The sequence below is a fragment of the Ascaphus truei genome, chromosome 1 (genome assembly GCF_040206685.1).
Source record: "Ascaphus truei isolate aAscTru1 chromosome 1, aAscTru1.hap1, whole genome shotgun sequence".
In the NCBI taxonomy this organism is placed as follows: Eukaryota; Metazoa; Chordata; class Amphibia; order Anura; family Ascaphidae; genus Ascaphus; species Ascaphus truei.
The window spans coordinates 145,211,311-145,355,489 of NC_134483.1; the positions used below are offsets into that span (position 1 = coordinate 145,211,311).

Here is a 144,179-nt window from a genome sequence, read left to right on the forward strand (position 1 = left end):
TAGACGACCTTCCGCCACCCCGGCATATATCTCCTTGGAAACTTGTCCCCTCACCTTTTTTTCTCATGTACACAAGGAAACCCTGTCCTTTGATGTAATCCATGCTCCTGGAACATCGATCACCCTTGGCTTACCTTGGTTGCAGAAACTCAACCCGCACATCAATTGGACATCCCAAGTTCCCATCATCTGGAGGTCGAGGTCAGAGGAGTCTTCCCCACCAGCTCTACTTCTGCCTCAACTGCTGGCTAATACATCCAACCCTAAGGGAGGTATACCCGCCCTGTTCGCAGATTTTCTGGATGTCTTCAGCAAAACTCAATCTGACCTACTACCTCCACACCGATCATACGATTGTCCGATAGACTTGGTACCTGGAAACACATTGCCCAAGTCTAAATCCTACCCCTCCCTCTGCCTGAGACGGAAGCCATGGACGAATATATTCACGAGAACTTGAAGCGAGGCTTCATATGGCACTCCAATTCGCCCGCGGGTGCTGGATTCTTTTTCGTTAAAAAGAAAGACGGTACTCTCAGACCGTGTATTGACTACCGGGGACTAATCCGCATTACGGTAAAGAACCGCTACCCGCTCCCACTCATCTCTGAACTCTTCAACAGACTTCAAGGTGCTAACCTGTTTTCCGAGCTCGATCTTTGCGGTGCTTATAACCTCATTCGCATCTGGAAGGGCGACGAGTGGAAGACCGCCTTCAACACCCATAGCGGCCACTACGAATATCTCGTGATGCCCTTCGGCTTATATAACGCTCCAGCGGTCTTTCAGGACTTTATCAATGACATTTTTCGGGATGTCCTTAACCGTTTTGTAATTGTTTACCTGGACGACATTCTCATTTTTTCTAAGAATCTATAGAACCATGTTATTCATACGAAGTTTGTGCTCTCCCGCCTCCGAGAGAACCGCTTGTCTGTTGGAGAAGTGCATCTTTCACCAGTCTACCACCTCCTTTCTTGGGTATATTATTTCCAACAGGGGATTGGCCATGGATCCTTAGAAATTGAAAGCCGTTTTGGATTGGCTGCAACCCGATTCCCTCAAGTCTATTCAGGGATTTCTTGGATTTTCCAATTATTATCGGAAATTTATTCGCAACTTTTCCACCGTCATCGCCCCGATCACGGCGCTGACCCAAAAAGGGGCTGATCCTTCGTCTTGGTCACCTGACGCACTCATGGCTTTCAAGACATTGAAACAAGCATTCGTCTCACCTCTCATCCTCCGACACCCGAATACTGATTTTCCTTTCACCCTAGAGTTAGACGCTTCGGACTGCGGGGCTGGTGCAGTCCTATCCCAGAGATTTTCTCCTCAGGATAAACTTCATCCTTGTGGTTTTTTCTCTAAGAAGTTCTCTCCAGCTCAGAGAAACTATGACGTGGCCAATAGGGAACTTTTGGCCGTCAAGTTGGCTCTTCAGGAATGGAGGAATCTACTGGACGGGTCAAAAGAGCCGTTCACGATTCTCACGGACCATAAAAATTTGTTATACATCGAGAGTGACCACCGCTTATGTTCCCGCCAGCCCGCTGGTCGTTATTTTTCTCCAGGTTTAATTTTATTTTGTCCTACATTCCCGGCACCAAGAACGCCCTCTCTAGGCAATTATCTTCTGAAGATAGACTGGAGAAGACTACCGAGTCCATCCTTCCCAAGCAGAAGATCCTTGCGGTCGCTGCATTCAAAAATCTTGAAAGGATCATCAAATCTCAAAAATATCTGCCTAGTGACCTCGAGATACCAAAGGACACCTTGTACGTAGAGCCCAGGTTTATTCCTGAGATTCTGGATTGGGGACATGCTTCCCATTCGGCAGGACACCCGGGGAAGAAAAAAACTTTGGATCTCATCCGTCGCACCTTTTGGTGGCCCAATATGGCCATATCCATCCTTGAATTCACTCGGGCTTGTCCGGTATGTGCACGCAATAAGATTCCTCGTCAGAGACCCCATGGTCTTCTTTTGCCTTTACCCATTCCGGAGCGCCCCTGGTCCCACATATCCATGGACTTTATTGTCGAATTGCCTAGGTCGAAGGGCATGAACACCATTCTAGTAGTGGTGGATCGGTTTTCCAAGGTGGCACATTTCGTTCCTCTCAAAGGATTACCCTCCTCACCCGCCCTTGTCGATATTTTCTCCAGAGAGATTTTCCGGATCCATGGCATTCCCACATCTATCGTATCGGACAGAGGTTCTCAATTTGTTTCCAGATTCTGGAGGACCTTCACCAGAAGACTGGGCATTTCTTCTTCCTTTTCATCAGAATATCACCCTCAATCCAATGGGCAGACTGAGAGGGTCAATCAATCCCTCGAGAAGTACTTGAGGTGTTTCGTCTCTGACTCCCAGGACAACTGGTCGTAACTACTCCCCTGGGCTGAGTATGCCTTTAATTCCTCCAGGATTTAATCCACTCGGGAAACACCTTTCTTTATTAATTACAGTTTCCACCCGGCTCGCCTGCCTATTTCCAATATCGCCAAGTGTGAGGACTAGGGGGTCTCGGCAGCCGCAGCGTATATCTCCCTTACCTCCTGCTGCTGCCGTAAGACGTCCTCCTCGCCGGTGCCAGCCATCTTCCGTTGCCCTGGGGTGTCCCCGCCGTCTCCGGTGGCCCGCCTCTGCTCCGCAGTCTCTCCCTTCTCACGTGGCTGCCATTAGTCCCCGGCGCGCGCATGGACAGCACGCGCCGGGTGAAGATAATTTATTCAATGCACTAGCAGTGAAACCACGCCCCCAACTTACGTACAGGCTATTTCCCCAGACCAAACTTGCTCACCTGCCTGCCAATCAAGGGGACTTATCAAGGTCAGCTCCACGCACTCCTCCAGGCCTGCCCCCGCTCCAGATTGGTCAGCCGCACTATATATTGCCTGTCTTGCCACTCTCTCATTGCTCGACATAGTCTCCACTATGGATGTCTACTCTGGCACTTTCTCCCTCTGTTTATTCAGGTCACGACCCGGCTTGACGGATTGCACTCTCTGGCTCTGGACCCCGGCTCTCAACTGACCTCGCTGCTTCCTACGCCCCTTGACCTCTGCTTGGACATCGACCTTCCGGAACTCTCCACTCCTTGACCTTGGCTAACGGCAATGACTATGGCTCTTCTTTACCAGAACCGGCAAGTATTGCTACAGCTATTACCACCTGGCCTGTCAATGCCTAAAACACCACATTCCGGACACTGTTGCTGTGGGTGCGTGAACATATACCTCTCCATCTCAGTATAAGGGATGGGTCTGGTCTGCGGGCAGCACCGGCGTAACACCAAAGGAACAACGGAGGACCCTAATTCCTCATAAAATAGGAACCACTACAGCAAAGTGTTCCAGCACTCCCTGAGCATTCCCTAGCAACAGGAGACAGAGATTGTGATGGTGAGGGGGTACCCAGGCCAATAATAAAGGTATTATGCCCGGCTGGGTGCCCCTAAGCATTATTGGGGGAGTTTGAAGTGTCAGCTCGTCAACCCAGTTATGGCATGTGAACTGTATTATAATAAAAGATTTCTGTGTGTTTTTCTGTTCCAGGAGTGCCAACCAGTGGAGATTCGCAGGGCGTGAGTTTCAGGGGGGATTTTATGGTAAACATGTTGTCAGGGTGTGTTTGGGTAGAAGGGGACCAGAGTTGCTGGCTACCCCAAAAATGTACCCAGGAATCATACCAGATTTCTGGGGACACAGACCACCAGACAAAATCCTCCCTAAGAAACTGGCCATGCGCATAGTTCAGGTAGAAACATATAACTCAATTTTTATAACGTTTCATGAATGAAAGTCCCCCTAAATTAGTGTATATGATGTATTAGTGTACATGATAGGAATAGTTGGACTTTCATTCAGAACACCGGAGACAGGGGAACACTCGTTTTATTATAGCACCCAATTAATATGTGTGTAGTGACTCACTGTAAATGAGCTGAGGATGTGTAGCTCCAGACTTCTAAGGCATCCCTCTGGCTTGATGCCACAATGTCTGCAAAAGTACAGAGTTGAAAGGCTCAGAGTCTCTGAGGTGTCAGGTTGAGAAGGGTAGCCAAAGTACCCCATCCTATTGTGAAGTCCGGGCCGTTGGCACATCGTTGCTTTCCAGACTTACTGTCACCAGGTAGAGGGGTTGGGTCCCATATGCTAAGTGGCAAAGGTGCAATGTTGGCACATGCCCTTAGCAGAATAGGAAGCCACCCCTGCTAGGTTTCTGAAGTATTGGCAAATCCGGGGTAGGTGGGAAAAGTTATTCCCACAGAGAGATTGGCTGCACTTGTTTGGTATAGGGTTCTGAACCCTATAAAAATTTCTGCAGCCAATCGGGAATCAGATTCATCTTAAGATTCATCAAGCTTCATAAGTTTCATCAAGATTTCAAGTGCCATTACAGCAGCCGCAGATTTGAGTACAGACCAAGGCTTTCGCAAGTAATTCCCGCTCCTGGGAAATTACTCCTACAGACTTTATTTTACAAGATTTCGTTCTGGAAACAAATTATTTCATTTGCCCCCATCCCAGTAAGTGTATTTTGACTGTAATTGTGGAACATCGTGTGTATGTCTTTTCGTGAAATAGATTACAATTTATTTTACCTCCATGCTTTGCTCAATCATATGATCCTGGTATAAATGTGTTGATAGACCTGGTCTCCCGTGACAGAGATAGAGAGAATTATCATTTTATTTCCCACGCTCTGATTGGCTACCGTACCATGTGAGACCGGCCATGTTTCTTTTAATGATGTCATCTTAAAAGCAATTGAAGCAAAGCCATTCTGATTGGCTGTGCTTTCATTGCCTTTAAATGACGTCATCATTTTTTTTTTCATCAGCCAAATCACATGTTTTTCACGGCCCAATCAGGACCGTGGGAAACATTTGACCAAAATGTGACATCATAGGCCTATAAAAGCCTATGTCGCCTCATTTTGAAGCTAGTCGCCGATGAGGGACCATCTCTCCTCCTAAGAAGAGAAGAAGGGCGTGGCGTAAGAAGATGGAAAAAAACCGGAAGAAGAGGGAAGAAGACCCCAGAAGACCCAGAAGACCCCAGAAGACCCCAAAGAAGAAAGAAGACACAGACGTGGATTTGTTATGGTTTTTTATTTTATGGCTTACCTGTGGATTGGTTCCTGTGCCTCCGGGTCACTTGGATTTCGGAGAGTGGACATCTAATGGTGAGTAAACAAAAGAAAAGTTTATTATTTCAACTTTTACAGGTTTTTATGATTTTTCATTCATGTCTTTTATTTTTTCACTCCCATTTAATGCCCGTTAATGTATCTATGTATATAATACATTCACGGACACTGAATGGGTGTATTGTATGTGAATTTTGTATGTAAATGCTTTGTATTTTATGCTGTATTATTGCCCCTGTATGTTATGTTTATCTATCTGTATGGATAGACATACAGGGATAATAATTGATTGTTTGGCTCATGTTTAGGTTCTTTTCATGTATGGATAAAGTATTTAGCATCTTTATTTTGTCATTGTTGTGAATAATGTAATTTGTATTTAGCTAAAGGCTTCTTTTTGGTAGTAAGATTAGAATGATGGTGGTTACTTTAAATTAGAATTGTTTTGGCAATGGTTTGGCTTTAGCAATTGAATAGGGAATTGTATAATTGATTTGTATTGTATTTTAATTGTTTCAGGAAATGGATTAATTGATTGATGCTAATTGTATTGATGTTGGTTACTTTCTAATTGATTTTCAGGATTGGTGGCTAGGGGACATTGTTCATAGTGTATTTTATTGTTACATATATTTTGCATAGTGTTATATGATGCACAGATTATTTGCATCATGTACACACTCAATGCAATTGTGTGACATTTCATAGACATTTGTGTAGCTGCAGTTTGGTTTTTTTATATTTGCAATAGCTGCTGGATTTATTTTAACATGCAATGTGGTGGTTTTAAGATAAAAAAATCATGTTTTGATTTGTGGATGTTTTATGTGTTTCATAATGGGCAAATAATATATTGTCCATATCTGGATAATAGTTATTTTGCACATTATTGTACTGTAGGTGTTGGGCGGGGAGGGGGGATGTATGTATAGGTCCGGTTTATTTATTTTACATAGAGGGTTGGTTACTTGGTTCTGCGTGAGACCTCTGGAGACCACCTGAGGTCTCCTCGGGTACCTCACGGGTATCAGGCTGGTGGTTCCACGGGTGACACCTGCGGGGATGAAGCGGTGGTCCCACATCTGTGGGGGCACCGCAGACCCGTAGTCTGCGGGGAGGAACTGGTGGTCCCACATCCGTGGGAGCACCGCGGACCCGTAGGTGCAGGGATGAAGCGGTGGTCCCACATCCGTGGGGGCACCGCGGACCCGTAGTGAGCACTCGTGAGTTCCCCAGACCCCCGTGAGAACCACCTGAGGCCCCGCAGATACCTGTGGGTTTGACCCGGGGCTCCCAGACATCCGCAGGCCTACAGTGGGGACCCAATTGTGGCCCACGGTGACCCAAGGAGACCACATGGGGGCCATGGCGCTTGGCGGGACCCACTAACAGGCCTCCAGAACCTGTGTGAAACAAGTTGCTGGTACCCTTTAGGTCTGTCAAGTGACCCGCCAGCCTGCCTGGGATTCGCGTGGGGCTGGGGTATGAACCCTGTATGTAAAAGAATAAATCATGTATTTATGGGGGGGCCCAGGGGGTGGGTTATGTATTTAATAAATAGAATGATGTTTATTGTGGGGCTGTGTATTGTTTTTATTGTGGGTACTGGGGGTGGGGAAGGGGGTATTGGACCCAAGGGTATGTGGGTAGGCCCCCCGGCTGGGTAGTGGGTGAGGGTGGTTAGGCCTCACAGGGTGGGGGATTAGTGTGGGAGGGTATGTAGGCCTCCCGAGTGGTGGGTGAGGGTGGGTTAACCTCTTAATGACTGTAGCGGTTAATAACCGCTATGGTGATTACGGGGTTAGAGGACATTACATTGGCTATTGTAATTGTTGTGCATGTTTTGCAGCACCGTAGGGGCATGGGCAGAATGAAGATGAGGATGAAGGTGGCTGCATCGGGGGTGCCTGTAAAAGGTAAGTGTAATATGTTTTGACTGTATTTATTGAATGTTATATGTATTTAAAATGGCCAAATGCATTATTATCCATATTTGGATAATAGTAATTTTGGCCATTACTGTATAGTATGTGTTAGGGGGGTGTATTTAGTTATAATTGTTGTTTTTTATTTTTGGAGGTGCAACATTGGTACCGCAGGCCCGCAGGGACCCCCGCACTCCCGCGGGGACCCCCGCTTGGTGAGCCGGGGACCCCCGGACCCCCGCGGGGTCAGCCGGCGACACCCGTGTGACCCCCGGGCTCCGTCGGGACCCCCGCGGGGTCATCCGGAGACACCCGCCGGCCTGCTGTATGGGTTTTGCGCATGCAAAAATAAAAAGCAAGAATTTTTTCTAAGTCCAGATTTCTTTGCGTCTACTCTGACCTGACGTGTTCTAATCAACGCAACTTTCGCGTTTGCTAAGGTTGCGTTGCTTAGTGCACCCCGCTTAAGGGCAGAATTTCATGCAAGCAGGGTTGCGATCGAGCAAAGTTGGACTTAGAAAAAATCCCTGAAAAAAGTCATTTTTTAGAGCGCAAAGTGCCTGTTTGCTTTGCTTAGTGCATCGGGTTGAGCCAAAAATCATGATCGAAGAGAACTTTGCGGTCTAAAAGTGACTTATCAGAGCTTAGTTCATAGCCCCTTAAAGACTTAATGGTTAGACTATACATTTTTGTGCAGCAGCTTACATCCTCTTGCTGAATCTGGACATTATTTACTGAGCCTTTGCTTTTTTCATTTATTTTGGTATTTTCCTTGTTATCGGCTTTGCATAGTCTGCTGGGGACGCAAGGTCTAGGCCTGAGGCCTGAGGATGAGGTTTTCACCCCGAAACATTGCCCCCCTAAATACCCTCCTCCATTTTGCTTTCCCCCCCCACACACACCTTTTCCCATTGTGGTTTCCCTTGTCCTTTTTTCCCTTCCCCTATGTTTTCCCCGCACCACTTTATTTGGGTGTATTTTTATTGCCCACATGTGTGACATTGTTCCAAATTATTAGATATTTTTGTCTTCATATTAAATTTTCATTTTGGCATATTCCTTGTTTGATATTTTTGTAAAGCGTCAGTGAGTGCTGGAACAATGTTGTACTAATAAAACATTTCCTTCTCTAAAAATACTTTTAGGTGTGTGCACATTTTACTCTTTATATTTCAATGTAATAAACTTGAAGTACATACAATACTGTACTTTTGTGTAATATTGGATAGTGCACACATGGACGGGAATAAGTGACAGGTTGCATTGAAGTTAGATTTTTAAGACACAATAACTCGCGATCGCCTACTTGCGTTTCTGGCCGGTATTGCAGACAACGCTAAATTTCAATTTCTGCACTCTTTCGGATTACGGATAAATAGCGTGAAAACTAAGAATTTCCGTGGCGCAGGATAGGAGCGGATTAGGATGCCGCAGAGGCCCCATGCGGCATGTGGCGCAGAACTGGCAGTTGCATCTGTAGTCCACATATTACAAGCATTGTAGATTTCTTTCAGACTTTTTGCTTCTTAGGGCCTCATGCAGAGAGCAGCGCTATTCAGAATTGGAGAGGGGAATAAAATTTAGCTTTATTGGAGAGTTTTTTTCTCCATATGCAGAAAGGGCATAAAACTGCATTTACAATCCTTTCTGCATATGGAGAGTTTCAACCAGCGCTATGAGCTTGAAACTAGTGGGAAAGAAATCGTTTTTTTTTTTTTTCTCCTCCACCGGCCGCGGAGCGCCAGCTTCATGGTGGAGAGGAAAAATTTTGAAAATCGCGCCATTTTTTTTGAAGCGAACAGCCACTAGATGGCGTTCGCGGCTCTCTGCATATGGCCGTTTTAAACACTGGAGAGATTAGGATCTCTCCAGCCGCACGGCGAGTTTCAAGAAAAAAAAAAATGGCGCTTTTTTAAAAACTTGCCATTATCTGCCTTTCTCAAGGCAGAATTCGCCAAAACATGCCGCTTTCCCTGTTAGCGCTGCTCTCTGCATGAGGCCCTTAATTAGCAATCCCAGGGTCTTAATGTTGTCGAGCCTTTTTGCTAGGTAAGCTGGTCTTTCTCCTGGTCCTACTGAAAGAATTCAACTGTTTGGAGAATCTACTTTGATGTACCATATGGTAAAGGAAAAACCCGGGCGCTACTCCACAGCTCAGTAAATAAGAAAAATTCACTTGTTCTTAATAAAACAACACAACCTTATGAGTCCTAAAAGGCTCTCATCTGTTTTTCGGTCTCCGTCTATGACTCTAACCCCATGAAGGATCTATCCAGGATCCTTAAGAAATACAGAAACAGAGGAGAAAAAGGGGGAGCACAGGTGGAGATACACTGAATGACAGATTACACAACTCTGGGATATACAGTAGAGGCAACTCTTATTCGAACAAAAACCAGTGGCAATTCCCCAAAAAAACCAGGAAACACCTTCCTTAAACTTTCCTTAAACTAGCCCCAGCATTTCTGCATTGATTAATGGCCTATCAGATTAACAGCGGGGGTCCCTGGCAGTCCCATTCAAACTGAATTGGACTGCCAGGGATCCCTGCTGTGTTAATCCTATGGGTCATTAGCCAATGCAGAAATGCCTTAAACGTGCCTCAAACTAGCCCAGAACATACCCAGCACATACCCAGCACATACCCAGAATGTAACCCGGCTAGTTTACGGCAAATGTTAGAATAAACGTTGCCTCTACTGTAAGTCCCCAAGTTAGTGAATGGGCTGATGGTGGAGTGTATAATATCAGAAATACTTACACGGCCTTGTGTAAGTGTTATCGCATCAAGGTTTCTTTTCTTTATCTTCTTCTCTCTGTGTCTTCTTTAAACCAAATTTGGGGACTATCCCAGAGTTGTGTAATCTGTCATTCAGTGTACCTCCACCTGTGCTCCCCCTTTTTCTCCTCTGTTGATGTACCGTATGTCAGAAATTAGCACTCAGTTTAACTCACATTATCGTAGTCTTTCTGTGAGTGGGTACCAAGGTGGAAATATAGTAAGGCACCTAGGTCTTCTAAATTACAAGAAATGTATTAAGCCAAAATGATCCAACGTTTTAGCCTTTATCAAGGTAAGATCTTCTATGAGTGGCTGCCATATTGTGTTATCCTTTACTACTATTTATGAGAGAAGCATATGTGGATTGTGGAGATTATACAATATAAATGCATGCTGTCAAAGACATTTTAAATATTAAAATAGAGACATACTGTAGCTAGTGGTGGAGATTGAGAGAGAGCTGCGAAGAGAGAGAGAGGTTGAGGCAGAGGAGACTGGTGAGGGAGAAGGCCCTGCAACCCCTGCTGGGCTTTATGGCCCAAGTTACAAAGCAGCAGTCTCAGTACTAAACCTTGAAACTAGAGATATGCATGAAAATGTAATAAAGTTTACAAACTAGACAAAATTTGAAATGAAAAATGTCATGAAAATCTGCAAACGTTACAATAAAAATTTGCTATGCTTTTAAAAGTGCATGTGTACATCACCTGGACCTTTTTTATACTGCTACTTTTGCAACATTCTGAAAAAAATTTACTTTTTTTAATTATGTTATTAGTTAGTGATTATTAGTGAACATTTTGCAAAGCAACTCAGACTTGAATTGCCCATAAGTGTTCTTTATCATTGTTTACGGTGGAGGGATATTTTCACTTTTGTACTTATAACTTACTTTTGTACGTGGTTTCTTGCTACAACCAGCTTCACAATGCAAGACCAGCAAAAATGTTCACACTCATGAGACTCTAATGGTCAAAACAGAAATGTGTAAGTAGGTTTACATTTCTTTAACCCAGACTTTGCTAAAAAAAAAAAAAAAAAAAAAAAAAAAAAAAAATGTGTAAAATAACAGGCAAAAGCTTATTGGAATCCTTGTTAAAGTGGGTAAAAATCAAAAACTGACACACTATGAATTCTCATTTGCATGTCATTACCCAGAATAATTTCTTGAAGTGGGAGCACAGTATTCTGTGCAATTATGGGGTAAAACAGGTTTGCAGACCTGGCTCAAACGTGTGAACGTGCTCAGTAGTGTTCTTTATCATTGCTGTATTCAAAAATGGAAGATTTGTTTGTGTGAAGCACGTTTGAAGATACACCACTTACAACTATTGTCCAATGTGAAAAAGTTCCATTCATGACAACTCTCTGCTGCCAATCCAGGAGCAAATAATTGTACCCAGATACCCAGATACATTTCCTTTACTTTGTACACAAACCTCTTGCATGGCACGGTATCAAAAGCCTTTGAAAAATGTTAGTAGATCACATCAGCTGTTTTACCCTGGTCTAAATTCCTTCTTACCTTCTCAAATAAATTTATTATCTCAGTTTGGAATGATCTAGTCCTCAGAAATCAATGCGGACTAATACTTAAAATGTTATCCAAAATGTATTCCTAAATATTATCCTTAAAAAAAACCCTTCATGTAGCTTCTTTACTATTGTTGTCCGATTTAAAGTAATTCTCTGGTATTGATCTAGCTACCTTAAAAAAACAAAAGCACCATTTACTGTATGTGCTGAACCCATTATGTATTACTGAGCCTGATAAAATGGAGTCCTTAAATATTAAATCAAATGTTTAAGGACTCCATTTCCACCAGTTCAGTACCACACAGCTGGAGTAAACAGACATTCCCATTTGTGTCAGTATGTACAGTGTAAGTGTGTAAGAACTGCAAACAACATCTGTTACTACTGAGGTTCTTGAAAATGTAAGCAATTCTTCTACACCCTGCTTATCTTAGAACATGTCCACCTAATTAACAAAGAAGATAAATAAATAACATGCAGTAGACTGGTGTTAAAAAAAGTTAAATTAGTTTCACTCTTCTTTCTCTTTTTGCTTGCAATAGAAGAGGTGCTATGTGCTGACAACGGGGCGCTAACAGTACCAATTTTGCTTGTAGAACAAGGGGAGATAAGTAATGCTTGGGGTGTAGGATTTGTTGATGACACTATTGACTTGAGTGAGATCATTCTGAGACAGCAGATGTAAGTCTGATCACTTAAATGCCTTGTTGGACAATATTCACACGTTTATCAATAGCTGTAGTAATCTGGGGTGTTGGTGATGTACAACTCTTGCTATCGGAGGCATGATAACCTTGCTATCTTAATTCCTCATCCTACTCGTGACAAATTGATGGATAAGTCATGGCACAGTGCTCTTCTCAGATTGTGGTGGCTCAGGAGTAGGTGCATTATTTAGTTTCACTATTAAAGTGTCTGCTCTGTTTTATCCGTGCTTATAATATATAGAGAACAATCTATCAAACTGTTCTCTAATGCAAAAAAAACAAATCCTCTTGTTTTCAATCCGTTGTTTTGATGCAGTGTTTTTTTACATTCTTCGGTATCAGTTGTTCATCAGTGGATCATTCATGCAAATTTGCTATAGACAAGGTTTTCTAATTATTTTCATTTTTTAGCACCAGCAAATTATTAATAAAATCAATTATTTACAGTACTTTTAATGTTCAACATTACTGATTTATGTTCATCAAAAGATTCAATTTCTTCTTTCTTCTTCAATTATATTTGTGTCTAGCAAATCATTTGCACTTGTAAAATGACCTCCAATGTGGTAAAACAGTTAAATTAATATATTTATCTGTTATCAAATGTCCTTTTCTTTCCCTTACCTTTACTTATTACTACCATGTGCCTCCCACATAGTCATGTAATATTGTTAAAAGCCTTAATAACATGTTTTGTTTGTACTACAGCTGTTACTTTGGTAGTACTGTAAGATGATGCCCTAACATAGTTACAGTGCGGTTTTATTGTTCTTGTACGTCACAAACATTCTACCCATTAAATCCCATTCCATATTAGATTTGAAGGTTTTGTATTTACATGAGTTTACTTGTAGTTCTTCCTTACAAAATGTTCTCTGAATAATGTTTTTGTTCAATGCAACACACTTTACATGTACATCAGCTGCTTCTTCATGTGAAGAGTGGCTAATTGGTAGGTAAAGGTAAAAACTCCTTAAAGATGCCAGTGCTTTTTCGGGAACCAAGAGACAAACACTATTGAAATAAAACAGAGGTTACCTAAGGGTTTGCAGTAAGAAGTGAAAATGGCAACATTAGAGACAAGCTCTGTATCTGTACTCAGAAAAGTGCATTAGAAGCCATAATATGCTTATGTAATATATCCAAACGTAACATCAAGTCCACATGAATTGCAGGTAGTTTATCCAATAAAGATTTGCTTGTGAGACTAGTCAGATAAAGCTCCAATTACAGGGAGGAATAATAAGAAACCAACACCAGGGTTTACCAGACTGTTCAAAATAAATAAACAGTTGGACCCCAGATTATAAATTCATAAACAGAAAACACTCCCCTGGGGCTAGACTAGAACGTAGTAAAGTACTATAGTAACATTCAGACAGTATGAATGAAAGTACTCGCACTTAGCAATTAGTCCTGTAGTCCTGTATTCAGAGTGCGCCTGTAGCATGAGGGTTAGAACGCTTTATACATAGGAGGAAGGTGCAAACAGTGCACTGCTTGTGGGATGTAGAGAAAAGTACGCGACGGTGGCTGGATCACATTTGAATAAAAATAGCTTCTTTATTCAGAATCTTGACAAAAACCAATGTTCACATTGCGCTGTGAGAGGTACTCTGACGCGTTTCGGCCTCACTGCGCTTTGTCAAAGAGTATAATCCCTCTCCATAAGTGCCAGTATATGTAGGGAGTCCCCCACCACAAGCCCCGCTCACATCGTGATGACACAAAGGCAACCGCCAATGGGAGCCACGTAGGGGTGGATAAAAACTTGCTGAGCAGCCCCCGCCCACACCATGACAACCCAACAGCAACCGCTAATAAGAGCCACACAGGGGCGGATCCAAGGACCATCAGGCAGCTCCCGCCCCCCCCCCCCTGGTGACTGACACAAAGGAAACCGCCAATGGGAGCCGCGAAGGGGTGGATGCAGTCTCGCCAAGCAGCCCCCGTCCACACCGTTGCCACACAACAGCAACCGCCAATAAGAGCCACACAGGGGCGGATGCAAGGACCATCAGGCAGCTCCCGGCAACAACCCCCCCCCCCCCCCCCCGGTGACTCACACAATCACCACCAACGTGATCTTCTTTTTTCTACATCCCACAAGCAGTGCACTGTTTGCACCTTCCTCCTAGGGATACAGAGAAGTGAAGTATGTGCTCTATATTTATTTATTTATTTATAAAATATTTTACCAGGAAGTAATACATTGGGAGTTACCTCTCGTTTTCAAGTGTGTCCTGGGCATAGAGTTAAATGACAAACACATAGTTACAAATACATAGTTACATAAGTGAACAGGGTATACATTATATACAAGACATTGCATGTACAGTTAAGATACTATATTTTATGGGTGTATGTAACAGTTACAGACCAGATTAAAATGTGAGACAGTTTTGGTTTTAAAAGAACTTAAACTGATGGAAGATGTGTGAGTCTCCGGTAGGTTGTTCCCATTTTGGGATGCACGGTAAGAGGAGGAGCCCCGGATACCTTGTTGATCCTTGGGACCATGAACAGTATTTTGGAGTCTGATCTCAGATGATAAGTGCTGTATGTAGTAGAGGTGAGGAGCTTGTTCAGATAGATGGGTAGCTTAGACAGAAAGTTTTTGAAGGCAAGACAGGAAAGGTGAACTTTGCGCCTAGACTCAAGTGATGACCAATCTAGTTCTTTGAGCATTTCGCAATGATGTATATTGTAGTTGCATTGGAGAACAAAACGGCATATTGAACTGTAGAGGGTGGGTTTGGAGTGCCGAGCCGTATACTATGTCTCCATAGTCGATAATTGGCATTAGCATCTGCTGTGCGATACGCTTTGTGACCAGCAGGCTTAGGGAGTATTTGTTCCTGTATAGTACACCTAGTTTGGTATAGGTTTTGGATGTCAGGGTATCAATGTGCATCCCGAATGTTAAGTGGGAGTCAAACCATATACCCAGGTATTTAAAACTAGTAACAGGAGTTAGGGTGGTGTTAGCGTTGGTTCTGATCTGGAGCTCAGTCACTGGAAGCTTTAAGAATTTAGTCTTGGTCCCAAATACCATTGTTACAGTCTTGTCAATATTTAAAAACAGTTTGTTTTGGGAAATCCAGTTTTTGAATCTCAAAAATTCAGACTGAATTATGTGTTCAAGGTCGGAGAGGCTATGGCTGTGTGCATATAGGATTGTGTCATCTGCATACATGTGTATTGAAGCTTCCTTACAAGCTGTGGGAAGATCATTGATGAACACTGAGAAGAGTAAGGGCCCCAGAACAGAGCCTCGCAGTACACCACAGGTGATATCCAAGGGGTTGGAGTTAGAGCCTGAGATGGACACATGTTGGGATCTACCTGATAGGTAGGACTGAAACCAGTTTAAAGCATGCTTCCCTATTCCAGAGCACTGGAGTTTGTTAAGCAGGATAGCATGATCAACAGTATCAAAAGCCTTTGCAAAATCAAGGAATATTGCACCAGTGAGTTGTCCCCATTCCATTCCACACTGGATTTCATTGCAAACTTTTAGCAGGGTAGTACGATGGAGTGTTTGGGGCGAAAGCCTGATTGGAATTGACTAGGGAAATTTGTCTTGGTATAGTAATCGCTAAATTGGGAGTGAACACATTTCCCCATGACTTTGGATAGTATTGGGAGAAGAGAGATTGGCCTGTAGTTTGAGACAGTGTTTTTGTCCCCACTTTTGAAGATTGGGACAACTTTGGCAGTTTTCCAGGTCTTAGGGATATGACCTGCAGACAGGATAAAGTTGATTATGGAAGCAATTGGTTTGGCAATGGCTGGGACACTAAGTCTTAGGAACTTAGATTGTAGTAAATCAGGTCCACATTGGCTGCTTAGTTTCAATTTGAGGAGGGCTTGTGTAATCTCCTCTTCGGATACTGGGCCAAATTGAAAATTGTGGGCAGTGTTGGGAGAGGGTGGGGCTATATAGGTACTTCCAGGATGAGATTAATATTTGTGGTTTGGGTTGCGTTTTGCTAATAAGTTAGTAGCACACCCAACAAAGTAGTCATTGAATGCATTTGCAATGTCAGTGAGATTTGTCAGACTAATATCCCCCTTAATGATATTACTTGGTTGTTGATTGTTAGAAGGCTGGAATATATTGTTGATAACCTTCCAGAAGTTAGCTGGGTTTGATGTATTCTGTAGGAGAGTGGTTCTAGTCTTTCTTTTTTTCATTGTTACTACCACGTTTTCTAAGCTCTTGTTTTGGGCTTTACATAATAGAAAATAATGGTAACGCTGTCTGTATTGCTCTGTATTTCTCTGACAGCTGTTCTACCTTGTATAAAAATATGCACTATCTTTGCAGTGTACTGTGATAGGTTAATAATTCTGAAAACTGCCCTGTGCTTTTTTTTCTTCAAGGTGCTTTCTTTGTTGAAAATAAATTGAGTATTGTTAAATTGCTTCTCACTTATACAGTACATTAAAAACATTATTTTGGAAGCTTCAGACATGTTTCCTTGTTAATGAAGAGAGAGATGACAGCTGGCACACAATACCCTTCATTTTACTGTCACTATACTTCATCTTACAATGTATATTTTGTAACTGGTTAGGAGCTGTGTCAAAATTAATTTAAAGTGCTGATTAGCAACATTGCAACCTACTTATAGAGGAGTTTCTATTTTTTAATGTTTTGCACAACACTGGTAAAACTGAGCACCTTTTCTATGTAGAGCCGAATAATCTAAAATAACATTACTTCCGATACCAGTAATTCTTGTGAGTTTGCATCACACTGCAGAAACACACTGTGTTTTTACTTAGTATCTAACAGACTGAATAACGGCATTATTACATACAACTTAAGATGTTTCCTTTTTTGCCTTACCATGATTAATAATTTCTAGGTCGGATATTTTCCTGTGTTTTTCTCTGTTTATAAGTACAGTATATATCTAAAATTTCAGAATCTGAGCTACTCATTGGCCACAGAGTCTGGTTTCTAACTATTTGAAATAACATTACAAAATATCATATCAACAAAGAATATATCTGTATAGAAAAATGATCTGTATAATTTTCTGGGATGGAAAAGTTCCATTCGCCTAAAACTGCTCTCTATTCTGACTTCTGACAATGTGGTGGGGGGAGAGAGGAGGGTGTGTCTCACTGTCAATATGTCAGTGAGTGCATCTCTGTGTGTCAGTGAATGTGAGTCAAAATGTAACTGAGTGTGTGCCAGTGTATGTATGTGTGTGTTAATGAGTGTGCACCTGTGTGTCAGTGAGTGTGTGTGTCAGTAAGTTCAGCAAGTGTGTAAGTGCGTGTGGGTGTCAGTGAGTGTGTGCATCACAGATACACACTGACACACACACACACACACACACTGTGACACAGAGCCCACTCCTTAAATTACATTCTGGCTTCTACACATTTCTGCATGGCTGCTAAGTTTTCAATGTTTTTGTCCATCCCTCATAAATGAAAATCATGATGATTTAGCAGTATTTTTAAAGGCTGCATTTCTACTCTTTCTTCCCACATTATTTCGGCTGCTGCAGTTTCTCGCTGCTTTATTCAATTTCACTCTCAGTGCTCTAGACTAGAGCCACACATCTCTTTATTTCAGTAATGTTCCCTCTTCTACATCTCTCTTTTTCCGTTATAAATATGTACAACATGTGCCTTTTGTTGTACAACTTCACAGGTTATATTGTCTTTGCTATTACAGTAGCTTCTTTCAATTTGACATCCAACCACACTAACAACTAAGGAATCCTTTTCACCATCACTGTAAATATATATATATTTACAAAAGCAACTGTCGTGGGCAGATGTAACACAGGGCTCTTAAATTCTCACTCCCAAGATAGTTACCTGAGATACACATAGTACTATTTCTTACAGAGAAAGGGAGAGAAAAAAATGATTGGTTTTGTGCAGCCTTTGTATAAATGTCAGAAACTCAATACCCTCTGAAGAAACTATTTCCAGAGGAATACATCATAAAAAGGTGAAAGATATACCAATTATTCTTAATATAATGTGCTTGTCTATTTAATGGATTGTTTCACATTAGCGCTGCAAAAACTGGCAAAGAAAACAAAAATAAACTTATTTTAATCGCTTATGAACAATATTGATTAAAAGCTATAATGAAAATCTGAAGACCTCCATTTGAATTAAATAAACACACAACGCATCTTTGGGAAACAAGTCCAGGCTATGCCAAGCTGCCAGAAATCTTGAGCCTGCCACCACATTGCCACAGCTCTTGATTCCCCCGATTTTGTTGGAACGCCGGAAAAGCAGATGCAATATTGACAATAGGAAACACTCTCCAAACCAAATAGCCATGAATGGACATGACGCACGCTATACCAACCGTTATAATTCAACTCACTAAATAATTGGGGCCCAAAGGCTAGCAAACCAAGCTGTGAGAAATTACACACACTTAAAATATATAGACATTCATATACAGTATATGTATTTTCCTTTTTTTAATATAAATAAATAACAACAAACAAAAAAAAGAGGAAAAGGGGGAGAGACTGCTTGACTGGAAGGCAAGGAGGTAAGAGGTCTTCTTCATGTGACAAATAAAGATATACATACATAGTGCTTTTTTTATAAAACAAAAAAGAAGAGGTGCCGGTACTCAGGTCCACAGACAGCTTTCTCGGGGCCCAGAAATAGAGATTCCACTCCCTCCTGCTATCAACAGCCTTGTGAGACCCCCACCCCTCTCTATCTCACTCTCACACCTCTCTCACCCACCCCTTCTCTCTCACCCCCCCCTCCACCGACTCTCTCATCCAAGCTACCTACCTCCCTCTCTCTCCCCCACCTCTCTCTCTCTCTCCCTCCCTCTCACCTACCTCTCTCTCTCCCCTATCACTCTCTCACCCACCTCTCTCTCTCTCTTTCTCTCACCTCCCTCTCTACCTCTCTCTCATACACCTCCCTGTCTCTCTCTCCCACCCACCTCCCTCTCTGTCACCCACCTCAATCTCTCTCTCTCATCCACCTACCTCTCTCTCTCACCCACCTCCCTCTCTCACCCACTCTCCCTCTCTCCCTCCCTCACCCATATCCCCTTCTCCCACCTCCATCTCTCTCTTACCAATCTCTCTCTCACGCACCTCACTCTCTCCCACACCTCAGCCCCCCCAAACTCAATAACCTCCCTTCCCCCCAAAAAACATGTAAGAGACATGTGCAGAGGTACAACCATAAAGACATATTTGGGGAAAATAAACCATGGATTTCATTCGCCTGTACTGTAGCTTTAAGCAATACATTTAAGGAAGTACACAAATAAACAAACATCCTATCCCTTTGTAAGGGTTAGCTCGCTTTCCCAGTCCCTATCTTCAGGGCTGGGAGGATAAACCTCTTGCCAACCTATAACTCCAAAGTCCAAAGAGGTACATGTAACCAGGCTGCCCTTTATGTCAGTGTCTGGGCTGGTGTCCGTTTGGGGTTCCAGGGTCTGCGGTGCCCTGAGGATCTTGCTGGCAGCACAGTCCTGTGCTCAAGACCACTTCTTCCTGGGAATCTCTTCTGGCAACACAATCCCTCTCTGCTCAAGAAATCTCCCCAGCAGTTCAAGCAGGAGGCTTTTCACCCTGCCTGATGAGAATGTGCTCCATCCCTGCAAATATATAGCCTTTTTGTCTGTGAAAGAGTTGATGTTATAATCAACAATACCTTATAGTCTGATTCTTTTATACATAACATACTCCTTGCAATGGATAATTTGGCTAATTCTGCTCTACAATTACAGCAACTTTGCCCAAATAGCAATAATAGATACTGTTCCATTTAAAATCAATCAAATGTCCATGACCAATTGCACCTTTTCACCATAACTTTTAGGACTATACCTCATACATTTTGTGTTTTAGTATTCTACCCATATATTATTTTTGTAGGTTGTGATAATTCTAGGTTGGATCAGCATGTATACACAAACCTAGAAACTTACAAATCTGTTCCTAAGGAGTTTTGAACAAAATCTTACATTTAAGAAAAATAAATGTCTAGGAGAATCAATTGCTTTTTGGTGCTGACAGGAATATTTATACTATTACTATTCATTGTCTTTTCAAATTAATGTATACTGCTTTGTTGTTTTTCATTATATTTCTCTTCTAACTGTTTGTATTGATATTACTAGTTGTGTAAGTAAGAAAATAAGATTCAGCTGTGGTGATAAAGTCTCTCTTTATATTAATCAATCTTGTTTTTATTGTTTCTGCAATAGCCTCATTCACCACATGATCATTATATAGAGCAATGGAAATAATGTCAATAGTGATTTTATTGCCAATTCAAAATCATCTAGTACTTATAAATGTTTCAGTTTGTCACATATTTGCAAATAAATCTGCTCCCCGACCTGTAACATTTCCTGCATTTGTATGATTTGGTCATTGCTGTTGCTTTCTTTGATTCAAAATGTGTGGGGATGTATAAAGCAGTTTATAAGTCTACAATGAGAATGAGCATCTACATACAGTCGAAGCTGCAGCAAAACGCCAGAGGATTGGACTGATTTCCCAAAATACGTTTGGTTCACCAGATATCAAAAACTTATATGTCACTATACCAGATCTTCCATCTAACATGACCTGGTCAATTACTAGTCCAGGGGTCGACAACCTGCGGCTCCCGAGCCGCACGTGGCTTTTCCTGCACCTACATGCGTCTCTCCACTGTCCGCAGGTTGCCACTCCCAAGCTGCTGCCACTCTCCTCACTGTGCTGCTGGCAACTGCAGACAGGCCTGGTCGGTGCTGGTTGGGCCTACAGTTGCCGCCGGGCATTTTCCCAGCTACTGGCTTGCCTCCTGCACTGTCCCACGCCAGGCTCTCTCATGCCGGCGCACGCCGAAACGGTGCCCCCGCAACTTCCAGCACACGCCAATGTCATAGAGTGGCCCACGTGGGACGGTGAAGGAATCAGGCCAGCAGCTGGAGAGATGCCCAGCGGAAACAAGAGGCCCAATCAGCACTGACCAGGCCCCTCCCGCAGCCACCGGCAGCACAGTAAGGGAGAGAGGCAGGACCAAAGTAATTGTGTGTGTGTTAGTTAGTTAGTTAGTTAGTTAGTGAATATATATATATACAGCTAAACCCCGTTATAACGCGGTCCTCGGGGTCCACCCCGAGACCACTGCGTTACTAACGGGGTCGCGCTAATTAAAAAAAAAAAATGGCCGCCGCATCAGTGCATATAGTATTTACCCCGCGGTCCCGGCTTCCCCCTGTCACCGCGTGACAGGAGATGGGAGGGGGGATGCCCCTCCGGCTTCCGCTTCCCCTGTCACCGCGTGACAGGAGATGGGAGGGGGGATTCCCCTCCGGTCCGGCTCCCCCTGCCACCGCGTGACAGGAGATGGGAGGGAGGATTCCCCTCCGGTCCGGCTCCCCCTGCCACAGCGTGACAGGAGATGGGAGGGGGGATTCCCCTCCGGTTCCGGCTTCCCCTGCCACCGCGGTACAGGAGATGGGAGGGGGGATGCCCCTCCGGCTTCCGCTTCCCCTGTCACCGCGTGACAGGAGATGGGTGGGGGGATTCCCCTCCGGTCCGGCTCCCCCCGCCGCAGCACAGGGCCCTCGCGCCGCAATACAGGGCCCCCTGGCCCTGCCGTATCGCAGGGTCGTCCTGCCCTCCCCCCCCTTCCCCCCCGCGCTGCACCGGGCCATCCCACCAGCCCCCGCAGCATCGGGGGCCCCCGCAGCAGCCATCATCCCCCTCCACCGCAGCACCACCCCCACCCTGCAGCCACATGCCTCAAAAATCATCCCCAAGGTAAGGTAAGGCTGATTTATGTATAAGTGTAGTGTGTGTGTGTGTGTGTGTGTGTCAGTGTGAGCAGTGTGTGTGCAGTGTGCAGTGTGCAGTGTGAGCAATGAGCAGTGTGTCAGTGTGTGCAGTGTGAGCAATGAGCAGTGTGTCAGTGTGTGCAGTGTGAGCAGTGTGCAGTGTGTGTCAGTGTGAGCAGTGTGTGTGCAGTGTGAGCAATGAGCAGTGTGTCAGTGTGTGCAGTGTGAGCAATGAGCAGTGTGTGTCAGTGTGAGCAGTGTGTGTGCAGTGTGAGGTGTGTGCAGTGTGAGCAATGAGCAGTGTGTGTCAGTGTGAGCAGTGTGTGTGCAGTGTGAGCAATGAGCAGTGTGTGTGCAGTGTGCAGTGTGTGTGTAGTGTGTCAGTGTGTGCAGTGTGAGCAATGAGCAGTGTGTGTGCAGTGTGTGTGCAGTGTGTCAGTGTGTGCAATGAGCAGTGTGTGTGCAGTGTGCAGTGTGTGTCAGTGTGAGCAGTGTGTGTGCAGTGTGAGCAATGAGCAGTGTGTGTGTAGTGTGTCAGTGTGTGCAGTGTGAGCAATGAGCAGTGTGTGTGCAGTGTGCAGTGTGTGTCAGTGTGAGCAGTGTGTGTGCAGTGTGAGCAATGAGCAGTGTGTGTGTAGTGTGTCAGTGTGTGCAGTGTGAGCAATGAGCAGTGTGTGTGCAGTCTGCAGTGTGTGTGCAGTGTGTGTGCAGTGTGTCAGTGTGTGCAATGAGCAGTGTGTGTGCAGTGTGTGTGCAGTGTGAGCAATGAGCAGTGTGTGTGCAGTGAGTGTGTGCAGTGTGTGCAGTGTGCAAAAAACGGGAGCCATGGGAAAACCGCGTTATAACCGAATCGCGGTATAGCGAGGCGCGTTATAACGGGGGTATGTATATATATATATATATATGTGTATTTGGGGGGTAGTGTGTGTATTTGGGGGTAGTGTATGTATGTATGTATATTTGTAAATGACAAACTGTTTTGCACAGAAAAACAATAAAAAAAGAAAATAAAGGTACTTATTATTGTGAGATGCATTTTATTCACCTACATATGTTTTCCTTTCCTTAATTCTGATTAAAGTAAGTTTGTTGTATGTTAATGCTTACTGTATACAATGTATACCTATTCGTGTGTGTACAGTATATGTGTGTTTGTGGGGGTGTAATATTCATGCATGTGTTTCAACTCTCTGAATATTTTGGACAAAGTCATTGTTTATAAAACGACTCTTCTTCCTAGAAAGGTTGCAGACTAGTCTCTGTGGGTCCTCATTCTCCATTCACAGACATCGGTGAAGATAACTGCATAATTGTTCCTAGATCAACATATTTCCATTTTGATAAATAAAATACTTATGAACAGTAGCTCTATTACTATACTGAAGAGCTGAACACAGAAGAATATGCCAGGATCAATATATTTGATACTAAAGACCTAACAATCAGAGATACTGTACTATTGGTAAATAATATGACTTGTGGCTAAGCCATAGAGATGAAGGGCCGGTTTTACAATTTCCCTGTCCATATGCATTTACCTTTTGTCACCCTTGCCTTCTCCTCTTGCAGCGTCCCAACACATTTCCATGACAACGGGGCACCACGTTGTCATAGCAATGCATCATCAAGTGACGTTGTGGCATTATTTGATGCTGCAGAAGGAGGAGGGCGATGCTGCAGGAGAAGGTAAGAGACCTTTACAGAGGCCCCCTGCTCTCTCTCTGCAATCAATTTAATTGTTGTGGAGAAGAGAATGGGGCTTCTGTATCAGCAGCACCGGCCCCTCTGAAATTCGTTGTCCCTTGAAATTTGCAACCCCGGCTTGGGCATAGTAGGCCATGCCTTGAGACATGTAGTGACTTGCTGAAAGCTAGATAAAATGAATGTAACCAAGGCTGTGATCAGACTTAGAAGCTTCAGAATCCAGCATCTGAACCATTTTAAAATACTCCCTCCAATAGTAATGACCATGTTAATGATTTACAGTAAAATTCTAAATATTTTACACAAATTGGTTGGATTGATTCATTGGGATTGAAGCTGGTGAATGCCCTTGTATGTGTGTTTGTCCTTCTCATCTTTCTCTATGTAAGTTTTATGTGCAGCAAAACCTTGATCCAGAAGTGTATTGCACCTCCACCGACGCAATGATTTGTCTCTCTTTTCCAGCATGTCCCCTTATTTACTTACTTTGCGGATGAAAATAAATACAGATGCCCACTAGGCTTTGCTCAATCCAATTTCTGTCAACATTTTGTGATCTTTTGTAACCTGTCTTACCCTGCATTAAAAGGGAAATCACATGTTTAAGGGGTCTCATCTGGGTAAGTGATGACCTTTTCCCCAAAATCTAATACATACTGTATAAGTATTTTTAACTTATTTAGATTTGGGAGGGGTTTTATTTCCTCTGAATACTACTGTACTTTAGGGTGATTACACAGTTGTGAAGATTTAATGTGACGAAGGTGGGAGGGTCACCCAGGTGCGTGTGTCAAGCCATAAGGATCATAAGTCAGGCACAGGAATCAAAGCAGTAATTTTGTCTGCTTCCACATTTTGAGTGAATGGAGTCTGTGAGCTCCATGCAAGGTTGATGTTTGTGCAGTCGCTCCCAGTAGAAATTAGCCCCTACCAATTCTCAGAAATAGCTGACCCTCAGAATATGTGACGTATCGGGGTAGGGAACCACTTCCCTTATCTCACAGCTGCGCACCCAAGGCTGCAAAATGTTTACTGTTCAATCGGGAAACCACAACCCCCAGACGTAGGCAGAAATATGTAGAGTAAAGGTAATTTGCACAAAATATAAGGTTTTTTTAACACTACACTGGCGACACACTTTATTCGAGCTTGGCTAGTCCCACGAATTCGGGTATACCCGGGTGTATTGAGGTTTGTGACTGTTTTCTGCCCGAGTGCATTGAGGTATTTTCCAAGCAGGGATTGAAGCATTTTATTCCTGCTGGCTGCAATACTGCACAGTATATATATATATACTGCATTACAATTCATGAATTTATGCCATCTGGTAGACACGCGAAGCATTGCAGCCTATTAAATCCTAATCATTAACATTTAACAGATCAGCCGCCCATCAGCCAGGCATGAACCCAGGCTGGGAAGGCAAATGCAACGGGGCTTGTCAGAGGTGAGGAGCGGCGCATTCCAGGTATCTGCCAGGTACATACCGGGTATTTGCTCGAATAAAGTGTGTCGGTGCAGTATTTGTATAATTTCTGTGTTTTTTCATTTACTAAGTAGGCCCCCTCTAAGAGACGTATAAGATAATTGAGGAATGGGAGTATCAATTTAAATTTATTTTCAGGGAATTTTACTGAACTACTAAAGTACTAAATCGAGTGCCACTGTTAAATGAAGTTACAGTAGGTGGATTTTATATAAATTATATTGGGAACAACAATCAATCTATGGGTCAGGTACCTCCACCAACCAACACAACTTGTGTAAAAATGTATTTACAGCCCGGAGTTACAAATGTACAGGGAGGATGTGGCTTTAATTTTACAGTTTTAATTAATACATTAAAAAGTGCTTGCAAAAAATCTAGTTTAGCCAGAGGAATATATTGGCTTTGTGGAAAATGGGCCTACAGAGTATTACCATGTGGTTGGACAGGATCATGCTATCTAGGAAAAGTGGTTAGAGCATATACATTCACTAAGGAATTACCCACTAGCAGAATCAGAAACAGAAGAGATACACCCAATACACAAGGGTTAAAAAGTAGTCTATGGAAAGAACAATTTGAGGCGAGCTTATTCCCAAATGTAGGAGTTGGGTTACTGTATGACAGGTTCAATGTACTTACAGATGTACTAGATGATGTCCTCAATCATACAACCACAGCTATTAACTCACTAAGCCAAGAACAGGTTCAGATCAGACTACTGGCCCTACAGAATAGAATGGCTCTAGACTATATTTTAGCCTCAAAGGGGGTGTCTGTGCCCTAATTAAAGAACCATGGTGTGTGTTTATCCAAGATCAGAGTGGTACGGTTGAACACGAATTAGAGAAAATAGGCGAGATACAGGAAAGACTGAGAAAAGGAGGAGATGAGAGTTGGGATCACCTGGGGCATGATGGTTGGATTGGTTCACTGGGATTGAAGCTGGTGAATGCCCTTGTATGTGTGTTTGTCCTTCTCATCTTTCTCTATGTAAGTTTTATGTGCAGCAAAACCTTGATCAAAAAGTGTATTGCACATCCACCGACGCAATGCCTCTTTTCAACAATGAAGATGTCGGCAGTCCCACAGAAGAAGCTGCAGAAGAAATCAATTTGGTCAATATAATAGCCGCCGGAAATTAATCAGTCTACCCAAGTTATGCACAATTGGACCACACTTTGGTCCAGTAGGACTATGAAATGGTTAACAATTATCCTTAAGTAGACTGTCTCTTTAAGAATAAAAAGGGGGAACTGAGAAGATTGGATGTAGAAAGGTGGGGGGTCACCCAAGTGCGTATGTCAAGCCATAAGGATCATAAGTGAGGCACAGAAACCAAAGCAGTCATTTTGTCTGTTTCCACATTTTAAGTGAATGAAGTCTGTGAGTTGTATGCAACGTTGATGTTTGTGCAGTCGCTCCCAGTAGAAATTAGCCCCCACCAATTCTCAGAAATAGCTGACCCTCAGAATATGTGATGTAAATATGTAGCGTAAAGGTCGTTTGCACGAAATATACTTTTTTTTAGCACTATTTGTATAATTTCTGTGTTTTACCATTTACTAAGTAGGCCCCCTCTAAGGGGCGTATTACGCACTGTCATTTATCTTTTTGCCAGAGAGCTTTTTCAAAGCTGTCTCCCTGCATACTGTATGCTTGTACAATGAAACTCACCTGATTATTCTGAATGAACCCTAATTGTATTACTTTTTTCTCGCTTTCACACAGTGTGTTCAGCAAGTGCTTGTACAGCCAGAGTCCCCCTCCCAAAGTCCCCTTATCTTTATCGATTCTCTGAAAAGGACAGGGTTAGGTAAGGATAAAGTAAATGCTTGATTGATGAGCACTTTCCCATTTAGAGGCCCCTAAGAAATTCAACTGTCCAACTGTGGGATTGCACTTTTAATAATAGTCTGGAGTCTCAGGTGGTATCCTTCAATATGGTAAACATTTCATGAAAGTGTGAAATCTCACCTACGTCTCTTGTCATGTTCCAAGTGAACCTGAGTTCTGTGCAACACTTTTCTTCTTTTAATATCAATTAGAAGATAAAAAGTTACATTGCTATAATTCATTACTAACCTGTAGATTTGTACAGAACAAAATACTTTATTTACTGTTTTAGGAAGAGCTGCTTCTCGTTTTACAGAAGCACATCACTAATAACATTTTGTTCTTTTAACAATAATTTGTTCTTTTCTAATCATTTTTAAAATGTAGTAAATCCTCATCTGTTTTAGTTTTCCAGCCGTTTTAGTAGCCAGTTTCTCTTAACTCTTCAAGGTGAACTTGGATCAAAGAGTATTTTTAGCGCTCAGATTCATCAGTTAAAGGTCAAGATTTCCACAAAATTGTCTATTTGAACATGGTGTCCCTTCCTTGTTTTGGATTAGAGGAAAGAGATTGGAACTGACTTCTGTTGATTTGAGATAGTTACTTTTGATCACTGTTGCTTAAATTGCTGTGACTCTGGAAGTACTAAGCTGCTTTCTGCTAGCAGTGACAAGTTCTGTTCCTCAAACCACAGCCCATTGAAATTGAGAAAAGATAAAGCAACACACAAGGAATAGGACCAACATGCACTGATTGCTTTTGGAGAATCAATAGCTGGCCCTTTTCAAAACCCAACATATTTATGTTATTGGTGTGCCCATTGGAAATCAATGCAGTAGTCTGAAATTGTCTAAATAACAAGAAACAATTAAATGAGCATTTGTTCATGCAAACAAGCAGCCTCTGTTACAGATAATGCCTGATTTCATAATGTTGATGCCTGAAATTAGATCATTATCATTCAAAATGTCTACGTGCATTATAGTATAACTCAAGCACCTCATTCATATAGGATGATCACAGAAGAAAAAAGTTTATTTTTGTTTATTGCATAAGATGCAAGTAAGTCATTTGTTACAAAGTGTTCAGTGCCTCAAGGGAAATGTCCACATTGGTGGGAGCAACTTAATTGCATTCTGCTAACACATCATTTATGATAGCCTTCTTAAAGATGCAATTCCATTTAGTAACAAAGTGAATGAATGGTAGCAATATGCTTAATTGGGAAAATTATGGCTATCGCAGCCTATTAAAAAAAAACAGTCAGACATTATTATTAATAAGTAAAATGTATATATGTGTAGCAAAGCCTGCGGCCGCTACCTCTTCCCTTGCTCCCTAACAGTATAAGTCCTGCTAGGGAAAGGACTGGAGGGGTTAAGTCCTCATGAGGGCCTAGTGTGCTATTGCAACCTTGGATATATTTACTGTATCCAGGGGTGGGTCTAGCAACAGCCTGAGAGTGTCAGCCTGGGGGAGTATACTAGCTGGGTCACATGAGGTTGATGTGACTCCTGTCAGTATCAGACCTGCCCTGTTATGGGGCAGGGTTACAAACCTTATCCCCCAGGATGTAATATACTGACACTCTCCCCCTGTGAAGTGGACAACAACTACCCTGTATCCCACAAGGGGATACAGGAGGAGCACAAGAAGGGAACCTAGATGGGCCTCAAGCCTTAACGTAACCCTCCAGGGGAAGTGTAACAGGGGAGTAATCCCTGTTCAAGTAATGTGCCTTTAATCTAGCAGTGTGGTGGTTAGCTGCTGGTAGTCAATTAATAAACACCACCTGCCTGATTTAGATTGCTTACAAAAGCCTTTCTGTTGAGACAGGAAGTAACTCCTTAGCTCTGAATGAGAGCTGACCTTTGGAGAGACAGAGGAGTGTTCTTGAGACTCCCAGGTGAGACTGACCAAGAGAACACACATCTCTGGAGCTGACCGGTCTTGAGCTCTGCCCAGCATAGCTGATTGCAAGACACCAAATAAGACTTCTAAACCTGGATGCTGATATTTTCTGTGCACGCACGGGTGCGGTTCCAGGAGAGCAGAGAAGCTTACTCTACAGCAAGAAACAGATAAGACTTTCATTATTAAGAGACTGCTTATTTCTGCTTATTTCATGCTATATGTTTTGGGGCTGCGGGACATGCTTGACTAAGGGAGATGTGAATTAATTGCATAGGATTTCACTAGAAATACTCCCAAGTGAATAGAAGCTTTGTCCCCCCCCCCCCCCCCTGTGTTTGGATGATTTCCTGATGAAAAGGAAAAGGCACAATAAAGCCTATTATAATTTCACCTTATAAAGTCTCCAATTGTGTACCTCTGTGAACGTCTGTCTACAGGAAGCAAAGCATGAAGTAACTCTGCTAAGTGCAATAAATACTGGTTAAATCATAACAAGGTGTGGTTTACAGCTTGGAGAGAACATAGTGTCATTATGGACCATCCTTCCCAAGTTCCTGGATCCATGCTGACTGGAGGCGCTGCCAAAGAATGAAGTATCCTTAAAGCATGTCCTGATTCTCCCCACACCATGGTGGAGCTCAGTTCCCCTGTTGCCTCACAGGTATGCACAGCATCATGGAATATACAAGTAGTGACCCAATCTCACAGAGGGTGGGGGTAAAGTGGCTACATAAATATATAGATTATGAATAGCTGCTGATTGGAGCTAATCTCTTCTCCAGGACAGAAAAGATATATTGAAAAAAAAAACAGTCAGACATTATTATTATTATTATTATTATTTAACATATATATATATATATATATATATATATATATATATATATATATATATATATATATATATATATGGCTCGACAAATGCACTAGCCAGCACATTCTAGCCGCTGACAAGACATACCGGCAGTGGCATCTACCGACATTCTCCTGCGTCTCCCCATTCAACTCCCAGCATTATCCCGTAATTTCCATGAAAATGGCTGCACGGCATCAAATGACGCCGCTTTTCCATGACAACTGGATGGCAACTTGATGCCGCGCCATCACGTAGCGTCCTGTTGTCATGGCAACGTGGTGTCATTTGACGCCGCACAGCCATTTCCACTGATGTTTCAGGAGAATGCCAGGAGTTGAAGGGGGAGACGCAGGAGAATGTCTGGAGACACCGCACCACGCTGCCTGTATGTCTCGCCACTGGGTAAAATAAATGAATAGCTGCTGATTGGAGCTGATCTCTTCTCTATGACAGGAAAGACATATTCACATTATAGTATATTAAATAGGAGGAAATAAGATGAGGGAGATGAGTAAATAAAATCCACCCTCAACATTAAATTACAGTGTTTAAGGGATTTAAATATACCTATACCTATCTGCTTTATTTTAGAAGGCATTTGAAAGGTATTTTAACATACTTACACTTTTTAAGTCCAACGTATAACCAAAGGGGTGTAACCTGTAAAATTTCAGACATTGCATTGAGCAACATTGTGATGAGGGAATATTTCGATTAAGTCCAATCTGCTACCATCAGTCATTAAAAAAAAACAGTAGTAATTCCAGACATCATATCTTCATTGTTGGTGCAGCATTGATCAGAGCAGCGTACTGTGCCCTTCAGCTTATTGTGTTTCAGTTATGATACAGTGTTGGGCATAGGCAAACAAGGATAAATATATATTTAAAAATCACTCAACCCTTCCTACTACTGCTGAACTGCCATGGACTGCATTCCTCAATTAATTTGGAGTGGGTAAAGGATTTAATTTCTCTTAAAAAGCAATTTCAGATCTGCACCTGGAGCTCCACAGCCCTGAATGAGGGACTTTGCTATACTTAGCATTGATTGGTAGCCTGTATCTTCCAATCACTGCCCACCATGGAAAATTGCACCTAAAAATGTAGCTCATAAACCCTGTGCTCCTTCCTCTCCATGGTACCAACTACTCCTGGGGAGAGGATGAGGGTGGATGAGAGAGATAACGATGCCCAGTGTTTGGGATCCTATTTGATCCCCAATGGCTTTAGGCCTAGATATATCAACCTCCATTAAAACTGAGATAATATTGCACCCAGAAAAAAAATGTGCTGCGTCTTATTACTGCAATTTTATGATGGATGTCAAGATTGTGATAATAATTTCCCGGATGTCATATTTTACCCATAGTCGTAATGCGGAAATTAATGTGATCATTAATAACTTATTAATTCCCACATCACAATCGCATTACTAATATTTATATTATAAACATTTGTAATATCTATAATTATAGAGCCTATGTGAGAAATTACATTAACCCACTTTATGCCCGTGGCTACCAAATTAAATGGGTTAATACATATTCAAATTACACTTCCTAGCTCCCTTGGCTACCTCAATGGCTAGTAAAGCATTGCCATGCAATACTTTACTAATTGATAAGGCAAATAAGGGGTTAAACACTTCCACCACCAGCCTGGGCAATTTACTTCCATCACTCCACCCCCGCTTTCCCAAGTCCAACCAACAAACCTACCCCCCCCCCCCCTCTAAACTAATGGCCAATAACCAAATTAGCCAAATGTGGCTAGTAGAGCTTTTAGCTATTCAAAACACCCAAAAAAGACATGTATTAAAAAAAACACGACAAACAGAAAAATAAATTTAAAACATAAATCCATTGATTTTCACTGTGGGAGGATAGATAACCACATTGGCAATCAATGTTTACCTGTAATTAAAAAGGGGTTACTTTTTCAGGGTAAATCCACGGGGAGAGTCTGCAATAATGGATCAATAGGGATATTTATGGGTAGCTGGACGAGGAAACCTGATCTGCAGTGCGATGTAGACAGAGAGTGCAGGAAGAGGCAGGCCGATGTGGTAGTCAGACAATGAAAGGTCAGGGTAGGCAGTAAACAGAAGAGTATTTGACAAAGCCAAAGGTCAGAGCAGGGAGCAAGCAGCAGAGCAATAGGACAAGCCAGAATCAATACCAGGATTTCAAGGAGCCAGCAGCAAGTCTGGGTATTTTCAAGCAGCAATGAAACAGAGAACATGCCTCCAGGGAAGCAAGCCTGTTGTAAAGCACTTAAGGAAATGGGACCTAAAGCGCACAGGAGAAACAAAAAGACAAAAAACAAAACATAGTGTAATCTTTTTTTTAAATAAGGTAAAAAGCCCTGTTGTAAAATACTGCACTTACAAGATAAAAAATAAAATCAGGCAATGATTGTAATCTTAGGCTGCAGATGTAATAGCCTGATGTCTACTTTGCCAAAAAATCAGCTGGGCTCCTCTGTCCTGATGACTATCCTCTAGGGTAATCCTCCTATAGAACAGTCTCTGAACCCAGATACCACCAAGATGGACTTCCACACAGAATATTTAAGCATCCAGATAAGGAAAGATAAATAGAATGTACTGACGTACAAAAACAATTTATTTCAGTATAAAACATTAAAGGATATGTCCGCAGGAGTACTCCACGTAACCACCAGTTCCTGCGATGTATTAATCAGTCCCATGTGTTACTCATGGTATCCCCGCTTATCAAACACATCTTCTGGTCACGGATGTGCTTAAGCAGTTTCAAATGAGGAAACGACCTGCGTCCCTCTCTGCCTGCAGCTCCGTGTACTTCAAAGTGCTTCCATGTCACGTGATGGTGTTACGCTGTTCTCATCACAAACTAGACGAGACCCTGTACTGAGATGGGAATAGACAAACACAAGCCACAGACACAGGGGCCACGTCTGGAGTGTAGGTTAGGCTTGACAGACGGGTCTGGGGTGAAGGGGTCAGGGTAGTCATTATACTTGACGAGTTCGGTGTAGGAGAGGTCTGGAGCATAGTAGGTACTATTGCCGAGGTCAGGGTTGGAGAGAGGAGAATAGTCAAAGTTTCAAAGCCGTGGTCAGAGTTGGAGAGGAGCGGAGTGTCAGAGAGAGCCGAGATCAGTATTACAGAGATGCAGGAGGTACACAGGAGATCAGAACTAGGAATAAAGCAACAAGACAGGAACAAGGCAGTGTTATCAGAGGCAAACACAGTGCAATGTGAATCAATGCTCAGCCAAAGTGCCTGTGGCACAGCTGAGAATATATAGGTGAGACAGACCAATCCCCAAGGGGCGGAGCAGAGGCACAGGCTCCACGGGGTCCAGAGATAGGCTGGTTTAGGAGAGGCAGGTGCAGCTGCTCATGGGTGATGATTAGATGTTGCCACGCAGCTTGGGAGCATGGCGCGTGCGTCAGGCGCGTGTGGCACGTGTCCCGAACGTGTGTAGCGCAGTGCAGGGGCGGAACACAAGCCAGCAGCATCGGATTAGGTCAGTGTGCGCATGCACGTCACGTGCATATGCGGAGGGGCGCCTGGCGCGAGTGTCTGTCGGCGGTCCTTACAGAACCCCCAATTGTAGGATGGTTTCTGTTCTGGCCTCGGTTTTGTCCTCGACTCGGAATTGACGAGAGAGAGCATCTGCTTTCAAGTTTTTGGACCCGGTAATGAAAGAGATAATGTAATTGAAGCGCGAAAAAAAAGAGACCAGCGGGCTTGACGAGCTCCCAGGCGTTGGGCTCTCTCCAAATACAAGAGGTTTTTATGATCCGTTACTATCATGATGGGACTTTTCGTACCTTCCAACAGATGCCTCCACTCCTCCAGAGAAAGCTTGATCGCTAATAGTTCCCTGTTGCCCACTTCAGAGTTTTGCTGTGCTGAGGAAAAAATTGGGTGTAAGTTGGCTGAAGGTGATTTTCTTTGTGATAGTATGGTACCAGCTCCGATGTCGGAAGCATCCACCTCTACTGTGAACAGGAGTTTAGGGTTGGGATGAATCAGGACTGGTGTGGAAACAAAGGATTTCTTCAGAAAGTCAAAGGCCTGTGTAGCTGCAAGTGGCCAAGACATGACGTCGGCACCTTTCTTGGTAAGAGCAGTGATCGGAGCGACAATGGATTAGAATTTGTGAATGAATCTTCTGTAATAGTTGGCAAAACCCAGACATCTTTGAATGTCTTTGAGAGAGGAGGGAAGCGGCCAATCCACTACGGCTTTCAGTTTGGAGGGGTCCATAGAAAACTCGGAGTCTGAGATAATATAGCCAAGGAATGCAGTAGAGGTTTGGTGTAAGTGACATTTCTCCAACTTGGCGTAGAGGTGGCTCTGACGGAGGCGTAGTAGTACCTGTTTGACTTGCTAAAAATGTTCTGAGAGAGATTTAGAGAAAATCAAGATGTCGTCGAGATAGACGATAAGAAAGTTATTGAGGAGGTCTCTTAATATCTCATGATGAAATCTTGAAAAACCGCCGGAGCATTATACAGACCGAATGGCATAAGTAGATACTCGTAGTGGCCGTCTCTAGTATTGAACGCTGTCTTCCACTCATCGCCTTGTCGGATCCTCACCAGATTATAGGCGCAGTGTAGATCCAATTTAGAAAAGATGGTTGCTCCTTGGAGACGGTCGCATAGTTCAGATATCAAAGGTAAGGGGTATCGTTTTTTAATGGTAATTTTGTTTAAGCCACGGTAGTCGATGCACGGACGAAGGGTGCCGTCCTTCTTCTTGACAAACAAAAAACCCTGCCCCAGCTGGTGAAGAAAATTTCCTGATAAAGCCCTTCTTGAGATTCTCTTGAATATAGTCTGACATGGCTTTTGTCTCTGGAAGGGATAGGGGGTATGATCACCCTCTGGGAAAAATGGAACACAGCAGAAGATCTATGGGACAGTCGAAGGACCGATGAGGGGGAATAACCTCTGATTTGATCTTATCAAAGACATCTCTGAAGGCCGAATAACAGTTTGGTAAGGGGCTCTGTACCTCCTTGGGGTTCTTCATACTGCAGATCATCTGCCTCGGAACTGCGCAGGTCATGGAGCACTGTTGATTCCAGGAGATGGGTTCTTGTTTGGCCCAATCGATAGGTGGGTTGTGATGTTGAAGCCATGGAAGGCCCAAGATGATTTCAACAGAAGAAGAGTGGATGACATCAAAAGAGATCTTCTACTGTGGGTCTGCTCGAACAGAAGGGACAATTCGATGGTTTATAGGATGATGAGGCCAGTTGTAGAGGGCGTCCTTCAATGGCCTCTAGTCCCACTAGGGTTTCCTTCCTCTCCAGTGATGTTATTTCTTGGACCGAATTCCTGGTCTATGAAAATCCCTCTGGAGCTGGAGTCGATAAACGTTGAGGCAGCCACCGAGAGATCCGAGCTCAAAGTGACACTGGAATCAAGATTCGGCTAGGTAAAAGTTCCTTGGAGACTCCTCTGGACCTCAGTGGGAGCCGGCGTTTCCCGACTTGAGAGGGCAGCAAAGGGCCAGATGGCCTTAATTTCCGCAGTAGAGGCAGAGACCGGAGGCTCAACGACGCTGTTTCTCAGAGAGGGACAGCTTGTTGCCATCTAGTTGCATGAGTTCCGGGACATCACCAACGGGAAACTCTGGAAAGGAGGACTGAACAAGCGGAGACCTGGTGGTTACCTGACGGTGGCACGAACGCTCGGATCTCCTCTTCTATAGATGTTGGTCCACTCTAATGCAGACGGCATGCGATGCCACCATATCTCCCACCTCAGCAGCGTCTATGTTTGTGGGGCTGAGCATACTATTACGCTGTGCTCACCACAAACTAGATGAGACTCCTGTACTGAGATGGGAATAAACAAACACCAGCCACAGACACGGGGGCCACGTCCAGAGTGTAGGTTAGTCTTGATAGCCGGGCCTGGGGTGGAGAGGTCAGGGTAGTCATTATACTTGCCGGGTTCGGTGTTGGAGAGGTCCAGATCATAGAAGATACTATTGCTGAGGTCAGGGTTGGAGAGAGGAGAATAGTCAAAGTTCAAAGCCATGGTCAGGGTTGGAGAGGACTGGAGAGTCAGAGAGTGCCAAGATCAGTATTCCAGAGATGCGGGAGATCCAAAGGCAAGTCGGGTCAATACACAGCAGATCAGAACTAGGAATAAAGTCACAGGACAGGAACAAGGCAGGGTTATCAGAGGCAAACACAGTGCAACGTAAATCTATGCTCAGCCAAAGTGCATGTGGCACAGCTGAGCATATATAGGTGAGACAGACCAATCCCCCAGGGGACGGAGCAGAGGTGCGGCCTCCGCAGGGTCTAGAGATAGGCTGGTTTAGGAGAGGCAGGTGCAGCTGCTCATGGATAATGATTAGATGTTGCCACGGAGCTTGGGAGCATGGCGCGCGCGTCAGGTGCATGTGGCGCATGCGCTGAGTGAATGTGGCGCAGTCCAGGGGCGGAGCCCAAGCAATGCCCTTACACATAAACAGCTGATCTGCCGGTACACAGAAGCAGCCGTGAGGCAGAGAAACAGCCCAGCATCGAGGCTACAAGGTATTAAACATACAATATAGTACTATTTGGAGCATAACAGAGTCCCATTGAAGGTGTAACTTCCGTATAAATGGAGTAAATATCCCTCCCGTGTCAGCTGTTAACGTGGCTCAGCATTTCAAGCAGAGGGTAGATTCCACTGACGTCACTTCAAGCACTGCAGTGCAAGGTAGTAGACATTCTGGGAAATCCCTTTAAACTCTGCACATAGGAACCAGAGCATTAGCAAATTGCCATACGGGGGAAAGGGAGTAAGAATATAAAATACTCAAGTACAGAATGCAAGTACAGCATCCAATGCATTTCGTAAGACAAAACTTACTTCATCTGATGAAAAATCCAAAAACGGTAAAGCATTTTTATCATTTCACAGTTTTTATTTGAAGGACAGTGGTCATAATAAATACCATGGACAATCCACATATATTTATAGTAGCCTAGTACATACAGAATGTAAGTGCAGTAACTTCTTTTTTATATATACTTAAAGTGTTTCCAACAGTTGTGGGGGGTGCGGGGAGAAATGGTGCAACATTCCCGACGATCACATATTACATTATAAAAATACACAATGATTGACCAATGGCAAAAAAAAAGTAAATCCTGTATATACATACATGCACTTTAAATCAAATCTTTCCCCTCTGTATCTTATACTTTTTTGGTTGTCCGTCTCCCTGGGTAACCCAGGAAACGGAGAAGGTCTTCACTGGAGAATATTGGACTGGTTTATGGGAGGGTGTCCTTGGGTGGTGAAAGTCTCATAAATCAGCCATGGCTGCCATACTTTCTGACATTTTTAGCATGAGTCTCTCGGAATCCCAATGTCTTTCCATTTTAAGAAAGTACCAGATACTTGTTTTTATCTGGTTAAGAATCGGCAGGTTTGGGCTCATCCACGCCGCTGCTATGGCACAGAGTGTTACTGTCTTTATATGGCTAATAAGTTTTTTTTTGTACTGTATCTGTCTATATTCTTCTGAGGTTTGTTTAGAAGACATACTGTACTCATGTGTCGAGAGGGAACTCAAAACCCAGAACTCTCTGCATCAGCCTATGATCTCTTTCAGATCTCCACCACAACAGGACACAGCCACCACATATGAATAAACGGGGCGTGCTGGCCACAGCCCTTAGGACACATAGGAGATGTTTCCAGGAACATCTTGGCCAGACGCTCCGGGGTTAGGTACCACCTATATAATACTTTGTAAGCATTTTCTTTGATCTGTGTACATATAGATTTGTGGCCGCTGCTTGAAATATTTCATCCCATATTTCTGGTTCGAGAGTTTGGTTTAGGTCTCTTTCCCACTGTGTCATAAAAGGGAATTCTTTTTCCAGAGAAGGGAGAAAGATTGATGAATAAATGATCGAAGTCGACCCCTCTGAAATGGATTTTTGCTGCACAGTGTCTCGAAAAAAAGTCCCCTAGCCTGAACAAAACCCTGGATCTGAAGGTACCTGAAAATCTTGCCACTTGGAAGATAATAACAGCATCTGAGAGTAGCAAAAGAAAGGACCTTGGATGTGTCACTGTCCATAATGTCTACTAACCTATGGATCCCCCTCGATCTCCATGCTTCAAAAGTTGACCCAACCATACACGGGGAAAACTCTGGGTTACAAATAGTGGTGTCATCCCTGATCTATCGAGAGTGCACTTCATTTTTTTTTTGGTACCACAAACTCAAATTGTGAGATATCGAGGGTAAATAGCCACTTGCTTTCTTTTGTGAGATCTCAGGGGACCACAGAATTGATCTTAATTCCAGGGGGGCCAGCAAGTCCACCTCCAGTTCCACCCATCTCTTGCCTCCTATATCTAAGTGCCAGGCTAATATCTGGCTAAATTGCGCTGCTTTATAGTAGGAGAGTAAGCACGGTAGAGCAAGACCTCATTTCAGTCTCGATTGGTTGAGAATGGTTCTAGCCACTCAAGGGCTCTTATTGTTCCATATAAAGGACTTTATGTGGGACTGTAAAGCTTGAATTCCCCATAACAAAACCGGGATGGGGAGAGTGAGGAACAAATATAACATTCTAGGGAGGAGATTCATCTTGATTGAGTTAATTCTGCCAATCCAGGAAATATTATATTTGGATTAATTTACCAGGTCATTCTTGAGAGATCTGAGGAGGCCTGTGAAATTAGCACTATACAGAGTTAAATAATCGTTTGTCAAAAATATGCCTAGATAATTCAGGACTTTACTGCACCATTTAAATTCAAAGTTTACTGAGATTATTTTGACTACTGTTTTAGACAGATTAATATTTATTGCCTCAGATTTATTGCCATTTATTTTAAAACCTGAGAGTCTACTAAAGATCCCAAGTTCCTGGAATAGATTCCGGAGCAATATAAGTGGCTTAGACAGTGTTATGAATGCATCACTCGCAAACAGATCTATTTTGTACTGTTTGCCCCAAACTGGGATACCCTCTATATTGGGGTTGTTTTTAGTGTGACTAGCCATTGGTTCGAGGGAGAGGGCAAATAGCAGGGGAGATAATAGGCATCCTTGTCTAGTGCCTTCTTTGATTGAAAAAACCTCAGAGGCTATTCTTGAACTAAATACCCTGGCCAAAGGGGACGTATAAAGAGCCATGACAGAGCAGAGAAATCGATCCCCGAACCAAATTTTTTTTTAAAGTACCACCCAGATTTTCCCTGTCCAGACGGTCAAACACTTTGGTGAACAATACAAGTGCGCAGCAAAAATGAATTAACAATTGTGAAGTGATAGTGATTATATATTACCACTAAAAACCCAAGTGAGTAACAAATAATAACTGTGTTACCAGTCTAATAAACTGAATGTCTGCTGCTGTAAAAAGGGTAGCCCAAGACCCTGGGTTACTAGATAAAACAAAACAAAGAAAAGCGCACAACGCTCATCGTGATATATATAAATACAGCGTCTGACGTCTAGCTCGCGGCACCGCACTGAGTGCCTTCGGGTAGTGATGATGTCACCGTATGGGTGTCGATAAGGAAGAGTCTATCGAAAATGCTGCTAGATCACCAGAATATTGTCATAATACACTGGATTACATACAGGTTAATAAGTGGTAGTGCTTCAGGGAAGCAGCCGTTTAGCGCTACAAAACGCGTTGGAATATACCACTTATTAACCTGTATGTAATCCAGTGTATTATGACAATATTCTGGTGATCTAGTAGCATTTTCAATAGACTCTTCCTTATCGACGCCCATACGGTGGCGTCATCACTACCCGACGGCACTCAGTGCGGTGCCGCGAGCTAGACGTCAGATGCTGTCCCACGAGGCTGGGAGTGTATCAACTGAGACCCCTGATCCAGCGGAGCTTTGGACATACTTACCTGGACTCTGCGGGGAGCTTCCTGGACTCTCTGAGCACATCCCTTGCAAGACAGGGGCTCCGCAGGCCAGCAGATTACAGAAGTGGACAAAGATATTCACCCCTGCTGTCCCTGGGTGTTTCAGTGTCCATGAGTGGTAACAGCTATCATAGTTATATTCTGTGCCTGTTTTCCATTCATTTGATGTACGCAGAACCTTGAATCATTTTTATTATAAAATTGTATTCATATATTTCACGATGAGCGTTGTACGCTGTTCTTTGTTTTGTTTGGTCAAACACTTTCTCTGCGTCTAAAGATAATACCAGGGACTGAATGTTTGTTTGTTTTGTGTGAGTCACCAGGTCGATCGTTCACCTCGTATTGTCAGCTGCCTGTCTCACGGGACAAAACCTACTTGGTCCAGGTGGACCAGGCCAGGCAATACTCTACTAAGACGGTTGGCACAAATTTTTGAGTATATCTTCAAGACTACATTTATTAGCGATATCGGCCTGTAACTCGCACAGCATGCGGGGTTATCCCTGTCTTAGGGATGAGACATACATGAGCCTGTAACATAGTATTCGGGAATTCTGCACCGTCTAGTATGGAGTTAAAATGCTTTAGAAGATGGGGAATAAGAAGGTGGGCAATTTTTTTTACATATAAATTTGAAAACCCATCTGGGCCTGGGGATATGTTTGGTTTCAGGGAATTAATCACCACCGCTATCTCTTCTGATGTAATTAATTAATTTAGGTTGTCTAGCTCATGTTCAGGAATAGTGGGTAAGTCTGACTCAGATAGATATTTTTCCAACTCCCCTCTATAATTCTGGGATTTAGTTGCTTTTTTACCGTCATATAGCTTACTATAGAAAGACTGGAACTCTTTTGCTATTTTAAACGGGTTAGACGTTAGGTTTCCCAAATTGGTCCGAATTTTATGGATACCTAACTTGGGTTGTTTATGTCTAAGTGATATGCAGGCACAGAGTCAGGCTTATTAGCCTTCTCAAAGTATTTTTGTTTGGTCCACATTATCATTTTTTCTGCTGCCTCGGACAGACAAATATTAAGTTCCCCCTGTGGGTCGTTAGCTCTCTCAAATTTTTTCTGGAAGTGTTGTTTTTGGGTGATTGCTCTAGCTTTGTAATTATTAAGTTCAACTTGTTTATTTTAGCTTGTCTCGCCTTTTTCCAGTTTGCTACTATTCCAATTAGTTTGCCTGTCAGGACAGTCTTACGAGCTTCCCAAATAGATGACTGACTTGGGACACTCCCAGAGTTAAAAAATAAAAATCCATAATATCCTTCTCCACTGTCAGCAATCTCAGGGATCTTTATCAGCCATTCGTTGAGTCTCCAGGTTCTAAATGCTGTCAAATCTCTAAGTGATACCTACATTGGGGCATGATCAGACCACGTAATATTTTTTTATGTGTGTTGAGTGCACTTGGGTGATTAGGGGGGTCGAGATAAAAATATAGTCTAATCTGGTGTAAACTTTATGAGAGGCACAGTAAAATGTGTAGTCTTTACATTTGGGATTCAGCTCCTGCCACACATCGACAACGCCAAGCTCTCTGAGATATTCTATTAGTTTCTGATGGTTGCCTGGTCTTTGGGACAACTGGCTCTGTGACATTGGGGTTGACCAATTTTAATCCAGGTTGGTGTTAAAATCTCCGCCTAATATAATTTGGCCTTTCGCCATGGATCCCAGCTTTCTAAAAAAGGTAGAAAAGAATTTGGGGCCTTAAGAGTTGGAAGCGTAAACATTTGCAATTGTCCTCTCTACCCCATGCAAGGTACCCGACACAATCAGGTATCTCCCCTCAACTGGAATGCCCAAAGATGGGGAGCGCTTGTGGATCACGTGCAGATATATGTGAAAGATAAAAACGAATAATAGTGTAGCCAGTTGGTCAAAATATAAAAAAATGAAAAAAAATGTTCTAATCCCACTCACATATGGTAATAGTAGGGTAAGCAGATCGGAGATACACCTCTCCCCGATAAGAGCTCTTTGGTCAATGCACCTCTAGGTAGTCAACGTCAGTCTTCTATGATATAACTCCAGTGTGGTAGAAGAGAGAAATATATGAACAATAGGGTAGTATGTCTAAAATATATATATATATATATATATATATATTGCACATCAAAAGGTGGTTACAATGCTCATTCACATTTTCACAAAGTATACAATACGTTTGAGAGGACTTGTAGTTCCATAAGGTCTTTGCCGGTTTCTCTGCGCCTTGGTGCTTCTGTAATCGTCACTGCTTCCGCAATCGTCACTGCTGGTAACATCAGTGGTTCAGGCGAATGAAGAGGTTGAGGCGTCTCCAATCAATTTGGCTGCCAGTAGTTAGCTACGGAGTCCTCTCCCCTCAACGTCAAACACCACTCAGGTTGGGGTGAACAAAAACCTTTTATGGAGCAGGATCGCCACTCCTCTTTTTCTTACCGGAAGGCGAGGCTAAAAATATCTGCAAATAGTGTTTGTCGTAGATTCGTAGGGGTTCTGACTTTCTAAAGTGCATATCTTGAACTAATATGATATCTCCTGCAGCTTTCTTGTAATCTGTAAGCGCAATACGCCTTTTGGGCGGCTATTGAGGCCTTTAGCGTTATGAGATACAGTATTAGCTTAATAGACATAGGGTTGGGGTATGATCTTTGTTAATGTTGTATGGTTGGTCGTCATTTCGTAAAGCTCGAACAGGGTTGGGTTGCAACCTCGGGGGGTAAGAAGGGGGAGGAGTGTGGGGGGGTGGAAAGAACAAGACAAACAAAAAGGTCCAGGAATTACACATTCTCTGGACTTTTAGGGTGTGGGGAGGGGGTGTAGGGCTATAGAAACTGGAAGGATGATGCGGAACCAGGTCGCCAAACATCTCTAAAAAGAGAAGAAGGAGTGACTGACTAACACCGAGTTTGAAGCAAAGGACCTGGTTCAATTCCCGGTGTCGGCTTCTTGTAACCTTAGGCAAGTCACTTTATCTCTCTGTGCCTCAGGCCCAAAAAACAGAGTCATACCCACCTAACGTAGTGTTAAATTCCTGTGTTAAATATAACCTAGCTATGTGGACAGGAAAGACTTGTTACACAGTAGCTGAAAATTGCACTTAACACACTGTGTTAGAAGCTCTAGAGATACCCCATAGCACTTAACAATGTTTAAATTAACGCCTCTTTAAATCTATAATGGAGCTCTGTGGATTCAGGACTCAGGGTTTCACTTAGTTGCTAATATGGATGTATGCAGGTATACAAAATCTACATATATGCAGGAATATCAAAAAGGCTTACATAAAAATACAGCCATAAAGGTGTCTTTGAGAACTATAGCATTAAACTACATTGCTGCGGGAGAAATCAGAAATATATTTCTCCATTAAAAGATAGCTCATACAGTACAATACTGTATATTGCTGCATAACAGATCGCCTCAGGATATCTATTTGATTATTATTTACTGGCTGTTAAGAACATTGTCCTTTGTCTTCTAAACAAATAACGTTATTGAAACATGTGTCAACATCATTTGTAACACTTGCCAAGTTGTTTAAATTAAACCTCTGGGTAGGGCAAACTTATTATATTTGGTTTCATATCTTGGCAGGAAATCATAATTTGCCTTTCTCTGGTTTGTATACTAAAAGATGCATTCTGAGCAGTTTTCCTATGTAAACTCTATCATCACGAAACAATTTAGCTGCAGGCAAAACACATCATTTCTAATTTTTGCATTAGAAAACAACATACAAACTAACACATCCACAAGACATTTAAAGTTTTCACACTTTCATCCTGTCTCATCCTTGTTCAATGAATATTTATCACGAACTGGGAGCAAAATGAAATTAAACTCTTCAGAGTCAGATTAAAGTGGAACGTTTTTTCTGGTTAAATCTTAATAACTTGCTGTGATCTGCTATAATGGCTTGCTGCTTTCTTAATGTTTAACCTTTATCTCTGCGTTTGTTTCACACTGGGCCATTGTATGAGCATACCTTCCATGAAATAACATTTACTCTATTTGAATTACTGTACCAGTATAGAGCTTTCTTTCTTCCGAGGCCATCAATAAATGTGACATCAGCAGAATGTACTGTTAGATGGAACACGTAGCTTCACCAGTTGCATTCCGATGACTTAGTGTAGCTGCAAGTGCAGCAAGAAATATAGCTGTCAGGAACAAAATCGCCATTAGCAAATGTTCTCCAACCTGGATGCAAGACATTTTTAAAAGAGTATGTCCAGAACAAATAGTTTCCTAGAGCAATTGCCATTACTTTCAGCTACTGCATGAAGTTTTGTTGTGTTAAATATTCAGGAAAACATAACATACTGCATGTTCAGCACACCTTCTCATACTGGGCTACAGTACAGTATATTTACTGGAACCGTGTTACCTGTATGCCATAAGAAACTTTACATCACCAGGTGTCTTATGGCAATAATAATTAAAAAACAAAAAGCCCCAATGCACATCCAATATGACAAATTGTTTAGTGCTGTGAGAATTCCCCATCCTGATGGCCGGAACGCACCTATTCAGCCTTCTACATCTGGCACTCAAGTATTGCGTTCCCATTGCGGTTCCACTGCAAGCGCGTACGCGGGCGACGCGCGATCAGCCTGCCCTCCAAGATCCATTCCCAGTCTTTGCCCCCGCTCTGAAGATGGACATGCGCGGTGCGCGAGTGGCGCGCGATCGAGTCGCCATCCCTTGACGTCAGTGACGCGCGGAAAACAGGCTTCCCCTGGACCCGCCTCCAGACTTCGTTCCCATTCGGATGATGGGCATGCACGGTGTGTCAGTGGCGCGTGATCGGATCGCCACCTCCTGACGTCTGTGTTGCACGCGGGACGTAGCTCCGCCCTAGACATAATCAGGCTGCACAATAGGGCGCACCTGCGCGACCCAGCAGCCTGTCAGCATGCCCCCTCTTGTTCCACCCCACTTCCCATTGGTGGGAGGTTCCTTTAATACCTGCTCAGCCCAGACTATAATTGCTGAGCATAATCTTGTGTGACGCCGTGTCTTGCTGCATTCAGTTCCTTGTTTCTGCCTTGTGGCTTGCCTGCCTTGTTCCTGATCTCCCTGCTGCCTGACCCTGATTCGTTACTGGACTTCTCATCTCTATAATCCTGACCTTGGCAAAGTACCCGACGATCCGCTACTCTCCAATCCTGACCTTGGCTAAATACTCCAACGATCCGCTACTCTCCAATCCTGACCTTGGCTAAATACTCCAACGATCCGCTACTCTCCAGTCCTGAACTTGGCTAAGTACTCCAACTGTCCGCTGCTCTCCAATCCTGACCTGGCAAGTATAATGATTTTTCAACTTTCCGTACTCCTGACTTAACTTGCAAGACTAACCTACATCCTACGCATGCCGCATGGCTGTGCGTTGGCGTTTCTCAATTCCCTACCTCAACACCGCGGTTGTGCTTCGTTTGTGGTGAGCTACGCGTTACGAGTACATTACTACTGTATATGTTTTTCTATATTTTTTCTTCATAAGTGGGGGTCATTTCGTTAAATCCTTTGGCCAAAACATTTCAAGGCTGCAACCACGACATGGTAACCCCATCTCAGCAGGTCCTACACTACCTATTTTATACAGTGTCTTTTGTCCATAGCATGGGGTGCATGACATGTATGTGGTGCCTAACTGGTTAACATTTAGGAGCCCTATATGATTTACAGTGCAGTTAAATTTGGTTGAAAATGATGGATAAATATAGAGATAACATAGTAATGTTCTAAAATAATTTGTTATATCAGATCTGCATTGCATTCGGACTTCTTTATTTATTGTATTGGTCATTGTCCCAATGGCACACCAACTGGCACTCTTTTTGACAATATATATATGAAACACGAAAAAATAAATAAGAGGTGCTAAAACCAGTAAGGTAAAGTGTGCAATAACAACACTACTGGCGGTGCTAAGGGATATAGAATATATGAAAACAGAAAGAAAAAGATCCCAAAATAGCACTCTAGCGTACAAAAATATCAAATTTATTAAACACATAAAACATATAGAAAAGATCCAAAGTGTCCCCAAAGCTGTCTAATCTGAAACACTGATAACAAAACTAAGCAAAGCACTGGAGTCAGCAAAATAAAGTCAAAAACTAATAAAGGTAAGTAAGAGACTGAGCTGAAAAAACCAAGTGAAAGCTGAGTATGAAACACAAAAATAACCCAACAAACAGAGTAAATGCAGAACCTGTAGTGTAGAGGCTAGATGGATAGCCTCTGAACACTAGGACTGACCGGTCATGAAAGGGTAGGTATAAAAGTACATAAACAAATTGGCTTGTAAACAACATAGCAAATGCATACACAATAGGAATCATTCATGAGTGAAAATACACACACACAGTGGCAGCAGGGCTATGGACAGAGATCAAATACAGCCAAAATTGTATTTAGCACTGGTCCAGGATCAGAACAAACAGGAAGCTGACAGTCTGCATGTGAGGGGAGTCTGTTCAGTGTGGTAAGAGCGCCGCAATGCGCATGCTCCGTGAGCAACTAGAGTGCCAAATTCAAAATTGCAGCAAGGAGAGAAGAACAGCCAGGGGCACTGCCAGATCAGGACAGACAAAGGAGCCCCGACGCGCACGTTTCACCACCTGCTTCGTCCGGGGGCTTGACGTAATGGCTGATTAGAGCCATATTTGTAGTAGAAATTCATGTGAAGTGGACATAATCAAGTGAGTGAGCAAACCAGAGACACCACAGCTGATAGGGTTGCGTCATGGCTCCTCCTAGGTGGGAGGGATAACCAGAATAGGTCTGAAAAGAAGCCAGACATGAGTAGTAGATATAAGAGTAAGTGAAGCACAAATAACACAGATCCTCTAACATGACAGATTTTAACAAGTCAGAAGAGCTATGCATAGGAGCCCAAGAGCCAAGAATTGAGGTAATTTGACTAGATATCTGGAAGGGATAAAACTCCCCATAATAACCTGTCAAGTAATCTCACAAAGGCTAAACAAACAAAGATTAGTCAATAAGACCAGTAATGCCCATACTAATATACATGCAAGTAAATGTGGAAAAAAGAAAATACACATGATGCTAAGGTGAGGAAGAATAATAAGAATAAAAATTGAATTAAAAACAAAAGAAAAGACAGAAATATATAAGTGGTGCATAATAAAAATTCAAATTCAAAATGCCCAAAAGAGATGAGATAAAAATAAAATAAAGATATCGAGTAAATGATACAATTGATACAATTTAAATCAAATACTAAACATCAGGTAAAGTCACTGGATTGTCAAAGTAACATTGCAAACCACATGTACTCATTCATACCTGAGGGTAGCAAGGTTCCCAATTTGACAATCCAGCGACACTCGCGTTGCAAGAGTAAACGTTCCAGGTCGCCACCTCTAATGCCCAAAGACACTTGGTCGATAGCAAAAACCTTCAGTAGGCTAGCATCTGAATTATGTTTAGCCCTGAAGTGTCTTGCTACTGTAGTTAGTTTACGACCACATTGAGAGTCACGATCACTGTTTTTAATGTTACGTACGTGTTCTAGCACTCTCTCATGGTCATACCAATGTAAACCATTGGGCATGAGCACATCAGAAAATATATTACCGCTTTTGATTTACAATTCAATCTAGGTCTGATTTCAAACCTTGTAAGTCCCTTAGAATCAAAAAATTCCACACTGGCCTGCATATAGGGGCAGGCTGAACAAGAACAACATAATGTAAAACCTTTTGTTATTTCCCTTGTGAGAAAAGTGGAGGGTCTGCTGGGGACATACTGTAGTGACTGCTAATCAATTTATCACACAAATTGGGTGCCCTATGGCTAACAAGATTAACTCTCTCACCTAAGACTTGTTGTAATTCTTGGTCAGAGGTGAGGAAGTGCCAATGTTTTTGGATTGCATCTCTATATTTCCGCCAGTTACGATCATATGTCCCAATAAAACGAATTGTTTTATCTGTGGTGTTCTTGATGTTCTTAGGCGTTCCTGTCAAAAGTGAAGTGCAAGATCTCGTTATAGTCTTAGATCTACCTCTGCTAATAATAGATCTACTGTAACCCCGATCTCGAAGCGGGATGCCATCTCATTGGCTCTTATGTGAAAAGTCTGCTCATCAGAGCAGTTTCTTTTAAGGCGCATGCTCAGTTGAACCCTTGCAACATTCCCTCAAGGAAATTTGTCACAAGGCTAATGACTAATGTGGGTAGAGCAATAATAAACACAATACTAAGCTATTATAAAGGAATACACCACAACCATCACAATATTTACTGCCCACTGAACATGTATCTATGTATAAATAAATAAATAAATAATGGGCCATAATACCTCAAATAGTGCATGAAACCATACTTTTTGAATACTAACAAAATAACCATGCACTTTTACACATGCTAGCTATGCTTAATACGAGCAAATATAGTAAAAGCACACTGTATAAAAAGTGTAAACATGATATATACATAACTTTAAAAGACAAAAATATCTCTCAACAATGGATATCTTTACGCTCAGTGTTAACTCCATGCCAGCCTATATAATGTGCTGCCAATAGATGTCAAACCTAGGTCACCGAGTGATGAAAGACACCTAAGTGTAAAGAAAGTGAAAAAAATAAATAAAATATACAGGGAAAGGGGAATGGAAGAACTAGACAGTGCTGTGGAATTCATACGCACTGAAAAACTGAAAAATGATGATAAACAATTTTACAAAAAACAGCCTAACATCAAATCCTCATTGAGTCCATAAGGTGAAATGGTCTTGAGCTCATAAATTAATCTTGCTTCCTGTTGCAAAAGCATCTTATTCCTGTCACCACCGCTAGGCGGTGGCTGCACTTGAAGGATGGGCATACAGCGCATGGTAGCCAAGGAATGCCGCATTTCTTTCAAATGCCTAGCAACCGGCAAATATTTAAGCTCAGTGTTGTCATCCGTGCTATTCAATGCCTTTCTGATAGTAGAACGATGGATCGCGATTCTTTCTTTTAACATACGTGTGGTTTTGCCCACATAGTGAAGACCACAAGGGCATTTGATCATGTAAACGACAAAGCGCGACTCACAGTTAAGAAAATGTTTGATCCTGATTTGAGCCCCACTGTGAGGGTGGGAATAACTGGAGCCCGTTTGCATAAAACCACAATTGGTACATCCATGGCACCGGTATGATCCAGGTTTTCTATTAAGCCAGGATTTAGGAAGTACATACTTGTCGACTGGGTCTGTTTGCGTCACCATATCCCCTAAATTCCGACCCCGTTTGTAACAGAATAAGGGGGGATCCTTACAGATTTTTCCAATTTTGTTATCATTAGATAAGATATGCCAGTTTTTGTGTACGCTGCGTTTGATGCGATTGGACGCGGTGCAAAAAGTACTAACAAAATGACATCGATCTTGCGTAGGTTTATTGTTATTTGGTTGTAGTAAAACCTCTCTGTCAAGGCTTCTTACTTTCTTAAAGACATCTTCAAAGACTTTATGATCATAGCCCCTATCTCGAAAACATTCTGCCATGTCCAAAAGTGCAGGTTCCAATTCATCTGGATTTGAAATAATCCTCTTCACTCAGAGAAATTGGGAAAAAGGAAGTCCCCTCTTGAGTGGTGTTGGGTGGTGGCTAGTAGCGTACAACAGTGTATTTCTGTCCGTATCCTTATGATAAAGTCTAGTAGCCAAGCCACCTTCGGCCCTATACACTATGGTGTCCAAAAAAGAAATCTCAGTGTTAATGAATTGTGCTGTAAATCTGATTGTAGATGGAATTTGATTCAAATGTTCAATGAATTCTAAGAGCGCAGACTCCGGCCCGTCCCATATTAGAAAGATATCATCTATGTATCATAGATATTTCTTGATACATCCTGCATGTGGAGCATCATGTAAAATATGGGTATGTTCATATATGTCCATATATAAATTAGCATAAGCTGGGGCCATGTTAGACTCCATTGCGGTACCACTGAGCTGCAAAAACATATTTCTCTCGAATCTGAAATAATTTTTATTAAGGATGATTTCCATAAGCAACAATAAAAATTCCACCGGTGGACCCATATGTGATGTAAAGGCCCTGAACTTAGATCTGACAGCATCTAACAACTCTTTATGGGGTATAATATTGTACAAACTACCAACGTCAAGTGTAACTAGAATGTAATCCATTTTTTCCAATTTGATGTCTCCAATCTGCAAAATGAAAATGGACCCACCAGGAGGGGTGGGCGAAAATCGGCGGTATCCAGATCGCGAAAACAGGAGAGGCAGAGGACCTCGCGGACGCAGGCCAGCACGGTAATATACCACCTTACGGATTTTACGTTGACCGCGGCGCAGCTGAGCGTTCTCCATAAAGGTCTTAGTTTTGTACCGACTAATATACAACGCAGCTTTAACTGGGAAGTGGAAATGTATAAGTTTCACAGACAATTGAGACTCAAGGACTTTTTCATTAAACAGCCTCCACTGAATACCTCAATGAATGCAAACACTTTTAAGTGCAGCAGTAATTTTGATCTTCAGATCAATAATCATAGCATTACTGCTTTTATGAATGTTTTGGATAAGGAAACTAGAATGGTCATTAAGACCAACAAAGTTAGCTATTACAACATCACATGAGAAGAAAATTGGCTATTGATACACTCAGAAAGAATAAAGATAATATTATTCGCGCAGCGGACAAAGGGGGTGGCATTGTGTTTCTCAAATATGTGGACTATAAAAAGGAAATAGAGGATCAATTATCCAACACATCCACATATAGACGCTTACCAGGGGATCCTACAGTGGAGTATAAAAAGGAAGTGGATTCTATCATACAGATGGGAGTTTTGAACAACTGGATTTCTGAAGAAACGGGCAAATTTCTTTCACAGCCCTTCCCTAGAATGCCAATTCTGTATACCTTACCCAAAATACATAAATCGGCCACGAAGCCCCCTGGAAGGCCTATTATTTCCGCCAGAGGATCTCTGTGCCATCCGCTTTCTCAATTTATTGATTTTTTTCTTCAGCCTATGGTCATTGGTATGAGCTCTTATGTTAAAGACCCTACCGATTTCATTTTGCAGATTGGAGACATCAAATTGGAAAAAATGGATTACATTCTAGTTACACTTGACGTTGGTAGTTTGTACACTAATATACCCCATAAAGAGGGGTTAGATGCTGTCAGATCTAAGTTCAGGGCCTTTACATCACATATGGGTCCACCGGTGGAATTTTTATTGTTGCTTATGGAAATCATCCTTAATAAAAATTATTTCAGATTCGAGAGAAATACGTTTTTGCAGCTCAGTGGTACCACAATGGGGTCTAACATGGCCCCAGCTTATGCTAATTTATATATGGACATATATGAACATACCCATATTTTACATGACGCTCCACATGCCGGATGTATCAAGAAATATCTACGATACATAGATGATATCTTTCTAATATGGGACGGGACGGAGTCTGCGCTCTTATAATTCATTGAACATTTGAATCAAATTCCATCTACAATCAGATTTACAGCACAATTCAGTAACACTGAGATTTCTTTTTTGGACACCATAGTGTATAGGGCCTAAGGTGGCTTGGCTACTAGACTTTATCATAAGGATACGGACAGAAATACACTGTTGTACGCTACCAGCCACCACCCAACACCACTCAAGAGGGGACTTCCTTTTTCCCAATTTCTCAGAGTGAAGAGGATTATTTCAAATCCAGATGAATTGGAACCTGCACTTTTGGACATGGCAGAATGTTTTCGAGATAGGGGCTATGACCCCCTGTGCCCCCCCATAAATACATGATTTATCCTTTTACATACAGGGTTCATACCCCTGCCCCACGCGAGTCCCCGGTGGGCTGGCGGGGCACCTGACAGACCTACAGGGTACCAGCAACTTGTTTCACACAGGTTCTGGAGTCCTGTTGGTGGGTCCCGCCAAGCGCCATGGCCCCCAGGTGGTCTCCTTGGGTCAGCGTGGGCCACAATTGGGTCCCCACAGTAGGCCCGCGGATGTCTGGGAGACCCGGGTCAGACCCACAGGTGTCTGCGGGCCTCGGGTGGTTCTCACGGGGGTCTGGGGAACTCACGAGTGCTCACTACGGGTCCGCGGTGCCCCCACGGATGTGGGACCACCGCTTCATCCCTGCACCTATGGGTCCGCGGTGCCCCCATGGATGGGGGACCACAGCCTCCTCCCCGCAGACTATGGGTCCGCGGTGCCCCCATAGATGTGAGGCCATAAGATCAGATTGGCTTATTATAGTAAATTGATTTTATTGTAGTGTGTCTGTATGGAGAAGTGGTATTTGTAGTATTGTAGTACAGCATGTTTTTGATAACCCTTCTACATTTATTTGTATATTGGTTCATCATATGTGTGTATGTATATATATATATATATATATATATATATATATATATATATATATATATATATATCTGTATATATATACAGTTACATGATATATATAGTTGCATGATGAAGCCACTGTACAAATGAATAGGTGAAGGGTGGGTATCGGGCCAGTGTGGCTTCACCCCTTAATTACCTTTGCGGTTATTATCCGATAAGGTGTTTAAGGGGTTAATTGATATCTGAATGTAATTGCAATGTATTGGCTTTGTATTGGCTATGTATTTTGTGGGCAACGAAAGACAAGGATGTTGCTGGCGACGGGGGCTTCTTATTGATGAGGTCAGTAGTACTTTATTTATTTTAATATGCTAGTTAATGTGTTTAATAATGGGCAAATAATCTATTATCCCTATCTGGATAACAGTTATTTTGCACATTATTGTACTGTAGGTGTTGGGGGGGGGGGGGGGGGGTGTATGTATTGAATGTATAGGCCAGGTTTATTTTTTTTACATTCAGGGTTGGTTTCTTGGTTCTGTATGAGACCTCTGGAGACCACCTGCTGTCTCCTCGGGTATCTCACGGTATCAGGCTGGTGGTTCCACGGGTGACACCTGCGGGGATGAAGTGGTGGTCTCACATCTGTGGGGGCACCGCGGACCCGTAGTCTGCGGGGATGAAGCGGTAGTCCCATATCCGTGGGGGCACCGTGGACCCATAGTGAGCACTCGTGATTTCCCCAGACCCCCGTGGAAACCACCCGAGGCCCCGCAGACTCCTTTGGGTCTGACCCGGGGCTCCCAGACATCCTTGGGCCTACCGTGGGGCCCCAATTGTGGCCCATGGTTACCCAAGGAGACCACCTGGGGGCCATGGCGCTTGGCGGGACCCACCAACAGGCCTCCAGAACCTGTGTGAAACAAGTTGCTTGTACCCTGTAGGTCTGTCAGGTGCCCCGCCAGCCCGCCAGGGACTCGCGTGGGGCTGCGGTATGAACCCTGTATGTAAAAGGATAAATCATGTATTTATGGGGGGGCACAGGGGGTGGGTAATGTATTTAATAAATAGAATGATGCTTATTGTGGGGCTGTCTATTGTTGTATTGTGGGTACTGGGGGTGGGGGGGCGGGGGGGGAATTTTCCCCAACGGTATGTGGGTAGGCCTCCCTTGTGGGTAGTGGGTGAGGGTGTTAGTGTGGGAGGGTATGTAGGCATCCCGAGTGGTGTGTGAGGGTGGGTTAACCCCTTAATGACTGTAGCGGTTAAAAACCGCTATGGTGATTAAGGGGTTAGGGGACATTACATTGGATGTTTTCATTCTTGTGTCTGTTTTGCAGCAGCGGAGGGGGCATGGGCAGGATGAAGGAGAGGATGGCCTTCATCGTGGCAGCCGGACATGGGTGAGTACTATATGTATTTAATGTATTGATTGGTGTTTATGTATTTAAAATGGGCACATTCACTATTATCCACTTGTGGATAATAGTAATTGTGGCCATTACTATACTGTATGTGTTAAGGGGGGGGGGGTGGTTATTTCTTTATAAGTATGTATGGGTTTTGACATTAATTTGGGGGGGCACATAATTGGTACTGCAGGCCTGCGGGTAACACCCGAGGGCCCCCGCCGGCCTATAGTATCATTGATGTGCATACTGTATATTTGTATGTTAGGGGTTATAGGGGTTGTTGGGGTTATATATATATATATATATCTATATATATATATAGACCATACGATACCGGTTGCAACACGACATCAAGGGACAGCACGCAGGTAAGTAAATAAAAAATGTTCTATATTTGATAGAAGACACAAAAAGGTTTTTGTGTCTTCAATCAAATATAGAACATTTTTGATTTACTTACCTGCGTGCTGTCCCTTTATGTCGTGTTGCAACCGGTATCGTATGGTCTGTTATTGCTTTATGGGATAAGCACCAAAACTTATTTACTTGCATTTGGTGTGCTGGCTGTGCATTGGATTATATATATATATATATATATATATATATATATATATATATATTTATATTCATAAGCGGGTGTGGGTGAAGGGGGTATTAGCCACAACGGTGTTTGTTTAGGGCTTGCGGGTGGGTAGCGGGAGGGCTTAACCCCTTCATGACCGTAGCGGTATTAACTGCTACGGTCGTGAAGGGGTTAAGTGCACCCACAACCCCCCCGCAAGCCCTAAACAAACAACAAGGGCCAAATACCCCCTTGACCCACCCCCGCTACCCACAATAAAGCTGGCACGGTGAGTTAACCCCTTCATTGCCTTAGCGGTTAGCCGCTAAGGTAATGAAGTGGGCTGTACATGCATTTTTCCTGCATCAGGTGCATGCCGGGGGCCTCCGGTGCTGGTATCAACTCCGGAGACCCCCGGCATCAATCACAGACAGGAAAAAGGCCTGATTTTTTCAAAGTGTCACCCTTGCCGATGCTTCTCCTCCACCAACTTGCCAACTCTAGTTGGCGGGACGAATTGCCGAAAAACTCTCCATTCTGGAGTGCCGATCAGCAGCGAAAAGCTGATCGGGGCTACTTGAATTCAGCCGAGTTCAAAAAGTGCCGATAAGTGGCTTATCGGCACCCGGCTGCCGATAAGTTTTTAGCGGCAACAAAAATTGCCGATTTTTCCCACTTATCGTCGCTTACTGAATCGGGAGGGCAAATTTGGCATAAAAATGGCGATAAACGGCTTATCGGCTCTTACTGCATGAGGCCCTTAGAGAGAAGGCAAGGGTTAACACAGGAGTTGCTAGAGAACTTTTAACTACAGTGAGATGGGACTGCAGGCTTACAAAACCAGGGGGAGAGGGAGATTCGAAAACCTGATCCTCCCAAAAGGAGGGCCCTGACTGTACTTTAACTAAGGAAGCAACAACAGATAATCTGATCTCTGAAGTGGTTGCTTGAGGAGAAGTGTCTGGGAAATCAGCAACGAAGGCAGAATCCATGAAAAAAAGGTGAAACTGTGAAGCAGGGATTTCAGCTCTCTGAGTAACAGAAGAGGTAAGAGAAATACCTGGGAGATGGAATTCTGTGAACAAGCTTAAGGCTGAAACAGACTCATGAACAATACTCTTAATTGGGACCAGTATTTTAGTAAAAGTTTCAAGAGGCACGGCAGCGGGAACTTTAGCTGAGCCAGGGAGGTTACAGCAATGATCCTCTAAGGGCTCAGCAACTAGAACTTTAGGGGAGGCATTAAGTGCAACATCTGCTGTCAGACTTGGGGGTGGTGAACTCACAAGGGTTAAGTCAGGCTGTGCATGAGAATCAGAAAAAGAGAAGTTAGCCTCCGAAACTGGGGTCATAGGGGGTTCAGCCTCTGGCCCTAGGGACGTTACATTAGTTTGCGTAATACAAGTGTTAACAATGGGGGCCTCACAGAGCAGACTAGCAGGGGTTAAGACGGAAATAACCTCGGGGACAGAGCTTAGGAATTCTGACTTAGAAAGTGAGGGCAGAAGGGGTTAATTCTCAGATGCTAGAGAAATAACTTTGGCTTGGGAAATACACGGATTTACAGTGGGGGACTCATAGGCCTGACTAGCAGGGGTTAAGACAGGAATAACCTCGGGGTCTGCACACGGGGGGGTTAACATGGGACTAGGAACCGTGGCAGCTTCTTCCTTAGCGGGCAGCGACAGGGAGACAATTTTGCAATTCTTAGGAGGGGGAGGTACCCCACAGGTTTAGCAACAGGACTGGCAAAAAGGGGTTTGTGAATAGAAAGTGGTAGAGGGTCAGTGTTAAAGGGGAGGAGACAGCAGCAGGGACCGTGGCGAATTCCTCTTTAGGCTGTAGAGGTAACAAAACAGTTGGAAACAAGGGTTCAGCAAAAGGGCTTGAGGGAAAGTGGGTGTAATTAGAACATGCGTAGGCAGCGAGGAGAGGGTCCCGTACTCTAATGGAGTGGTCGAAATCTAGGTACAGCATATACAGTCTTCTGCTGCCACGCCCCGGACTTCTTCTGTAAAATGTAAATGTAGTGTAAATGTAGTGGGATGTAAAACCCACTTCTGATTGGCTCAAGTACTGTACCATGTGAGGGTGGCCATCTTTCTTTTGATGACGTCGTCTTAAAGGCAATTGAAGCACAGCCATTCTGATTGGCTGGCGTCATTGCCTTTAAATGACGTCATCAATTTTTTATTATTTTTTTTTAATCCCATGGTTTTCACGACCCAATCAGGGCCGTGGGAACCATATGATGAAAATGTGACGTCATAGGCCTATAAAAGCCTATATCGTCTCATTTTAGAGCCAGACGGCGTGGAGGAAGAACCTCCCCTCTAAGAAGAAGTCTGGGGCGTGGCAGCAGAAGACCCCAGAAGACCCAGAGAAGGTAAAGAAGCCCCAAGACTGACGCAATGGAGTACAAGTACTGTAGAAGAGAGAAGACAAAGACATGGTTTTTTATTTTATGTTTTTTTATTTTATGGGTTCCTGTTTCCTGTGCGTGGATTGGTTCGAGAGCATGCTGTTCCGTGTCGGTGAGTGGGTCATCTAATGGTAAGTAAACAAGAGAAATGTATTTTATTTAGCTTGTTCAGGTTTTGAATTTTTTTATGTGATTGATTTTTTTTATGTCCATTTATTGCCTCTGTATTTATGTATGGCCCTATGGATAGACATAATACAGAGCTATAAAAGCTTGTATTACTCATGTTTGCTTGCTTTTTTTTAATGCATTTTTAACTGTATTTTGCAGCTTGGTGTGCAAATGTGTTTGCAATCGTTTATTTCAGGGGGGGCATGCTTTTTAATAGTGGCTTTTTGTTGGTTAGATTTTGTTTATTGATGATAATTTATTTCTGTTTACTTGTTTTGTTTCTAGGATTTGAATAGTGAATTGTGTAATTGATTTGGATTGTTTTGTAATTGATTTGTGAATGGATTGATTGATGGTATTTTATTTAATTTAGAGCATTGCTTGGCATACTTTAGTGTACAGATTGCATTATTTCCATCATGTACTGTACACATTGTAAAATTACATTTTTGGATAGCCATTTGTTAGATATTGATTTGCCAACTGTAGTGTACTGTAGGTGCTGTGTTCTTGGGAGATGAGATTTATTTTTATTTGCGTTGTGCTGTTTTTATTTGGAGATGTTACTGTACTGTATGTGTCAGAATGTATTTGCTATGTATTTTTGGCATCGGAGGACAGATGGGCTTTGCTGGTGGAGGGGATTCATACTGTATTGCAGTGGTAAGTACAGTAGAACTGTATTTATTTTATTATGCTACTGTAGTTAATGTGTTTAATAATGGGACAAATAATCTATTATCCATATCTGGATACTAGTTATTTGGCCCATTAATGTAATGTATGTATGTTTGGTGGTGGTGGGGAGGGTGATTTATTTAAATGTACTGTACTGTGTATGCCATGTTTTAGTTTTTTTACACACAGGGTTGGCACCTGTGCCTTAACCCCTTCATTGCCTTAGCGGGCATTGCATGGCTGCTAAGGAAATGAAGCTGCTTACATTTTTAATTTTTATTTATTGTGTGCGTTAGCAGGGGGTCTCTTGAAATGAGCAAAGTTTATTTCAGCCTCGGGGACCCCCTACTTCCTGAGATACAGGCCCTGTTATGGGGTGCCTGTACTGCACCGACACACTTTATTCGAGCAAATACCCGGTATGTACCTGGCAGATACCTGGAATGCGCCACTCCTAACCTCTGACAAGCCCCGTTGCATTTGCCTTCCCAGCCTGGGTTCATGCCTGGCTGATGGGCGGCTGATCTGTTAAATGATAATGATTAGGATTTAATAGGCTGCAATGCTTCGCGTGTCTACCAGATGGCATAAATTCATGAATTGTAATGCAGTTTATATATATATACTGTGCAGTATTGCAGCCAGCGGGAATAAAATGCTTCAATCCCTGCTTGGAAAATAACTCAATGTACTCGGGCAGAAAACAGTCACAAACCTCAATACACCCGGGTATACCCGAATTCGTGGGACTAGCCAAGCTCGAATAAAGTGTGTCGCCAGTGTATCCCTCTATTCGTGACCCACAATTTTAACATGGCGGGGATACTGGCACCCCATAACTGGGCCTGTAACTCGGGAAGTAGGGGGTCCCCGGACCTAAAATCAACTTTGTTCAGCTCAGGAGACCCCCTGCTAACGCACACTATGAATAAAAATAAAATGTAAGCAGCTTCATAACCATAGCAGCTACCCGCTAAGGTGATGATTTTTTTATGGGGGGGGGGGGGTGATACTAGTGTGGGGAGCAGGGGGTCTTCCGAGCTAAACAAAGTTGATTTCAGCCTTGGGGACCCCCTACTTCCCGAGATACAGGCCCTGTTATGCGGTGCCGGTATCCCTCTGCATTGTTTAGATTCGATCCCACAGGATTTTAACATGGCGGGTGTACCGGCACCCCATAACGGGCCTGTAACTCGGCAAGTAGGGGTTCCCCGGACCTGAAATCAATGTGGTTCAGCTCCGGAGACCCCCTGCTACAAAACTGTAATTTTAGAATTTTAATAAAACCCCGCGATCGCCTGTGAGAGGCGCGCAGTTAGAGTAATTCAGACTCTCTTTCTGCGCGTCTATTACACAAAGGCAGACGCCGGTAGCATTCACACAGCAGGGGTCCCTGCTTTGGGCATCTAATGCGCCGCGGTCATTTCATTAACCACACCGAATTTTGTCCCCGTTGTGATCACGGTTTCCCGCATTAATTACCGCGTGATGTGTTCGAATAACGTCCGCCCCATCAGTACATGATCCCCTCTCACAGGATCATATCAAAGGACAATTCTGCTGCTTAATTCGGAGACAGTGCAAGATGACATACAGTACCCTTCACAGATATGGGTGAGTATGACTGAACAAAAAAGTCTGGAGGGGTGCAATGAGTCAAAGGTGGGGTGACCTTGGTGTGGAGGGGGGGCAAAGGGTACGAGGTTGGGTAAGTTGGGTCTTGAGTGTCATGTGATGGGTCTGAAGTGGGGATAGAACTACTAAATATTACATTAAAATTAAGGTTTCTTTAAAGCTGCAGTTCAAGCTGTCGTTGAAAAAAATAATATTTCAATATATGCATCAATACAATCTACACACTGACAAGTGATTAGCTAATTTGCTGATCGATCTGTTCTCCTGTAATCGATCACTGAAGATTCTGCTCAGGTTCACTAAATGCATCTTGGGTCCTCTTCTCCTGCACTGACAGCCAAAGTTCTGTGAGTAAGATCATGTGACCAGGAAGGCACTAGATTCAACTGGTTAACTGCTAGAGAGGGCAGGCCTCAAAAAGATGGCGCTGTTTCAGAAGGGGAAGGGGATGTATACTGAAGCCAGGGTCACGAATGGTGTATGAATGACTCCAGTTAGCTTAACTCATGTCTCACCTCTTCCAAAGCACAAACAAGTCCTTTTCTCTTTCTTGATTTTATTGAGGGAAATCACAGGGAGATAGGTGCTTGGTGATGTAATGTAGATAGAGATTGCTTCTCTGTCTGATGTGCAGTGTATCAATGGTGAGACAGTGTAAAACAAAAAGGCCTTGCTGGGGTAAATAGCAGGCAGTTACTCACTCAGAGTCCAGGGTGAAAAGGAAGTGAGGAGCAAGGGTCACACTAGATGGGAAGTGAGACTATACTAACTGACCATTAACTGGAGGACTGGAGATGTTGCCAGAGCAACCAGGGGTGTGACAGACTGGAAGGAAAAATGGCTACATAATGTATCCATTCCATCTGCACAGGGAGTGAACTGCAAGGAAAGTGACATCCAAGCACAACTAGCAGGCAGAACTGCCACGGGAAAGGGGGGCTGAAACAGAAAAGGCAGACAGGGGTATTTCTGTTCCATGACACTCCCCGTCTGGTATCTGGAGATACCACTTTTTTAGGTGTATGTGGAACATATGTGCAATACAACATAACAAGAATAACATCACATTCTCAAACAATGCAAGAGTCCATGTCCACATAGCGATGTGACACCGGCCGGTATCTCTGGTATCAAGGTCCCTTGGCCAAGGTTCTTTGGCAAAGGATGCAGGGTGGATGCACAGCTCCAGGTCTGCTGGTTGCACCACAATGTCTTTGTGTAAAAGTCTCTGGCACTGTTTCCCTTTAGCCTTGTGAGAGAACAGTCTTTTTGTCTCTGTAGTTTTGCCCACAGAGTGCATCCCCTTGTAGGTATGCCAGCCGTGGTAGCCTGTCGCTCTATCACCTGGCGTTTGGCAGAAGGAGATGGCTTTTAGCTCCATGCGGAAGCGGAACAACACTCCTGGAAGACTGGTTGTCGAGTCTAGTCCAGTAGAGAGGGCGTCGTTCAGGGGGACTCCCTGGAGCTGAGCGCTGGGGCTGAACACTATCCGGATTTGATCGGGTTCCTGAGGGTGGTAGGCCCCAGATGATTGGAGGTACCGGCATTCTTCACCTTCCTTCATTAGAGGTGCTGGCTTTGCGTGGCCAGTAAGGAACATCTTCTGGATGAAGGCCACAAAGTTGTTTTTGGTCTCTGGTTCCCTTTGTAGGTCGCATAGGAGCGAAGTGAACCTAGAGATGGCATGTTCTCCATTGTTTGGGAAGCGCCTTCTTGGTGGACAGAATGGTCTTGGCGCCTTGTTCTACCGGCAGGATGTAGTTGGCTATTCCCTTGAGGTGCGGGTAATGGCGTGCCATGTCTGGTGTGGGAATCTCGTCCCTGTTTGTGGCCATGTGGCTGCACTCAATGAGTGTGGGAAGGGGCATGTTCACTTTGCCGTCTATTGAGCATATGGTGTAGCCATTCACTCTTCTCTCCGTGGTCTCCATTCGCCCTGCGCACGTTCTGAGAGTGTAAGGAGAAGCACCGTCTTGTATGTTAAACATGTCGAAGAACTCTGACCTGACCAGAGATCGGTTGCTCTGGTCGTCAAGGATTGCATACATCCGAATAGCCTTCTCAGGTTGTCCCTGGGGGTGCACTACGACTAGGCATATTTTGGAGCAGGATATTTTGTCACTTTCTTTTCCGCAAACCTCAGTGCGCTGAGATGTGACGGATGTTGACTCTCCTTCTTCTTTCTCCCCGCCATGCTCCGCTACGGAGGATGGGTTCTTGAGTTTGTGGAGTGTCTGCGCCTTTGGGTGTAACGATGTCACGTGCTTGTCACTTTCGCACACTGTGCATTTGATCTCTTCTTTACAGTCCCTGGCTAGGTGAGTCGTGTAACCGCAGCACCTGAAGCAAACTCTGAATTCTCCAAGTAACCTCTTGCGTTCCTCTAGGGACTTCATCCTGAACCCAAAGCACTTGTTGAGTGGGTGTGGCTTCTTGTGTATGGGACATTCCCTGTTTGGGTCCCTTGGTTCCTTGCCTCCGGCGACCGACTGATCGGGAGTAGTTTGGGTCGTGGGAGGCACGTCCGTCCTGCGGACCGAGATGGGTGTTTGGGTGTTACCATATCTCATCACTGGTCTCTCGTTCCTCAGGCTGCTTGCACTGTATGTGGTTTGCGCACCCAAGATGAAACTGGGATTGTTCCTTGTCCTTGCCGCTTCACGGATGAAGCTTAAGAAGAATGAGAATGGGGGGTAGATGACTTGCTTCTCCCTTTTGTATTTGGAACCTTGTGAAATCCACTTTTCTTGGAGGTTGAAGGGTAGCTTCTCCAGGATGGGTCTCACTCCCCGAGCTGAGTCTAGGACGTTGAGACCTATTAAGGAATGGTCTTTCCTTGCGAACTCCAGTTCTTGCAGCAGGTCCCCGAGCTCTCGTAACTTCGTGTAGTCTTTGGTTGTGATCTTGGGGAAGCTGTCGACTCTTTTGAAGAGCGAATCCTCGACTGCTTCGGGGCTACCGTAGGAGTCTTCTAGCCTTTCCCACACTAGGTCAAGACCTACTTGGGGTTGGTGCGCGTTTGCCGCCCGCAGTCTCTTCGCGTGCTCCCTGGATTCGTTCCCCAGGAACTTGAATAGCAGGTTGAGCTCTTCCCTTGCTGAGAAGTCCAAGCTGTTGATTGCGTCTTTGAACGTGAACTTCCACGTCCGGTAGTTCTCAGGGCGGTCGTCGAAGCTGATGAGTCCTGCTTGCACCAGGTCACGCCGGATCATGTACTTGGCTATGTCTGTCAGGCCTGAGGCATCGGCGTGTTTGTCCCATTTTGATGTAGTTGCTGGGAGGGTCTGTGCGGTCGCCTCTTCCTTGGCGTGGATGTGTGATGACTGCTGGTCAGTGTGAGGGGCTGTGTTTTCCCATGTGGGTGTACCTGGATGGCGAGCCCGTTGTAGTGCATCCGTGTGCGCGCTGGCGTGTGGATCACTGTTGCGGCTGTGGCTATCCCAGGCAGCGTGTACCATTGACGGAGCAGCGTCTTTTCCTCGTGGACCTAGCAAGTCTTCGGTGTCTGTAGAGTCACTCCCTCCACGTTGAGATGGTGCACTGGTGTTTATGCTGAAGAGGCTCCTTACGTAGCCTTCAGTGCGTTGGGCTGGATCCTCTGAGGCGATCCATCTGTACGGTTGCTCCCCGCCATCCTGTTGCGCGGCTGCTTCTAGGACTTCGGCTTGGGCTATAGCGGCAGCAGCTTCTCTTTCTTGATTTAGGGCCTCTAGGTTAACGTCCACCTCTGTCTTTTTCCGTGCAGTGGTGGCAGCCGCGGTGGCAGTGGCTATCTGCTCCTCCTCTTCTATGCGGGCCCTTTCTAGTTTCATGGCTGCCTCTTTCTGAGCATATGCGGCCCTGGCACGTGCGGCCTCTGCGGTGGCTCGCGCCTTGGTAGCGTTTGCGCTTGCGCTAGACACGTGAGATTGTGCTGATCTTGCTGACCTTGATGAGTGCCTGGATGTGCTCGAGCGCTGCGATGCGGTCTCCAGGAGGAGCTCTTTTCTCTCGCTTTGGGCGTCTGTGATGGCGGTTCGCACGCGGCTATCACGTGTCAAGTCAGTATTGTGCTGTAAGTCCCTTTCATGCAGGCTTTCACCGGTATTAGCCCTGGCCAGGTAAGTGACATATGCCTCTGACAGCCCTTGATAGCATAAGTGGTCTATCTTTAATTGAGTTATTTCCTGCTCGAGCTGTTGTACAGAATTGCCAGAGGCGGTGACATTGCGTATCCCAAGTGTGGTAGTGTTCCAGGCCAACTCTAATTTAGCGCGGTGCGCTTCAATGTCAGTCTCGTATTTTTTGCAGGCCTTTTGTGTCAGTGTGACTGTCCATTTGGGCCTTGGGTCTGCCTGCGCCTGTTGCAGTTGCGCAGCGGTCTCTGTGTCTGAGTGATCGCTCTCCTGCGTGATGTCTGGTGAGGCTCTTAGTTCTGCCATGCTGTAGGTGTGTGTAGGCCTTTAGCCAGTGCGTGTGGCGTGCGGTCTTTTACCTGTGTCAGCGATGGGCGTCTGTCTCAGATGATGCCGAGCGGTGTCCTGCAGCGTGCAGAGTAGGGGTAGCTGTACTCACAGGTGTCCGGTGGCTCTGACCCGTGTCCTGGCGGGTGTCCGGTAGCGTGGCCCTTGATGGCGCTAGCCGTGGGGACGTGCGCAGGGGTAGGTGAGATGGTGGCTCCTCACTATGGGGCTGTGCAAAGGGTGAACTCAAACAAAGAAAGGCAATTATAAGAAGCACTGTTTGTCTACAAAGCTGCTGCCTCGTGTGCAAGGTAGTTTGCTTATTTGTAAGGCTGCAGGCTGTGTGCAGTTTGCTGTATAAGACTTGCTGCCCTTTCTGGCAGTGTGAAGCTGCTGCTTGTCCAGAGACTATTCTGTATAGCATAAAGTCTTTGAGTAGTAGCTCCTGTGTGATTCCCTAACACAGGTCTTTGTTTTACTATACTGAAGCCAGGGTCACGAATGGTGTATGAATGACTCCAGTTAGCTTAACTCATGTCTCACCTCTTCCAAAGCACAAACAAGTCCTTTTCTCTTTCTTGATTTTATTGAGGGAAATCACAGGGAGATAGGTGTTTGGTGATGTAATGTAGATAGAGAGTGCTTCTCTGTCTGATGTGCAGTATATCAATGGTGAGACAGTGTAAAACAAAAAGGCCTTGCTGGGGTAAATAGCAGGCAGTTACTCACTCAGAGTCCAGGGTGAAAAGGAAGTGAGGAGCAAGGGTCACACTAGATGGGAAGTGAGACTATACTAACTGACCATTAACTGGAGGACTGGAGATGTTGCCAGAGCAACCAGGGGTGTGACAAACTGGAAGGAAAAATGGCTACATAATGTATCTATTCCATCTGCACTGGGAGTGAACTGCAAGGAAAGTGACATCCAAGCACAACTAGCAGGCAGAACTGCCAAGGGAAAGGGGGGCTGAAACAGAAAAGGCAGACAGGGGTATTTCTGTTCCATGACAGGATGTGACTTTGTAGATGGTTACATAGGAACAAAAATGCCTGTTACATTAGAACAAGGTAGGTAAGGGAAACTCCCTTAATTGGATGCTCTATAACAGTCCAGTGCAATCATTCATTGAGGCATACTTTTGTTAGTATAAACACTTGGCACAGGGTTTCCATCCTCTTTGCTACTGACCTCAGTAAAATTCAAAGTCCATTCATAATAGATATGGGGATAACCACAGCATAATACCCACAGTACATGAGATGTAGGGAGAGGGAGGGAAAGCCGTCTAACCTGTCCGGTGAGTGTATGACTCAGCCCGGCGGTCCCACAGTGGGTGGGCTCTAAATACAACCTCCCTTACTCCCGACTGGAAGGGTTTGATGTACTCACTTCTTTTCTTCTTTGCTGGCTGAGATCCGCTGTGTTCCCCTGTTGGAAGAGTGGATGGCCCCTGTGCCGTTGCGTGCCTCGGTCCCGTGTAGAAGCAGAGTAGAAAGGGAATCGGACAAGCACTGCTGTAAAGTAAGGCTGGGGGCAGGGTGCAGCAAAAATACTTTATTCAGGCATATAAGCCCAGGTAAAAACACACGAGGAGGATCCTCTGACGCTTTTCGTCCTGAACAGGACTTTGTCAAAGACTCTTTGACAAAGTCCTGTTCAGGACGAAACGTAACATAAATAAATTCTTAAATGGTTTTTTTTAATGTTACAAGTATTTTCTCCTAGTACAGAACTGATTTATTTTGAGGGGGGGGGGGGGGGGGGGAAAGAAATAGGATATTGCTTGAACTGCAGATATATTGACTTTACATTTCTTAGGTCATATTAATTGAAGATCTTGATCAAGTGACTATCATTGTCATCTCTGCTGTCAAAAATGACATGAAGGCATTAGCCAGTCCTTACCAATGACAGGTAACATAGTTACATAGTAAATGTGTTTATAATTTATTTCTGTATATTATTCCTTAACAAACCTTCAAGTAGCTTCCTCACTACTGATGTCCGGCTTTTAAGTCTGGAATTTACCTGGTTTTGATTTAGCTCCTTTTTTTATATAAAACCCCCACGTGTGCTTTATATTACTCTTCTGGTACTGAACCTGGGGAATGTGAGCCGTGATGCGGGAGAATTTAAATATGGCTGGGCCTGTAACTCGGAAAGCTGTGGGTCTCCGGACCTGAAATTATGTGATTCAGCTCCTGAGACCCCCTGCCACAATAATATATTATTAAAAAAAAAGAAAATCCCTGTGATTGCCCATTAGAGGCGCACAGGGAGAGTGACTGATTCTCACTCAGTGGGTGTCTCTTACAGACAGGTGCAGCCCAGTAGGAGTCACACAGTGAGAGTCACATTCAAAACGGAGGGAACCCCGCTGGGTTAATCCGACTTGCCATTAAGTCTGGTTTACTGGGACCCGCAGCATGGGAGAGGATGCCGTACGGGACCCGCAAAGAGAGGGCCCAACCCAAAAGTTCCATCTTTATGTTTTAATAATATATACTGTACTATGATAATTTATATCCACAAATTATTGTGTCAATGAGCTTGTCAAGGCTGGGAAGAGGGGACAGAATCCGAAGCTACTGTAGATAATTCATGACATTCAAGCATTAGTGACCTATGCTGTACTTACTGTTCTGGCAGAAACTGTTTATACACCAACTACATATACAAATATGCATGGTAAGAGAAATAAAACAAATGAATTTATTTCATACATATTTGGCTTGTATCTAGTATTAGTTCCTAATATTTTTTTTTACCGTTGTGGCAATCCTTTTATCAATGGGCACATTTCTGTTTACTTTAAAATGTTCATAGACATATTTAACTGACATGCTTAGTACAGGAAGATATTTGTATCTGAGACAGGGTTCTAAATATAGGGAGTAGTATTCCGGAAAATTGAAAAGCATCTAGATCAGAAGGTATCATAGTTTTTAAAAAACAGAAAGACAAGGCGCACAACGCACATAGTGTAATAGAGTATAAAACGTGACTTTATGGTTAAAAATAAATAAATCTGCGTACATCAAGGTAATAGTTACAAGCAATTGGTTGTTAGGTTTACCACACCATGTGATGACCGGAGGTAGCACCCTTGGTAAGTACCAGCAGGGGGTGTAACAGCAAGCGTCTCGTCTGCTTCTTACTTTACAGTTGCGGGGATCACAGCAGGGGATGTGTCAGTAAACGTCTCATCTGTTGTGGGCTCCAATGTTGTGTGAATGTCCTACAGTAGGAGTCCCAGAGCACACGGCTCCAAGCGGCGTGTTGCTTCTTGCGGGGCTTCTTGCGGGGCGCCCGGCGATGACGTCACAAATCGCCCAACAGCTTCCGGCAACCTTCTCCTGGAACGCACAGCGTGCGTGTCAAGTTCCCAACCGATCGGAGTGTACAGCGCACATGCGTCAAGTAAAAAAGCTTACTGACAGTGTCCAGAGACGCTACAGAATACTTTGGGGAAACGAGCAAAGACACCCTTCTTTCCAACGCGTTTCGTAACACTAAGTTACTTCTTCAGGGAGTGTATCATAGTTTTTAACTGCAAATGCTGAAAGGACCTGACAGGGGAACCAGTAGCAAGACATTTATAAACCATATTGGATTATAACTGGCCCCCTGGAGCTATTCAATTATCTTGTTCATTTTGATATCCATTTAGATTTACTGGAAGATCTTAAATCAATTTTATATTCAGGAGCAGAAGACAAGTTAGGAATGATTTACGTTTAATGTTACACATTTATTTTTGTTTTGTAAACATTGTTGTTTTTTATTAGTGGTGAATGGGACGCATCTGTTGATAATTTTGTAATCCAACCCTGACCCCTGTCCCTATACTTCATGGCAGTATGAGTGTTTTATACTTCATGGCATAGATTGAGTGTTTTATCAGAAATTACTTGGAACCTGTTGCACATTATCTCATTTGAGCAAATTTTTATAGAACTCAAAGAAAAGATGCCACAAGTTTATTACATTCTCAGGTTACAGATGTAGTAAGATTTACTGTTATGTGACTACGCAAAACCAACTGCAATTCCCCAGCATGTCATGGTCCCGTGATCATGGCAGAGCCACAGCTGTCAAATGGTGTTTCGCAGCTGCCATAGTACATTGCAGTAACGATAGGGGGTGCTAGTGTGCCTTTAACTGCAATTACATGTATTGTATTCAGAGGTTAATGCTACAGTAATGCATGTTTTGTACTTTTCTGTGTAATCTAACCCACCCCTTATTCCTATACACGCTTTCAGTGATAGGAAACTTAAGATAACAGACACATGGGCTTATGCAATAAGCGTTCATAAAAAATATTGCCGAGCCATTTAAATCGCATTTTTTTGAGCGTTACTATCACAGTATTCAGAAAGCCTCGATTACCTGTGATAGCAAATTTCCCAAAATGGGAAAGTAGCCGGCGGTGTGATGATCGCCTCTCTGAAAAGGTCTTACCTGGCAATTTCTTTCAGCTGCAGAGAGCTGCTCAGAGAGAGACGCCTCTCCCTGCGCAAATCTCGCCCGAAATTGATGTTTTTTAACATAAATTGTATTACTGGTGTAGATGAGCAGGGGGTCTCCGGAGCAGAACCACGTTGATTTGAGGACAACCTGCTTCCCGAGACACAGGCCCCGTTATGGGGTGCCGTTATCGCCTATGCATTTTTTTCCAATGTTCATGCAACGCGGGACATTTAAATGCATAGGAGATACCGGCACCCCAAGATGGGGTCTGTATCCTGGGAAGAAGGGGGTCCTCAGACCACATCAACGCGGTTCTGCTCCGGAGACCCCCTGCTCATCTACACTAGTGTAACGGATTTTCTGGCCTGACTGACCCACCCAATCTCACATTGGTCCCTGTGGTCTAACCAGTCCCCATTACATGGTCGTGTCTGGTGGTGCACCTGTTGGCAACAGGACTCCTGAGTCTCCCGCATGATGTTGTGTGGGGAATGCCAACCCAGACAGGCAGCTGAGGTAGTGTGTTAGAGTCCTACCTACATACAGTGTAGCGCCTCCACCTCATCAGGATCTCTGCGTCCGCAAGGAGATGGTTCTGATGAGGAACTCCTTGGTGGTGCCTTCCGCTGGAGAGTAACTTCACACTCACACAGTGGGGTTGTCTTTGAACAGGGCATCTTTATTGTTGCTTGGTGGTATGGGCCAGCTGCCCCTCATAGCGGTCGTACTTAGCCGCTCATCTCTCTGCTGCACTCCATTAGGAAGGTTCCTTCTCCTCTAATAGAGTTGCTCTCCACCTCTCCCCTCAGGGAGGTTCACCAGCTTGTCTCTCTGCTTTGAGCTGCACAGACTCACAGCTATTGCATCAGACACTGCAACACTGTTGCAGACCTCCACATGACTCTCCTGAACAGAGTCAGAACACCAACTGAACTGAACTGCTAACATTAGGCAGTCCTGTGTCTTATATCACCTCCAGGAAACAGACACCCTCTGTGTCACTAATCATGAACACACAGAATGTTGTCACTTCCTTTGGGACATATGACACCTCACCAGGGTTTGAGGGCAAACCTCCATGATTGTTACTGGCAACCCTGCATACTTACCAGGATTACTGCCAGCATGAAAGAGATATGTACACCAATTTTACACATGGCTACACTAGTAATAACATTTATATTAAAACAGCTGCTACCCACAACCAACATTAAAAACACAACAACACTAATACTCATCTCCTCTACACCACATGATTGATACCAGAGGCCGCAGGTGTTCGGGGGCCCTCAGGTGTTCCCGCGTGTGTCTGTGGGCCCTCGGGTTGTCCCGGCGTGTGTCCAAGGGTCCTCAGGTGGTCAATGCGGGTGTCTGTGGGCCCTTTGGTGGTCACCGCGGGTGTCTGGGGGTCCTCAGATAGTCTCTGCGTTTATCTGTGGGCCCTTGAGTTGTCCCTGTGGGTGTCTGGGGGTCCTCAGGTGGTCCCCGCAGGTGTCTGTGGGCCCTCAGGTGGTCCCCATGGGTGTCCGGGGGTCTTCATGTGGTCCCTGCAGGTGTCCGAGGCTTCTCAGGTGGTCCCTGTGGGTGTCTGTGGGCCTTTGGGTGGTCTCTGCAGGTGTCTGGGGGTCCTTAGATGTTCCCTGCGGGTGTCTGTGAGCCCTCAGATGGTCTGCGCGGATGTCCGGGGTTCCTCAGGTGGTTCTCGCAGGTGTCTGGGTGCCCTTGGGTGGTCCCCACAGGTGTCCGGGTGTCCTCAGGAGGTCCCCGTGGGTGTCTGTGAGCCCTTGGGTGGTCCTTGCGGGTGTCCAGGGATCCTCAGGTGGTACCCATGGGTGTCTTGAGGCCCTCGGGTTGTCCCCACTGGTCCTGCTGGCCTGCGGTACAGTCCTGAATCCAAATGTTTTTTTTCATACATTTAAATAAATACACCTACCTCCCCCCACCCCCCACATACAATACTGTAATGGGCAAAATAGCTGTTATCCAGATATGGATAATAGCTCATTTGCACATTATTAAATAAAACATTAGCCAGCCAGCATAAATAAAGTAAATAAACCTTTCTACTTACCCCTGCCATCATGAAGGGCATCCTCATCAGCCTACTGGAGGTGCATTGTCCTCTGATGCCAGCAAGAATACATGAAAAAAAAAACAATTTAATGGCCCCTAACCCTTTAATCACTTATTGGTTAATAACTGCTATAGTAATTAAGGGGTTAACCCACCCTCCCCCGCTACCCACCCAGGAGGCCTAACCACCAACCCCGGAGACACTATACACACCCTGTACCCATTGATTGGCATAGTGGTACATCATACCCATATAATATGGGCATGATAAGCCACTATAGCAGTCAAAGGTCACCCTAATAAAAAAGCATGAAGGCCAAAAATACACAATTATAAAAGATATATATAAGCACCTAAACACCCCAATTCAAGAAATAAATGCACTATTTTCTAATTCCCCTATTGCCGCTTCTCGGCAGCTTCTCACCACCTTCTTGCCAACTTTTCTTGGCAGGAGAATTTTGAGAGGAAATCTCTATTCTAGAGCCGTGATTAGCCTCGATAAGCTAATCGGTGCCACTAGAATTGCACGAGTTTCAAAACCTTCCAATAATGGCTTCTCGCCGCTCGTCTGGTGATTTTTTTTCTCTGAAAAAACTAATTGCCGAAGAGGGTTTTTATTGGCGACTTATCGGACTTACTGAATAGCAGTAGGTTTTTGTCGAAAAGGCCTCAATAAGTGACTTATCGGCACTTAGTTCATAGGCCCCACAGTCTTTATAAACTATAACATATTAATTTAAGTAAATTAGAGAACCATGGACAGTGATGTACATTGGTGTAATATACTGTATAAGAAAATATTTATTGCTTTGTACCATAAAATAAATAACAAAGACTTGGTAAAAATAGTAAAATCTTCCACCAAAATGCCCTGTCTCTTGTACTTTTCACCTCTAAGATAATGGAGAAATAGATGCATTAATTAAACACTGTGTAGCTTTGTCAGAAACACCGCTGTGTATGTGCACTCTATGTATACTGTATGGAACACATACAGTATGTGTTCCATTGAATTTGTGCACATGCATGGTGTACGCCTACTGAATTAAATGCATATGCAGTCTACTCAATCATTACTGTGCACGCGCACTTTATACATACTGGATGGAAAGCATTCTATATGTCTTTTCATCTACAACGCAGAGCGTTGTTACCTTAATTATCCAATAGTGATGTTCTGTCACTGGATGTGGTTTCTACATGAACAAGGTGTTGACGTTGAGAAACATTGACGATCTGCAAATCAAGGATGAGAACAGGGATTAAAACAATGGCATAATTGAAGCATTGCATGAAATCAACATTACTTTAAAAAAAAAAGCACACCCAAACCACCCCCCTTCAACGTTTCTGAGTGGCAACCCCTGACATAAATAAATAATATTTGTAAATGGTATTTATTTAAAATGTGAGTTTTTCATCAGTTTCAGTCACTGATTTCTCACAGTCCTCAGGTGCCATAATAGTCCGTTAATAGTGTGTTTGACGTTCTTCAATTCTGTAGTACTGTATTTACAGTATACTGCTTCTAAAATAACAATCTTCAAATTGTTCGGTATAGCCTTCTTCCCACGGGAGCCATTAAAATGCACTTTTCTGTCCTACACGGCATAACTTTGAAAAGGCACATGATGCTGGAATATTAACTGGGGAAATTGACGTGCCTCTTCCCTGCAGCGTGTGGCATATCTTTCCAACATTTCCATGGGTATTATGGAAAGATGGAGATGTCAGCTACTGGATTCCCACTGACTGGGATACAGGTGCTTTTACACCTCTATACTTCAGTTGCCGAATGCACAGGTAACTACTCCGGGATAATGGCAAACAAGATGGATAAGTGCTAAACATAAGGACGTCTAAAATGCCAAACTAATTAACAAATAAGGTGCTGCTGGATAAAGACTGTTTCCATCCAAGATAAAAATGTTCAAGAAGAATATCAGCATAACTTCAAAGTAGAGAAGAAAAATACGTATGGTGAAGTACATTCAAAGTTTAAAACATCAGAAGTGATGGTAAAATACTGTATATACACACCTGGAGAGCCCAGATCACAGGCAATGAAAGGTATCTTTCGTAGTCAGTCTTTCTAGTTTAGGATTTCTTCACAGAATTTACATATGTGAAAAAAACAGCAGCCTCATAGCGCAAATATGAAAAACAGGGACCCCCACTGTGTTAATCCCTCTGGGACCGTGGCCGTGAACTTGTTTGTCCGCGATCATGGACCCACTCCAAGTGATGCACAGGGGGATCTTGTATCATGCCACATCTATATGTACCTAAGCTGCTGATCGATTAATTTTCCCGTGATCGATTAGCAACGATCCTGCTTCCCAGGGTTGTGCTGGGAATATTGGCAAGAAATTATCACAAACAGAAAAGTGTTGCAAAGATCTTGTACTGCTTGGGAAGTGTGTTAAAACCTGCTATTGAAATCAAAGGATGCTCAGTATATTAAAACTCATTCAAAATGTCATTAAGAGTTTAATTTAAAAAAATCATACTGTATAGTAAGTATTATATAATACTACAGAACTAATTTATTTAAAAAACAAGCACCTGCATACTGCATGGATTGCTCTTTTAACATAGACATAACACCATGTTACGTTATCTTCAATTATAGGCTAAAGCAGTAAAATTCAGGGCATTATTGAAAACCCTACTCTCTGATTGGTTAAAATTCCGGGCCTTATCCAATCAGTAATGACCGGAATTTAAGCAGCAGAATGTGTAGTTTTCAATGTGTTTATTTCCAGCCAATCAGCTTTCAGAACAGCTGAGACAGGGCAGGGGATTCGTCTGATTGAAGTAACAGCTCTGAGACAGGGCAGGGGATTGGTCAGGACGTATCAGCCACGGGTTGACTCCTCCCCCTCCCGAGCTAACTGAGATTTTCTGAGCAGATTCAGTTGAATTGGGGGGGGGGGGGAGAGTCTGCAAAGCAAAGAAGGCTGTCTGCAGTTTGTTTGTGGCTGCAGTGTGTGTGTGTGTGTGTGTGTGTGTGTGTGTGTGTGTGTGTGTGTGTGTGTGTGTGTGTGTGTGTGTGTGTGTGTGTGTGTGTGTGTGTGTGTGTGTGTGTGTGTGTGTGTATAGAGCTCCAGTGTGTGTGTAGGGATGAATCTCCGGGAAGCGCAGGGATATGTGAAAACAAAAATGTATATAGATAGTGCAATATTGCTGTGACAAATTAAATAAATTGGCTGATCTAATGCAGATGTACTCACAAGTGTGAGAAGGTTAAAGGCACGTAAAGGTATCTTTCCCAGAGTATGGATGTCACACTGTATTCAGGAAATCAATCTCAGCCCCATATAGAATCCAAGAGACCTTAGAAAAGAAGACTGGACATAGCGCAGACTGTATACCAAGAATTTATAAAAGGTAAGTGAAAGGTATTACACTCACATTATTTCAAAAGTTTAAAAGCATTTCGATCACACGCAGTGGATCTCAGCAGCCGGATAGATGGTGTATCTGGTTCCCCTCCTTCCGTGGCGTGCGTTTCACTGGTTTGCGTTGCAACTGCACAGGAAGTGATGCCATCGGCTTCTAGGGGTTCCGGCCAGTAGTACAGACGTCACTCTACGCGTTTCATCTCATCGATTTCATCAGGAGTGACTTTGTGATGGGTGTGGGATGCATATATACCCCTAACTTAGTTCCCATTGGTGAATGGCTAACTAGATTTTAATTGGGTTAACGATTATACTGAGTGGATACACATGAGATAGAAAGAGACATGTAATTAATCCCTCTACATCTTACATATGCAGAGGTCCAAAAAATAATACAATCAATCAATGTTGAAAATTTAATGCAGAAATGTATCTTTAAAAATGCTAATGCATAGATATAAAAAATGTTTAAATAAACATCATAAAAATATAAACATAAAAACAGGTATATATGAAATAAATAGGCAGTAAGTAAAACAATATGAGTCAGAACAGGGAAACTAGCTAATTATAAAGCATAGTTGATTCATAGGAATAGATGAAATCTATTGTGGAAACAAGAAACAGGGCATAAGTAACATTATAGAAAAGGTTTCAAATCAAATTCCAAATTCAGACCAGCAGGAGACATGGTTTTTAGTTCGAACATCCAATATGATTCTCTTTTTATAAGTGCTTTATCTCTATTACCCCCTCTCCAGTGAGGCATAACCTGTTCGATGGCTTTAAATTTTAACCCTTTAGGATCTGAATTGTGTGATAAATAAAAATGATTTGAAACACTGTGTGTGTGGTCAATTTTCTTTTTATGTTTCCTATGTGTTCCAATATACGGGTTTTTAAAGATCTTATAGTTTTCCCAATATATTGTAGACCACATTCACATTCTAGTAAATAGATTACAAAATTGGACCTACAATTTAAATGTTGTTTTATTTTGTAGCTTTTTTGTGTAGTATTAGAATGAAAGCTATCAATAATGTTAGAGCTATATTTGCAGGCAGTACAGTATTTACAATTGAAAAAACCTTTCGGGGGGTCCAACCATGTTGGATTGCTGTTTAAACTAACATTTTTTAGTGCACTTGGTGCTACCTTATTTTTAATGTTAGGTGCTTTTCTATATCTCATTTGAACCTTGTCGGGTAAAAGAGTTCCTAAGATAGGGTCATTTTTAAGAATAGGCCAGTGAGAGTTTAGTATTTTATTAATTCTATGTGCATCTCTATTGTATTGTGTAACAAATGGTACCTTGATGAGTGCACTATTAGTGTCCTTTACTTTTGGGACCAGCATAGATTCTCTTGGTGTACACTTGGTCTTAGCCAAAGCTTTCTGGATGACATCCTGATTATAATTCCTCTCCACAAACTTTCTGGACAGCACGTTGGATTGCTCCTCAAAAACACTGTTATCCGTGCAATTACGTTTCAGTCTACAGTATTGACCATATGGTATATTATTAATCCATTTATTCAAATGGCAACTAGACTGTAGGATGTAGTTGTTAGCATCCACGTCTTTGAAAAAGTTTTTTGTTTTAATAACATTGTTATCCAAATATATAGTAAGGTCCAGAAAGTTTATGGATGTTTTACTCATGGTGGAAGTGAATTTAAGATTAAACTCGTTGTTATTGAGGTACTGGAGGAATAGATCTAGGTCCTCCAATGTACCCTTCCACACAAAAATGATATCATCTATAAATCTCCGCCAGGTTACCAAATTCGCGTCCAGACCTGCCCAGGACCATATATACAGATTTTCCCAAAGGGCCATTAGTAAGTTCGCATAACTGGGCGCGAATTTGGTCCCCATAGCGGTTCCACATAATTGCAGAAAAAACTCATCACAAAACCAAAAGAAATTCTTATTCAAAACAAATTGGATACATTTAATAATGAACTCTATCTGTGCTTCTGGAATTCTCCCTTCTTTTTCCAGAAAGAATTGGACAGCCATACATCCATCAGTGTGTCTTATAGATGTATATAGTGCTGTTACATCTGTGGTGACCAATATATAGTTATCCTGCCATTGGATATCCCTGAGAAACATAATTACGTCTCTGGTATCTTTGATATAAGATTTTTGTTGTTTTACAATATCCTGTAAATAACTGTCGATAAATTCAGACAGATTGGCAGTTAGTGACCCTATGCCTGAAATTATTGGTCTTCCCGGTGGGTGTGTAAGGTTCTTATGAATTTTTGGTAGAAAATAGAAGACGGGGAATACTGAGTCCTCAACATTTAGGAACTGAAACTCATGTTCTTCCAGTATTCCCCGTCAGTGTGTGTGTGTCAGTGTCAGCAGCAGTGTTTATGGGTGTAGCGTGTGTGTTTGTGTGTGTGTGTGTGTGTAGAGGTGCTGTGTTGTGTGTGTAGAGGTGCTGTGTATAGAGGTGCAGTGTTTGTTGTGTGTGTATGTTGTGTGTGTATGTTGTGTGTGTAGAGGTGCTGTGTTGTGTATAGAGGTGCAGTGTGGTGTGTGTGGGGTGTGTGTAGAGGTGCTGTGTTGTGTGTAGAGGTGGGGGGAGTGCAAAGTTTAGTAAGTGGCTGCATTTTTTATTGTGGCTGCAGTGTATGTGTGTGTGTGTGTGTGTGTGTGTGTGTGTGCTGTGTTGTGTTGTGCTGTTGTATGTGTAGCAGCAGTTTGTGTGTGTGTAGAGCTGATGTGTGTGTGTGTGTGTATAGAGCTCCAGCGCGCGCGCGCGCGTGTGTGTGTGTGTGTGTGTGTGTGTGTGTGTGTGTGTGTGTGTGTGTGTGTGTGTGTGTGTGTGTGTGTGTGTGTGTGTGTGTGTGTGTCAATGTCAGCAGCAGTGTTTATGGGTGTAGCATGTGTGTGTAACAGCAGAGTTTGTGTGTGTAGAGCTGCTTTGGTGTGTGTGTGTGTGTGTGTGTGTGTGTGTGTGTGTGCGCGTGCGTGCGTGCGTGTGTGTGTGTGTGGAGCTGCTGTGTTGTGTGTGTGTAGAGCTGCTGTGTTGTGTGTATGTAGAGCTGCTGTGTTGTGTGTGCAGAGGTGCTGTGTTGTGTGTGTAGATGTGTTGTGTTGTGAGTGTAGAGGGGGTGCTGTGTTCTGTGTCTAGTGCTCCAGTGTGTGTGTGTGTGTGTGTGTGTGTGTGTGTGTGTGTGTGTGTGTGTGTGTGTGTGTGTGTGTGTGTGTGTGTGTGTGTGTGTGTGTGTGTGTGTAGAGCTGCTGTGTGGTGTGCTGTTGTGTGTGTGTGTGTGTGTGTAGCAGCAGTTTGTGTGTGTTGAGCTGTTGTGTGTGTGTGTACACAGAGGGGCAGCAGTGTGTGATATAGATATCTGCAGTGTAAGCGTATATAGAGGTGGTTTCATGTATTTACCATTTTATTTTAATTAAAAAAATCTATTTAACTATACAAAAGTGTCTATTATTTATGAAAAAAGTCTACATTTAGCCTATAATAGTAATAATCCCCTCAGAACAGGGCATTATTGGCCAGTAATGCCCTGTTCTTCGGTGATTATTACTTAAATAACATGACTTGCGTTATGCCTATCCTTCCTAAAGGTGGCTTTACACCCACCCAGACTCTGAAATATGGGTTTAGCTCGGTATTTCCAATATGCCGGCAGCCTACGGAGGGAGCCGCCGGAGCTTCCGTGGCCGGGTCGCCCGCCACCAGCTGCCGCAACACTCACCTCCATACGGAAGTAAGAGGAACCACGGGGCACTGGGGGAAATGCAGAGAGGGCTACACTCTCCCCCTTGTGAAAAACCCAACGACCCCGTTTGGGAACAGTGTAACATAATATAACAGAACAGTACAACCACACAAATTATATAATAAAAATGCAGTTCAGATGTCACAAATTAGCGCATAAGTTCAACTCTACAAGAAAAAAAGAGTGGTGTGATTAGCGCTAAAAACAGATCAAAACAAATGTGATAATGATTATATGAACAACAGTGTGAATATTAAATTAATTAATAAACAAGGCTGCCAGGAACATCTAACCCAAACACAGTTAGTGAAACACAAAAAAAAGACAAATACAGACTGGCGCCTTAGAGTCCAAATAGGTGATATAAAAAGTCCAATGGATGGCTTGAAATATCCAATAAATGGTGATCTAGTCCAGTGGACAGCAGATTCCTCAGCAGCAAAAGTGATATGCCATGCAGGGAAGACAAGAGAACAAAATCATAGTGTAACACAGTATGGTTAAAACATATAACATATAGACATACACAGACAAACACAGACAACACTAAACAACACTAAACAATAGGCTGACTAATAATAAAGATTTTAATAAACACAGTAAAATCCAGCACACTGGTGACGAGCAGGTTCAGGATCCGGTGTTTTAAAACCGGAATCTTACTTACAGCAAGGCCACAGGATATATGCAGGTGAATAGTGTATTGGTGGTCCGGCGGCAGATGCTTGTGGGCGCGTGCCGCGTGTAGAGTCCTGCAGGTAACTCCTCGAGCTAATGCCGAAAATGGCGACACTGCCTTCTACTCCACAAGACGCCTTCCGTTGGCGCCCGGAACTGCGTCACAGCGGGCGGGACAAAGACACCGGATCACACTGCAAATGCCAACTCCTATGAACCGCAACTCCAGGAACTGCTGCAACGATCTGCTCCTCTATCAGTGGTGCTGGTAAATGACTCTCAAAGGCCCAACGCGTTTCGTGCGCATGCGCACTTCTTCAGGGGAAGATGAGCATGTTCAACTCTACATTAAATTGTACATTTGAGTCAACATTACAATAATGGAGTGTATTTTACTCCGAGACCACTGCTGAGCCTTATAGTGGGGTGCCCCAATTGTATCATAGGCTACCCGGTTGGGAGGGTATTGTACCTCACTCTTTGGCTTCGACAAAGCTCTTGTTCTACTCCCTCTGGGGTGTAATGTACATACTGTAGTGCCGAAAAGTATTCTAAAAAAAATCTGGGGCAATCCCCAACAAGACCCAGGTACATGCTGGGTACATGCTGGGGACATGCTGGGTATATGCTGGGTACATGTTGCAACATTTCTGCAGATAGACTAATGGCCCATCGGATTAACAGCATGGGTCCCTGGCAGTCCTATTCAAACTGAATGGGACTGCCAGGGACCCCTGCTATGTTAATCCGATGGGCCATTAGTCTCTGCAGAAATGTCACTGAAATGTTTGCAGCATATACCCAGCATGTACCTGGATCTTGTTGGTGATAGCTCCAGATTTTCCAAGGCAAGTTTAAAGAAAGTTTTAGAATAGTCGTCGGCGCACTTGTAGTCCTGAGGCCCAGCCTCTCCCATTGAGGGTATAAATGTCTCTGAAAAGTCTCTTTGTGGCATGAAGCATGGGCTTCTAGGACCCAGAAGTTGGCTCATTGGAGCCGCCCTAGTAGGCGTTGTTTGTCGGGGCCCCTTATCCATAGCTCCTTCGGGAGGTGCTCCGTGACATTGGGGTCCTCTTCGAGAGGGTCCCTCCATAGGATCCTCTACAGTCTCGTTAACAGTTTCTTCACCATCTGTATCATCATTGGTGGTCTCTTTATTATCTTCTGATTGATCCGGCTCACTGTCCAGTGGTGTAGCCAGTATCTCTGGCTCATTGTCTCCTACTTGTGGGATAGGGAGGGGGTTACGGTGCCAAAGCTTAACCCGGCCATCTGCATCTTTTATGCTGTAGACCAGGAGGCCCGGCATCTGTGATTCAACTTCATAGACCCCATCGTGCCAACGGTCGGCCAGCTTGTGTTTACCGGGAATCCCTAGGTTGTGGAGAAGCACGGCATCTCCAGGATGAATTTCCCGGTGTCTGACCTTGTGGTCATAGCATCTCTTGCTGTTGGCGCTGAGTTGAGCAGCGGACTTTTCGGCTTGCTTGTAAGCCTGTTGCAGATTTTCCTGAAGCCTTTGCATGTATTTGAAGTGCGTTGCATTGTGTATCCCGTCGGTTGACACTCGCAGACGAACATCTACCAGCAGCCTGACTTCTCTCCCAAACATAAGGAAGTATGGGGAGAATCCCGTGGACTTGTGTTGGGTACAATTGTACGCATGTACTAGGGCTTGCACATGTCAGCTCCACTCTGTCTTCTGAGCGCCTTTCAACGTGCTGAGCATGTCCAGCAACATCCTGTTGAATCAGTCTGGCATAGCGTCACCCTCTGGATGGTATGGAGTTGTCTAGGACTTGGTGATGTCCAGGATTTTGAGTAGCTCCCGTATCAGTTTGCTTTCGAAATTCCGGCCTTTGTCGGAATGAAGGCGTTTGGGCAGGCCATAATTCACGAAGTACCTTTCCCACAGTATCTTTGCCACCGTGATGGCCTTCTGGTCTTTGGTCGGGAAAGCTTGTGCATATCGCATGTAATGGTCCACGATGACCAGCACATTACAGATACCATGGCCATCAGGCTCGATGCACAGGAAATCCATGCAAACCAGGTTCATGGAGACCGAGCTCTTCAGGTGGGCCATTGGTGCGGCTCTGGTAGGCAGCGTCTTGCGTTGAATACACTGGGAGCACCGTCGACAGTGTCGTACCACAGACTCACGCATTTTTGGCCAGAAGAAACTGTCTCTGACGAGTCCGAAAGTCTTTTCCACACCGAGATGTCCATGCTCATTGTGCAATGCTTTCATGACCATATATTGTAGGTTCCTGGGGAGAACCAGTTGCCATTTATCCGGGTGGTTGTGGTATTGCACCACCTGATAGAGTAGCCCATTGTCGATCTCGAACTTGTTGGATTCACGCATGAGAATGGCGACCATGTCGCTAGGCGCACGTTTCAGAATTGTAGGCTTGTTTCTCTGGACAGCTTGACGGATGATGCCAGTTATGGGGTCCCAGATCTGATATTGGACCATATCCTTCCACGCTATGATTTTATCGTGGGTGATGTTCATCCCTTCTGGATCACAGTAAGCGGCAGGGATGGCTGTAGATTGATATCCTGAGGAGTCCATGACATTTATCTCTGAGAAGGCCACCCTATCTTCTATGACAGCAGCCGTGCTTCACAGACTCTCATCCCTGGTCCCGGGATCTCTTCCCAGCTGTCTTTGTCTGGAGTGGGACTCAGCCCTGGTCTTCGGGATAGGGCATCTGCTCCAATATTCAGAGGCCCTGGTTTATACTTCAGCTTGAACTGGTAGTTTGATAATGCTGCCAGCCATCGGTGGCCGGTAGCATCTAATTTGGCGGATGTTAGTATGTAGGTGAGGGGATTGTTATCCATCCTTACTTCTAAAGATATGCTGTACAAATAATCATGGAGTTTGTCCACGATGGCCCACTTGAGGGGGAGGAACGCCAACTTGTGTACCAGATAATTTTGCTCGCTAGGAGTCAAATTGCGGCTGATGTAGGCTACTGGTCGGAGGCCCTGCGGTTGCTTCTTGTGCAAGACAGCACCTAAGCCATTAAGACTCGCATTTACATGGAGGACGTAGGGCTGTTTTGAATCGACATAAGCAACAACAGGTGCCTTGGTTAAGCTCCTCTTCAGGCCCAAGAAGGCCCGTTCGCATTCAGTCATACATTTATCATCAAACGGCTGTCTAGCAGAGGTGGCCCTTCACCCGGTGTCTTCAGGTTATATCTTGATGAGATTATTTAAAGGCTTGGCCTTACTGGAATACCCGTCCACAAAGCAATTATAGTAACCACAGAAGCCGAGGAAAGAGCGTAGCTCCATGACATTCTCAGGTCGTGGCCAATTCACGCATGAGAAATACTGTCCTGCGCTTCGGCTGTCTGTAAGGCACCTTTATGGTGTCAATCCGTCAAGTAGCTGATAAGGAGGGAGCTGTATATGGCCACTGAGTTGCCGGGAGTAGGGGGGAATATAAACAAATAAACCCTTACCTATTCATTCTCTCCTGTCTGGGACCTGCTCTCCTCCACAGCATGTGCGTGCAGCCTTCAGTGGTAATCAGGAAGTGAAAGGCAGGAATCCGGCGCCACTGCGCATGACAGACTGTAGAAACTCCCGGATGATCTTCAATAGACTTTATTGCACAATACACATAGGGCTACACCACGATCTCCCCCTCTACGCGTTTCACCCTCTCAGATAGGGCTTCGTCTCGGAGTGAGGAGACGTGGTGTTAGCCTGGAATTTAAACATTAAAAAGCCCGCGAAAACAGGTAAAAATATTAACCCCTTCATGTAAAAATTGCCAAAAGAGGCACCAGCATGTCCCATCAGCATATAATTGCACAATAGATAGGGATATCAAAAGAGCCAACTAAATACATTGATTATTTCATTATTTCAATATTGGCTCATCTTGTTACTGGACAATGGCATGAAGGTATCTTAAAAATTGCTGACAACATCTCAAAATAATACTGTCCCCCTGAAGTGATATTTAATTATCAAGTATATCATCAAATCATGCAAAGATATACATTACACATATTTAATCCTCATTAATGAAGGTTAAATTAATAATTAATACTAATCACTACAAGTGATACACTCTTTCAGGGGAAACAGCATAGAAAAAGGTGAGGAGAGGGGGGGAAGGGGAGGGGAGTGGGAGGAGGGAGTGGCAAGGAATGGGGGAGGTGAGTGAATGCTGGATGGGGGAAGGGGAAGGGGGGTGAAAGAGGGGGGTGGGAGGGGGGGGGGGAAAGGGGGGTGGAAAGAGGGAGGGGGGAGGAAGAGGGGGGGGGCGGGGAGACGGGGACCCCAAAAAATGGAGGCGGCAAAGGAGGAAAACAGATCCAGAGTTACGTTACACATCATCTGTAACCCAAAACACTAAATGCTCATCATTGGAACCTAATTTATAAAAGGACAAAGCAGATTCCCGTGCTCTAAAAAGAGCATATCATAACACCTTTATAAAAAAACTCCGCAGGTCCCATTCGACATTCAGTCCATTGGGTTGTAGAGTGCTCAATGCAAAAAAAAAAGTTCCATGAATATGGGCATACCCTATAACAGTCACAAGCTACAGTGAGTCGGGGCCTAGCTGGGGCCTAAGGGGGTAGATCTGGCCTAGTCTTGGGGGGCACTGATCCCTGGACACTACCTACTCCTCTGAGGTCCCTCTTCTGACTGGTGTGGTCCCTGGCATGCCAAATGTATCCCTGCTGCAGGGAATCTCAGTGTCCCATTGGCTCTCGTGTGACATGTGCTCCTTGCCCCTATGCATCCTGGGGGCTGTAGTTCTCTTCAAAGCCCTCTGCTGCAATGGCTGCCGCTCTTGCACTATTACTGTGCATGCGCGAGTCTCCTGCGCATGCACGACATTTCCAATATGGTGGCGCCCTGCGGAGGGAGCTGCCGGAGCCTTGTGCGGCTGGGTCACCCACCACCAGAAATTATTTTACTAATACAGTATTGAAGAAGGGGGTCTACGGAGCTGAACCACATTAATTGCAGTCACGGGGACCCCCTGCTTCCCAAGTTACAGGCCTCAGTATGGAGTACCAGTGTCACGGTATGGGCAGCCGGCCTTCAGAATAAAGGTGAAGCCCGGCTGGCTGCCCCTAAAGCCTTTTCTATGTAAGCCCATAGGGCCGGTAAAGTGTTTTTACTATATCTCCTCTAAACCATGTTTCCTTAGCTGTCCCCTGTGAGCTCATAAGCTGGGTATGGCCTGTGTGTTTTAGACCCCTTATGGGAAATAGCTGCAGAACCAGGCCTGCAGGGCATGAGTTTGAGGGTGGATCTTGGGGGGCAAAAAGGGTTCAAATGTGTATAAAGTGTTGCTGACCAGTTCTACCAGTAGTACTGTAATTGTACCAGAAAAACGTGCATGTTTTGCAGGTACGCGTCTATGTATAAAGACGGTGCATTATGGTAGCAAAATAACCTTATGCAACATCATTGTCCAGCCAGCAAGTTCTACAACCAAGGTTTAAAACAGAGTGTAGGAGCATGTTTTAAAACCAAGTTGTAGAATCCAAGTTTTAGAGCCCAAGTTTTAGAATCCAAGTTCTCATTTTGTAATACAATGTATTTGTATGTGAAATCCATCTCTATGAAGGCAGCTCTGGTAATAAGATTAGCCAAGGTGCATGAATGGCAATGGTGGATAAAAGGGGCGGATGGGCTGGGTGTCGGGCCATCTGGCAGGCGGGGTAGGGTAGAGGAACAGATCTGTGGATGGGCTCCCAGCGGGTGAGACTCTTTGTTGTATCCAGACTCTGTGAAGCCTACCCTGCGGGCGCTAATGGGCTGGCCAGGGAAATCTGTGCTGAGATGAAGCTTGTAGACACGATTTCCATTGGCCAGTTCATATTTCCCGCCTTGCCAGCAACCTGAGCCTATGCATGCCCCACCTTTGATTGGTTACAGCCAGGTGAGCCTTTTGTCATGGGAGACCAGGTTTATTAACACCTTTTTATATCACATCATTGATTGAGCAAACAAGGTGGTAAAATATTTTTTTATTTATTTCAGGAAAAGACATACAAACAATGTAACACAATTTACAGGGTTAACACACTTACTGAGCACGGGGCTAACAAATAAAACTATCCTTAAACCGAAATATACTTGGCTGGTAGGTACTCACGAAAGTCCTGGAACTGATTTCGGCATACAATGCCAACCGCCACCACTACGTTCTCAAAAGCAGGACTTCGAAACTTTTCTGAATTCAAAATCCTTGAAGCGGGCTTGCATCTATTCAGTACAGACCATCTTTGAATTTGCCGCTGTTGGCTGCAAGCCCTCTTAAGGTTTTCAGGCTGTGGGAATTTCCCTGCCAGCCAATCACCAATTTGCCAGGTTTATAAAGCTGGGCGGGCACCTTTTCTCAGTCTGTCAAGGGGCATGCGCAAACCTGGCACCTCTGCTTTTTTGCATACTGAGCCCACCCGCTGTCCAGGCTCCACAGAGTCTGGGTTCTGGCAAATGGTGGCCGGATAGCCCTGCGCTAGCCCAGGATGTGGTTACACAAGCAGAACTGCAGTACCCCTCCTGTTCTAAGGCTAAGGCCCCGCTCCCAGAGTCAGCGCGCCCGCACTGCAGACAGGCGGTGCGCTGACACTACACAGACCGTGATGTGCGGTCTGTAGGGAGCGGGAGCCGGAGCGGGAGGTGGGCGGGAGTGGGAGGATTGACAGGGAGGGGGGGCGTGGCTTGAGCGGAGGGACCCGCTATTCTCCCCCCCCCTCCCTCCCTCCACGGGCTCGGGCTGGAGCTGCTGATGGTAAGTATTAAACACACGCACGCAGGCACTCATACACACACACACACACAGGCAGGCACTCACGCACTCATACACACACACACACGCGCGCACACACAGGCAGGCACTCACGCACTCATACACACACACACACAGACAGAGGCAGGCACTCACGCACTCAGGCACACACATACACACACACAGACAGGCACGCACGCACTCAGACACACACACAGACAGGCACTCACGCTTTCACTCCACACTCCTCCCCGCTCCCCGAAGCCTCTCCTCCTCCCGAAGCCTCCCCTCCCTATTGGCTCACAGCCACACCACGTGACGCGTCAACGCTAGACATCAACATTTTCTTGTGTCCCCTAGCGGCTGACGCGCCACAGTGTGTAGTGCTCTGTGCCGCCAGGGGGGACCGGGACCGGCTCAGCAGGATTCCCCTGCTGGTGGGGAACTCGCATGTGGCCGCCCGCGCCAACGAGCACAGCGGGACCGAGGCCTAAGACCTTGGCATCCCTGAGGCTTTCAATTCCTGGCTTCTCACAGATCCATAGGCACCAAGCTTGGTAGCCATCTGGTCTGCTTGGAATCCATGACTTGGAAATCCCACAGTTCATTTACAGGTTACCAGTACATATATCTATTAAATATAATCCTTTAATAAAATATACTGTGTCCTGTTTTATGTGTGGTAAAATCTATAAGTCCCTGTTCTGGTGTCAGGGATGGAGTGAGTGTATATGTTATCTACATTCACCTGCCTCATACTTGGCACACTTTAGAGAACTAAATTTAAAAACTTTTACATACACAAACCACTCTCAGCTTTATTACTTAGCTGGAGTGCCCCCTCCCCCTGAACTCCTATCCTAGGTACAGGGTATCTGGGCATGTATCTTGGTACCACTCTTTATACTAGGGACCCGTCTGTCTACTAGGGCCCCCGTATGTGATTGCAGGTATACATTAACCCCTTAATGTCCGTTTACGTTGTCTGGAAGATGCTGCAGCAGGAATCCTGGTGGTGAGTCGAAATAGCGCTTTCAGAGTCAGAGTTTGCCTGGAGCAATGTGCTTGGCTGGATCTGAGAATCTCACTCGATTCCCGGATCCAATTCCTAGGCTATCCCATAACTCTGGAATCCCGATACATAGACACATTCTGTAAAGTCTTTCTCAGACAAACCCCCTCTGAAACTTACAGCCTATAAATTTCCCGGTCTCAGCATCCCAGGAAAGGCAAAACACACAGGAATCTTTAATGTTGCATAATTTGCACACAGTCACTGTAATGCATTTAGAACATCTGGGTCCAAGAGCTGACACTCTAGGACCCCAACACACGGATCAGGGGTAACCAAGTGGGCTGAACCTTTATTAGTGAGCCTGGTTAACCCCTTCCCCTTTACACCTCTGGCATGTGATTGGCTCGTAGTTTGCTGTTTGTGCAAACCCATGTTCTGATTGGTCGCCAGTCCCTCTTCCATGATTAATATAGGACAGTGAGGTCAATGAAAGGGGACTGTCCAATCAGAGAAAGAGAGCATCCTAGGGTTTTGTCGGGTGAAGCGCTGGATAGCTTTTCAAAAGTGCTTTTTTCGGAATTGCAAAGCACTGGACACGGAGGTGCTGGAGAAGCCTAGCCTAGCTGAGGACAAGTCGCAGGCAAGTTCTGAGGATGCAGCCAAGATCTGAGAAAGCAGCCAAGTTCTGAGGAAAAAATGTACTGGCCCCAGGCTCAGTCCAGTGGCACGATTGACAGGTGCTCTGCATAGAAGTGCTGGAGCATCCCAGCCAAGAGGAGGACAAGCGCTGGGAGCAAGTTCTTGCGACCACGTTCTCAGTCCAAGTTCTGAGAATTGGACAGAGCTGAAACCAGCAGGGAGAGTGTGGTGGCTCTCCCGAAAAGAGTACTGTGTGTTCCTAGACATGGAGCGGACAGGATAATACTTCATGAAGCAGGCGCCCTGCACCTAGTTGTGTCTAGTGTCTCCCCCAGACTCCCATTTGGTATGTATTCCCTTGTATTTGTGCATTTTTGTGTCTGCGGACTTGCCTGAATAAACCCCATTTTATTCAACTATGTTGTCCTGCCTAGTGAATTGATCCCGGAAGGTAAAGGTGTTAAAAGTACTGGTCTCTCGTGACAGCCGGTTTCTCCACAAAGTTTAAATGTCCCACATCACGTGACGTGGGAGATTTAAACTATGCAGGGAGATACCAGCGCTCCATACCTGGGCCTGTAACTCGGGGGGGAAAAAGTGGTCCCTGTGGCTGAAATTAATGTGGTTTAGCTCCAGAGACCCCCTGCTTCTATACTGTTAATAAAATAAAAACAGATTAATTACCTTAGTGGCTAGCCACTAAGGCAATGAAGGTGTTAAACCAGAGCACCTGGTTTGTTGGGGGTAGAGAGAGTGGGTAAAGGTGGTATTTGGCCTTTGGTGGGTGTTTAGGTCTATCGGATGGGTAGCTTGGCACTATAAACATTTTATTTATGACTCCAATTTTTTTTAATAAATTTCACTCTGACACAACTTTCAAGGGCTAATATTCCAAGGTTGCCGTGTGGCAAGCTTTGATGGACTAGCATGGCCAACAGACAACACACACAAAGCCTATGTAACCTTCCACAGGCATTATAAAAGTCAAAAGCATGATGAATTATATATTACATTATATTTGTGATTGTATGTTGCACAGTTATTCCTTAAGATCTAAATTTCCAGAGCTTTTAATTTATATCTTAAATTATGAAACTGTCACCTGTGAACACATTCACGTGTCTTAGGCAGGTCTCCAACCCTGTTTTCACCATTATCTCCTAGCATACAGTGCTTTAACTGCAGCAATGGATTCTGGGAAATGACATGCAAATGAGCACACTTTAAAGTTACTATACAGTAGGCTGCATCCTCTATTAGGAGTCATACAAAACAAATCTAAAACAAATACTTTAGATTGATTTCTTTCTATGCAGGAGTCAGGAGACAGCCATCTTATTTTTATTTTTGATGTGCTGTATCACATTTGAATGTCAATTGTAGTATCAGAGAGGCTGAAGTGCATTGAAATGTATTCATGCCCCTTATAGATTCTGACTTTTCCTGCAACAATACAAGAATATCTTTCTCCAACTCATCAGAAATGTATGATAGATGATGAAAAGAGAAAATATTAATCTACTTACGAAGACACAATTTCTCAGCCACTGAATATATTATGATAATATTATATTACAGAGACAAGGTATTAAAATGGTGGTTATTGACATGCAAACTCATTTTATCAGAGTTGTATTAAAACATTGGTATTCAGGTCAATAAAATCACAGTAAACTGAAATAAATATACAATCATATGATTCTATTTGAGTTACAGTTTTGTTACAGAAAAGCCTTTGTAAATATCTCCTAGGCACGCATACCGTTATTTCCTAGCAACCGAGACAGTGAATGAAAAGCAAAATGGCAGCTTTCGATTCCCAGGTGAAGTTCTAATGTTTAAACAGTATTTCTCTACAACAATGAATGACAGCACTTGTCAATCAAACTGAAAAAGGTGACTATTAGGTTTGACCTTTGCATTTTTATACTATCCCCTGAAGTGTGTTTTTAAATGTTCTTGAGAATACCCGTTCTTTAGCTGAAGAAATGCCCTCTGATAATTATATGCGATATTTTATCACAAATAATGCAGGGAGGGAGGGATGGAGAGAGAGAGGGGGAGAGAGAGAGGGAGAGAGAGAGGGAGAGAAATGGGAGAGAGAGAGAGAGAGAGGGGGGGAGAGAGAGAGAGGGAGAGAGAGAGGGAGAGAAATGGAGAGAGAGAGAGAGAGAGAGAGAGAGAGAGAGAGAGAGAGAGAGAGAGAGAGAGAGAGAGAGAGAGAGAATGAAAGAGAATGAACGAGGGAGAGAGAATGGAAGAGAGAGAGAGAGAATGAAAGAGAGAGAGAGAGAGAGAGAGAGAGAGAGAGAGAGAGAGAGAGAGAGAGAATGAAAGAGAGAGCATGAGAGAGAGAGCATGAGAGAGAGAGAGAGAGAATGAGAATGAATATGAATACTTATATGAACATTGTGGGAACTAGAGCCAGTTCAGCATCTATTGCTGTTTACAGTGCTAAAAGGAATTTGATGATTGTGCCACAGGCCTTACTGTGAGAGGGCTAAATTAGTATCAATATTGCCAATCGCTGAGGGGAAATTTTATTCAGACAGTCATTTACAGCAGGGATAATTGATGATCAACAATTTAAAGGCAATGCCTGTCTGCAAGCATTTGCCAAACATTAAAGGGCTGATTCTATATGCGCGGTAGTGGCTGATCGGGCAGTTTCCAGCAGAAATTTCCCATTAACTTAAATGAGGAATTTCAGCCTAAAGCCTGATTTGCCACTGTGGCACATAGGCCCCGATCCACAAAGCCCCCTTCACTTAGAGCTCATAACATCATGTTAATTAAATCAGTAATGGACACCAATCCACAAAGCTATAAATATATGTGTAACCCATCTTTATTCCCTTGTATTAGTGTGCACATATACTAGGGTCGGCGCCTGAGTTCACGTCTCTGTTACAAATGTGCGATGACTTGAAATCCACAGAACATACATATTTAGCCATGGCTGGTTTCTGGCTACCATTCTGCCTTCACTGGCATGCCAGTCCTGGTAAGAGCAGGCAGTGCTAGTACCAATTATGGGTTTTCCCCACACAGGCAGTCCCTTGACAGGGGAGGAGGTGTGACTAGGTCTGTGTTTTGTCCAATCCTGGGTTCATAACTAGTACCTTCCCCCTACTGTACTTAAGAGAGGTGTGTGATGATGAGGGGGTAACCAGGCCATCAATAAAGATATTATGCCCGGTTGGTTACCTCTGAGCCATATTTGGGGGGTTAGAGTGTCAGCTCTTGACCCTGTCTGTTGTACATGAAATGCATATGATTGTATGACAATAAAGAATTTATGTGTGTTTTACCTTTCCAGGAGTGCTAACCAGTGGAGATTGAGAGGCTTTGAGTTTCAAGGGGGGTGCGGGGGGATTGCGATAAAAGTGTTGTCAGATTGTGTCTAGATAACCAGGGTCCAGAGTTCCTGGCCGCCCCAAAAAATGTACCCGGGAATCAGGTCAGACTCCCAGGGACATGTAGACACACCACTCCGGTCAAAATCATCCCTTGAAAACAGTTATGCGACTCACCGCCAGGTTTCCCTGCTTCAGCACAGACAAGAAAGGTAAATGGGGGCATAGAGATATGTGTATACCGGGTACAGTCAGGGGTCCCTAAGTTATTGATTGTCCCCCAGTATATGCCCAGATCCCCAGAACCAGTATAGAGGTTCTGGGGGATACTCAAACCATATAAGGTTGCAAGGGTTTTTATGAAACCTAAGTCCAGTTTTCAGTAAAGGAATGAGATACAGCTCTGAGAATGAACCTAAGCGTTTTTTAGTTATAACTAAGTTTGGTTTTTCATAAGGAAATGAGCTACAGCCCTGGGAATGAACCTAAGCATCTTTTCATTCTACTTTGGGAATTAGAAGAAATATGGGGAATAATATTTTGTTTCATAAATGTTTAATAGCCCATAGGGCTATGGGGGTTTAAAGTCTGTCAGGTTTGCAGTGTATGAAGGATATGGCTAGTGAGAATAAAAGTAAAGAGTCCCATTCTATCTCTCATAACCAAAAGACTTTGACGGAATAAAAGCGTAAAGTATATTTTATTAAACAGGTATGTTTAAGGGGGCTTCCGGTGACGTCATCCGGTATGGTCGCATGTTGAGAGAGCTCTGTGGACCCATACTTATAACCGCAATACCAGGTACTTTCCCCCCGAATTTTCGCTCCCCTCGCAACCATCCCAAGGAGTGTGAGTGATGCAGCAATGCAAGCGAAGACTAAAATGGCCAAAAATCAGGGAATAACTAAGCATTTTCCCCCGGCACAGCGGAGCCCTGAAGCAGCGGCTGAAATCCAAGATGGCGGCGGCGCACGAGGCTCACCAAGTACCTCAAGTAGGCAAGCGCAAGCTAAGGACAATTCAGGCCCTGAGGACCCAATCACGAAAGCCTACCTAGAAGATCTTATGGTCTCCCTACACACAAAATTATACACTTCACTCCACAAAGCAGCAGTGTCTGAGCTAAGGCAAGAAATCTCAGGCCTTACGGATCGGACAACCGAACTAGAAATCAAACTAGGGGAGTCCCATAAAAGGCAGACAGAAGCTGAGGACGAGATCTTCCGACTGGGAGTAGAGGTAGCAGGCCTCAAAGAAGGGATGGAGGATCAGGAAAACCGGGACAGAAGGCAAAATCTACGTATACGTAATGTCCCAGAATCGGTTGTTCCTGACCTCCTCCGACCCTACCTAGCGAAATTGTTCTCCTCCATCTGCCCAGACCTAGAAGTCCTGGATCTGGAGATTAATCGAGCACATCGAGCCCTCGGGCCGCGGTCAGATGACCCTAACCGGCCAAGAGATCTAATTGTCCGCTTCCACAGCTACTCTGCTAAAGAGAAGATCCTGGCTGCGTGCTGTGAGTGAAAGGGATGCAATACATTTTTAGGATGAGGCTCTTCAAGTTTTTAATGCTCTATCCAAAATCACGATCAATAAAAGAAGAGAGCTCAAGCCACTAACCCTTTTCCTTCGCGAGAATGGGGTGAGGTATCGTTGGGGTTTCCCATTCAAGCTCATTGCCAACAGAAACGGAAAATACCTAGCACTAAGGCGCCGCGAGGAAATGTCCTCATTTGCTAAAGCTTTGGGTTTTCCGCCCCCACTCGCATGGGCAGACGAAGATCAGCCTGAACGGGATGCCGAAGAAAGAGACAGAGCAGTCAGATCCTCACGCAGAATCGCAGCGCTGGCTCAAACAAGAAATAAGTGAGGGAGCCAGATCTTAAAGAACTCAACCGAGCCCAATACTCCAAGTTGGCCGTTGCCACTCACCTAAGCCTTGCTGAAGACTCCAACCCATCGTCACCGTTGACGGAGAAGGAACGCCAGCTGATCTACTCGACCCCAGCTCCACCATGAAAACTCCGAGTCCCAGGTCCCGCCAGGCCGCTGTTCCAACGCTGATCCTGAGGATGACCCTCTCCAGCCATCGTTATAAGGAGCCAGGAATCTATTTCCCGGTGTTCCCCGGGTGGGTATCTGTGGACGGGAGGGGCAGTGGTTTGGGCTGGCTGGATCCATCTTGGCCGCCTCCCCCCCCCCCACCGGCGCCGCGGATCCCTCGGAAGAAAAGAGGAGGGTGGATCGATCTTGAGCGGCGAGTTCGCTCTTACGAATGGTCTGTAACAGGTGGGGGTGGAGGTGGGAGACTCTGGCCGCATGGCAGGGGGGATGAACTTCAAGCGGTTCAGTCTCCCCTGGATCAAACAGGTCATGATGAAATTGGGGCGTATGTAATTATCTTCTGCCCCTTAAACAAACTCTGCACTGGGTTACACCGCCAACTACCTAAGCCTTGCTGAATACTCCAACCCATCGTCGCCGTTGATGGAGAAGGAACGCCAGCTGATCTACTCGACCCCAGCTCCACCATGAAGACTCCGAGTACCAGGTCCCGCCAGGCCGCTGTTCCAACGCTGATCCTGAGGATGACCCTCTCCAGCCATCGTTATGAGGAGCCTGGAATCTATTTCCCAGTGTTCCCCGGGCGGGTATCTGTCGACGAGAGGGGCAGTGGTTTGGGCTGGCTAGATCCATCTTGGCCGCCTCCACCCCCCCCCCCACTGGCGCCGTGGATCCCTCGGAAGAAAAGAGGATGGTGGATCGATCTTGAGCGGCGAGTTCGCTCCTATGAATGGTCTGTAACGGGTGGGGGGGGAGGTGGGAGACTCTGGCCGCATGGCATATTTCTGGAATCTTGTGGTGTGAAGATGGTCAGCGCAAACCTCATGGGCCTCCCGATGTCGATGGAACCGAATGGAATAAAAGGATATGGATAAAAAGAATTATAATCACAGTGTATTTGATCTGTGGGGGAGGAGGGGGGGGTTGGGGAGGGGGGGAGGGGGGGTAAGGGGTGGAGGCAAGGAGGAGGATAATGCTGGAGGGGTTGATAATCAGTTTTCCACTTTATTTAATCAAAGAATACATAAAATTATGGATTCAGTGACTCACACGGGCTTGTGTGGTGTCTCTCCCTCAACGCTGACTGTAGTGGATTTATTACAGACTCAAATGCTGGAGTCTAAATAACATAAAACTCACACGGCCTGATGTGAGTCCTTGTCCTCAGAGGGTGATGTCCTGTATGGATGGTGTCTGGGTTGTCTCAGCAGAATTTATCCCCTGATGGGTGTAGTGTGTGAGTGTCTCCTCTCCCCGTTTCCCAGATGACCAAAAGGAGTGTATGCCAACAAGGGTTAACAACAATAAAACAGGTCTTTAATGGGTATACAGTGGAGACATAAGCATATAAAATGCAAACATGTGGTGAACCATAAAAAGTATAAAACAATCTATGACACAATGAATTAAAATGAGACACAATGAAAATAAAATAAAATGAAATAAAGTAAACACAAGGACTACACTCACACTTGATGGCAAATTAAAATGGCCCAGCCTCAGCCGCTCGGTACACTCCTGCACGGTCTCCTCCTCCGTTCTTGTTCCCACTGGCGCGTCCTGCGCCGGAACCGGAAGAGGGGATCTGCACCGGATGTCCTGTAGTGTGCTGGGTCCCTCTCTCAATGAGCTCCGGCAGGGAACAACGCGTTTCACAATAAGCTTTGTCAGGTTCTGGAATCAATGGTGCCTAAAAGCCGCCACATTCTGCAGACAATGCAGAACCTCCCGCCACGGTGGACCCCTCTGAACTTTCGGGACCGTTCCGCATATATAAGATAAACACCTTAAGCCCCCGACTGCTGCCGTGTCAATACTTTGTTAAATTCAGAAGGCCCGGTCCAGTTTATGTCTGATCCCAGATGCTGCCAGCCCTCCCCAACCCCAACTCACACGGCCCTGCTTGTTAGTCTAGTCGCTGGACATACGGACAGTCACGCATGTTAACTGGGTGTTAAAGGTTTATTTATTGTTCGCTCCGATGGGGCTTAACGTATATACTTTGGGAGCGAACGGATCCCCAAAATCACGCATGGGTAGCCCTATAAGTATATACCTTACCCTCCCCCCCCCCCCCTCGGTACCTGCTCTTAAAAACCCTCCCCTTTCATCCGCCACCCCTCAACCCCCCCCCCCCCCCACCGCTCCTCCTGTCTCCCTTCTAAGGAAAAAGGAAACCTAGTGTGTATTAGGCTGTTATGATGTGTTATGAGCTTGTATATTTGATATCTGCCTAATAAAACATTTGGAGAAAAAAAAAACAGGTATGTTTAAAATATATTATGCTTGTGCACTGAAAAGTAAGCTGGAACTTTCAAAGCCAGTATTCTGAGTGAGTCAGGGGGCTACCAAACTGTGGTGCCACTTTGTCTACTCAAGGTCCGGACTTGAAAGCCACAGATGCTGCCAGAGGTGGGAAGAACATTGGGCAGGATGGCTAGGTGAAGTACCCACGTCTTGGGAACAATGCAAGCCGCTCCAGGTAGCATTCGCCTTCCCAGACCTGGAGTAACCTAGCCCCGCAGGTGGGTTCTACATAGCAAGTGGCTAAGGTGGCAAACTCATGCATGCCCTTGGTTCATTCAGAAGATTCACTTGTCTGGCTTCAGAAGACTGGCAGCCATCTGATTGGCTGGTTGGAAAGCTCCCACACTGGGATTGGCTGTAGTATTTTGTGAATGAACTCCAAAATACTATAAGAAACCCTGCAGGTAATCCGGTGTTGAGATGCTCTAAGATTTTGAGCGCCTAGAGAGCAGCGGCAAATTTGAAATCACCAAAAGATGCTGTTGGAGAAATAGACTCGAGCCGGCTTCAGAAATTTCAAGACAAGCAATTTTCTAAGTCCCACTTTTCGGGGCCAAGTTCTCAGAATAGAACGTATTTACCGTTTCTACCGTAGGAGATCGCCTCCATTCATCTGGAGCTTACAGCAGATGGAGGCGGTGTGTACCATGGAGTAAATGATGGGTATTTACCCCAGAAGCCTGTACTTCAGTCCCCACAACCATCGGCGGACAACTCAGCATTCTGTGAGCCAACAGGTAGCATGCACCTGGTAAAAGGGGAGCCTCCCAGTGGGTGGGGGAAACACTTTTACACATATATCCCTGTAAGGAGATAGAGGGAGTCTCCAACCTACAAAAGAATAACTTAGGGCAAACAACACAGCAAAACTTCTCTTATCAATAACAATGCTTTATGTATAGTATCAAGTGCAGTGGTCCCCACTCTGGGGTGACCACACATATAGAGAGAATGTTTAAGATATAGTATATCAACAGTGTTGCAGTGCAAATGTCCCAGAGAGTCACTTGGTTTGTCCTCAAGGCCCTTGTAATAACAATGGGCCACTGTTTGTTCCAGCACAGCGTTGGAGCTCATGTAACACAAATTATAGGCTAAAGCAGTAAAATTCCGGGCATTATTGAAAACCCTGCTCTCTGATTGGTTAAAATTCCGGGCATTATCCAATCAGTAATGCCTGGAATTTTAGCAGCTTGCAAAGTGCAGTTTTCAATGTGTTTATTTCCAGCCAGTCAGCTTTCAGAACAGATGAGACAGGGCAGAGGATTGGTTTGAATGAAGTAACAGCTCTGAGACAGGGCAGGGGATTGGTCAAGAAGTATCAGCTACGGGTTGACTCCTCCCCCTCCCGAGCTGACTGAGATTTTCTGAGCAGATTCAGTTGAATTGGGGGGGGGGGGGGCTGCAAATAAGTAAGTGGCTGTCTGCAGTTTGTTTGTGGCTGCAGTTTGTGTGTGAGTGTGTCAGTAGAAGTGTGTGTGTGTGTGCTGGGCTGTTGTGTTGTATATCTGTGTAGAGGTGCTGTGTGTGTGTATAGAGCTCGTGTGTGTGTGTGTGTGTGTGTGTGTGTGTGTGTGTGTGTGTGTGTGTGTGTGTGTGTGTGTGTGTGTGTGTGTGTGTGTGTGTGTGTGTGTTGTGTGTGTAGAGGTGCTATGTTGTGTATAGAGGTGCAGTGTTGCATGTGTGGTGTGTGTAGATGTGCTGTGTATTTCTGTGTTGTGTGCAGAGGTGGGGGGGGGGGAGAGTGCAAAGTTTAGTAAGTGTCTTCATTTTTTATTGTGGCTGCAGTGTGTGCTGTGTGTGTAGAGGTGCTGTGTTGTGTGTGGTGTGCTGTTGTATGTGTAGCAGCAGTGTGTGTGTGTGTGTGTGTGTGTGTGTGTGTGTGTGTGTGTGTGTGTGTGTGTGTGTGTGTGTGTGTGTGTGTGTGTGTGTAGAGGTGCTGTGTTGTGTGTGTAGATTTGCTGTGTTGTGAGTATCGAGGAGGTGCTGTGTTGTGTGTCTAGAGCGCGCGCGCGCGTGTGTGTGTGTTTCATAGAGGTGGTTTCATGTATTTACCATTTTATTTTAATAAAAAAATCTTTTTAACTATAGTGTGTGTGTGTGTGTGTGTGTGTGTGTGTGTGTGTGTGTGTGTGTGTGTGTGTGTGTGTGTGTGTGTGTGTGTGTGTGTGTGTGTGTGTGTGTGTGTGTGTGTGTGTGTGTGTGTGTGTGTGTGTGTGTGTGTGTGTGTGTAGAGGTGCTGTGTTGTGTGTGTAGAGGTGCTGTGTTGTGAGTATAGAGGAGCTGCTGTGTGTCTAGAGCTCCAGTGTGTGTGTGTGTGTGTGTGCGTGCGTGCGTGCGTGCGTGCGTGCGTGTGTGTGTGTGTGTGTGTGTGTACACAGGGGGGGCGGCAATGTGTGGATATAGATATCTGCAGTGTAAGCGTATATAGAGGTGGTTTCATGTATTTACCATTTTATTTTAATTAAAAAAATCTATTTAACTATACAAAAGTGTCTATTATTTATTAAAAAAGTCTACATTTAGCCTATAATATTAATAATCCCCTCAGAACAGGGCATTACTGGCCAATAATGCCCTGGCTGGGTTAAAGTCCCTTGGCTTCGCCTCGGGCCTTCAACTCTTCCATCCAGGGCATTATTGGCCAGTAATGCCCTGTTCTTCGGGGATTATTACTTAAGTACTAATGATAGTTGCAGACCTGGTATTGCGATAAATACAGCTGTTGCCTATTCTTTAACCAGACACCTTAGGAAGTTAAAGTGGGTATGTAGTGGGGTGTCTTCAGATGGATGTTGTAAAGGATACTATGGGTAGTTTCATTGATTTGTTGGAAATGTATTTTTTTTAAAACACAATAAAAAACGATTACAGCATGACAAACTGGAGACATTTCCCAACATTGAAATTGTTTTACGAATTTTTCTATCAATGGCCACAAACTGCAAAGGCAAAAGATCTTTTTCAAAGTTGAAACTTATTAAGAACTAGCTGAGAGACCCGGCGTTCCCCGGAATGTAAATAGATAAAATAAATTGATGTTGTTTAAAATAAAAAGTATAAGAATTCAATATTATTAAAGTACAACATATGTTTTTGATCCACTTTGAGCAAAGATATATAAGTGGGATAAACATGTTTATTGTAAGTTTATACCAGTGCACTTGATTGATTGTCCTTGTGTGATTGATTGATTGTCCTTGTGATTTGTTGATGGTGATACCAAATGCGAGTCTCAGTGGAAATTGTAGGCGTTTGAAATTGAAGGGCATGTTTGTAGGAATTAGTTGAATGGGGGGTATGAATACGTTGCCCGTGATGTAAATTGATAAAATAAATTGATGCAACCTGTGAAAGTGTGTTAAATGTATTCCTTATGGTTGTGTGAAATAGTTTTGTGGGGTGGAGAGGGGGGTAAGGGTGGGTTGTGAAGAGTGTGGTAAGTTACGGGTAAAAAAAGGAGGGAGGTTTGTGCTAAAAAGAGGAGTGGAGGAGTGGTGAGTGGAGGAGAGGAGGGGTATTGGGGGAAAAAGATGAGAGGGTGTGTGTTGAAAAAGAGGAGGGGGGGTGTGGTGAAAAAGTGCAGGGTGGAGGTGAGTGCAGGGGGGAGGTGAGTGCGGTGAAAGTAGACGTCAGTGGTGTAGGGGGGCATGTGAAGTAGTGGTGTAGGGGAGGGTGGAGTGGATTGGGGTTTTAATGGCTAACTTACTTACCTGATATATGTTAAATGTTATGTTGATGGCAAATTGACGTATTTTTGGCGATCTGTGGAAGTAGGAGTGGTGAGTGGAGGAGAGGGGGGGGTGTGAAAAAGAGGAGGGGGGTGGAGGGGGAAGATGAGGGTGGGGTTTGGAAAAAGAGGAGGGGGGTGACTGAAGAGGGGAGGTAAGTGCCGGGGGGGGAGTGGAGGGGTGAGGGGAGTGTGGTGAAAGTAGACGTGAGTGGTGTAGGGGGGCATGTGAGGTGGTGGTGTAGGGGAGGGTTGAGTGGATTGTGGATTTAATGGTTAACTGACTTACCTGATATATGTAAAATGTAGTATTGATGACAAATTAACGTATTTTTTGTGACCTGTGGAAGTATGTTACATTTATTATTTGTGTTGGGGAAAAGGGTTGGGGGTGTAAAGGGTGGGTGTTAAGAGTGGGGTATGGGAGGGTTAAAAAGAGTAGGGTGTGTTGGTGTGAAAAGAGGAGTGGGGTGTGAAAAGAGGAGTGGGGGGGAAGAGGAGTGGGGGGGAAGAGGAGTGGGGGGGAGAAGAGGAGTGGGGGGGAAGAGGAGTGGGGGGGAAGAGGAGTGGGGGGGAGAAGAGGAGTGGGGGGGAAGAGGAGTGGGGGGGAAGAGGAGTGGGGGGGAAGAGGAGTGGGGGGGAAAGAGGAGGGGGGAAAGAGGAGGGGGGAAAGAGGAGTGGGGGGGAAAGAGGAGTGGGGGGAGAGAAAGAGGAGTGGGGGGGAGAGGAGTGGGGGTGGTGAAAAGAGATGGGAGGGGAGGGGGTGAAAAGAGATGGGAGGGGAGGGGGATGAAAAGAGATGGGAGGGGGTGAAAAGAGATGGGAGGGGAGGGGGGGTGAAAAGAGATGGGAGGGGAGGGGGGGTGAAAAGAAATGGGAGGGGAGAGGGGGTTGAAAAGAGATGGGAGGGGAGGGGGGGTGAAAAGAGAGGGGGGGTGAAAAGAGATGGGAGGGGAAGGGGGGTGAGTGAAGTATTTGTTCAAACTTTAAGAGGGAGTGTTAAGAAATTTTTTATTATTATGTACTTGGAGACTGATGAAAACGTAGTTTTGAGGTAAGGTGTGGTGTGGATGAGGGTAAGCTGAGGGAGTGTAGCGCTAATGAAATGCAGACGGACATCAGTAGCGGCCGTGCGGTGCGCAGACAGGGTAAGCTGAGGGAGTGGAGCGCTGAGGAAACCCAGACGGACATCAGTAGCGGCCGTGCGGTGCACAGACAGGGTAAGCTGAGGGAGAGGAGCGCTGAGGAAACCCAGACGGACATCAGTAGTGGACGTGCGGAGCGCAGACGGAACGGCGTTGATGCATAGGAGAATGGTTTATATTTTATTAAGTGGTGAGCTGGGGTGAAGGAAGGCTTTTATTATTTAACAAACGTTCTAAGGTGGCAGGGAGTGTTGAGGCCAAAGGCGGCCATTTGGTATGTAGCTGCGCGGTGAAGGCGGACATTTTGTGAACTGTCAAATGTTTTGAAAAAGCTCATTTTGGAAATAGCTGAAATGTAACAGACGGAACAGCGTTGATGTGGAGGAGAATGTTTATATTTTATTGAGTGATGAGCTGGGGTGAAGGAAGGCTTTTATTATTTTAGAAAGGTTGTAAGGTGGCAAGGAGTGTTCAGCGTGTTAAGGGGCCAAAGGCGGACATTTTTTTGTAGCTGCGTGGGAATGCGGACATTTTGTGAACTGTAAAATTTGTATTAGGTGAAGGTGGGCGCGGGAAGGCGGACATTTTGTGAACTGTAAAAATTTTATTAGGTGAAGGTGATATACCCGGCGTGTCCCGTGATGTAAAGAAAAAGGATGTTGTTGAAAAAAGTTTATTTGTAAACAAACAGTACAATGAACATGTAGTTGAGCAAATATGAGCAAAGTGTATGTTTATTGTAATGGTTGTTTATAAACAACATTTTTAGTAGTTCCAGTTGGAGCAAAGATATAAAAACAAAACCACAACTACAATGCCTGAGTAATAAATGTAGGCCAACTATACACTGACTGAGAAAGTTGTGATTGGTCAAATGTCAATAAGGGGCGGAGCCAAAATTATAGTAGGCATTAAATGACAGTTAGTGAGGAGATTCTCACAACAGCCATTTTGTGTAAAGACAGATTAATTGCTACATAAAGGTGCGAAACATATGTTTTTTTTATTCCCTTTTCAGTGAAGCAAATAAATAACAATATGTTTAGACATTAAATGACAGTTAGTGAGGAGATACTCACAGCAGCCACTTAATATTGTAAAATGTAGATTCCAACTTATCCCTTTAAGAGGTGTAACATTCATCTAATATGGATCTCATGTGATATTAAATATCCCCAAAAAATATACTCTTCAAAAGAATCACTTATTTATATTAATACTAGCTGAGAGACCCGGCGTTGCCCGGAATGTAAATAGATAAAATAAATTGATGTTGTTTAAAATAAAAAGTATAAGAATTCAATATTATTAAAGTACAACGGAGTGTGTGTGAGTGTGTGTGTACACAGGGGTGACAGTGAGTGTGTGTGAAGCATGGTCTCAGGTGTGAGTGTGTGTGTATACAGGGGTGACAGTGAGTGTGTGTGAAGTGTGTGTGTAGACAGGGGTGACAGTGTGAGATGGATGAAACTTACCAAGGACTCTGCAGGGGTTCTCTGGGGGTATGGTGTGTCAGTGAGAGTGTGTGACAGTGAAGTAGGTGTCTGTCAGTGATGTCACTGTACCTTTTGGCCAATGAGAGTCATGTGGGAGGCTGACTATGGGCGGGTGGACACAGGGACCAATGTCTGTGTGTGTCTATGTGTGTCACAGTGGAGCTTACCTCTTGGCAACGAAAGTCGCGGGGGGGGCGGGCAGACCCACAGACCAATCAGATTCACCACATCTACCACCAGACTCACAAGATTCAATTTTATTATATATAGATGAGCTCTGCAGTTTCATGCTTCAACCAAGACTAAATGCTCTTTCCTTGATGGCAATCGAATCAGATATACTTCATATATACATATTTTTACTTCATAAAATCGACTTTGATGATCTTATTTGTGACTTTGCAAATATAAATCCCAGAAAGAGTCACATGTAGATAAATAGAATGGTCTGGTTTGTAGTAATATTTGCAGAATTTCAATACAAGTTTTGAATGTTGTTTAATAAAAACATACTGTATTTGTATGTAAATGTTATTTTTGTGGGTGAGCCCCAATTTACACTTATGCCAGGGCCCCCAACGTCTTACAAGGGCTCTGCCAGTATATTGTATACTGTCATTTTTGATAAATTGGGGCAAAAATTTGAGAAACTCTGGAAAATATTTGCAAAGCAGATTTAAAGACGTACACATCTCTAAGTACAACATATGGTTATTTCCTGGATTCAACAGTGTTACAAAAAAAAAAACACTGAAGCATTACTGATTTAAGCTGTAATGACTAGCTCTTTTGAAATGTTTGGTTGTACAAATGTTTTTCATTTCTCAAATAAATGAACATGCTGTTTGTATATAAACAAACATTAACAGAGTAAGAGCAGCACAGATACATTATTTTACTGCCAGTGCCAACTGCTTTATTTACCATCTGCAAATTAAGTAGAAGAGAACCTTAGCTTTCAGGCTCATATCAAAATAAGCTAATGTCTCTTAAAAGACTATTTTCAACTATATTTTTAGTAGAAATAGTTTAAAAGAAATTGCTTACATAATTGACCTGCTGCTGAAATTACGTTTGAAAGTAATTTCTGAAGATTTTGCATTTGATGGGGAAAATATTTTAAACCTACTGAATTATGTACCTTTTGGGAATGGAAGAAGTCCATGGCAACTGACCTCTCTGCATTTTTAGCTCTGCATGCTAATATGTTTTCACATTAAGCTGTGGACACACAGCTCAGGAGATGAGCCTTCAGCAGCATATCCTTTTTAAATGAGCAATACAAACTGAATTTCTAACACTTTCACTGCTGGAAGGGTTCATTCCATTGCAACAGGTTTTCGACTTTTGCAGTAAATGCATAAAACGGACCAGTTCAACTACAAAAGAACAAATACAACTAACAATAGTCAAAACAAATGGGGGTTTTAATTAATAGTTAGAGAAAATTGTATAAGAGCAAGAATTGGTATTAAGCCTCAGGTTGACAGTGGACAGTTAGTCCACAGTACTTTAAAGCTGCTAGATAATCTTGAATGAAGAGTTTGATTATTGTCAGTTAACTTAAACCTTTAACTATAAAAGCGGATCTGTTTGGGGGTACAGCTAAAAATAACTTTGAAGAAGGTAAGTTATTCTTCATACACAACTGGCTAGCATAAACAAGATCTCCGATTTAGAAATACATGAATGCTACCATTCGCAGTTGTCCCTGTACACAGTTTTTCTCTTGCATTTACAAAACATGAAATCGTTAAATACAAATACAAATGGTGGATAAAAAATATTGTGCCTTTGAGCATGAAATTGGCGTTTTTCCAGTACAATCTTGTTTTTTTTCTGCCTGTTCAAATACTGATAGCTGTCAGACAAAAACTAATAAAGCAAGAGTAACAAAAACTCAACATGTTGTATAAGCCTTAAACTCCACAATAAAAATGGGACCTTTTGTTGTTCCTTTTCTTTCAGCTGCATTGATATCAGTAAGAGTCATTGACCCAGTAGATAAGCAGAACCATGATGTTTGAAAAGAAGAAAGGTCACACTAGTGCTATACATTATTCACAGCATCCATGGGATCTAGTGTATGTTCTATGTTCTATTGTAGTGGCATCAATTGATTCAAAGAAAGACTGCTGTGTAAAGTCAGAGAGCTGGATGATAATCACCATGCAAAATATTAGCCTATATTTGGCAAACTTTGTTACATTCCTCCCTTTCCTCCCTAACTCTCTTCTTCAATCCTTTTCTTCCTTTCCTTTAGCCATCCAGAGATAAAGACTACTTTAGTAGGGTCCTCATTGACCTACAGTTGTAGTAAGATTTACTGCTGGTATGGGCGCCGCAAGGTGCATCTAAGTTAGAGGCAATTACTTACGCTTTGCTGGGTGAGCGCAACTGACTCGCGAGTGCGCCACAACTGCAAAAAAGTCTTAATCATTCTTAGTACTCTGCAGTAATGATAGGCGGCACTCGTGTGCTAGTGTGTCTTTAATCTACATATAAATGCAATCTAACCCATTCCTTTATCCCATTCATTTTATATCTTATATATTCCATTTATTTAAATGTAACCAGACGCTTATTCCCCTAAAAACTTCCAACGACTAAAGAGTATTTTTAAAATATGACTTTTTAAAATAAAATTATAGTAAATGACAGTTTACAGATACCTAACAAAGACTTATATAATGTGATATAATACAATCTTCTTCAATCCTCTTCCAAATATACAATCTTCTTCAACCAACATCTTCTTCAGGCCCACTCTTGTGCAATTTCATGTGTAAAATAATTGTGAGAATGTTATATATTAATAATGGAGAAGAAATAGATGCATGAATTACAATGTGGAGCGTGTACTATCGATAAACTTATATGGAACGCATATGCATGTAATTGAATTTCCGCGCATGCGTGTACTGTAGAATAATGAGCCATCTTTTCGGATAGCAGCAGACTCTCATATTAGAAGGCTTTATTATAAGGTCGTGTTCAACTTATTTCAAATATATATATACCTTTTTCTATATTGCAGGGGTCCTGTTAGATCTATATAAGTTATCTTTGCTTCATTCATTGTAACATCGCCGGAAGAAGAGATCAGTGTATCTCGAAAGCTCGCACAAATAAAAGCATTTCGTTAGCCACAGAACGGTATCATCTATTTATTTTTTGATTATTGAAGCTCGGCTAACACGGTACTGATACCTCTACATGTATGTATATATATATATATATATATATATATATATATATATATATATATATATATATATATATATTTGTACTTTATTATCTCCTATCTAGGAGTATATACAGTACTGTGGAGTATTTCTATCCTCACTAAACTGATTGTTTAAACTGCATCCTGGAAGAGCTGCACAGAGACACTGCATCTCCATGCACGGCTCTTACAGGCGATCGTGCAGTTTAAATATTCATTTTAATACTAGTATGCGTTAGCAGGGTGTCTCCTGCATCAGGACCCTGTACTTCCTACGATACAGGGTACCAGTATCGCCGTCATTTTTAAATCCTCTGCATCAAGTGACCAGGGGATTTAAATACTGCAGGTGAAACCAGCACCCAATAATGGGGAGTTCCTGAGTTACCCCCTGCTTCCTGAGATATAGGCTCAGATATGAGGTGCCGATATCCCCTATGCATTTAAATCTCCTGTGTCACATGACGTGCGAGAATTTAAACATTGAAGGTCTTCGGGGATCCCCACGGGTCTCCGGAGGGTCCCCGCAGGCCTCCAGTATAAATCCTGTGCAGTAAAAATAAAAGGAAATGCTTTTATGCATCTTGCAATATCTTTAGCATCAGCCTTTAGTTGGCACCAAAATATTGCAAGATTTTAAAGTTCGATATGCTTTCACTGTTTAGTGAATAGCAGTTACTGGCAAAAAATGTGATTTGGGGCTTTTTTTTGGCTTTGTCAGGCGACTGTTTATCTTCAGAGAGTTAAAGGTCGTTAAAAAGCCATTGTAGCGCAATACTGCACTGTTATCATTGTTTAGTGAATTGCAAAGCAGGCAATATCACGCAATACCCCGGTCACTTGATGCAGAGGATTTAAAAATGACAGCAATATCACGCAATAAGGGCATTTAACGTGCATTAAGCCACTTATTGAAATTTAGTCAATAGGCCTCTAAGTGTCCAAACTTGCAATAATTAAATAAATCATATAAATAATGTGTTACTGGTTGTTTTAGAACGATCTGAAATAGCCACATGAATGTGATTATAGTTTAAAAAATACATTGTATTTTAAACTAAACAATTTTTTGTACTCTTCCAGATACAAGTTTCTGTAGCAGCAGGGAAATGTGTAAGTTTCGGTAACAGCAGACAGATATCGGCCACCAATGGTGTGTGAACAACTTGATCCTGTTTGACCGTTGGTCAAATGACAAGTAAGTCATTCGTGTAGAGCAGTACTTACTGTTGCCAATGTCACATCCAACTTAGCACTAAGCAAAGACACTCTGGGGAAATGCCCATAGTATAAAAGTATAATAGAAACAGATTTGCATTTACAATGTTTTTATTTAAAAGTATAATATAATAATGTATATATGGAGTGTGCCCTTGCCACTTAAAATATTTTTTAAAAGTACAATGCTTTGCATTAACAATGTTTTTATTTTAGTGAATACTTTTAAAATATTTAAAAAAGTAGAAATATTAATAAAAAAATAAGTTAGTAGGAAAAAGTTTCAAATATATCAATTGATATCTTCTTCTGGCTACATTTTTTACAGTTTGATCCTGTAAAATCATTTTGACATTATTACTTATTAATAAACAAGAAATAATAAATGCTTAAATTACAGTCTATATGCATGCGTGTCTTTGAATGTAGATGAATGTATGTTGAATGCAACTCAATGCGTGTCTTTGAATGTAGGTGCATGTGTGTTCCATGGAACACATATGTGGGTCATTTGGGAATGACAGTTCTACTGTCTACTGTTCTACTGTATGCAAACATCTTGTTTTCAGAGTTGGTTAGTACAGTATTTACTGGTAATGGTAAAGGTATTGGTGCAGGTACTCGGGTGGGAGCAGATTGGGGTGGTAGGTTCAGAAAGGTCTATTCAATCTCTTGCTGCTTTAAAAATTGTCATAATCAAACATACCCATCGATGACATGTGTAGTGTCCAGTACCCACCCTTAATGTCGGGGCACCCTACTCGAATAATGCGATCATTAATGCTTAAATTGTGTTGAACAGAATTCTTCCAGCGCTTTTTGTTTTTGTTTTTTTAGAATGGCTACTTCTTAGTAATATACTCATAGATGTCAGATAGAGTTGACTTCTTCTCTGTACTGTCTTGAACGGCATATAAGTATAACTGCAGGCAGGTTTAGAAAATGCCATGTTCAAACGAACTGGGAAAAATGTGTTTAATGGCTAGTGTGATGGTAGGGGGTAGCCGGCCTTCATAATAAAGGTGAAGCCCAGCTGACTGCCCCTAAAACCGTATGTCAAGTGCTGAGAGTGTTAGCTCTTGAGTCTAGTAATGCACCCTGTTATGTTTTCCTGTCCCTCTGTTCCAATTTTACTTGCCCCTGCAGACTTATGGTCTACGGATACCATGTGTGGCTATGGTCCCCATAGGAAATAGCTACAGAACAGGGATTTTGGGAGCGTGAGGATAAGGGTAGATATCGGGGGGCAACTAGTGTTAAAAACTGTATAAAATGTTGCTGACCTGAGTTACAGGTAGTACTGGTATTTTACCCACAAATCATGTATGATTTGCAGGTACCCGTCTGTAGATGAAGACAGGGTGTATTATGTTGTCCCATGTAATGTATAGCTTAAACCTGACCTGTTTTGGGTTTTACATGTTCCCTGTCCCCAATAAACATGAAACTTGGGAATGGGAATTTTAGGTGGAATATTTTGGGTCAAAATTTATTCCTATTGTTTCCAGGAGTTGGGGGGACCCAGGCACCAGGGATCCCATAATTCTCCCCAACATTCAGGCATGTTTTGTGGGTACGCGAGGTGAATTACACCAGGGCTCCCCAGTGTCCCCAGAATACTGGTTTTTGAGCACAGATATCCCAGATCCAATTCCCACACAGGTATAAGGTTTCCCAAAAGCTATACTTTATTAAAGCAGTGTTTTAATGTTTTATCCATACTGTATTAATGTATATACTGTCAGTCCGAGCATCTACATAGATGCCAGGTTGTCTGCATAAGATGCAGCCAACAGTATTAGATCACTTGCCTTGGAAAATCTGGGGCAATCTCACAATAAACTGCAACATTTCTGTGAGATTTCTGCAGCTAGACTAATGTCTGTAAACATCAGAGTTCAAACAAGGGAGGATCTCCAGAGGTGACTAAACCATTTGGTGTGCAGGGAAGGGCAATATGCCAGGTCCGGAGAACAAAGGACATCCCGTTGGGATAACTTTTGGACTGCCAGACCTGGTGGAGCCTGGCAGGGGGAAGATGCTGCTCTTCTGACGCTTCCCCTAGTCAATCCATTGCCACCTACTGGGCAGGCTCCACTAAGTCTGGCAGACCAGAGGATCCTCCCCGCAGGGGTTCTCTGGACTCAGTACTCTGCCCTGCCCCATCCACTGGGCAACCCCGTGTAATTCCACCCGCGTACTGGCAAATCATGCCTGCTCGCCAGGTAGAATTAAGGTACAACCGGTAGCTCCGGTCCCCGAACTCCTGCAAACAAAATAATTGCATTTTTACCCAAATATCTAACCTAAAACTTACACTCGGAAAGTTTCATGAGTCTGGGGTAAAGGAAACATGAAAAGTGGGAAAGCAGGTGTCACTTTAACGTTTGTATGTGATGATACCTGGCCCCTGGCTTATAGTGCTCGGTAGCTGCCAGGGACCCACGGGCCCAAGGGTAACCAGAGGGCTTAACCTTTATTATTTACCCTGGTTACCCTTGCCCATCATAATCATTGCATGTTATATTTACAGACATGTCATGGATAGTTAGGGACAATATATCTTATGGGGGTATTTAAGAGTTACAGGCAAGATTAAACTGTGAGACAGCTGAAGTCTTGAAACAACTTAAACTAGAGAGCTTTGAGAGTCTCTGGTAGATTGTTCCAGTCGTTTGATGCACAGTAGCAGAAGTAGGAGCGACCGGATTCTTTGTTGAACCTTGGGACCATGAAGAGTCTTTTGGATTCGGATCTCAGGTGTTCAGTATTGCATGCGGAAGGGGTGAGGAGCTTTTTCAGATAGGCGGGTAGCTTGCCCAGAAAGTATTTGAAGGCAAGAAAGGAACAATATACTTTGTTCCTAGATTCAAGAGATAGACAATCTAGTTCTTGGAGCATTTCATAGTGGTGTGTATTGTAATTACATTGTAGGACAACGCAGCCTATTGAGTTGTAGAGGGTGTCTAGTTTTCTATTGTGTTTTTGGGGTGCTGTACCATATACTATGTACCCATAGTCTATAATTGGTCTATAATTGGTGCTAGCATCTGCTGTGCGATGCACTTTCTGACCAGCAGACATAGGGAAGATTTGTTCCTATAAAGTACACCCAGTTTGGAATAGGTTTTGGATGTCAGGGTATCAATATGCAATCCAAATGTTAAACGGGAGTCAAACCATAAGCCCAAATATTTCAAACTAGCGACCGGGGCAACAATGGTGTTAGAGTTGGTTCTGATCTGAAGCTCTGTAATTGATAGCTTTAGAAATGTAGCCTTAGTCCCAAATACCATAGTCACCATGCATTGAAGTGGCCTTACAAGCTGTAGGTAGATTATTAATGAAGATTAAAAAGGGTAGCGGCCCCAGAATAGAGCCTTGCATGCCCCCACAGGTGATATCCAAGGGGTTAGAGTTAGTCTTTGAGACACATATCTATCTACCCAATAGATAGGAGTGAAAACAGTTTAGAGCGTGTTCCCCTGTTCCAGATCACTGAAGCTTGCTTAACAAGATAATATGGTCAACAGTGTCAAAAGCCTTTAGAAAATCTAGGAATATGGCACTAGTTAGTTGTCCTAGTTCCATTACACACTGTATCTCGTTGTAAAATTTTAAGAGGGTAGTTACCATGGAGTGGTTTGAGTGTAATCAGGATTTGATTTGCCAGAAGAAATTTGTCTTGTAATAGTAATCACTAATTTGGAGTGGACACATTTTTCCATACTGTAACTTTAGATAGAGTTAGGAGAAGAGAGATTGGTCTGTAGTAGGAGACAATGTTTTTGTCTCCACTTTTGTAGACTAGAACAACTCTAGCAGTTTTCCAGGTCTGTGGAATATGGCCTGTTTAGAATATAGAGTTGATTAAGGAAGCAAGCGTCTTGGCAATGGCTTTGAGTCATAGGAATGTGGTCAGGCCCACATTGGCTGTTTAATTTTAATGTTAGAAGTACTTGTGTAATCTCTTCTTCAGATACTGGGACACATTGAAAATGGTAAGCACTGTTGGGAGAGGGTGGAGATATAGGGGAACTCACAGGTTGAGTGTAATTAGGGTTGTGCTTTGATAGTAGGGAAGTAGCACACCCTACAAAGTATTTATTGAATGTGTTTGCAGTGTCAGTGTGATTTGTCAGAGTAGTATCATCCTTTTTGATATTAGATGTATAAGGGTGGAATATATTGTTTATGACCTCCCTGAAGTTTGCTGTTTGATGTATTTTGCTAAAGATTGTCTGTGTAATATTGGGCTTTTGCTAGTCGTGTTTGCCTTGTGCACATATTCCGCAGGCATCTGTAGTTATTAAGATCCTTGGTAGTTCCAGTAACTTTGTATCTTTTCCACAAGGCATCCCTAACATTACAAAGTGCAATAAGGTAGGTTGTAACCCACCGAAGGTGGGCCTCCATACTTTTATTCTGCGTAGTGAAGCATGGGTATCAAAGAGTTTTAATAACTCTGTTTGGAAATAATCAAGGGCAGAATCAGGGTCAGGTATCAAGTTGATTCTGTTCCAAGGGCAGTTAGTAAGATCAGCAAGAAATTGTTGTAGGTTAAAGTTTCTAAATGTTCTAGTGAGTAGAACTTTAGGGCTTGATTTGGGAGGTTTGATTTTCCTTACACAGTTAACTATTGCATGTTTACTGAAAATTCCAGGTACGATAACAGATGATTGGATTCTGTTGGAACATGAGGATACGATCCAATCTGGCAAAGAATGGTTGCCAGATTTTAGATTTTCCATGTGGATTAGGAAATTAGGGAAAAGGGAGACCAAAAAGCGCACCAGCACAAACGGAGCAGGAAGAAACCAGAACAAAAAAATGATTAAAAGGGCACTTTAATGTGGCAAAAGACCCATCCAATGCATTTCGAACGTCGCAGCGTTCTTTTTCACAAGGCATCCCTAACATTACAAAGTGCAATAAGGTAGGTTGTAACCCACCGAAGGTGGGCCTCCATACTTTTATTCTGCGTAGTGAAGCATGGGTATCAAAGAGTTTTAATAACTCTGTTTGGAAATAATCAAGGGCAGAATCAGGGTCAGGTATCAAGTTGATTCTGTTCCAAGGGCAGTTAGTAAGATCAGCCAGAAATTGTTGTAGGTTAAAGTTTCTAAATGTTCTAGTGAGTAGAACTTTAGGGCTTGATTTGGGAGGTTTGATTTTCCTTACACAGTTAACTATTGCATGTTTACTGAAAATTCCAGGTACGATAACAGATGATTGGATTCTGTTGGAACATGAGGATACGATCCAATCTGGCAAAGAATGGTTGCCAGATTTTAGATTTTCCATGTGGATTAGGAAATTAGTTGGGTTTAATTTAAATGTAATGACTTGAATGGTGTCCAGATTTAATAGGGTTTTTTTTTTACGGTCTAGCCAATTGAGGTTGAAATCACCTAGAACTAACAGCTCATTATTCACATTCAGAGTGGAAATTATGACAAGAAACTGAGTGATATCAGTCAGGTATTGTAGTGTGGCTTTGGGGCAGTAGATCCCAACAATAGCATGTAGGATTTCAAAATAGGTTTTGGGAGCAGTTTAGCAATATAAAGAGTAAGGATTCTTCAATATAAAATAACACCCTTCCTCCTCTCTTTGACCTACCTTCCTAAAAAGGGAATATCCCTGAATGGAGATAGATGCTTCAAGTGTTTTAGGAGTTAGCCATATTTCAGTGAGAATTATGGTTTTAGGCTTATATAAAAGGCACTACGGGGGTTATTCATTAAACTCTGTTAGCGCTGTACCGTGCAATGTGCATGGAAAGCCCCATTCAAGATCACACAGAACAGCGCTAACAGAAATTAATGAATAACCCCCTATGCCCTTAAACTAGATGAACTGTTTAGCAGGCTTCAAATATGTATATTGGCTACAGATAGACATTTTTAGAATTCAAAGGGGGTATTATCAGGGGTATGAGACAGAATTGAGATGGGAGGGCCTGGATTGAGATCAATATCCCCTGGTAGAGAGAGTAACAGTATACATATACATGTTGCTAATTGTTTGCAGGCTGCAACTTTGCGGTGTTTGCCATAGGTGTTAGAAGGAGAGGTGCTGGTTTTCAGAGCTGTCTCCCAAAAAATTGAGTTGATAGTGCAGGACTTTTGAGTAGTCCAGGGTGTATGATTACATTGTGTGTAGGAAAGGAGGGGGAAATTTGTAGTCGATAGCAAGAGTAACATTTACATGAGACAACAGCAAAGAACAGAATTGGGGTACTACTGTATGTGGCAGGTTCATTATCTGAAAGGTGTATATATAAAAGACAAGGCGGTGTACCTTATTTAATTAGAGTTTAAAGGGTTTCAAGGCAGTCAGTAAAATTGCCAAGTTGATGTCAATTGTTGAGTAAATAATACGTTAAGTCCCCTTCCAAACTCCAGCATAACTCTTATACTACACTTAAAATATGCATTTATATGCACATTATATATGCACACTATTAGTGCAATGCTAGGCCCCTGCAATGCTTTCCCCAATTGTGTACTTGAATTTATGGAGCAGCATATATACACATTCCTACCGTAGATAACCACAGATATTGGGGGGGGAGGGGGCATAATTGTTGGTCCTCCCTATAATTAATGTCAAGGAAGTATAAATATTACTAATATCTCTATGGGAGAAGGAGCAGCTCAGTGAGTATAGACACTGACTGGCACTGAATTTGAAGCAGAGGAACCTGGTTCCCAGTGTTGTCTCCTTGTGACCTTGGACAAGTCACTTTATCTCCCTGGGCCTCAGGCACCAAAAACATAGATTGTAAGCTTCACAGGGCAGGGACCTGTGCCTGCAAAATGTCTCTGTAAAGCGCTACGTCCAACTAGCAGCGCTATACAAGAACATGTTGTTATTATTATTATTATTATTATTATTAGGCAGAGAAGGAGGAGACTGATACATCATAACATTTCTCAGCAGGACGTTATAGCTTAACATGACTTACCTTTGCATATTTTATATTTCATATACAATAACACCAATTATCCTCATTACCATGGTTAACCATAATCTTATATAGAACATTTTAGATCAGACTTTCACTCATAAAAATCTAAATCAAACTTGCTACCTCACTAGTTGAAAAAATAAATTTATTACAAAAAAGTATATTTACAGTACAAAAATCAATATAATCAAGCAAATAACTTCACAAAAAAGTCAAAAGCAAATTAAAAAAAAAAAAAAGAGGTATATAGTCACCCCACGGATATCTCCAAAGCAACACTAACGTTTCAGGGCTTCCTTGCCCTTTCCTCACGCTTACGAACTAATGTGGTAACAAACAACACACAGAACCCCAGCAAGCTCATTTTGTAAACCCCTGAGCCCCAACAAAATATATATGTATATAAATGTCAAAAAGGAGAGCTATTGAGCGTGGCAAATGTATACAACAAGCAACAGAGAAGCCCAATGCTACGCCCAATATGACAAAAATACAGGCAGTCCTCGTTTTACAACGCTTCGCTTTACAACGAATGGCTTATCCAATGCTATGCAATGCATACCTATATTCATTTTTACAACGCCAAAATGGCTTATCCAACGCTCTTACGATGCTTTGCAACGTTGTGTATGTCTATATATATATATACACACATACACATAAACAACGTTGCAAAGCTCGTAAGAGCGTATATATAATATTATAGTATATAATATTATATTATACTATATAATATATTATTTATTATGTTATATTATATATAATACACTATATACACTATATAATTTATGTGTGTGCTGCATATCTTATTGCCTGCGTAAAATATTTGGTATATTTTAGTGTTAAAAATGCCTTCAGGAACGGAACCTTTCATTTAAACAGTGTTCCTATAAGAAATCGTGTTTCGCTTTACAACGTTTCGCTATCCAACGCCATTTCGAGTAACGCATGGTGTTGGATAATCGAGGACTGCCTGTACACAGTAAAATACTTATATATTCTCTTGAAAAAGGGTCATTTAGTTTAACCCTTTGGCCAAAGCATTGTAAATCTGCGAGCCACGACAAGGCAGACACAGTTCACAGGTCCTAACACTACCAGATAAAATACTAATATACCTCTATTAGGATTAAAATTCTCATTTACCTCTATTAGGAGGGAGAAAGACCAACATTGGATCTACAGTATATCCAGTAGAATGAGACCTGCTGACTTGGGAAGTGCGGTGGGGCTTAAAACCCGAACCGAACTAGTATGGTAGCAAGTTCTGATTTTCATTTTTATGAGTCCTGTCTGGTCTAAGAAGTTTTATGTATGTGTTGTACTGTACCTTATGGTGAAGGTATTGGATCTTAGCACCAGTTACAATTATTAACATTTGGTCATTGTAAGTTCTGTTTTTTTGTATTTTTTAACCATATTCTAATCACTTTTTTTATTTTTAAGTTAACATAGCAGTTGCACTGATTAAATGCAGCTAAATAAAACTAGGTCTTTCTGTTTTGTTATATACCGATGTAGTAGACTGACCTATCTCAGAGCCACAGGAAAGAAAACATTTACCCGCTGTTCTGGGGAATGCAAGATTCGTGGACAATATCCCTGCGGTGGATATTGCTGCGGCCTTTTCTCCTGCCACTCCCTGGCTACATGGAACATTACACTGGCTACATCTGTATGTTTATTCAAATGTAATTAACGACATATTTCCATACTCCTGTAGAATCCATGTGCACAGTAGGATGTAGCACAAGCGCCGAAGCATTAAAAAGCCCATAGTTACATTTTCAATTAATTTTTCCCAAGATAGCTTAAAAAAATAACATGACCTTCTTTTTATGACTTTCCAGTTTATGACAATTTTATAAAGGCTGCTATAATTTTCTTCACAAATGTAATATGGCATGATGAAAGCCTTAGGCATTACCAGTGGAAAGATATTATTGCTTGTGGTTCATTAGCCATTTTTTTTTTTAATTGGTCTGTACAAGATATTTAACCCAGTAAGAAGTGATTTTGATTGTCTAAAATAATTCAAATCCATAAAGAGGAATGACGTAAGTATATGAGCATCCTTTACCTTTTTCTGGATTTTTATAGGCACCAGTTAAAGTGTAATGTACCAGTTTTAATGAGCAAGAGTCCAGTTATTTGCTGTATAAAGCTTTCTTACAATTTAACCCTACAAAGTCAATAGTCATCTCTTACTATATATTACTGAGCAGTGCTATTCCCTCATCCACCCAGAAAAATGGAGTGCATGGAGTCTTCTGCGGAGGTATCTTATGGAGTAATACTACAGTATCTAGTAAATATAAGCAAATCTTTTTCCTCCTTCAAAAATAATTATTTGGAATAATATTTTCAGGCACACTTAAAAAATGGCCCTTACCATTGCACTTTTACAAGTGCTGCAGCATTCTACCTGTTGGTAAGCACGATCCAGCTCACTATTAGCATGCACACAACATCACTATTTTACTGAGAAAGTCTGATGTATCATATATGAACCAGCTTTTAATACCCCCTTGATCACCAAAAATGTGGAAACAGGAGCAGCATTCTTTCTCTATTAAGTGAAATAAACTTCTGATGAACCACATATAAAAAGTAGCACATTTTTTAGAGAAGATCAAAAATGTGTACGGTTTCAAATCGCCATGTTCAGCAGGATATGAGACCATACAAATGTTTGATTCTTTACAATAGTGTACAGTATTTTTTTTCATGTTGCCCATGCGCAAATCCTGGGGCAATTTACTAAACTCAGTTCAATCAGAGCACATAACTTGATGTTACGTAAAACAGGAAACACATTATAATAATAATATGTTCTTGTATAGCGCTGCTAGGTTTACGTAGCGCTTTACAAAGACATTTTGCAGGCACATGTCCCTGCCCCGTGGAGCTTACAATCTATGATTTTGATTGCTGAGGCACAGGGAGATAAAGTGACTTGCCCAAGGTCACAAGGAGCCGACGCAGGGAATTGAACCATGTTCCCCTGCTTCAAACTCAGTGCTAGTCAGTGTCTTTACTCACTGAGCAGCTCCTTCTCCCTGGCCTGGTGTTATCAAATTTAATTAAATTGTTTGTCACTCCTTGTAAAAAAATATTTTTAAAATTGTGCACATTTTTACGGAACTGTTAAATCCTAAATATTGATGTCAAAATGTACCTCGTTGTTATTAACCCTATGACATTGGGGGTGCAAGTAGGGGTATTGGATAATAGTGGTATAGGTGCCATGGGGTGAGTGGTTAGGCCCCCCAGTTGGAGGATGGTAGGTGTTAACGCCTTGCTTGCCTGAGCCATTATTAAGGCATTGCCAAAACCTGTTATCATGAGATTCGTTAACAGCAGTACATGGACTGTTAATAATAACTAGGTTATTCGAAGCATACAGGAAAGCAATAGACAATAAACTTTTGATCTTCCAAGATTTTTCAACTTAAACTTTTTCACAACTGTCACGGGAGACAAGTACTTTTAACACCTTTACCTTCAGGGATCAATTCACCAGGCAAAACAAGGTAGTGGAATAAAATGAGGTTTATTCTGGTAAGACCAGCAGACACACAATGAAACACAAAATTCTGGTCTGGGTCTGGGGGGAGTCTCTAGCCTCAACTAGGTGCAGGGCACCTGCTTCAGAAGGCTTACCCTGTCCGCTCCTGGTCCAGAAACTTCACAGTACCTTCCTCCGGGAAGAAACCTGACTATACCCGCTAACCGTGAGCAAGGCAAAAGCTGGAACTTGGCCACTAACTTAGAAATTGGTCTCAGCTAGACAGGTTCCTCCGGAAACTCTGTGTCAAGTGCTTTGCTTTTCGGAATAGCCCGCCAGCGCCTCCCTGACCGAAGCTCCAAGAAGTCTGTTTCACAGATCGGTCAGTCCAGTAACATAGACATCACTCTTCTATGTTCAACATGGAGAAGGGGCTGGTGACGAATCAGAGAATGGATCGTAGCTGTATCAGCCAATCAGATATGGGGACTCGTCTGGCTGTATGCGTCAGAGAAGGAGGTGTGTCAGGACGCCGGCAAGTGGGAAATTAGAACTGGCCAATGGAAATCGTGCCTACCAGCAAAGGATTCCCAATGCCAGCCCCATACCGCCCACTGTATAGGCTCCACCGAGTCTGGGAGAACAAAGTGTCTCCCCTGCATGGGAATCTGCCTTCCCCACTCACCAAACGTTCTAACACCTCTCGACTTCCCTTCTCCTCTTTTATCCATGACCTCTATGCAGACATCCCGGATACTAATCAGATTTCCAGGATCGTCTGTATAGAGATGAATACACAATTTACAAAGTATATTAAACATTTGGGAACATACTACATATGGGGGAAATGGGACTGGGATACTTGGGACTGAAAACGAGGATTCTGATGGAAACTGTGTAGCCCCGATGTAACTCACTCGTGTACTCGCACAGCCTGCCTGCTCGTTGGGTATAAGTATAATACTACTGGTATCTTGCCCCCCTCCCCCCCCCAATGTCCTACACAGGTTTTAAATACATTTTCACCCAAATATCCCCTTGGAAATCCCCACTCCCGAAATCCCAGGCTTATTACATCACAGGAAAGGTTATAACACAACAGGGCAGGTTTAGGATATACACAGTGTCCCTGGCTTATGGGGCATCAAAGCTACATGGGACCCACGGTTTTCAAGGGTAACCAGTCGGGCTTCAACTTTTATTATGAAGACTGGCTACCCCTACCATCACAACAACAAAGTGAGTTTCCTCCTCTATGCAAAGAATTGCATCAAAAGGGCCACAAGTTTACAATTCTCTTACTCTCCAAACTTTGGGTCCTTGATGGAGAAGAGACAATCTTTTTCTACGCCCCTGAAAAAGGCTAAAAGATTACTTCAAGCTGAACTGTTCCTACAGATAGTGTACTGGATAATTTCCATATTCAGGGACGACTTTTCTTCTTTAAATATTACTAAAAGGGTCATCACACCAATTAAGTAAATTGTGTTCTACTTTGTTATAGTCAAAATCAAAATTTGGTTGCAGGTTGCACTTTAATTTTTGTCATCACTGAATTGGCTATAAATGTTCAAAACCTTAATCTTCTGGCTGGGAACAGTATATTTCTTCTTCATTCCAAAAGATCCTAATTGAATCAGTTAGTGACACATCAATTGTCAAAGATCACAGGTGAAGAGGGAAACTGGAAACCTCTCTTGGACTTATCTCTAGGAATGTTGATGGACTCAATGCTCCAATGTAAAGGAAGAAAGGGCTTTCTCTCTTAAACTCCACAAGTTTTATTTATCCAGGAAATACATTGGATTTCTGGTGAACAAAAAAGATTCAAAAACAATTTGATTAAAGATTGTGTTACAGCTTCTTTTTCAAAGAAGATAATATGAGCTGTGATTGTATTCAATAAAAACCTGCATATAACAGTCACAGGCCTGTAAAAGACCCAGAAGAACCATATGTCATATATCATAGAAGAGGTAACCATTAATGGTACAAAATATGGCCACAATCTACCTAATCTTGAAATTGGAGGATTGCTGCTTACTTAACCACTTGTAATGAGTTCAAAGATTATTTGTCTAATGAGAAAAATATGCAATAGACAATGCTCAACATATTTATAACCCAATTTTAATCTGGCAAACTTCAAAGGCTGATTGAATGGGTCACATACATTGTTTCTCTACTAGTAAGAGGCAAGAAATTTATAATAAAATCAAAATCTCTAAGTAACAATCTAACCCAAATATTTTTCAATCATAAAAGATTTACTACAAATGTTACCAAACTGACATATTTAGAAACAAAACAAAATCGATGAATTTTCAAAAGAACGACTTCTTTAGGTGGAGGTATAATTCAGGGAAATCACCAGCTACTCTATTAAAGGGTATTAGAAACACAGATCCGAGTAGAGCTTTTGTTTTCAAAAGAGTGACTGATCATAAACACATTTTCTAAATCTTAAAATAATACTACAGTATGAAGAACTTATTTTAGAAAGCAATCATTCGAGCTGGATCAGCTAACATCATTCTACTGTAGCATCATCAGAGTGTGATTCAGGAAGATATATCTTAAAAGGAAATAAATTGCAATTTATTTTGCCCATCTTGTCTGCTCAATCCAGAATCCGGTATTAATGTGTTGGTAAGACCTGGTCTACCGTGACACCTACCATTGGCTAGCTATCCTTTAAATGCTCAGTCAGCCCTGCTGCAAACTGGCTGAGCATGAAACCTCTGTTTGTGTACTAGTGTTTGCCTCAAACACCCTGCTGCCCTGTTGCTGTCTTGTCTTGCTTATCCTGTTCCTGTTTTGACCTTGGCTTGTATCTGGACCTCTGCCTCTCTGACTCCTGACCTCGGTGTGCATGTGGACTTCTACCTTCTATACCCCTGGACCCCGTCACCGCATAATGACTATCCGATCTCTCCAATGCTAGACCATGGCAAGTACCTCGACCATCTGACTTCTCCTACCCTGACACAGCTACACAACTACCACTCTGCACTCCGGACGTGGCTGCCTAGTTGTAGGCCGGTGTTTACCAACATCCCCACTTCAGCCTTGCGGTCCCGTTTTGTTTGTGGTGAGCACTTGTTACAAAGACATCTAAAGGAAAGAAAAACAATTGAATGTATGTAATTTAAAATTTTCAGTTTTTTTAATGTATTTTTAAATGTTTTTGCTTGCCCGTTGACAGCCAATGTATTTATCTATGCCCCCTTAAGGCTATAGATAAATACAGTGACTAGCTATTACTGTAATGTATTTGTTAGGGGAGGTTGTTGGGGGTACAGGGGTGGGTTGTGTATTGGTAGGTAGTAGGTATTTTAGTGTTCATTGGAAGTAGAGGGATTGGGTGAAGGGAGCACTTGGCCAAGGGTGGGTGGTTAGTCCTACCGGGTGGGTCGCAAGGGGGCTTAACCCCTTCATTACCATAGCGATTACTACCAGTGTGGTAATGAAGGGGTTAACTCCTCCCGCAACCTTCCCAGTAGGCCTAACCACCCATCCTGGGCCAAGTACCCCCTTCACTCATCCCCTCCGCCTCCAATAAACCAGCTACTGTGCCTTAACGGCTAGCTACCAAGGTAATGAAGCTGCTTTCACTTTATTTTTACTTATAGTGTACGTGAGCAGGGGGGTCTCCTGAGCGAAACCCCATTGATTTAAGCCTCGGGGACCCCCTGCTTCCCAAGATACAGGCCCGGTATGGTTGCCGGTATCCAACAATGTTTAAATTATCCCAAGTCACGTAAATTTAAACATACAGGGGATACCGTCACCCAATACCGGGGCCTGTATCTCAGGAAGCAAGGGGTCCCGAGGCTGAAATCAACACGGTTCAGCTCAGGAGACCCCCTGCTCACATATACAATAAGTAAAAATTAAATTAAAGCAGCTTCATCACCTTAGCAGCTAGCCACTGTGTTAATGATTTTTGTTTTTTGGGGGGAGGGGGTTGATACTAGTGTGTGGGAGCAGGGGGTCTCCTGAGCTGAACTGCATTGATTTCAGCCTTGGGAACCGCTTTTTTCCTGAGATACAGGCCCAGGTATGGGGTGCTGGTTTCCCCCTGCAGGATTTAAATCCCCCGGTCTCGTGACACAGAGGATTTAAATCTCGCGGGGATACCTGCACCCCCTACCTGGGCCTGTATCTCGCAAAGTAGGGGTTCCCCGAGGCTGAAATCAATGCGTTTCAGCTCAGGAGACCCCCTGCTCACGCACATTAGTATTAAAATTAATATTGGTACTGTACAATTGCCTTTAAGAGCCATGCATGGAGACGCAGCATCACCATGCAGCTCTTCCAGGCTGCAGTTTCAACTATCAGTTGCCACTCGCTAGTGTGTGTGTGTTGCAGCACTCCGAGCTCCTGAGAGGGGAGCCCACACCTGAAGCAATCACTCGCCAAATTATATTCAGCGAGTACAGCACGGCACCGAGCCTGACTACAAACGGTGTGCTCCTTTCAGATCACACAAAGACACTTAGAAATTAGTTTGCTTTAGTACTTGAAAAGGTCATCCCGTTCTACTATTGCAAAGATCATATAATAATTACATTGACCACTACATACTCACCAAATACCACTGCTACATTATGTACTAACTAAGGGCTAAGCAGCCTTAAGATACTACTGCAATTTGGTGGCGACATTAACAAGTTATATACTATTGAACCATAGCCTCAGAGGCTATATATTTAAGCTTGTTCAGAAAATATATTACAGCACCCTGTGTTCCTGAGACGGGAACTCATACATGAATTGATTTACCTGCCAAATGATTCATCTGACTGATAATATGAATCGCAACTAAATATATGCCTGTCGTAATCCAGTTTACCTTCGCTACCAATAATATGGATAAGGACAAAACGTCTCCTTTTTGGGGGGCATAAATATTTACAAATCCCACAAGGGAAAAAGAGATCATGCTACAATTGAATGCCTTCTCTTTGAGATTACAAGCCGATACTCATAAGCAGTCTTTCTTTCAATTATAGGTACTAGTACACTGATTTAAATTAGCCAATATATATACAGTACTAAAGAATACCATGACCGATATTTAGGGTCCAAGCATATTCATTTTTGAGTTATTGGGAATCACCCAATAGTGACTCTTTGTGAGTCTCTTTTTAAACCAATTGTATCTTCTGAAGGACAACAGTGAGCCCAGTGGCATATTAGTTCAGCAATTAAATAAACAGACTACAAATTCAAGGCACTTAATTCATTTTGTCTTCTGATTACAAATAATAAAGCTTATTTAACATAATAGTTAATCACACACCTAATTAATACTTTAGAGGTTACTAATAAATCGACTATAACTGTATATCAGTCGGTATACTAATTGCCTCAAATCAAGGCGCTACACAGCCCTTCTGTACATCATTTTAGTATGATCTATTTTTTGCACCACTTATTTTAACTACTAATTCAATAAAGATTATTTTTAATCACAATAACAGTGCTATTTGAACTGAGTTCTTTTTCTTTGGTACACATGAGTGGAGCCTAAACCAGCAGGTGGCTTCTGCATACCAAGTGGCTGAGGTGCCAGGTTGGCGCATGCCCTTGGTAGATTCCAAACATTTACTTGCCTGGCTTCAGAAGACTGGCATCGCTCTGATTGTCTGGTAGGAAATTTCCCACGCGCGGATTGGCTGTAGTATTTCATGAATGAAATCTGAAATACTATAAGAAACCCTCTGCCAATCTGGAGATCAGATTCTAAGTGCCAGAACAGCAGCGGCAAATTTGAAACCACCAAAGATGCTCTTGGGGAAATAGTAAACGAGCCGGCTTCAGAAATTTCAAGGCAGAATATTTTCTAAGTCCCACTTGTCTGGGCCAAGTTCTGAGAATTGATTGTAGCGGTCGCGGCTATGATTGCAAGCCGAAAACAGTTCCAGGACGTTTGGGACTAACTCCTGGTCAAGGGATTTCAGCACCTCCGGAAGAAAGAGAGCTGTGGTGTCAGGAACTTCAAGCCTATTTAAGTGCCAGGACATGCCTGGTCTCCCGTGACAATGCGTTATTGAATTTATGCACAAGCCAGGTTACTTGGAACTTGCTTGAAACACAAAAGCGTGTCATTGAATTTTGGGGTAATGTAAAAAAAAAAAAGCATGAATTACATGACAATACCTGACAGTATCACTGGATGTGTTTCCAGTACGAACATATTGGTTATGCTCACTGCTGTCAAAGGACCTTGATAAAGCGCCCGCCGAGCAAAACATGTTGGCACGCTGTACCTCTTTTTTATGATCAAATAAACTAATAATTTTCTTGGAGTCACCCTCTCTACCTCGTTTTTTGCCTTGGTGGTTTGATGCAAATATCCACTTACCATCAGCCCACCAAACCTGCCAAAAAAATAATGAAAACAAGAATTAAACAATGACTACAAGGGAATTTTTGCATTTTTGAAATAATACAATCTTCTTCAACCACAAACTGACATCTTATTGCTTTATTGTTGTGTCGTTTACATGTTCAAATGTTAAATAATTGTGAGATTGTTTTTTTAGAGAAGAAAATACTGTAGATGCATGAATTACAGTACAGTACCTGTCAGTATCTCACGATGTGTTTCCTGCATGAACACAGTCTTTTAATAAGCCCATTCAACCTGTAAAACATGAATGGAAACAAGAATGAAACAACGATTACAATATGATTGTATGCATTTTTTAAATACTACAGTATAATAAAACAATAATACCTGTACAATCTTCTTCAATTGCCAATTTACATCTTATTGCTGTCTATTTACATTTTCAAATGTTAAATAATTGTGAGATTGTTTATTTAGAGGATAAAATACTATAGATGCTTGAATTGCAGTACAGTACATTACCTGGCAGTATCGCGTGATGTGCTTATTGCACAAACACGGTGTTGTAATCGGCCTGCTAAACCTGCAAATCATGAATGAAACAATAACTACATTGAAGTACTTAATTTTAAAAAATCTGTAAAACTATATCATTAGATTAAAAACATTTTATAAAAAAACTTTCTAAGTGGCAAAATCTGTAATTATCTTTCTTATGTAGGTGTCACTTGATTCAGATGGTTACCTTCCCCAAGAGATCTTGTATGCAATTCAAATGCTGCCTTTGCTTATTAAAAAGTAAAATGAAAGGTTTTTAAATAAGACCTTTCAAAAGTTTATCTGGTGGAAGAAAATCTAATATTCCACACGCACCAACTGTGCACATTTAGCAGTTAATGTACAGTACCTATTAAAACCTATCTGTGCCTGTGAGTAAGAGTGGAGGACTATACAATTGTTTGAAGCTCCGAACCTTCAGCTACAGATTATTGACTGATTTGATAAACTAATGTTGTGTTCTAGGGATTGTTAGGGAAGTTATCACTGTTTCTAGTTTATAGATATATTAATATGTATATAAATAAATCCAGAAATACAAGTGTGTCTTAATTGTAAAATTATCTTTGTATATAATAATTTGCATGTAAGCTCCTTATCCCCCATTGACAGAGGAACTAAAGTGTACCTATTTCCATGTGCATAATGTTGGAGGGTCTGATATTGACGTACTTAAGGTACAACAATTTAAGGTGAATAGGGAAGGTAATTTACCAGATTTTAGGGATTACAATATAGCAGCGCTTATTAGACACAGCAGTGACTGAATCAATAACAAAAATATGTGTACAATAATCAATTTTGACCAATATTTTGTTCCGGATATTAATTTGGATTATCTGCTACATACTGTAAAGTAAGTGGATTAAGGATATCCTTCAAATCACCAATAATGATATACAATACTTACAGGTCACGGACGCTTGCCAAAAGTGGTCTCTTTAGCTATGTATCAAGTAACGCTGTGTAAACTAGTACACAGAGTATAGTTGTCCCAGAAGCTTATGTAGCCCCGGTAAGAAATGGGGGCTATATATCTTTCTCCTACTGGTATAAGCCCTGCTAAGGGCAGGCCGCCAGTAGTTAACATGGGTTTTCCCCGCTTCAAGTCCTGCCCTGATTGGTGGAGGTAGGCCCCCTGACTCTGTGTGAAGGCAAGAGACACAGGGGAGGGGCCTGCTGACATCATGCGAGGCAGGGCTGTCTCAATTTAGTTGCTAGTTCCTGGCAGTTGCAGTCAGTTAGTGTTGGAGTGTCTGACTGGACAGTCAAACTGTGTGAGATAGCTAGGTTCCAGAGGAGCAGGGCCTAGTTAGCTGGAGGTGGACCAATTCCTCTCACCCTGCCTAGGGGGTGAGAGAAGAGCTTAGACCCACCCTGAGTGCCCTTGCCTTGGGGTGGAGGCAGGGAATCAAGATATACCTTCCTGAGGGAGAGCAGTCTGGGACACCCCCAGGGGTCCAGATGTGACCGGGGGGGGGGAACATGGGTTACATTTGGAGGCGCTGCTCAGATCCAGAACAGGACAGGCTTTCAGCGAAAGCAGAGCTGGAAGAGATAAGTGCATCTTCCATGCAAGTACTGGAGAGAGTAGGGCATGTATGCATACCAGGGGTAGTCAGGGGAGCGTGGATTCCCATACAGTATGCCCTAGGTGCCCTAAGAGGGTGATGTAAGATGGGTGTGAGCTATAGCTGTCCTAGTCCCTTGAGGCAGGTAGTGTGAGGCAATTGGGGGGGTTAGCCTTTTAACTTGTCCAGGGACCATGGCCCAGGGCCCGCACTATGAGTGGCCAAAAGTAGGAGACGCCCGTACCTTAGGGAGATGCCCGGGTACACTAGCCAGCACCCACATAAAACACACCACAGAGTACTTGCAGGAACCGTCAGCGAGTGCGGTGCACAGAGAAAGAGTTCTGCCTAGCCTGGGGTATGCCACATCATATCAGTGGGCAAAACAGTCAGAAAGAGCATGCAGAGAGCATCAGAGTGTCAGTGAGAGCAGTCAGTGTCTAGGAACGAGTTATGCACTAGACACTGAGAATAGTGAGATCATACATTTGGAGGGCTCCGCGGAGCAAGAAAGAGTTAAAAATGGCGACAGCAGCGTCATTCACAGCCCAGCAGCTAGCAGCCGTCCCAAAATGGCGATTCCCGCCAATCCTGGATCGCGCACATGAAGCGTGCAAAGAGACTGTCAGAGAAATGTGGAGGGAGATGTGCATGGGTTTGGCACCAAACCCAGATTCCCTGCAAGAGGAGCGGAGCGGCGCAAAAGCCGACAGCCCACCCACCTGTGCTGTGACTGGCCGACAAACAAGGCACGTCACGCTGAGCGAAGGAGTGCCCCTCCTCTTGTTTCCACCAGAGGGAGGGGGCACAATGAGAGCCAATCAGAAGCGTCCCAGCGAAGGGAGGGACAGGAAGTGAGAGCGAGGAACTTCACTTCTGTCTGACATTCAAAGAGCAAGGAGCTGAAACATTGAACTGTTCCACCCCTGAACTAACGAACCCTGAACTAAGCACGACGGTCTTCCAACTCCCAGGAGGCTTCCTGGTGGTGGAGATCGAGGGCCGAGAGTACATCCGGTGCCTGTGCATCCACTGCAGGACACCCGGACCGGCCGCAAGCACCAAAGCACGATGCCCTCAATGTGGCACGTACTACCAATGGCTTAACGAACCATGGCCCATGCTAAAGACCCCTCGGGGTGCCTCTCCGGGAACACTAACGGAGGTGGTGGAGGCAGTGGACGAGGCTGCCCTAGTTCCCTGCACTACTACTGAGGTGGGAACCAAGGCCCAGCCAACAACCGTGCCGAGCGATGTTGCGGCGGAGAAGAGCGTGACCGCAGTGGAGGTACCGGAGCGGGCCCGTTTCGTACCCCTACCCACTGGCGGTGCCGCAAAAGACCCAGGTGACTCCCTAGCGGAGGAGCTGAGCAAGTCGTCTTTGGAGGAAGAAGATGGCGTTTCATTGGTGGCGATGTGCCTTCCGGCGAACCACCCCAGCTGTAAGAAAGATGGCGGTCCACTTACCGGAGAGAGGGAGCAGACGTGTCCGGACACCAACTAACGGCGAGCGCTGGTGCGGCCTGAGGCCCGTAGAAGTCCCACGGCCGTGGTGACTCCCAGTGCAGCGGGGACGGGATCCGAGACGGCTCTGGAGGGACCAAAGAGCATCAGCCGGCAGCGGAACGGTAAGGAGACTCCACCACCCCCTTACTCCCACCAGGCGAAGATGGAACCTGCAGAGGATGAGAGAGAGAGGCTTGCGGCCTACTTACCCGTCCGTGGACCGGATGACCCACCACCGCCCCTTCCGGTCCTCGACGCACTTCCTGTGCGTGACCACAGAGCAGATAGAGATTCCGCGGGCGCCGACGATGACGTCACTTCCAGTTCCGGCTGGCACGGAGGCCTGGTGGCCATCTTTGCAGCCCGAGGAGCAGCCATGGCAGCTGCACTTGCCACCCTTGACCGCCACGGCGTTCACAAAGGAGCACGAAGCGCGCCGGAGAGGGCAAGCAAGAAAGTGCCCAGCGGTCGAGGCTTGCTGGTCATTGATACGGACATTGCTGTTGCCCCAGCCCCAATCCCTAGTGCCATTGCCCCAGCCACTGCCCCTGCCCCGTCACGAGTCATGACACCGGGACCTAGCGGGGATAAGTTAAGTAAGAACCCCAAATATTCCAAAGATGTGAGGGATTGGGAATTGAGTGACGAAGGGTCTGATGGGGAGATACCATATGACAATGTGATACATGTGCCTAACCCTGTACCTTTTTCTCCTGTGTCTAGAGGGAGGGCCCGGGGTCCCACACTACGGCAGGGCCCGGGCCTGTAAGCAAAGTGGTCTCTAAAATGAATCCCACCATCTATATCAATGCAAAAGGTAGACGCAGTTGCTCGCGCTCTACAGAGGCAGTCACGTCCGGTGTATCATCCCAAGCTTCATCAGAGACAGGTACTTCTAGTGCCATGTCAGAGTACGAGCACCGTGACAAGTGGTGGGCACCCCTGTTCACTGGGTACCACAAAGGTATGGACCGCACCAGGTTCCTGCTAATCAGAAATAACATAGTTGACCATTGGTGGGCTTTAGGTGCCTTTTCTCCCCAGGAGGTGGCCGATGAATTAGACAAGAGGTACATGGAGATAGAGCAGAAAATCGTGAGTCCAAAAGGCCCCGCCATTCTGTATGATGATGTTGCCCCAGCGGAACCTGAGTTTTGGGTACTGCCAAGCAGAGCAGGTAACCGGAAACTTACAAAATTGAGCCGAGCAGACAGGGCCATAGTGGCTAGGTATAGGCAATCACACGGCTATGAGTACCCCTATGTGCCTGAGCTTTTAATGCAGGAGATTGAGGAGAAAAGGGATAGCTGGCTCCGAGAAGCTGCTATGGAATACCTATGGACTAGGTTTGGTAGGGCTACTTATCTGCGTGAAGACGAAGACGCCAGTAGTTAACATAGTTAACATGGGTTTTCCCCGCTTCAAGCCCTGCCCTGATTGGTGGAGGTAGGCCCCCTGACTCTGTGTGAAGGCAAGAGACACAGGGGAGGGGCCTGCCGACATCATGCGAGGCAGGGCTGTCTCAATTTAGTTGCCAGTTCCTGGCAGTTGCAGTCAGTTAGTGTTGGAGTGTCTGACTGGACAGTCAGACTGTGTGAGCTAGCTAGGTTCCAGAGGAGCAGGGCCTAGTTAGCTGGAGGTGGACCAATTGCTCTCACCCTGCCTAGGGGGTGAGAGAAAAGCTAGCCCCACCCTGAGCGCCCTGGGCTTGGAGTGGAGGCAGGGAATCAAGATATACCATCCTGAGGGAGAGCAGTCTGGGACAAAGAGAAACTGTACCTGATTGCCTGTGATCCTGCTGCTGGCAGTGCTGCTGACAATAAAGAGAGCTGCTGCTACTTTTAAGAGACTGTGTGAGACTGAAATCTCTCGCCCTGAGACCAGGGCTTCTCTGGGTGGATTTCACTCTGGGAGCCTATAGGGCTCGCCAGAGATGGAGGCGCTGCACCGTTGCTAGAGAAGATGGAGGCATATACCCCAGAAGCCTGTCCCTGTTATCCCCAATAGCACCGCGGGAGACTCAGGCCCTCCTGTTCCTCACAGGTATGCACCATCAACATGCATGTAGCAGCCCTCACTACACCCCAGGGGTCCAGATGCGACCGGGGGGGGGGGCATGGGTTACATTTGGAGGCGCTGCTGAGATCCAGAACAGGACAGGCTTTCAACGAAAGCAGAGCTGGAAGAGATAAGTGCATCTTCCATGCAAGTACTGGAGAGAGTAGGGCATGTATGCATACCAGGGGTAGTCAGGGGAGCGTGGATTCCCGCACAGTATGCCCTGGGTGCCCTAAGAGGGTGATGTAAGATGGGTGTGAGGCTATAGCTGCTGCTACTTTTAAGATACTGTGTGAGACTGAAATCTCTCACCCTGAGACCAGGGCTTCTCTGGGAGGATTTCACCCTACCCCTATAGGGCTCGCCAGAAATGGAGGCGCTGCACCGTTGCTGGAGAAGATGGAGGCATATACCCCAGAAGCCTGTCCCTGTTATCCCCAATACCACCGCGGGAGACTCAGGCCCTCCTGTTCCTCACAGGTATACACCACCAACATGCATGTAGCCAGCCCTCACTACACCCTAGGGGTCCAGATGTGACCGGGGTAGGGGGAACATGGGTTACACTTATATACACTTTCCTCTGATGATAAATGCCCATAATGCTCTAGCTCTTGCACAGATTTCTTACCCTTCCTCTGAGGGTGCATACACATCCAAAAAGAGGTACATTCTTTTTGTAAGACACAATTTAGGATGGAAGTAGATTTAACCTCATACAGTGCTATGTTGGGCTTTGTAAGGCGTAAAGAATACCAAAATAAACATACTTTTATATGATCTAACATACCCTCTATAGCTGCACACAAAAACATTCTTACAATGTTGGATCGACGAATCTCTCCCAAGCATGATCTTTTAAAAGAGAAGCTATTTTTCTTATTCAATATGGATTGGATTAAAACTAATAGAAATAAAGAAAGAGAGAAAGGCAAATTCTTTTTGACACCCTGAAAGAGATGTGCAACAGTATGCTAATGGAGACCATTTAGGGTGAAATTAACATAAGGCTTTATTGCCTGTTCCTTTAAACAATATAAACACAAAACATAAAAGAAAAACCAGCTCCACTTTGGAGAATAACTTGACAGTATATGCCCTAACTATCTGTGGCTGGCTGGATAAGCCAGTTCCCAGTCCCAAAAACATATACCATATTTCTCAGTGAGCAATGTATGTCTTAACTGCTTCTCCAGCTGCAGGCTTTTGCAGTCCAACCACTCCTAGAACAGCGGTCTGGTCTTCCCTCTGTCAGCATAGTTTTATGCTCAGGACAAACTCTGGTCAGTCCTCCTTCTCCATATGTCAGCCCAATTGTGAGCTAAGGAAATCTCTCTCCTGTTTCCAACAGGAGGCTTTTCTTAGAGCTCTAATTTAGCCAGGTGGAGTCAAGTTAATTGCCTGTCTGCAATTAATCAGCTCCCTGCTGGATTTAGAGGCAGTTTCTCTTCACCAGGGATAAGTCACTATTACATACCCCGCCTAAGAAAACAGAACAGATAATTATTACAATTATCTGTTAGTCCAATGATCTTACTTACTCACCAGCCTCAGTGAGTGTACAATATGTAGCTGTCAACGTAATATTCATTTTAGTGCTGGGTTCAATATGAGATTGAATTTAATTTTAAATGTATGTGGCATAGGTTCCCCCCTGGGTTCCCCATGCCCTATATCTTCCGATCTGTTGCGGAGGTGTGCGTGTGCATCCGGCAGTTGCCAGTGGTTGCGGGGGAGGTGGGGACAGGTGCCTATAGCTGCGGTCAGTCAGGCAAGTAGTTGCAGACATCCCACGCAGTGCTGTCGGGTGAGTCGGTCGCCGGGTGGTCCACGCAGTTCCCCTTGCAGGCCGCCGCCATATTAGTATTGGCTGTGCATGCGCAGTGCTTCTCCATAGTGCGGCGGCCATTACAAGTAGGCGCACATGCGCAGTACAATAGAGCAACCGGCGGCCAATAGGAGAACAGCTCTGCAGGGGACTACAGCCCCCAGAATGCCTAGGGAGGGCAATACCACATGTTGCGAACCAGCCAATAGGGCTGCAGCTTCCCCCTGCACGGCTATTGATACATTTGGCACACCAGGGACCATGCAGTCGGAGCTGGGACAAGGAAGGGGTAGGTTATGTGTGCAGGTGTCTGTGGCACCTGCACTAGGCCAGATACCCCCTATTAGGCCCCAGATAGGCCCGTCTCCCTCAGCTTCTGGTTGCTGCAGGGACAGGCCCACAGACAGGAACGCTGTCCCTGTAGTATTAAAGTGAGGGACACAGCCAGGACACGGCTGCATCCTGGCCTCAGGTGCTCTGAGACCAGACACCCATCTACTACAGAGACTATCAAAGGGGGTATAATCCACGCGGGACACACCCAACATAGAGGCGGAGCCATCGCGGTTCATCAACGAATCCGTAGATCCCATCTTAACGCTGCAGCATGCCTGGGTGGTGGATCACCCAGCAGGTACCCAACGCAACACATGCAGCAACAAACACTTTAGTGGGCAGCGCTGTACCACACATTAGGTGGGTTATTACATTGTGGACACAAGGATGATTGGGTCCCCAAGGGCCCCTCAGGTACTTTGGGGGACTGCGACTCCAGGGTGGGGAACGGAGTAATGGAGGGTAAGGCCGTGCGTGGGTGGGACTGCATATGTTCCTTATGTTGCCTGCAGTAAAACAGTTATCTTTTTATTGTGTGTGTTTTATTGCATGCGGGTCCTGTAACAGGGTTATTCTGCATATAGTGTCCCGTACAGGTGGAGGCGCTACCGAGCATCGATCCAGGTACACCCCAGGTTCCCAGCAGCGGAGGCTCAGGCCCCCAGTGAGCCACAGGTATCGCACCCCACACACATCTCCCAGGGGGTGGGGGAAAGTGTGCTACATGTATACAGTATTTGATTCAGGTCTCAAATCCAAGTTTAATGTAATGTAAATGTAAAGTTTAATGTAATACTAGTGTCATATTTCTAGCCTTAGACAACTTTTATATAAAATTATCAAAAGACGACATGCCTATCTACGTTTGCATCAATATTTTGTACACTATACTCTTGTTGTTCATTGTTGATATGCTCTGGGCCTAAGCTGCCTGAGTTTACGTTTTATTTGCTAGGCTAATTATATGCCAAATAACAGACCTCTGCTATTCACCCACCTCTGACCCCCAGCATACACAAATGTAGCAAGACTTACTGCCCCCAGTGTTGCTGCTATTTGCGTTGTTGATAATGTCTGCCACGATCGCGCTGCGGGGGGGGGGCCATGCTTCTGGGTCGGACCCCCAGCAGTGTTAATTCGTCCAGGCTGCGATAGTCACAGCACTGCACACAGCCACGGACACGTTAACCTTAATGTTTACCTCATCTGTAGCGCCTGCTAATTTATGCTATCCCTCTCTACTCAACTTTCAGACTCTTTAGAGAGTTTGTCCATGCTTTCTCATTACTAGGATATTCATGTTTTCTTCTAACTGTGCTGCCACAGTACACTGGAAGAAGAAATGCCGTTTTGAAAGCTCTGTACACTATACAAGATGAAGACCGAAGTTGGTTCTCCTAAAGGTTTCACAACCTACAACAAATCTGCATTTGTTCAGGACTATTACAGCTCTTAGGACTTTGAACAACATCTTGTAGATACAAGGAACCACAAACAGTGGTATCACAAAACTGATTGTGTAAAGATTGTGAAAACCCTCCAAGGCATTTGTTTTCTACAGTATGTAAACATTACAATGATTTAAAAAATACTTGCCAATCATGCAGATGCAGCGGACGATATTTTAAGGCATCACTGCGCTGTTTTCGTGTGTGCTGCTTGTACTCCACGCGGCATGAACGCAGCCAATCGCCCGAGGCACGCGCGTTTATCGCGGTTGCTTTGTTTTAATTTTATGGATTGTGTGCAATTATATGCAATGAAATGAATTAATTGTAAATGTGTACAGTACTGTGCTATTGTGCTACTGTGTCAATTTCAGGTGTTTAAAAACCAGAACACTAAAATGCCATTTTCTGCACTCGCCTGCACTCGCGTCTTAAGGCGGTACGGTTGGAAGCAAATCCCGCGCCATCACATGGGTATTCTGAGGTATAAACCGCATGCTTTTGTAAAATTATGGCTGCTGCATCTGTATAACTACCTCAAGTTCACTTTGATCCCAAGGGCCCCAGCACTTGTAATACTTTTGCTGATCTCCTAAATTGTTTATTTGTGGTTTGTACCTCTTCATCCCCTACTAATGCTATCATCTTTATAAAAGCTACCGTAAATTATATGAATCCAATCTTTTTTGCAAATCCAACGAGTACAAAAGAGTCCATCACATATACATCAAAAACTATTGGGAATAAATAGTACTGTGTATACAAACTAATCTTAGCTGTGAATTGGAACTGGAACTTCTGATATAGGTATATGGTGTCACTTTGATTATTTTGGTACATTAAAAGAAATGTGCAGTACTGTACTGTATTTAGTGCAAAAATAATTATGTGCAGAAATGTACTTCCACAAATGGCTGCATTAGAAACAATTGCATTCAGAGTGGGGAACAAAATAAATTAATTTCAGTAAATTGGGGACCATTTATACACTTTATTTAAATGACAATTACTGTAAACTAAATAATTGTTTTACTCTTCACTCTCTTTGACCTTCCCTCCATCCCTATTTCCTTTCCATTTTAACTTTAAACTCTATGTTGCATATTTACTAATGATACCGTATAAGTAATTGTATATTAAAATAATAATGCTGTAAGATCTATTTTTTGTTGTTGTTGCTTACTATGCCAATAGAATTGAAATTATATCAAAGCAAAACAGCAAGATAACTTTTTCCATCAAGAAACATTTTTTTTTAATGTATTGACGAGAATTCCCTTTCAACACATCTTGAAATAAAATAATTGAGCCTTAGAACTCCCTCAACAGCTTTATACATTGCCTTCTATTGTTGTGGGAACATACATTACATTACAATACTGTTCAGAAAATAGTTCTCTTGTATTTTCATATCAAAGAGAACGGATAGGGAAATATCTATGAGAAACATGTATCTGACAAGATCTGCCATACACTGTCCCCCATACGTTGTTTCTGAGAGATTGAGCTAATTAATGTTAAACCACCTGAGAAGTGAAATGACGCCAAAGAAATTGGCTACCTGTAGTGTTCCATAATTGCAAGTAAATTATTGTGGAAAAATGAAGAAAGCTTTGCAATTAACATTGCTTATTTACTTGGGGGCTGCAATTTGTTACAGCTGTTTAAAAAAAATCAGAAGCTCCTACCACCAAAATACTTCTTCAGGTGCTATTCTCAAATGCACAGTTCCTGCTTCATTAATTCAAGTCATTGATGTAAGTTTTCTGAAAGGTTCATTTATTACATGAGGATGTAATGCCTTGCCAACTTGTATTCTCAGTTCTCACTGTGTTTGTATCCCTTTGTAACATGGTGTTCATCAAATTGTGCAGCGACCTAAAAACAGAAAAATATGACTGGCCTTTCAAATTAGAGGGTAATGTATTAGTTGGAATGGGTCGGGGAGATATAGTATCCAGTTTAGAATGTATATATGTAAATCCAGATTTAAAACCTATTACAAGGAAGGCTTTTAGAAAGAGATTGGGAAAATGTACAAGGGATGCAGATTTCCAATCTGCAGAGAAAGAAACCGTACTAAGGCCCAGATCATCAGAACTCCATTAATGTAGGGCTCATAATGAACTGTTATCAAAATCCATAATGGAAGTGATGTTCCCTGAGGTTAAAGTGAATCCACAAAGCTAATTTTAGGCAAAAGCAATGGCCATTAGTTCTCTCATCAGCATTGGCTTAACAGTACCTAAACATGCTTTCACGGTTATGTACAGTATGTTAAACATGTTAGCGCAGATACACATTAAATATAAGTTAGAGACAGGCGCAATGGCAAATATCTCATGCATGCCCATTTCAGAAGCAGGCCGCAGATACGTGTTAACATCTACTGTAATACCACCCATGCGCAAGATATATAGTAGCGCGCATGTGTTAGCAATCTTTAACACGCGTGTGTTACGTAAAACACAATCAAGCATTTAATAAACAGTATAAATAGATGTTAAATAACGGTCGTTAGTCAGAGCACATATTTGTGTTCATAAAGGAGCGTTGCTCAGGAGGCAGCACCTTGTCCCTTTGCACTGCCAGGTAGGATTAGGATGCTGCACTTTACTGAGTTGGAGGTTGGGCTTCTTATCCATGGAATAGTGGACCACTATGCTAAATTGTGTGGTGAGTTGTGCTATAAAACTACCACAGCTGAGAAAACACAAATTTGGAAGGACATCCTGACAGAGCTCTATAAAAGCTCTGGGTCATGCTGTGAGAATCACAGACATGATCAAAAAGCGTTGGGCTAACAGCAAGCGCAAATTTAAGAAGAAGCTGTCAGACCATGCAAAGTCAGCTAGGATCACCGGAGAGATGCCCCCAGCTCAGCTGCAGCTCACTGCCTACAAGCAGTAGCTGATGGTGGTGGTCTCGCCGGCATACTGTAGGTAGTTAGACTGCCCAACACCACAGATACTGACTGCGAGAGGAGGAAGGTTCTAATTAATCTCAAATTAAATATGACCATCAATTTTAGCTTTACAATGTCGTAATGGTACACTGCCCATCAGAGGATCTGATGAAGTCACGTATCGTGACGAAACGCGGCAGGATGTTGCGTTGTGAGTACTGACGTCACTATACGGATGTCCTCCGCATACCCATGTGGAAGCCCTTGTAGCCTTTTCTAAATACATCCAGACGATCTCAGAATATAACTCACAGCGGTGTGAAGCGGGACGCCCCTCCAGCCCGGCAAAGGCAGCGTGTGGTTTGGAGGTTTCTATCGGGTCTACGTCTAAGGACATTAACCATGTGCATACTTGCTTTAAACTGCATCTTACCTGGTTGGGGATTACTGTTCCATCGGCGATGAGGCCTTATGTTTACTTCTGATTGTGACGCCTTGCAATTGAGATTTTATCTCCCACATGCTGTTTTATTCAGTCCTCGTGAGTGCATGTCCAAGAGAGACTTTTTTCTATTTGTATTATTAAAATTTTGTCATACAGTATTATGCTGTGGAGCTTACGCTTCTTTACGGTCCTTTCTCAAGCTTCTTTTTCCTGTGGTTACCCCCTGATGCTTGTGTTGCTTTATTAAATGTAATCTTTTGAATTTGTGAGTGCTGCGGATTTTTTGTGTTATGAACCTATCTATTTTTGTTGCTGGATGGTGATCCTGGCTGCACCGCGAGCACCACGACTGATCAGATAAGTTGATTTCCTTTTATTTTCCCTTTTGAGTGCCCTGAACATTGTTGATATATATATATATATATATATATATATATATATATATATATATATATATATATTGTTGATATATATATATATATATATATATATATATATATTGTTTATATATATATATATATATATATATATATATATATATATATATATATATATATATATATATATATATATACATATAGTGCAGAATAAATGAGTTCTTCTGTATTAGGTGATACCTTTTTTATTGGCTAACAATTTATGTCATAGGACAAGCTTTCGAGAGTTCTCCTCTCTTCTTCAGGTCAGCAATACTGATTTACACAGGAATCAATGCTAAAACAGTGTAGAGAGAAAAAAAAAAAAAAAAAAAACAGATATTTACTGTAGATAAGGTCGGGTGTTAAGTGTTTGAAGCCAGGGGACAGTGTCAAAGAAAGGTGGGGAGGGGAAGGGATGGGGGGGGGGGAGAAAGTGTGGATAAGAATAGAGGCAAGCAGGATAATTACAGACAATTTTGGTAGGGTGTGAGAAAACCCATGTCCACATTAAATCCTGTGGTTTTGGTGTCAAAGAGTCTTATCATTCTGAGCTCAAATGTTTTCCGTTCTTGGGTGCTTTTAAACATTCCATTGAGGATTTTGATTTTTAAATCATTTATGGAATGATCTGGTTGTGAGAAGTGATGTCCCACAGGTGAGCAGTATCTTCCTTCTTCGTGATGGAGTATAGAGTGTCTGTGCATATTCATTCTTCCTTGTAATTTTTGGCTGGTTTCCCCAATGTAGCAACCTTGGTCACATTTGTTGCATTGAATCATATACACTATATTTGTGGATGTGCAGCTGTATGATCCTTTAACATTGAATGTTCTATGATTGTGACTGGCTGTGGGATCCTGGCAAATATGTTTGCAGAGTTTGCAGCGTGTGTTGCTGCACGGTTTTGTGCCGTTATTCATGTCTTTAAAATCGTTGTGAAGTTTTCTGCTGACTAATTTCTGTTTGAGGTTTGGTGGTTGCCGGAATGCAAGAATGGGAGGTTTGGGAAAGATTTCTTTTAATGTCGCATCCTCTGTCAGCATGGGTTGCAGATCTTTGATTATTTTTCGTATTCCCTCTAGGGTAGGGTTGTATGTGGTCACTAGTGGTATGCGTGTGGTAGGTTCTTTCTGTCTGTATTGTAGCAGGTGTTCTCGTGGGGCTTTTAGTGCAGATGTAATAGTTTTGGCAATAGTCTTTGGTTTGTATCCCTTCTGTCTGAACGATTCGGTCAGGGTTGTGAGATGCCTGTTTCTGTCTTCAGCGTCAGAGCATATGCGGTGGTATCTTATAGCCTGGCTGTGTATGATACCTTGTTTGGTGTGAGTGGGATGGAAGCTGGAGTTGTGGAGGTAACTGCATCTGTCAGTTGGTTTCTTGTATATAGATGTGTGTAGTTTCCCATCTTTCAGTGTTACTGTCGTGTCTAGAAAGTTTATTAGGTTTGCAGAATAATCCATTTTGAGTTTTATTGATGGATGGAATGAGTTTAGGGACTCATGGAAATGTTTTAGGTTTTCTTCACCCTCTGTCCATATTATAAACAGGTCATCAATGTATCTGTAGTATTTGTAGGGTTTGTGGAGGCATGTAGTTAGGAATCTTTGTTCAAGATTTGCCATGAAAAGATTGGCATATTGCGGTGCCATCTTGGTACCCATTGCAGTCCCCATTAGTTGTAGGTACATTTCCTTGTTGAAGCTGAAGTAGTTGTGTGTGAGGATGTATTCTATCAGTTTGGTAATTACATCCGCGCTGTATTTCTGATCCAGGGGAGATGTTGTAAGGAAATGCAGGCATGCCTCAATACCATCCTTGTGGGGGATGTTGCTGTAAAGGGATTCTACATCCATGGTAACTAGCAGTGTGTTGGATGGTAGTTGGTTGATGTTGTTAAGATTATTGAGAAAATCTGTGGTATCTTGTATGAAGCTGTTGGTGCTTCTGACTAAAGGTTTGAGGATATTCTCCACTAAGCCTGATATTTGTTCCGTGAGTGTATCCATACCTGTTATAATAGGTCTGCCCGGGTTTCCTGGTTTGTGGATTTTGGGAAGCATGTAGAAGATCCCAACTCCTGGGTTGTCAGGTATTAGTTGCTTCAATTGTGGTTGCAGGTGGTTAGGGAATGTTTGAATGAGATTCATGAGTTGCTTTGTATATTCCTGGGTTGGATCATGCGTGAGTTTCTTGTAGTAGGTGTTGCCTGTGAGTTGTCTATTGCCTTCTTCTATGTATTTATTTGTGTTCATAAGCACCACTGCGCCTCCTTTATCTGCTGGTTTGATGGTGATGTTGTGGTTGTTTCGCAGTTCCTTGATTGCAGATCTCTCCATGGGGGATAGGTTGTACATAGTTTTTTTCTTCTAGAGTCGCAGATGCCTGGCCTCCCGGTCTATCGCATCAAAGACACTGAAGGCCGGGTAAAGGTTTGGCATCGTAATCATCTTCTCCCCATTCCACAAGTGGGAGACGATTAAGCAGAAATACTGGCCACACCACTCAACGGTGAGTCCGATTTCTCAGAGATAGGTCAAGAGACTGTAAATAACTACACCCGCTCTGAAACTCCTAAAGACCCTATGGAGGGACCCTCTCAAAGGGACTATTCCACTGAAGGGGCATCTCCCGGAGGAGCTACGGGTAAAGGGCCACGTAGGTCAATGCCCACTAAGGTGGCACCAACAGGCCAGCCTTTGGACCCACAGAGCCTGTGCTTTGTGCCAAACAGAGACTGTTCAGAGATATTTCTCCCCTCAGGGGAAGAGGCTGAGCCTCAGGACTGTACTTATCACTCCCCAGAGAGAGTTGCTGAAGAACAGATCCGTAGGAGCCAAAGAGTAAGGTACCCTCCAAACCGGGTAACCTATGATCAAATTGGGGCACCCCATTATGAGGACGAAGAGAAAAAAAGGGGGAGCAAAGGATTAGAGGAGATTGACCTATATTAACAGTACTAAGATGACTTCATAGCATATCTAGCTGTTTAATAAAGGTGTGGTGATGAAATGACAGTAGTTTGTAGTCAAATACTCACACGGCCCTGTGTGAGCACATATGTGTAAAGGTATCTTGCTTCTGGTAGCTACTTCTTAGCCCAAAAGACTGATAATGTTCAGATGGAAATGGAGGGGGGGGGGTTAGAATAATATTCATAAATAACTTACACGGCCATGTGTAAGCTCAATCCTGGGAGAGAATAATATGGGGTTGCCTCTGATGGACCCGTCCGTGGTGCTTCCCGGGGCAACGTGTAATCAGCTGCTGGCGAGCAGAGTATTGGCTGGCGGTTCCCCTTCCCTCACACGCTCCAATCCTCCCCCCCTCCCCGATTCAGGAAACGAGGATGTGTGGGGTGAAAGGATAGCAGGGTGTCAGTGACAGTCTTCAGTCAAGATGAAAGTTTTATTGAACATATAAACAGAAAAAAACTCACAAAATGAAGTTTAAAACACCCCGTGGCACTCCTATCAGCGTGGCTGCAGGTCGCCTTCCAGCTACGCTCTACCCCATTATGAGGCTCAGCAGTGGTCTCGATACAATCTGTAATTGTAATGCTCACAGAACTGTGTAATATCGTGTAAAGTCATTTGATGTGCTAAGTTGTATTCGTATTGAGTTACATTTTTATTATATAACATCTGTATATAGTTGTGAAGTTGCGTCCCAAGCGGGGACGTTGGGGTTTTTACCAGGGGCAGGATGTAGCCCTGTCCCCCCCCTCTGCTCTGCGACCCCCGTTACCTCCGCTGCCGGGATCGATGGTGGGTGCTGCCGGAGCCAAGCGGCAGACACGCCGGCCATTCTGGAGGGTGGGGGCCGAGCAGGGAGCGCTCCGGTGGTCCCTGGCGGCTCCCGTGCAGGGCGCCACCATCTTGCACGAGTTCGCGCATGCGCAGTGAGCTCCGGCGGCCCTGATGATTTCCGCATGCACGAGGGAAGCCCGCGGAACCCTAGCCTAACAGGGAAGGCTCTTGAACGGGACTATAAGTCCCATGAGCACCCCACATGACGCCAGGGAGCCAATAGGGCTGGAGGATCTCCCTGCTTGCAGGGTTTATGATACATTTCATGTGCACGGGACACGGCAGTCAGGACCAGGAAGAGCTGGGGTAGGAGGTTAGTGCAGGGGTCTGTGACCCACTGCATTAGGCCAGCAGCCCCCTATGCCCCAGTTAGGTCCTGAGCCACCTTATAGCTTGTGGTGCTGTAGGGACAGGCTTTAGGTTATGGACCCTGCCCCATTAGCTGTTTGATAGTTAGAGACACAGCGGACGCTGCGCTTCCCGCCAAGAGGCTTGGGCTCAAGCCTACGTCATTAAGATAGCTGGACTATCTTCAGGGTGGGATCGCCCCTGACGGATCACCATGCGGGTGAACCCCGGACGTCGTGCAGGAGATCGGCGGATCCTTTGTGAAGATCCTTTAAAGCCAGGTGCCGTCGCACTGGGCAGGTATCGTTATAAAGTGCACCAACAGAGTACTCACACATAGTGGCAGCGCTGACCACGGGACAAGGGTTATACTGTGGACACGGTGTGGGGGTACGCGGTGGTGGGCACTGGGTACACACTCCTAAGTGGGGGTGAATGACAATTGGGACTTTGGTACAGAGTGGTACAGTTATTGATGTTGATGGCATATGGTTAACGCACGTGTATTGTGTATGTTATATTCTTCATATAGTAAACGGTTATACTTGTACTCCAGTGTATGTGATTACTATATGCGGGTCCTGTGTGAGGTCCATTCTACATTCCTAGAATCCTACATAGGTGGAGGCGCTGTATGGAAGATCGTTGCAGAGAAGCACCCCAGATTTCCATCAGTGGAGGCTCAGGCCTCCTGTGAACCTGCAGGTATACGCACCACACCTGGTAACATTTAGGTTTCCCCCTACATACACTCTATATGCGATTGGGTGGGGGAATACCCATTACACTTAGATAATCGGCTCCGATGTATATGTGATCTGATGCTGATGGAAAACCTTACCCATTCAATAAAGTACTCAATGGGAAGATTTTATTCACAATAATTTGGTCCCTGGATTGACTTTCACAAGAATTAATTAATTTTTCAACCAATAAGTAATAATAAACCACAATCATCTTTTCTTAATTAAAAATGTCAATCCCTATGGAATAGACATGTATAATAGGTACACCTTAACAATGTGCAATAGGTATAATCGGGTGAATAGGTCAGGGAATGTATTAAAATAAATACTTCACATATACAAGATACAAGAAAGAAGACTCAGCACTCCCGGGATACGGTTCAAATGCTAAAAAAATGTATTAATTACAAGGTTTCAATTCAACTAAGGAACCTTCATCAGGGTCTGCTATAGAATGTTAAAATATTTTGTTATTTCTGCATCTGGTTGTTGTCTTTTATTTGTCTTTCTCTTCTCTTCTATTTTCTATGTTCAAATGGGCCTGCTTACATATGTACATTGGTTTGGAGAAGTATTCACCCCCTACCACTAATGTCACAAGTTGTTGAATTACAAATAATGTATGCACATTTTTTCAACCTATTTTTATTCAAAGCTACAAAACTGTAGTGGTTAAACTGAACACTGTTATATGAGGAGGATGTTAAATGTCAGCAAATGAAGAAAAAAAAAGTGAAATGTACTGGTTGCATAAGTATTCTGCTCCTTAAGTCAGTACTTTATAGAAGACCTTTTTCAGCAATTGCTGCTATGAGTCTTTTTTGATAGGTCTCTACTTGCTATTCACAGTAGGATGGTAACATTTTTGCCCATTCTTCAGGGGAAAACTGATCCAGTTCTGATCATTTGGTGTGGGATCATCAAAGGACTGAAATCTTCAAGTCTTGCCATAAATGTTTGATTGGATTAAGTCAGGTTTTTGATTTGGTACTCAAGAACATAAATTCTCATCTTGTTCAACCAATCCAGTGTGGCTTTGGCTTTGTGCTTTGGTTCATTATCCCACTGACGTGAATTTCCTCCCCTGTTTCAGAGTCTTGGCCGACTGAAACAGGTTTTCCTCAATGATACGCCTGTACTTTCAACCATCCATTCGCCTCATTCCCACATCAGACATCAGCACAATAGGGCAAGCAGTGGTTCATAATGTCCCAAACCACAGCAGTTCAGGAGGGCTTGGATTTTTCCCTCCTGAACTCACCCTCTTCTAATATATATTTACTAATATATGACAACTGGCAGCTATATATGCAAACATGTAATCCAATATGTCAAAAAAATGTAGATATTCATAAAAGTCACAAAGATTTATGTGCACATTTTTTGCCATTTTACAGTGAAAGTTCACAATTTTCACTAAGTGTATTTATTTCTGTTTGCAGTACTAGAGGAATCAGAACTGTCTCACTGTAACAGGCACTGTAATATGTGGTGCTGGGCTCTGCCATTCTGTCCCACTGTCACAGAGCACACAGAGGGGTTGAAAGAGACCTGTTGTTCAGGATTACCAGCCCTCTTCCAGTCCACGCCTCACACTGTACCGGGCAATTGTCCATTGGGTAGAAGTACACTGGGACCGTCAGCTGTGGGCAGATGGCAGGAGCTCTTGCACACTCAGAGGGGTTGATGCCTCTTGTTTACCATTATGCCTCCCCCACATTCACTGTCTGTATAAAGTCAGTCAGTAATCAACATTATCATTCACCCCATTGCTGATTGCTGCTGAGGCAGGCATTGTATAGTCATCTCAGTCATCAATTACTCACCTGTGCCCCATACAGTTCACTTCTTTCAGCTTCCTTCCTCTTCCTGGTGTTATATGATTACAGAGATATACATTAAGCAGTCACACTGGGAATAATTGATGCTCAGCCATCAGCATGGCAATTACAAGCTCTGGGTGCATGCAGTTTGTATGAGACAGCCAAAAGGCTCCACTTCCCATCAATAGAAACCATACTACATGACAGCTTCAGAGGGCATTCCTTATGGTATTTGCATAAAATAAATGCAAGAAAGCTTGTTGAAGGAAGGACTTTTATCACCAGAATTTATAGTGCCGAATTATTTTCTAATGCTTGGTGAAGTTTTGGGAATGTTGATGACTTGTTAACTATAGTCCCAAATCCTCCAGTTTCACAAACTTCTGCAAAGGTTTCACAGACCTGTAATTAATAACTTACAGTTTGCCATTTCAGTGTTATGCATAGGGAGGTACGGTAGAGTCATGTGCCCAAGATGTTACGTTACTGGTACAAGGTCTAAAGCCAGACAAAGCCGCTGTACCTGGAGCTTTCCCTGCTCTATAAACACGTAGTCACACTATGGGGCCTATGCAGCAAGTTGCGAGATGTGTGTGTCGCCAGCGCGATTACATCTCCTTTGTTTGCCGGGTATTTGCCGCTAAATGCAGTAAATGGCGATTGTGAGGGGAAATGGTGAGTTGCACATGTTGCGCGTACAAGGCGCAGCGCTTCGCGTTCCTGCAGTCAGTGGCGGATGACTGCATGTATCGGTATTTCACTTGAATGTGGCGTCAACCTCGGCACATAAATAAAAAAAAACTCTTTCTTGCTTAAAGCATTCAGTTACTCACGGTAGTGACTGTCTTGCTGTTACTGACATTAGCAAACCTTTTACTGCGCTGTCCCTAATTAGATACTTTTAGTACTATGAGGCACACATGAACTTTAGATATCTGAACACCTTGCACCTCAGACTGCACACTTTGTACATAGCCACTATTCATAGGAACAGACGGTTAATGTTGCAGTGCGAGGGCAATTAATTCTTCACATAAATTAATAATTATATGTACACATTGTGACATGTGTCTCTGTGCCCATATTTATGTTAAGGAACATACCTTGCGCTGCACATGCGTGTGAGTTACAACTATTGTTTTTACATGTAGGATTTCTGAAGTGCTACAGTTACTCATGGCGCAATGAAACCGCAGTGACACTGCTAATTACTCTTCTCTGCACATGTTGCACTATAGAAGTAGACGTGCAACACATTTCACAAGTACAAAAAATAGACATTCATTCACAAGACAGACACCTTTGGCTAACATTAATAATGTATTTTATTATAAACAACACATGTAACAAGTTCTGAATGACATGTAATACAATTGAAGCTGCGCTGGCAGCAGCAACACTAGAATGACACAACAATGTCACTAGCAGCTGAAATGTTCGACTCTCGGCTGGTTGTTGGTGCCTGATTGGATTGGCGCAGCTTTTTGGGGCTTTTCTCGGTAACAGTTTCTCCCGCGCACCGCCGAGATCTTACTCGGCATCTACTGAATTCAGAGTGGTGCTTAATATGGCGAAATAGCCATTCTCGCCACCCGCACGGTGCATGATTTCCGGCAACAATTGCATATGCCGTATTTCAGTTAACTCGCATACATACCGCCATCAACTGCATACTATATGGCAATCTCGGAATAAAAAAGCCGAATTCAGCCTTCTCGCAAGTTACTGCATTGGCCCCTATATCTGTAAATAACTGTAACCAGATACATGTGAGAAAGAATCAAGAAAGACTGACAACATTTTTACTGTTCGTTCACAGAAAATGACCTGCAAAAATGTCTTTCAAAAGGCAAGACAGAAAAGGCTACACTAAAACAATGAAATCTGTAAGGAGTCAGGGACATTGCTGATTTGAATCTTTCTGTGCATAGATAAGACCTAATAAAGCACAATAAAGAAAGCACCAGGGATTAAATCCTATATGAAACCAGTCTTTTCATGCTTAGTGACATGCAAGATGGCTGGTAATACATCTCAGCAAAAAACACTAACGTGCATCTAAGAAATATGCTTTATTTGTCAAATATTGTAATTTCTAGTGTTCTTAGAAGCAGTGACACTTGTACTTCTGCTCTAATCAATTTGCTCAGCGAGCCATTGTGGAGCGGTTTTAGAAATAGGTCACTGGGAAGAAGGGTGTTATGCAATCAAAAGCAAGTCTCTGAAATGTGCAGCAAATACAGAATATTTACATGCGCTTCTGATGTATGATGTTATTTTTACATTTGAAATAGTGACCTATTTCCACAGAAACACAGGCATGTTTGCACACATAACAGTAGCAGATTCCACTAGCTGGTGTTGGCGATATGAATAACTGAGCTTATCTTATTTCATGCAACATATATTTTTCTCTCTCTTTTCTCTTCTTTTTGAGATACCCATGAACTGTGCCTTTGTAATCATGGCAGACACAACATGTCATGACCCTGCAAAAGGTGAGCGACTAATTACACACCTGTGAAGCTCTGCTTGAGTTGTGATACTGGCAGAATTCTGTTAAAAAAAAACCTACACAATTCTGCACTGCCACCATGTGGTGATAGTTCCCTATAATGAGAAGCAATCAGCAGCACAGAGGTCCAGATTCACAAAAGGGTGTTAAGCTTTAGCACGTCTCCGATCCCATTCATGTGAATGAGTGTAAAGGTATGCTGAAGATTCGCAACCTTTTGTTGATCTCAGCGAAATAAAGAAAGGTGATGAATCCCGGTTTGATTCACAAAGTGGGAGTCCCATTCAGAAGCAGGGACCCCCGCGTGTTAATCCTGATGGGCCATTTCCAAGCACTGTGCCGCGAACGCTC

General features: G+C 43.6%; 1 long non-coding RNA gene across 7 annotated transcripts; it reads right to left on the reverse strand.

Annotated features, from left to right (window-relative positions):
• Positions 1–19,247: 19,247 nt before the first annotated feature.
• LOC142492637 (uncharacterized) lies at positions 19,248–100,402 on the reverse strand. Of its 7 annotated transcripts, none has more exons than XR_012800875.1 (6): positions 100,213–100,402; positions 71,018–71,099; positions 47,473–47,616; positions 43,646–43,780; positions 26,003–26,194; positions 19,248–19,754 (listed from the first exon to the last, which is right to left on the reverse strand). It is a non-coding gene; the product is annotated as an uncharacterized LOC142492637 (long non-coding RNA). The 7 variants fall into 7 exon arrangements; XR_012800866.1 differs by having other exon boundaries at positions 70,965–71,099; XR_012800868.1 differs by lacking the exon at positions 19,248–19,754 and adding an exon at positions 23,004–23,222 and having other exon boundaries at positions 70,965–71,099.
• Between the last annotated feature and the right edge of the window lie 43,777 nt (positions 100,403–144,179).